The sequence below is a fragment of the Mobula hypostoma genome, chromosome 7 (assembly GCF_963921235.1).
Source record: "Mobula hypostoma chromosome 7, sMobHyp1.1, whole genome shotgun sequence".
In the NCBI taxonomy this organism is placed as follows: Eukaryota; Metazoa; Chordata; class Chondrichthyes; order Myliobatiformes; family Myliobatidae; genus Mobula; species Mobula hypostoma.
This window is the reverse complement of record NC_086103.1, coordinates 160,724,909-160,846,804: the sequence shown is the minus strand read 5'-3', so window position 1 is coordinate 160,846,804 and position 121,896 is coordinate 160,724,909. Positions and strand designations below refer to the sequence as shown.

The 121,896-nt window shown below is 43.2% G+C and overlaps 1 protein-coding gene across 1 annotated transcript; it reads right to left on the bottom strand.

Annotated features, from left to right (window-relative positions):
- Positions 1-307: 307 nt before the first annotated feature.
- relt (RELT TNF receptor) lies at positions 308-72,654 on the bottom strand. The gene is made up of 11 exons (XM_063052920.1): positions 72,520-72,654; positions 64,159-64,219; positions 51,210-51,323; positions 48,100-48,278; positions 39,704-39,789; positions 29,295-29,546; positions 16,563-16,646; positions 15,772-15,874; positions 11,833-12,051; positions 7,641-7,785; positions 308-2,637 (listed from the first exon to the last, which is right to left on the bottom strand). Exons 2-11 carry the CDS (start codon positions 64,201-64,203, stop codon positions 2,626-2,628), a joined length of 1,239 nt encoding a protein of 412 aa, XP_062908990.1. The 5' UTR covers positions 64,204-64,219; positions 72,520-72,654; the 3' UTR covers positions 308-2,625.
- Between the last annotated feature and the right edge of the window lie 49,242 nt (positions 72,655-121,896).

Below are 121,896 nucleotides of genomic sequence, written 5' to 3'. Positions count from 1 at the left end.
ATAAACACATGATACAGGAATGGTTTATATCAGTGCAGCTACATCAATAGGTCAATACATTAAATACAGTACTAATGTTACACAACCAGAAATAAAGTAAACATTACTATTAAGTTTAAAAAGCAGCAATATGCAAATTAATTTTCACCCAAAATTAAAATGCTGTAAACAAATCTTACAAAAGGGGATTAAATCAGTAATCATTTTCAGCACCATACTTCACAGATTCCCTCCAAATACTCAGCACAGCACACAGTGGTGTCAACTACCTGCATATGCGAATTTAATTCCCACCCTCCCCCCTTCCCCTGCAGTGAATGTGGAGTTTGAAATTTTAATGTTGTTTAAGCCACGAGCTGCAGTCTGCAAACTCAGAATTGCCATTTTGGGAGTCCCATTCTTAATGGCAAGATCAGCATGAGGGACTAGTTCTATAACTATGCTGGTCCTCTGCCACTGAAGCTACTTGTTTTGCAGAACAAACTGCAAAACACTTATTAGTTACGAGTTGCTTCAGAATCAAGCATGCTCCTATCCTTAGTAAGGATGACAGGCACTGCAGAAGCCACTGCCTACACTTGCAATGATGGTAGCTGCCTCACAACCTCTGCCCCATTTACTGTCAGTAAATGCAAATCCCAAGTTGCCATTGATAGTGGACTGGAATATATCACTTGCTTTCAAACAAAAAATGTCCTCTTCTAACTGAATTTAGTCAATTCAAGTTTGTTGTCCGTGAAAATGCTGCAATCTTTTTAAAAAAATAAACATCTTCAAACTATTGGCCCAATTAAAAAGTCTAAAGATAGTTTAATGCTTGCTTAACTCTCCTCTCTGAATACTGTGGATCAATGGATGGCTATCGTTATAATTCTGCATTAAAACTGCATTTCATTAGCATTTTACAGAAAGGACATGGATGAAATAAAAACATTATGCTTGCACTCATCCAAATCAGTGGAAACAGTCCTGTTTCAATGGTGTCTTACCCACCCAATGCTGTTTGCCTAACTATTCAGGAATATAATACTGTAGTGTTTCACAATGAATGGTCAGTTCGTTATAATTCCTGCTTTGAGATTGTGCTGTATTTATCACAATTACCTAAAGAATACAAATCATCAGATGACTGCTGACTGGAATCTTCTCACGTCAGAAATACAATCACAATAATGAAAGTTTACCAGGACTATTCCAGCTCTAGGCATTACTTTGCACATGGCTCTTCTGTACGTACACCAGGTGAATACATGTCTCAAACTAGTGAAATTACACTGTACAGCCAAAATGTCAAATTTCTTAAACCCCCCCCCCCCCCCATTGACCTGTCAATAATAAACAAATAGTTATCAAGGACCATTTCCCTCTTTACCATTTAGGATCTCTGCCTGTTTCCCCACCTGAAGCATTTAATGTTGCTATACAATAAATTCAAAGTCCAGTCATTCTCCATACATAAATAAACTGCTGTTCCATGATACGTGATTTGCCAGTTTCTGGGTGAGGCAACACAGCTGTTGCAACAGTGGGCATCTACCACACCCACATGACCAGTAGGTAGTGAACAAAAGGGGAGGTGTGTGCACTGTTGGTACACAATCACTAAATACCCTCCCTGTTCTAAATCAACTGGCAATCTACTTGTAGAGGTAATAATGAATGTTTACAATATTCCTTCTGAAAAAGGTATATTATTGCTCTGACTACAGTACCACACCTTACAAAGATAGGAATAGGAAAGCTGCTTGTTTTTCCATTGTGTTGAAATAGTTTTCTATTGTTCCTGTCTTTATTACTTTTTAAATGTTCAGTGGGTCAAATTTAACCCGATTCATTTACTGCAGCGTTCAGAGAAAGCTCTTTTTATTGGAAAAGGGACATTACTTGTTCCATGGGTAATGTCAAACCCTGAGTTGTTTAAACACTGGCCCTTTTAAAAATTATTTTAAAAATAACTAAAGCAATAAATGAATTGCGACTTTTCTATTAGTCACAAATTTTGATGCTGTTCAAAAGTGGTTTGTTAACGTCTTATTGCATTTTTTCCCCTTTAAAACAATGCTGAGTTACCTCTCCAAACTCGTTACTGTCTGCTAGTCCTATAGCTTGAATTTGTTTAGTTACAGAGTTTGGTCCAGTTGTACATGTAGAATTAATGAGATTGTTTTTTTTTCCCCCTAAGTTCCTCAGAAGTGCTCTAGTTGCCCTCAATATAGAATCTAAAAATATCTGAAAGTATGAAACTATGAAATAAATCAATATTACTGAAAAATCTAAAGGGGTGACAAATATAACAGCATTTTGGTGTGCAGTTAAGGTTACAACATTTCCAAATAGAAGTTACAATTATAAAAATAACCTGGGATAGTGAAGAGATAGGACTGTTTTAGGGAACACACATATTAGCCGTTGCTCCTCCGGTCTCAGCTTTCAAATTGTGCTCAAGTATCCGAGTTTGTTTCCCAGCAGCCCTTCAAGTAGACCACATTTTGCTACAGAGCATTTGGGAAAGGGATTTTTTTCTTTTGTCTTAAATGTTCTTAGGTCCAAGGTGTACATTTTCCACCTTTGTTTCAGCCCTCACTAGGGGTAACTTATTGACCTCTTCAGGATCTTCAATGAAAGTCAGTCACCAACCTGTTAAAAAAAAACAAACAAAATGATGTTTTAAGACACGAGCAATAATATCTGGGCAATACACTTGGAGTGTTCCTATGCAATGGACTGGTTTGAGGTCATTGCAATGTGCGTTTGAGAGTCTTAAGACTTCTCCACTGCTCCACCTGCATTTAGAAGAGTAAAGAAATTTAACACATCCCCTTTGACCTCAACACTTACACCTTAATGTAGAGTTAGGCCACTCGGCCCATCGAGTCTGCTCTGCTGTCCCATCAGGACTGATTTATTATTCCTCTCAACCGCATTCTCCTGCTTTCTCCCTGTAACTTTTGACCCCCTTACTCATCAAGAACCTATCAACCTCCACTTTAATGAGACCATAAGCTTTGGACTTTGATTTTTATAGATGCAACATAGACCTCACAATCTATCTTGTTACAGGCTTGCACCTCTTTGTCTGCATGCAGTTACTCTATGATTTTATTCTGCATTCTGTTATCATGCTGTTGTTGTGAAATTATCTTTATTGATAGCAGGTAAAAAAGTTTTTCACTGTACCCAGTATACATGACAGTAATAAATCAATAACTATTTTCAATTGGAAATATATTTGTAATTTAATTTTAAGCTATTCTTTGTATTGATAGATCTTTTCATCTTCTAATCTGCATTGCCTCCATTGGTCAGACCATATCTGGAAGTTTCAAGTCCAATATTATTTTATTTTTTTTAATTTAGAAATACAGTAACAGGATCTTCTGGCCCAATGAGCCCACACCACCAAATTACACCCATGTGTTCAACTAACCTTTACATCCTTGCAGTCATGGGGAGAATGTACAAACTCCCTACAGAGCGGCAGGAATTGAACTTGTGCCTGTTACGCTCAGCACTATGTTAGTGCGCCACCCTCATATTGGTCTACTGATTTTAAAAAATGCTAATGCACAGGTACAGAGAACTGACAACACTGAAACAGGCCCATTGGCCCACTATAGCAATCAAATACCCATCTGTACTAATCTCATTTACCTGAGCAGCCTTTGCAGTGTTGGTGATTCAAGTGTAGATGCTTAAAACCTGACAGTCTTTGCTGCTACTGCCACCAATTCAAGAAGCACATCCGGGATTCCGGAAGTTCTTCCTTGGGTCCCTTCTAAACCTCTTGCTCCTTACCCTGAACCATTTTGGGTACCTCTGCTTTGGGAAAATTTACTTTGAGAACAGCTCAGTCAGGTCAACTTTGTAACCACTGGAGTTTAAGCAAGAAAGGTCTAGATTAAAAACAAGATCACAGGGGTACTTGGCAAAGGGTCATTTTTTTTTAAAAAAAAGAGGAACAGCCAGTTAAGCTGAAGTGTTCTCTCTCAGAATTTCTTTAGAATTCTCTTTCTCCAAGGGTGGTGGAAGAGCTTGAGGTGGATAAATTCTTGGTAAACAAAGCAATGAGATGGCACTGTGAGTAGGTGGAAATCGAGACAATCAAAAAAGCAATAACCCAATTGAATAGTGAAGCAGCTTTGAAGGACAGAATAGTCTGTCCCTGCTAATAGTTTGGCACAGACTAGATGGGCTGAATGGCCTGTTTCTGTGCTGTAGTGCTCTGTGACTATGACATCACCACATCGTCAGCTCACATACAATCAGTCAGCACCAGCAGTTTAATGTCTTGCGTGTGTGAATCATTTTGTAATTGCCCTTCAACTTATGATTTAGTGATCCAAGTCCCGAGATGGGGTAAAATCTCCGCTTTTGTCTTTTACCTGACGTGGAAGGCAGCATTTCTGAACTCTGGGTCACTTCCTGCCACAAATGCAACATCACAGAACACAGTGCAGATGATGCTTGTCACAATCCAGCATGTTAGTCATCACACCTCATTTCCTCCAATACACAAGTTATTGTTAGGTTCCAAGACTAGTCGACATGTATAACATTCAAATCCTCTAACTACAACTGTGATTTCATTTTGGAGAACAAATATTGCTGCAAACTTCTAAAAGATTTGCTAATAAGCAATGCAGTAAGGATTAAATAATCTTCACTCAATTTTTCAATTGAGGGAAAGAATTGAAAGATATATATATATAAAAAAGCATCTTCAAAAGTTTTTATTCAATTAACCTACTGTAACAACAATATGAACTTATGGAAGAGGAAGAGGAAGGTTTCTTTGCTGACCTTGTGCCTCATTTGCTTTCCTGTCCAACCTCCTAATCCCTTAGTGAGTCAGTGTCAGCTCTGAACGTACAGTACCATGCAAAAGTCTTAGCTATTTGATTTTACTGTAGTCACCTTTACTAGTCACAAACAGATTTGTTAAAATTTGCAATTAAATAAATCTATAATCAAACAGCAACTGTTAACCATAAAAAATCCAAGCAGATTGCTATTAAAAATCTGGTCCCATTAATGCTCCTCAGTGAAGGAAATCTGCCCATCTTACCCGATCTGGTTAGCACTGATTTCGAGAGGACTTGAATAGAGTGCAAGGATGTAATGCTAAGGCTTTATAAGGTCACATTTGGAGCATTGAGAGCCATTTTGGGCCCAGAGGAATGTCCTGGTGTTGGAGGGGACCAGAGGTTTATGAGAATAATCCATGGGTTAAAAGATTTAATGTATGAGCAATGTTTGATGGCTCTGGGCCCGTACTTGCTGGAAGGATGGTGGGGGTGGGATTTCATTGAAACCTGTCAAATATTGAAAAGCCTAGATAGAGTGAACAAGGAGAAAATGTTTCTAGTAGTGGGAGAGTCTAGACCTGAGGGCACAGCCTCAGAATAAAAGGGCGACTCTTCATAAAAGAGCTGAGAAGGACTTTCTTTAGAGAGAGGGTGGTGAATCTCTGGAATTCATTGCCACAGATGGCTGTGGAGACCAAGTCATCAGTATACTTAAAGCGGTCGATAGGCCCTTGATTAGTGAGAGTGTCAAAGTTATGAGGAGAAGGCAGGAGAATGGGGTTGAAAGGGAAAATAAATCAGTCATGGAGTGGCAGAGTAGACTCAGTAGACTAAATGATCTAATTCTGATCTCGTGTCTTGTGGTCTGTGTGAACTTAGACCCACCAATGCAGCTGATTCTTAAATGACCTCAATTCAGGGGTAATGAGGATTGAACAATAAAGGCCAGCAACTCATAAATGAGTGTAAAATAAATTATTTGCATCAAATAGCCCTTTTTATTGGGAAAGATCTTTATGTGTCAGAGGATGTAGGGATTGTGGAAAAATGAGATTTGCCTTTTGTCAGCATTCCACCAGTTAAGCTGCTTCAAACAAAAATAAATCTGGTGACGCTACAGCTATAATAATTAAATTGTAAGGACAGGTTTCATAGACCAGCTCTGTATTCGCTGGAACATAGAGGGCAATCTATCCTGTGTTAAGAATGATCAAAGGATTGTTAGGGAGCTATTATTCGCATTGGAGTTATTAACCATACAACAAAATAGACTATCCCTCCCCACTGATCTCCCTCCTGGCACTTATCCGTGTAAGCGGAACAAGTGCTACACATGCCCTTACACTTCCTCCCTTACCACCATTCAGGGCCCCAAACAGTCCTTCCAGGTGAGGCAACACTTCACCTGTGAGTAGACTGGGGTGATATACTGTGTCCGGTGCTCCCGATGTGGCCTTTTATATATTGGCGAGACCCGACGCAGACTGGGAGACCGCCTTGCTGAACATCTACGCTCTGTCCGCCAGAGAAAGCAGGATCTCCCAGTGGCCACACATTTTAATTCCACATCCCATTCCCATTCTGACATGTCTATCCACGGCCTCCTCTACTGTAAAGATGAAGCCACACTCAGGTTGGAAGGACAACACCTTATATTCCATCTGGGTAGCCTCCAACCTGATGGCATGAACATCGACTTCTCTAACTTCTGCTAATGCCCCACCTCCCCCTCGTACCCCATCTGTTACTTATTTTTATACACACATTCTTTCTCTCACTCTCCTTTTTCCTCCCTCTGTCCCTCTGAATATACCCGTTGCCCATCCTCTGGGTCCCCCCCCCCCAATCTTTCTTCCCGGACCTCCTATCCCATGATCCTCTCGTATCCCTTTTGCCTATCACCTGTCCAGCTCTTGGCTCCATCCCTCCCCCTCCTGTCTTCTCCTATCATTTCGGATCTCCCCCTCCCCCTCCAACTTTCAAATCCCTTACTCACTCTTCCTTCAGTTAGTCCTGACGAAGGGTCTCGGCCTGAAACGTCGACTGCACCTCTTCCTAGAGATGCTGCCTGGCCTGCTGCGTTCACCAGCAACTTTTATGTGTGTAGCTTTATTTGTCATATGTACATTGAAACATACAGTGAGATGTGTTGTTTCTGTCAATGACCAACAGTCTGAGGATTTTGCCAGGCAGCCACAAGTGGCGCAATGCTCCTGGTGCCAATATAGCTTACCAACTTACCAACCCCAACCGGTACACATCCTTGGAATGTGGGAGGGTACCAGTGCACTTGTAGAAACCAGTGCAGACACGCGAAAAACAGAAACGCCTTACAGGCAGCAGCGGGACTTGAACCCCAATCATCAATGCTGTAAAGAGATTGCATTTACCGCCCACTACGGAGCCACCCCAGTCTGGTCATACAAAGACTGGCAGAAATTGAAAGGATACTCTAAATCAGGAATATTTCCACATTAACTGCCTAGCCATCCAAAACATCTGACAGTAAGTCAACAGAAATTTTAAAAAATGATGAACCACTTCTTAAAAAGTTTGGGCACGGATATTAAAGGTTATGGATTCAAAGCTAGTATAGCAAGTTAAGAAGCAGATATCCATGACCCCAGGGGTAGACACAATAGACCTACCTCCTGTTAACATAAATAATGAAGAAGGTGGAAATTTATGATTAAAATAATAAATCCTTGAAAGTGTTGGAAGTGTTCCTGTGGATAAAGAATTAGACCTAGCCAAATCAAGAAACTGAGGCTATACACTTAATATGAACATGCCCTTAAACGCAAGTGGAATAACCCGAGGGTTGACCACTCTTACCTCTTGCTGGCCGGCTGTGTATTTTGGGCATTTTACTGAGCCCAGTAATTTTTGATCCATTGCACCATCACAGGTGATGTCTACCAAGTCACTTTTCCCATCAGCTACATTCTGCTTCTGTTCAGGAATCTGAGTGACACGGAATCTGCCACAGTAAGGAGAAAATACTGAAAGGTCAAAAAATGCATGAGGAATAATAAATATCAACTTAAAAAATGTCAGTGAACTTTGGCTATGTTATTGTAGTTGTACTATTCAGAAATAGAGATGATATTGGATACAAATAGATACAGATAGTCCTTTGCACTATTTTTGTAACAGTAGATTTTACATCTTGCACTGTAAAGCTATCACAAAACAAATTTCACAAGGTATTTCAGTGATATACCAAATTCTGATTGCGATCTAGAGAAATATAATTTTATAATTTATAAATACTTTAGTGAAAGATGCTTGAAGCATACAAAGTCTGAAAGATGATCATATATCCTAAATGAATGATGTCACCATCTATTTTGAGGGAGAGGTGTTTTCAAGCAAAGTTCACATTTCCTGCCTTTCATTGTGCTGAGCAATGTGATCACCCTTGTTAATTAATTCATGTGTTCAGTTCCAGGAAAAACATGAAGGATAGAGGAGCTCCGAGGAGAAACTGGGATGATTATAGTTGCCATGGAGGAGAGGAGCAAGTTTTAAACTGTTTTTTTTAAATAATAGAATCCAAGGAGTATGCCACCTGGCCTTGGAGATTGCTCCAACATTCATCAAGATAATGGACGATCATCTATCATCTACTTTTTAAGATGGGATGAAGGCAGAAGGAAGGAAATTATAGGCCTGTTAGCCTGACTTTAGTGGTTGGAAAGAAGTTGGAGTCTTGGGATCAAAGGATGAAGTTCTGCGGTACTTGGAAGCACATGATGAAATAGGCCAAAGTCAGCAAGGAACTCTTGCACGATAAATCAGTTGAAGAGTTTTTGAGGAAATAGAGGCAGGATACACAAAGGAGAGTTAGTGGACATTGTTTATTTGGACTTTCAGAAGCCCTCTGACAAGGTGCTGCACATGAGGCTGCTAAACAAGATATTAACACAGATAGAAGATTGACTGACTGGCAGGAGGCAAAGAGTGGGAATAAGGGGGCCTCTACTGGTTGGCAGCCTCTGACGAATAGTATACTGGAGGGGTCAGTGTTAGGACCGCTTCTTTTCATTATATGTCAATGATTTGGATGAAGGAATTGATGGTTTTGTTGCCAAGTTTGCAGATGGTATGAAGACAGGTGGAGGAACAGGTAATGTTGAGGAAGCAGGGAGTCTGCAGAAGGACTTAAAACAGATTGGCAGAATGGGCAAAAGATATAGTGTAGGGCAGTGTGTGGTCATGTACTTTGGCAGAAGAATAAATGGGGAGAACATTCAAAAATCAGAGGTGCAATGGGACTTGGGAGTCCTCGTGCAGGATTTGCTAAAGGTTAACTTGCAGGTTAAGTCTGTGGTGAGGAAGACAAATGCAATACTAACATTCATTTCGAGAGCACTGGAATACAACTGAGGCTCTACAAGGCAATGGACAGACGCACTTGGAGTATTGTGAGCAGTTTTGGGCCCCTTATCTAAGAGATGATGTGCTGGCATTGGAGAGAGTCCAGAGGTTCACGAAAATGATCCCAGGAATGAAAGGGTTAACTATAAAGAGAATTTGATGTCTCGAGCCTGTGCTCACTGGAGTTTAGAAGAATGGGGGAGGGGTGGGGAGTACCTCATTGAAACTTATCAAGTATTGAAATAGATAAACCTAGATAGAATGGATGTGGAGAGGATGTTTCCTCCAGTGGGGGAGTCTGCGACCAGAGGGCACTGCCTCAGAATTGAGGGACGTACCTTTCGAACAGAGATGAGAAGGAACTTCTTTAGCCACAGGGCGGTGATTCTATGGAATTTGGGGCCAGAGAGCTGTGCAGGCCAAGTATATGTAAGGCAGAGTTTGATACGTTCTTCATTAATCAGGGCATGGAAGTTAACAGGGAGAAGTTTTGAAGAATGGGACTGAGAGCGATAACTCAGCAGAGCAGGCTGTTATGGCTCTCAGCACAATGGCCCTGCTCCATGCTCGTTCCTTAGTGTCCAGAACTCTCTTGATTGGTGCTTTCAATGAACTCCATGACTGAGCTCTCTTCTAAGAAAAAATCGTTCCGAGTTCTAAATGGTCTCCCCCTATACTTAGATTATGACCCCCCCCCATTCTAAACTCAAGCATCCAAGGACACCTTGAATATTATCATTTCCCAATCAGAATAGGTTAGAAGATTCACATTAGCAGAAAAGTCAATAACCTAATACTAAATTCTTGTCTTCAGTTAAAAGGAAATTCGGAAGTCCTGTACTTCTCCAGGGAAACACTGATGAGATTTTGAGGCAGCTTTTTAATGCTGTACAAATTCAGGGCATACTGCCAGTCACTGACAGACAGACACCAAAGAAGTGACATGTAGGGTTTGACCACTCACTCTTTGTTTGGGGGGGGGGGTGGGGAACGAATTGGAGATTGATTGACCAGTAAAATAATAGAACACAGTACAGTAGACCATTTGGCCAAGGATCTTGTACCAATATTTTAACCTATTTTAAGATCAATCTAATCCTTCCCTCCTGAATAGCCCTGCATTTTTGCATCAGTCATGCGCCAGTCCAGGAGTTTCTTAAATATCCCTACTGTATCCGCTTCTGCCACCATCAAAGGCAGGGTGTTCCATACACCCACCACTCTAAAAACTTGCCTCTGATATCCTTACAATCACCTTAAAATTATGGCCCCTTTATTAGCCATTTCTGCCCTGGGAGAAAGTCTGACTATCTAATCAATCTATGCCTCTCATCTCATCTCATCTCAGGTCACCTCATATCCTTCTTCGCTCCAAAGAGTAAAGACCTAGCTTGCTTGGTCTTACAATATTACACAACAATGCCTACACTGAGCTCGGACACAGTTCATTAGTTTGAAGTAGATTGGTGATAATTCACTCAGAGAATGATGAGGCAAAAAAGTCTTTTTCATTTGGATGTACATTCTAATACAAGTGTTTCATGCTGTGCCAAATCATTGGCGGGACTTACTTAATCAAAAAGATGTGCCACTTGGGAGTGAAAAGGGGACGGGGGTGGAAAGTGATGAAATATGAAGCAACAGCCCCAAATAACTCCACTGAATACCAGAGCCTGAACAATGGCACGGACCATTTGAGGTAAGTAGTCTGTCCTATGCCGTATATTCAGTGCAGAAGTTGCCCGTGGTGAGGGGAGAGAGCAAAGGAGCTGGAAGTCTGAAATAAACACAAAATAAAATGCTGGAAATAGTCACCAGGGCAGGTAACAGTGAAGAGAGAAAAAGTCAACATGATGGCCTTCTATCAGAACTTGTAAATTATTTTTTTAATTTTATTTAGATACAGCACAGTAACAGGCATTTTTGGCCCAACGAGCCTATGAAGCCCAATTACATTCTAGTTTCAAATAGACTTGCATTAATTATGCAATTAACCAGGTTCAGGAACAGTTATTATCCCTCAACCAGCAGGCTCTGATCCAAAGGGGATAACTTCACTCAACTTCACTTTATCGTCACCGAACTGTCCCCACAACCTATGGACTCACTTCCAAGGGCTCTTCATCTCATGCTCTCAATATTTATTGCACATTTATTTATTAGATTCTTCTTTTCGCATTTGCAGTTTGTCGTCTTCTGTACGCTGGTTGAATGCCCTTGCTGGCCAGTCTTTCATTGATTCTGTTATAATTATTATCCCATAGATTTGTTGAGTATGCCCACACAAAAAAATTCTTCAGGATTGTATATGGTGGCATACATGTACTTTGAATCTTTTAACCTGTACATCTTCAGAATGTGAGAGGAAATCAGACCAGCAGGAACACAGGGTCACGGGGAGAGAGTACAAACTTCTTACGGACAGTGGCAGGAACGGAACCCAGATCACTGGCGCTATAAAGATCTGCACTAACTACTGTGCTGCCCCAAAGGAATTAACTCTTTCACTGTCCTGATCTGACTTGGCCTGCTGAGTTACTGCAGCTGTTAGCAATACACAAATCCTGTTTTTAACATTACTACTTTGCATAGAAAAGATACACTCTGAAATCAGAAGGGATAGTCCTCAGTGCAGTGAGGCACTTACCTGCCAATGGATAGGATGGTGATTTCGCCAGGCCTATTGGCCCGGGTTCCCACTTTGACAGATTTTGCAGCGTTCCGGATGGGAGGATTCAGCAGCAGTTCAGGCCACTTCTTCTGACTGCACCGTGTACAGCTGGAGCCCAGTGGGGTTGCTGACGTCTGTACCGTGTGCACATGATGGTGTTTACATAGCTTGGGAATGGTCAACAATGGAACCAATCTGTAGAAAAAGGAAAAGAGGGTCAAAGTCTGATCTCAGATAGCTTTATCAAAGAAGTCAATCCCAATACAACAGACTTGAAATGCAAAAGGAAATAAGGTTCATACTGGGATAGAAAATGCCTGTCCAACAGAACCCAAAAGGTAATACAACAGTAATCTAAGTTTTATAATCTACAATTGTAAAACTGGCCAAAAATAATTTTGGCGATTGAAGACTTCGGTGAAGTGTGCTCTGAAAACTGGTTATCATTGTAGCTGCTGGAAATGAGACCAAAGATAAGATCAACAGATTACTGATGTAGTAACTAAACACCATTTTTAAAAAGTGAAGAATGTGATGGTAGTTTGTAGGATTCTGAGAGGGTACCAACCAAAAGGAGTTCATTAGCTAAAGAAAAGCACCTTGGACATTGAATCACACAGCATGGAAGTTGGCTCTTCAGCTCACCAAATCCATGCTATCAAGCAAACACTCCTCTTACATTATTCTCCCCACTTGCCTAAAACCTCCCCCCTTCCACTCCACTGAACTACATTAGGGGAATTTACACTGGTCAATTACACTGACTGAACTACTTTCCTTTGGGAACTGTGAGAAAACTAGTTCGGGGAAATCCACACTGTCACAAGGAGAACTTGGAAACATTACACAGACAACACCAGAGGTCAACAGAACCCAGACCGAAGGGGCTGTGAGGCAGCAGCTCTCCCGTCTGGCAACCAGGGAACCTTTAAAATGGAACTGCCACTGCAATATGAGGTTTTCTTTACTGCTTCTTGAGTGCAAAATAATGTTAATAATAAAGTAGAAGGGAAAAGTGGATATTAATGTAACAAACATTTGCAAAATAACTTCACTTGGCAAAGAGCCTTCCCCCCCACCCCCCCAATTGTGCAAGGAATGCAAAGGATAGCAGCAGAATAATATTTAAAGGTTTTCCTCAAATTAACCAAATTTCCATTTAGTTTTTGGATTCACGTTTCAGATATGGAACCATTCCATGTTTTCATCAGACTATCATTTGGATTACGGGAGAATGAGAAGCCTTGATTTATCCTGAAGGGGGAAAAAACCAGGATAATTTTTCTTAAATTAATGGGATGTATCACCAGTTTAGTACATAAACAATAACCAATAAAAATCTTTGTTGTATTACTTAGAAAGGGCCAGTATTGGAAAGAATGGAAATGGAATCCAATCATGTTACATCTTTCCACAACTCTAATTAATGCAAGTCTATTTGAAACCAGAAATGTGCACGGGTGAGTGCTTGCCAGCTACCTGATACCATTTACATTCTCTTTAGCTTTCCCGTATGGCTGAGCTGTGCACTAACATTAAAACCAGCCAGGTTCCTCTGTAAATGTTAGTCTGATAAAGCACTACTTTTGAAACTGGTGATTAAGTTGTTCTACATGCAGGCAATAACGCTTAAAATCCTGCAGTCAACATTAGCAATAATCTATCATCAACTTCAGAGGCACGTTTTATTCTTAAGAATATCAAAAGCTAAAAAGTGCATCCAAAAAGCTCATCGTGTGACTACTTCGAACGAAAGTATGGGGAGGAATGTTTGTGAATGACATAGTTCAATGGTCTTTTCATTAGGTTTCAAATTTACAATGAGACAAAATTTCAGTGTTATATAACAAGATACTTTGTCCATTTACAGAGTCTGGGCTTTCCTACTGAATGAGTAGCACATGAAATGAAAGAACTCAATTAGCTGACAGTGAGGGAGAGGGACACCAAGGTCAAGGTTACTGTTGATTTTCAGTCTGTTTAAATTTTTAGTGTGCATGGCCAGTGTGGACCTTGGCTTAAAAGCTGAGTGTGCAGTAAATGGTCAGAATTCAGTACAATCTTTGGAGTTAAACTACCAACAAAAATAGCAAGGTAGATAAAGAGCAGCTTTGCCTTTTAGTAATAATATTGCTGCTGTTGATGTACAAGGATAAACTTGGACTTAGCCCAAGGGTAATTAAATAGTGAGAAGTCAAAAATAAATAAATGAGATTTTCTGCCCCCAATATACTCTCTGGCAGAAAGGTCAGGTGCTCTACCATATTCTGGTGATTCTGTTTTTGCCCCCCTTGTCTCCTCCCGATCCCTCTACCTTTTAGTTTAACTCCAGGTTCGATCCTGACCACCAGTGCTGACTGGGAGGAGTTTACAAGTTTTCTTCAGTGGGTTTTATTCTTCAGGTGCTGTGACCTCCTAACATCCCAAAGACATGAGAAGAGCTTGGTCAATGGGCTGCTGTAAGTAGCCCCGAGAGTCGGTGAGGGGTAGAAATTACAAGGAGCTGACAAGAATTTCCAAATTCTTCACTGAGAACTTTTTCACTCAGAGAGTGGAATGAGCTGCCAGTGTAAGTGGAGGATGCAGGTTCAATTTCAGCACACAAGACAAATTTGGATCGGTACATGGATGGGAGGTGTATGAAAGGCTATGGTCTGGGTGCAGGTTGATGGGACTAGGCAGAATAATAGTTCAGCATGTACTAGATGGGCCAAAGGGCCTGCTTCTGCACTGTGACATTCAATGACTGACACTAGAACGTGGTAAGAATGAGATCAGTGTGAGAATGAGATCAGTGCTGGATGGCAAGTACAGGACCAATGGGCTGAATGGCCTATTTCCATGCTGCAAGCCTCTGAAGGAGAAAAGGTCCAATTTATTTAAGCCCCTTAATTTTATACACCTCAACCAAGTCTTCCTTCCGCTTCCTCTAACAATTTTTTTAAAAAACTAATCTTATCGTTCCTAATCGAGAAGCTGACTAAATTCTCGCAGGGCTTGTTCTGTTCTTGTGGTTTTTGCCCACTAATTCACTTCACATCAGCCAGAAGAGACTTGCTGCATCATTCCAGATTTGAAGCCAAGCCACAGAGGCAATAGAGCAGCATAATCATCCACGATTGTCCTGTGGGACACCTAACCACACAATCTCAAATGGAGCAGCACAGAAGGGCCATTCCAAAAGGGGTTTTGCAATTCCAGCAGTGTTCATTGTGAGCAAGAACGAACATCCTCTGTCCCTAAGATTTTATTACAGGACACAGAATCTAAATATCATGGAAGATAACTTAAGAACATTATGTAAATAGGAGTAGTAGGCCAACAAGATTCTTCGGCCTATTCCACCATTCAACATCATCAGGGTTAATCTATGCTGGCCTCAATTTCTCATCTATGCCAGTTCCCCATTAGTTAGTTTCTCAATCTTTCAAATATTTATCTCCACCCTAATATAAAACAAATGATCTTGCATCCACAGCCCTCAGAATCAGAGAACTCCAGAGACATTCACTACTCCTACAGAAGAAACTTCTATACTCCCCAGTTTTAAATAACCAGCTCCTTTTACACTCCAGAATTTTCCACCAGAAACAATGATGCAAACAAATTTCACATTAGTACTTAACCTGGAAGTGGTTAAATATAATTGGGCAGAAAGTCAAGTTTAGCTAATTTGATAGTTCTTGCCAGAATAGCTACAATGGTATAAATGGTCTCTTTTTGTATTTTTAAAACTCCTAACTCACCTGAAAGAAACGGAAAATTTGCCAACTGTTTTAAACAATTTCATCTCACCTCAACTTCAAGGGAGTGTGAATCAAAACGTGGCCTAAAAAGCACCCTATCTCAAACTCAGCTCAATTCCCTGGAAGTCTAAAGTAGTCAGATTTTCAAGTCCATTTATACACGACTTACCTTTCGGATGCATTTTTACCAGTGATGTCTGCTCTGTTGTCGGAGGCAGTCCCCTCCAAGAGCTCGTGCTCCTTCAGCAACTCTTGTAAGGCTGCAGCATTTTCTGTGGTCAACAAAAAACACCATATGATCAGTCATGGAATGGCGGTGCATGGCAGCACTGAGAATGTTGGATGATGTGCTGCTTTGCAGCCACAACAGCAACTGCTTAGGCTATTTCTCAAGAGACCTGATCAATATTCTACTCTTCATTTGAAAAGTTACGCTCTTGGATGTTTATATACAAACCCAAAGATGGTGAAACAGAACACAAATAAATCCAGAACTGGTTTGGACTTTAAGCTCCATTTAACAATGGGCATAGATGAACCCCATCTATATTTGAAACTGGTTGTAACAATATCACAAGACTGAGGAAAAATGGTTGCTTGCAGTGACATGTAAACAGCACCAGAAAAGTATCCTCGCTCTGAATCCCCATAACATCCCACTTAAGATTCTGGCAGCAATAGTGAATGGAGGCAATTCTCAGGGCATAGTTTGCAAATTTCTAATTGCTGGATAGATAGGCAAACCTTTGAGAGATGCCATCAGGTTCATGGTATCGGACCATTCAAACCAAGTGTTCAGTACGCATCTGCACTGCTGTTGGCTCCAGATATTCAACAAAGAACAGGAGTACTGGTCGAGGACTGTGTGATGTTGCTGCCATACCTTGTCTTACTTGAAAGCACTAATGCTGAGTAACCACGTACCTCTAACAGCAAATGAAGGACTAAACCAGCACTAACCTTTCTTCTCTGTGATCAGCCGTACCAGCACACCAATTGTGTCCTCATTGGTTTCATCTGATCTGAAGGGAATCGCATTGATAGCTGCAGTAAAAGAAAAGAAAATGAAGAGGGTCCTTTGGGAACTGAAATCATCATCTACACTAAGCTTCTACTTTGTTCTCTGTAGGGTTTATCCTACAATGAAGAAATTAGACTTTATAGGCGCGAGCACGAGGCAAGACATTTGCAGGATACATAAGCAAGCGATTCTGCAGATTCTGAAATTACACACACACTGCTAGAGGAACTCAGAAGGTCAAGCAGTGTCTATGAGAGGACTACACAGGATACACGTTTTAGGAAATTCACAGCTGAAAGCACTGAATGTTGAGAACTTCATTTTTATTTGATAAACTCTGGTGCTTAGAGACAGTACACACCACTTTGCAACGAGTGTCCTAACGTACCGGGAGTTCATTCCTCCATATTGTAGGAAGTTACAGAGTATTGACTGGAGTAACACTTCATACCAAATATCTCAAGATTAAACACTTTAAGGGTCACATTGAAAGGATGGAGCCGAGACCAGTACCTTGGCTGAACACTGCTGATTTAAATCCTAACAGATACACAAAAGCTTGTGAAGGCCACACTCATTTTCATCTTTTCCCCCGGGATTTGTGTAAAACCCAACAAGTTGGCATAACAAAAATAATAATAATAATAATAACCTGTATCTAGTTATTCTGAGAGCATTACGACAACCACATCATATGGGAATGGCAAAGTTCAAAGTACATATATATCACCATATACAACCCTGAAATTCATTTTCTTGTGGGCATTTGTAGGACTAGAGAGAAATAGAATAGTGAAAAACTGCACACAGAGATGAACAATGTGCAAAAGTCAAAGTGTGCAAGTCCGCAAAGAAAAATAATAAATAAATGAACAATAAGTATTGAGAACACTAGTTGTAGAGTCCTTAAAAATGAGTCCATAGGTTGCAGATCAGTTCAGTGCTGGGGTGAGTGAAGTTATCTGCTCTGGTTCAAGAGCCTGATGGTTGAGGGGTTATAACTTATTTAACCTGCTGGTGTGGAACTGGAGGCTCCTGTATTTCTTCCCCAAATGACAGCAGTGAGAAGAGAGCATGACTTGGACCGTGGGGTTCCTTGATGGATGCTGCTTTCCTGCAACAGTGAGCCCTGTAAATACGCTCCGTGGTGGGGAGGGTTTTACCTGTGACGGACTGGGCTGCATCAACTACTTCTTGTAGGATTTTCCACTCAAGGGCATTGGCGTTCTGTGATGCAACCAGTCAGTATACTCTCCACCACATATCTAGAGAGTTTTGTTAAAGTTTTAGATGACATGCTAAACCTGCACAAATTCCACGTACAGGCACTGCCATGCCTTCTTTGTAATGGCACTCACTTTCCGAGCCCAGGGCAGATCCTCTGGAATGATAACTCCGAGGAATTTAAAGCTGCTGACTCTCTCCACGTCTGATCCCAGATGAGGACAGACTCATCGACCTCCAGTTTCCTCCTCCTGTAGTCTATAGTCAGCTCTTTGGTTTTACTGACATTGAGTGAGAGGTTGCTGTGGCACCATTTAGCTCGATTTGCAAACTCCCTCATATACAGTGGTATGCAAAAGTTTAGGCACCCTGGTCAAAATTCCTGTTACCGTGAATAGCTAAGCGAGTAAAAGATGACCTGATTTCCAAAAGGCATAAAGTTAAAGATGACACATTTCTTTAATATGTTAAGGAAGATTACTTTTTTTTATTTCCATCATTTACAGTTTCAAAATAACAAAAAAGGAAAAGGGCCCGCAGCAAAGGTTTAGGCACCCTGTATGGCAGTACTTAGTAACACCCTCTTTGGCAAGTATCACAGCTTGTAAACGCTTTTTGTAGCCAGCTAAAACTCTTTCAATTCTTGTTTGGGGGGTTTTTGCCCATTCTTCCTCACAAAAGGCTTCTAGTTCTGAGAGATTCTTGGGCCGTCTTGCATGGACTGCTCTTTTGAAGTCTATCCACAGATTCTCGACGATGTTTAGGTCAGGGGACTGTGAGGGCCATGGCAAAACCTTCAGCTTGTGCCTCTTCAGGTAGTCCACTGGGGATTTTGAGGTGTGTTTAGGATCATTATCCTGTTGTAGAAGCCATTCTCTTTTCATCTTCAGCTTTTTTTTACAGATGGTGTGATCTTTGCTTCCAGAATTTGCTGGCATTTAATTGAATTCATTCTTCCTTCTACCAGTGAAATGTTCCCCATGCCACTGGCTGCAACACAAGCCCAAAGCATAATTAATCTACCCCCGTGCTTAACAGTTGGAGAGGTGTTCTTTTCATGAAATTCTGCACCCTTTTTTCTCCAAACATACCTTTGCTCATTGCAGCCAAAAAGTTCTATTTTAACTTCATCAGTCCACAGGACTTGTTTCCAAAATGCATCAGGCTTGTTTAGATGCTCCTTTGCAAACTTCTGACGCTGAATTTTGTGGTGAGGATGCAGGAAAGGTTTTCTTCTGATGACTCTTCCATGAAGGTCATATTTGTGCAGGTGTCGCTGCACAGTAGAACAGTGCACCACCACTCCAGAGTCTGCTAAATCTTCCTGAAGGTCTTTTGCAGTCAACCGGGGGTTTTGATTTGCCTTTACTAGCAATCCTACAAGCAGTTCTCTCAGAAAGTTTTCTTGGTCTTCCAGACCTCAACTTGACCTCCACCGTTCCAGTTAACTGCCATTTCTTAATTACATTACGAACTGAGGAAACGGCTACCTGAAAACACTTTGCTATCTTCTTATAGCCTTCTCCTGCTTTGTGGGCATCATTTATTTTAATTTTCAGAGTGCTAGGCAGCTGCTTAGAGGAGCCCATGGCTGCTGATTGTTGGGACAAGGTTTGCGGAGTCGGGGTATTTATAAAGCTTTGAAATTTGCATCACCTGGCCTTTCCTAACCATGACCGAGAACAAGCCATAGCCCTAACAAGCTAATTAAGGTCTGAGGCCTTGGTAAAAGTTATCTGAGAGCTCAAATCTCTTGGGGTGCCCAAACTTTAGTACAGTGCTCCTTTCCTTTTTTCCCCCACTCTAAAATTGTACAAAACAAAAATAATGCACTAATCTTGCTTAAAATGTTGAAAAGATTATTTCATATTTAACTTGATGACTTTTGGAGATCAGATCATCTTCTACTCACTTAACTATTCACAGTAACAGAAATTTTGACCGGGGTGCCCAAACTTTTGCATGCCACTGTATGCTGATGTCACCACCTTTAATTTGACCAACAACAGTGGTGTCATCAGCAAACTTAAATATGGCATTGGAGCTGTACTTGGCCTCACAGTCATACTGCAAGTATAAAGTAGAATAGGGGGCTGAGCACCTAGCATTGTGCTGATGGTGATTGTGGAGGAGATGTTGTTACCAATCTGAACAGACTGAGGTCTGCAAGTGAGGAAATCAAGGATCCAGTTGCACAAGGTGATATTGAGGACCAAAGCCATATGGGGGAGCAGTGTTGCAATTAGGGTTACTGCCTCACCATGCCAGAGTCCCAGCTTCAACCCCGGCTTCAGGGAAATCTCTCTGGAGCCTGAACATTTATCCTGTGATCTAATTTCTTCTCATAGTCCCAAGACATACAGTTTATTACATTAATTGGCTGGTACGTGTCTGGCCCAAGTTCCAAAAAAATGTTGCATGGAACAGGACTATTTCCTGGAAATTATAGTTCATGTCTCCAAGCCCAGGCAACAACCTGGTAAATCTTTTATGCACTTTTTCTAGTTTAATAATCTCCCTCCTGCAACAGGGTGACCAAAATTGTACATAACACCCTCAGTGTGGCCTCACCATTAGCTTGTATAACTGCAACACAATTTCCCAGTGATAGATAGATATACTTTATTGATTCCAAGGGAAATTGGGTTTCGTTACAGCCGCACCAACCAAGAATAGAGCATAAATATAGTAATACAAAAACCACAAACAATCGAACAACAAAATGCAAACTATGTTAGATGGAAAATAAGTCCAGGACCAGCCTATTAGCTCAGGGTGTCTGACCCTCCACGGGAGGAGCTGCAAAGTTCGATGGCCACAGGCAGGAACAACTTCCCGTGCCACCCAGTGTTGTATCTCGGTGGAATATGGCCAAAGTCCAGCAGCAAAAAGTTCAATATCCGGTCTACAAACACACTCCTCGATCGTAATATGACCCGGATTGCACCATCTGTTGTTAACCAGAACAGTAAGCACCCAACTCCTTTACGTTTACCGCTCTCAGTGCACTTCCGGTCAGCCCGAACAGTCCGGTGAAACACATAACACTGCACTCCCGAAATGTTCTCTGACGCCTGGCTAGCGCCGTGAACTCGTCCATTTTATTACCCACCGAACTCCTCTTCTCCATAAGTCTCTGTTGTGTCGACCCGGTCCTCTTTCCTCGACTTTGTGATCCCCTTCTGCATCCTCTGTGTGTTTTCCTCCAGATTTCAGCCGGGGTGTCCGCCGTTCTGCTCGCTAAACCGGCCGACATAAGCGCATTCAGCTGGTCCCTGGCATACACAATGCGACCATGCTTCTGTCCCGCTTATGAGACGTGTCGGAATGTAACTATCTCCAGCACTAAAAACCCAAATAAAACTCTCTCTACCAGCATATTAGAGAAGCTGCGACTTAGACGTGTTACCGTGAGAAAAAAAAACCACAAAAAATAACGTAAGTTAAAAAGTAAGAAGAAAAAGGTAAGGATACTGGTTCGAACGGCTGTAACAGGCTGCATGCACGACCGGCGCATGTGCACTATGTGCACAATGCAGTGCCCTGACTGATGACAGCCAGCGTGCCAAACACATTAGCAACAATTAAAAGCCAGCTAGATAAATACATGGATAGGAGGGGTTTAGGGGGCTATGGGCCAAATGCTAGCAGATAGGACTGGATTGTCTTTGGACAAGTTGGGCTAAAACGTCTGTTTCCATGCGGTGTGACTAATTTAGATTCAAATTCATTGCACAAATGTCACAACAATACATTTCATACAGGTAACATTTCTACCCCAAGACCTCTAGTGACACAAACAGACTCCCTAACTGTCATGCACGTCCATGCCCATCAACTAGCCATGTCATGCTTTGGGTTTCCAAAATGAACTTCATCTAGCCGGCCTGACCTGAGAAGGCATTGGAAAAATACACCAGCACCTCTAATTTTTGAAGAAATCAAGGAAAGAATCTTTTTAATATTTTACTCCTTAAAATATAGACATATTCTAAATTTTCTTTGACCATGTTTCTATAATGAACTCGATTTGGCCTGGTTAGTGGAACTCTAAGGTGCTTTCAGACTCACGCTGGCATTGGGCCAAGACTCCTGACAGTTTCCTTTTACACAAAGGCAGGAAATGGCATAACCACTAAGAATTACCCCGGCATTGAATATTCTGATTGGTTAGCTCTGACCCGACAGAAAACAATTAATATCTTTTACTGGGTTTTCCTCTATCCAAGAATACCCAGTGCATTAAATATCTGATGGGAATTAAAACCAATTTTCTTTGGGAAAATATTCAACTGTGTGGCTATACAGCTTTGTTGATACAAACAATACATTATTTAACTCATACAACTTTTTAAAAAAATTATTCCTTTCCCTTTGAAGAAACTGCATGATGGCTTCAGTCTGATCCTCACTTAAGACTGTTCTGTGCAGCAGTCAGTTGACAAATCATAGCAAGTGCCATGGCTTTTTAATGTCCCTGTTTCTACAGACAATGCACGTTGAGGTGATCTGTACTGTGTCGCTATTTTTTTGCCACCCGGGGTGGTTGCAATTTGGACTACGCTGCCTGGTTGGACATAGAAAAATCAACATTTAAGTATTTGAACAAGCACTTGAATCACTGAGGCACAGCAGACTACAGCCATCATCAATACCCAGAGATTGTCTGCCTGGCATCAGTGGTCACATAACCAGGAGTTGTGATATGTACCAGCTGCACATACGACCATCTACCACCCTGCTCCCACGGCTACACGTGACTCTGACTGGGGGCGCTAAGCAGGTTATACGCCTTTCCCGAGGGTCACCTGCAGGCTAGCGGAGGGAAGGAGCGCTTTACACATTCATTGGTAGAAGCATATCTCCACCCCGCCATCCAAATAGACTGTAAGCTTTCTATAACAACAGTAAAGGTGGAGCAGCCAAAACCACAACTTGCTGAATGATGAATTTGAATAAGGCTTCAGTGGGTTAGGTTAATAATGTAAATATAATACAGTCTGAACATCAGAACTATCAAATAGGAAGTAAATAAGGGCAAAGAAAATACTAGTAGAATGGTAGTTAACAGAAAAGGAATAAAAAGGTCTTCTCTGACATTGAACTAATATACTTGAAGTCAGGTAAATTAAGACAGCAAAAGATACTTCTTATGTAGGTTAAGTGCACTCTAGAAATATTTAATAGCTTTTTGAAAAAGAAATGTCCAAGAATGATGCTGTTGCTAGATTTATAGTAAGAGCTAATTGAGGAACTGGGTACGTCAAAAATTGATGGAGGAGATTCTGGAAAGCTTTAGGCAGAAGGTGGTGAATCTGTGGAATTTATTGCCACAGACAGCTGTGGAGGCCAAGTCATTGGGTAGATTTAAAGCGGAGCTTGATAGGCTCTTGATTAGTAAGGGCATCATAGGATACAGGAATAAGGTTGAGAGGGATGATAAATCGGCCATGATGGAATAGAGGAGCAGACTTGATGGGCCGAATGGCACTGACTCTGCTCCAATGTCTATGGTTTTACCAGGATATCTGACAGATAAATGGGATTACTACAGGTGGGTACCTGGTCATCATGAACACAGTGGTCCTAAGGACTGGTTTCTCTGCTATATGGATATAACATTCAGTGCTTTGCCACCATGTTATTTGGGTCTTTCTGAAACCTGCATCAAAACATCCACTGCATTTACAAAGTCAGCCACTGGAATCCAAAGCTCTGCTGACTTAGGTGAGTCTTAAGTCTTATTATGGAATGCTGTAAACAATGTCTTCTATTGTCTGCTGACTCCATTTTAAATTTCATTGGAAGCATTTGAATCCAATTTGAATAACAAAAAAGCTAGAATTTCTGCACAATTCCAATTCTAAAGACACCATTCATTCAGTTTGTGATGTCATTTTGGCCTCCTAAACCCACAACTTTCTCACACTCTTCCTTAAGAAGCCTTGTCCTGGTTAGTGCTTCCACAGGTTCAAACACAAAGGATTTCTGCCTGAAACGTTGATTGAACTTTTTTCCCCATAGATGCTGCCTGGCCTGCTGAATTCCTCCAGCATTTTGTGTTTTGCTTGGACATCCAGCATCTGCAGATTTTCTCTTCTTCACAAAAGGCAAGGTCAAGTTACACCACAGGAGAACCACTTATTTGGCCTCTATCTCAGACTCGATTTAACATCCAACAAGCTCAAGTCTTAGCTGTAGTTATAATAGCCCTCCAAAATGAAAAATCCCAATGACATGGAATCCACAGAGGAAATCTCTCCTCATCTTAGTGTAGAGGACTGACCCCCACCCCCATATTTGCAAGGATCTCCTGCTGCATAGAGGAAAAGTGGTGACCGCACTGTTAATCCCTCTCTGTATATTACATGTTTTAATGATTGAGGGTGGTGTGGTCGTGTAGCCATTAGCGCAATGCTATTACAGCGCCAGTGATCTGGGTTGCGTTCTGCCGCTCTCTGCAAGGACTTTGTATGTGTTTCTCTGTGACTGTGTGGGCCTCCTCCGGGTCCTCTGGTTTCTAAAGGTAATGTATATGGGTTAGGATGTTAATTGGCCATTTGGGTGTTATTGGGCAGCAGGAAGGGGCTGATACCATGCAGCAACTCAAGATAAAAAAATTTATTTTATTCTACTAACAATTTACTGAGCATGGGCCAATTTCACCTTGTAGGACACCTTCCCTATCCCAGGAAGGAATCAAGTGGACCGACGCCAAATATAGTGCTCTTTAGAGTTATAAAGTCAGATGCAGTAACAGACCCTTCGGCCCACTGAGTCTGTGCCAGCCATCACTTGCCCCAGAATCCACACACCGCAAGCAATTTACACGGCCACTTAACCTATCACGCCATGGGTCTTTGGAAAATGGGAGAAAACTGGAGGACAAATTCAAAAACCTGTGTTCATAGGAAGGCTTTGCCAATTTCTCAATAGCCGCACTTCCGGTCAGAATTGAATCTGGGTTATTGAGGCTGTAACTAGTATGCCAAATGAGGTCAACCTTCAGCAGTTCTGATTGCCTTGCCCATCAAGACCAAACTGGCTCTGTACAGAACAACCTGATTGGTCACGTTTCCTGTTCTTTCTCCCATAGCTTGTAAACTGCCTTCTCGCCAGTGCCCCATTTGATTCAATTTCCATCATCCTTCCAACAGCAAATTCCAGATTATAGCTGCCCACTCCATCTTTACTTCACCCACTCCTTTAAATCTTGAAGCAGAGGACAGAAGGTGCTGCCACAAGTAAATTACAAATCAGATCGACGAAAACCTTACCCCATATTTCATCACGTAGACTTCTCAAACGCAACGAAAGACTTCTGTGCTCATCACCCTATCCTCCAGTCTTTTGTAGACCTAGCAGCAAAAAGGGCCTAAGGAGGGGGTTTAACTGGCTACCTGATGTGAGATGCCTTTCCCAAATCTACACTTAAACAGATTTAAGTGGATTTTCAAACTCCCTCCAGCTTATCTGATGCCAACTGTGCTAAAATACAAGGAGCTAAAACTGAACAAATTTTCTTACAATTAAAGCTTTAATTTTGTCCGATAATTTTTGGATCTGGTTACAACTTTTAATTTAATACCAGGCAGAGCTTGGTCTTGATTGTAGCCTTGATCAAAAACAAAATGCTGCTCTGTAAACAATTCCATGTAATTACTGGGCTGGATGAAGATGCTCTCCAAATTTTGCACATAAGCAGTGAATCAGCCAATGCTTTCTCCATTCCAATTGCCAGTCCAGTTCAACAACCCTCACAGACCATTAGTATATAAACAAACACCAAACTAGAGTAACTATCCAATTACCCAACTATTCTCAGTAACTCTTATGCAATAAAGGGGCAGGATAACTCCCTCTGAGCATAGTTTCACAGTGGAACTACTCCAACGGGAATAAGGTAATTTCTCATTGCTCATGTTGCCAAGAAATAAACTACCAAAGGATTGATAAAAATTCAAAATTGTTGATTTTTAACCACTACCACCTAAATTTTTCTGGGTCTATCCTCTCAAGAGAATGTTAGGCCACTGAAAATTTTATATTGGTCCCCAAGGAAACAAATTCAGGGTGTGAAGGGGGTAGAAGAATAAAAGGATTCATCATTTCCATAAATATGCAGTCTTTGCTGCCTGCAGAAGATAGAAGATTTATATATAATGGTAGCAATACAGTAAGAGGCTTCCTGGGCTCTGCAAATGAGATGGGCAGGTGGGCATCTTTACAAATGGTGAATGAAAAAACAACATCTGTCTGAAGGATTTGTGATTTGATTGCTAGACGGGTGTCCAGAGAGCTAGACGTTGCACATATGCTGTTGTTGTGGCTAGGGAATTTAAATTTGGAATTTTTCAAAAACCTAGAGGTTGCCAGATTGTTTGGGGGAAAAAATGCTGATTTAACGTCCTTTGGAAAAAGAAGTCTGTTGCCTTAAATAAATCTGGCCCAAGTGTGATTTCTGAACACTCAAACAGCTATCTTTATAAATAAAACTGGAAAATGCTGCAACTCTGGCAATGTCAGTGGAAGGAGAAACAGAGTTAATGTTTCAGATCAATAACTTTTCATCGAACCTCGGAAAAGTTAGAAATCAAATGCTTTAAGCCAGGGATTCACAATTTTTTTTTAATATACCATGCAGCCTTACCGTTAACCTGGGCTCTATGGACCCCAGGGTGGGAAGCCCTGCTTTACGTTGAAGTAAAGGAGAGGTGCAGAGAGCAAAGGGTCACACATCTTAAGGGGCCAGACTTGACAGAAGTTAGAAAGAAAAGCCTGGTGATCTGAAATAGCTGAATTCAGTAACGTTTCAAGGGCAATAATGTGCTTTTAAAAAGATGAGATGCTATTCTTCGGAGTTTTTGTTAGAACAATGCAGAAAGACAAAGGTAAAATAGGGAAATGGCATTGGGATGGAGAACTAACAGGCAACTGGAGCTCAGTCAGACTCGCTGACTCTACAGGGACATAACTGAAGAGTAGTCACTCAGTCTAAAGGAGACCACTTGGGTGAATGGAGTACTCCAGAGTGGAGGTAGAAATGATTCACTACTCACCCCAAGAGAATGTTTGACTTCCAAGATGGTGGTGAAGGAAGGCATAAATAGGGCGTCATGCACATTGGTGATGGGAAGCTGCCACGAGAAGGGGAGTGGCTACTTGAGGTGGCACAGAAACAAGGGAATAATTATAAACGCAAACAACAGGAATTCTGCAGATGCTGGAAATTCAAGCAACATACATCAAAGTTGCTGGTGAACGCAGCAGGCCAAGCAGCATCTGTAGGAAGAGGTGCAGTCGACGTTTCAGGCCGAGACCCTTCGTCAGGACTAACTGAAGGAAGAGTGAGTAAGGGATTTGAAAGTTGGAGGGGGAGGGATAGAGCCGAGAGCTGGACAGGTGATAGGCAAAAGGGTATACAAGAGGATCATGGGACAGGAGGTCCGGGAAGAAAGACAAGGAGGGGGGGGTGACCCAGAGGATGGGCAAGAGGTATATTCAGAGGGACAGAGGGAAAAAAAGGAGAGTGAGAGAAAGAATGTGTGCATAAAAATGAGTAACAGATGGGGTACGAGGGGGAGGTGGGGCCTTAGCGGAAGTTAGAGAAGTCGATGTTCATGCCATCAGGTTGGAGGCTACCCAGACGGAATATAAGGTGTTGTTCCTCCAACCTGAGTGTGGCTTCATCTTTACAGTAGAGGAGGCCATGGATAGACATGTCAGAATGGGAATGGGATGTGGAATTAAAATGTGTGGCCATTGGGAGATCCTGCTTTCTCTGGCGGACAGAGCGTAGATGTTCAGCAAAACGGTCTCCCAGTCTGCGTCAGGTCTTGCCAATATATAAAAGGCCACATCGGGAGCACCGGATGCAGTATATCACCCCAGTCGACTCACAGGTGAAGTGTTGCCTCACCTGGAAGGACTGTTTGGGGCCCTGAATAGTGGTAAGGGAGGAAGTGTAAGGGCATGTGTAGCACTTGTTCCGCTTACACGGATAAGTGCCAGGAGGGAGATCAGTGGGGAGGGATGGGGGGGACGAATAGACAAGGGAGTTGTGTAGGGAGCGATCCCTGCGGAATGCAGAGGGGGGGAGGGAAAGATGTGCTTAGTGGTGGGATCCCGTTGGAGGTGGCACATCTTTCCCTCCCCCCCCTCTTATCCGTGTAAGCGGAACAAGTGCTACACATGCCTTTACACTTCCTCCCTTACCACCATTCAGGGCCCCAAACAGTCCTTCCAGGTGAGGCAACACTTCACCTGTGAGTCAACTGGCGTGATATACTGCGTCCGGTGCTCCCGATGTGGCCTTTTATATATTGGCGAGACCCGACGCAGACTGGGAGACCGCTTTGCTGAACACCTACGCTCTGTCCGCCAGAGAAAGCAGGATCTCCCAGTGGCCACACATTTTAATTCCACATCCCATTCCCATTCTGACATGTCTATCCACGGCCTCCTCTACTGTAAAGATGAAGCCACACTCAGGTTGGAGGAACAACACCTTATATTCCGTCTGGGTAGCCTCCAACTTGATGACATGAACATCAACTTCTCTAACTTCCGCTAAGGCCCCACCTCCCCCTCGTACCCCATCTGTTACTCTTTTATGCACACATTCTTTCTCTCACTCTCCTTTTTCTCCCTCTGTCCCTCTGAATATACCTCTTGCCCATCCTCTGGGTCACCCCCCCCCCCCGACTTTCTTCCCGGACCTCCTGTCCCATGATCCTCTCGTATCCCCTTTTGCCTATCACCTGTCCAGCTCTCGGCTCTATCCCTCCCCCTCCAACTTTCAAATCCCTTACTCACTCTTCCTTCAGTTAGTCCTGACGAAGGGTCTCGGCCTGAAACGTCGACTGCACCTCTTCCTACAGATGCTGCTTGGCCTGCTGCGTTCACCAGCAACTTTGATGTATGTAAGGGAATAATTATGTTCATTTTTTAAAATATTCCCCTGAAATGGCCTCTTAGTTTAAAATGATGGAAAGAAACTTCCAACCTTTCAAATGGCTCCAGATTCTGGAAATTACTATAGTAGAATGTGACTCCATATTAAACATAATGCTGACACTCATAACACTCATGAATAGCCAAAACAGAACACAGATCAGGGCCTCTATGTGACCATTTTAACATAAACAATGAGTATAACTTAAAGAAATTAAAGCATTTACAAATGGTGCATCATCCAGCTGTAGGCAGGAAAAAAAAACTGCTTGCCCAAATATTTCCTTTTACGAGCTGATGGCATTAACTGAAAAGGCAAAAACTAAAGCTGAGGCATTCTTGGGCACCTTTAGATCCATCAAAAATAACTTCAAATCAAACTACAAAAAAGAGTGGGCATTAAAGCAGAGATTTGTACAGATGCAGATTTGCATGGATGTATTAGTATTCAGGACAAAGAAAAATATAAACAGTATAATTTGGATTGTATTTACCCAGCTTCCCATTGGGACTTTCCTCATCCGATTTTTCTGAGATACAGCGGTATCCCTTCTTCTTCAGGGCATTGCAGATGAAAATTCCACACAATCCCACAATGCAGAAGACCGGCACCAATGCGAAGACAACAAACTCTGTGTGCTTCTCCTCATGTGTCACCTCCTTGCTCTGATTGGAAGACTTTGAGAAGCCTGCCTGATGCGCGTGCTGGGTATTCCGTGCCACACGCAGCAGCCGGGTATAGAGCCCTGGCAAAAACAATAGTGACTTTAATTACCAGGCACAGTAAAGACTTAACTTTATCCACTTAATTTAAATTTGCTGGTGCTTCATTACAAGATAAAAATAATTTGTCACCTAATCATCTAGCACTGATATGGCACAATTGTTCCTTTTAGTTCACTCATGGGATGAATACATCTCAGTCTACACCGCTATTAAATAATCTGCTGGAGGAACTCAACCACGTCGAACAGTATCTGTGGAAAGAGTTAAGAGTTTGGTTTGAAACCTGTATGACAGTTCTGATGCAGGATTTTAACCTGAAATATTGACACTTCCTTCCCCCTACCCCAGAAGCTGCTCAACCCACCGAGGTCTTCCAGCAGATGTTTCGTTACTTCAGTATCTGCATTCTCTTGATCTACAAGAGACGTCTTTCCTTGGTTGTCCCTGGATCTGACGGGGAAATGTCCTGTTGACAACCCAATGGTTTGCTAGGCCTTTGTGGAGTCGTGTGTCACCCACATCACTGCAAGTTTGCATCTACAAATAGAATTAATTGACTGAGTAAGGACAGACTTTGTCCCAAAAGAACATCATGGACAGAGGAAGGTATTAATAGCCTAACTGGTCACCATTTACTTATACAGCATGAAATAGGCTCTTCGAGCCATGCTGCCCAGCAATCCCGAGTCAATCCTGGCCTAATCATGGGGCAATTTATAATAACCAATTAACCTACCAATTGGTGGGTCTTGGGTGGTGGGAGGAAACCCACGTGGTCACGGGGAGAACGTACAAACTCCTTACAGGCAGAGGCGAGAATTGAACCCGGGTCACCTGTACTGTAAAGCATTGTGCTAACCACTATGCTGCTATGCCACTTTAGCTCAGAATATACTGTGCCCCAGTAATCTAGCTACTAATGACCCACTGTGCTGCTCCAACTCTTTACCAATAAGCTACCATTCTTTCGATCTTTGCCATCTTTGAACAAAAAGAAATGGCTTTGTGTTTCAATGGATGGATTTGACCAGGGACAAATCACAAACAACCTTTGCGGGTGTTAATATCAGAAACATTTACACTCGGACATTAAAATATGACTTTGTCCTTGCTTAGATTTGCATCACTGCCTCGTTTATTCAGATATAGAGGGAAATTTACCTGCATTTGCAGAAACAGTGTAGGCAAAAATATTAGAAAATAATTGTGAAAGCGCACTAAACAAAGGGAAGTAACATGCAGGTCAGTGGAAGACTTGAGCCATATTCTTATGCTTTTTGCAGTGACTGATGAGATGACATGAATTGCTGCCAGCCTTGAAGCCTTTCACATATGTGTTTGTGTCATTGTGAAAATTGCAACTGCATTAATGACGCAGATGGAGTAATTGAATTGAGTGGTAAGCTACTGCTGATATATTGCTGAAAATACTTTATAATAGGTAAAAATAGAATTGTTATCTAATGTTTCTAATATACAACAATATTCATAAAGATAATCATTCATTGTTTGGGGTCATTATGATAAAAATATTTGTTTTATTTTGTCACTTCGCTCCCAGCATCCGCAAAGACCATTTTTAATTTTGGATGGCAATAAACACATTTGCAGGACCTACTGATCTAACCAGTTGAAACTATAAGAGTTTGTTTTCAAGCCCATTTTTCTTCAGTGTTGCTCATCTGTCACCATGCGAGTGACATTTTGTCTGGCTTATAGCATGGAAACTGAAGGGTGAAGTTGGTACATTTGTGGCAACACAACTGGCTACCAGGAAAGCAGCTTTCTAGTCACCCGTGATGACCCCATGAGGATCTGGTGTATGTGGGGGGTGGGGGTGGGAATCTATATACATCCATCTGTTCACTGAGTGTTTGCAGACCACCACAGGGACAGTTCTAGTGCAAGTTCCACTGCTGGACCCACACACTGTGGGTGCAGAGATCAGCACCAGGAAGTCAGTGGACAGAGCTCCGGTGCAATAGTAGGGAGCCGCCATTTCATCTTCACTTCTCTGCACCACGGGCATGGTACTCCTAAGGCACCATGGAGGAAAATAAATTTTAAAAAGTGCAGTGACTTTTCATAGTTTCTGATATTGACCTCTAAAAAGAAAATTGAATTCCTGTTTTCTCCTACAATGGAATTTGAACGTGTTCTTTGGAATAATGTACTGTCTGGTGAATTACTGCACCATAATGCTGTCTGGCTTTTATGAAACCTGTTTTATAAAATAAAAGAACTTAATTAAAAGCACTTGGGAAGCACAAAAGGTTAATACCAATGTATGACATTGCCTGAATAACTGAATCAACCGCATCACCAGAGATGATCACAGCTCTTCCAAATCTCTAAAGTACATCTCTTCTGCATTTGCTCTCCTCAGCATCATTGGACATTCTGTCTACCAGTAGACAAAGAAAGCTTCGTCGTTATACACTGTGACACATCTCAGAAACAATTCAAAGATCTTCTCGCAATGAGTTGTATTGAGACGATGTGCTTTCAAAGGGAATCTGGAGAGCGGAGACCATATGGGCAACTTAATCTCAATCTGTTTGATATAAATGAATACACACTTCCAGAGAGGAGTACAAAAAAGTTTTGTCATAGAATCACAGAACACTACAGCACAGAAAAAAAATCCCTTCTGTTTATTAGTCGTAATCTGTCTAGTCCCATCGCCCTGCACCATAGCCCTCCATACTACTCCCATCTCTGTACCTATCCAAATGTCTCTTAAATGTTGAAATTGAACCCGCGTCCACCACTTCCACTCGCAGCTCATTCCACACTCTCACCACCCTCTAAGTGACAGGTTTCCCTTAAACCTGTCACCTTTCACAGTTAACCCATGACCTCTTGTCTTCAAGGAAAATAGACCAAAGCAGGAAGGGCAAGGCATGGGTTAATGGTTAGAATGCACAAGAAAGAGGAACTGAATTGCTTGTGTGTGTGTGTGAGATCACATCAGGAGACTGTGTCCTTCAACATTCAGATAATAGGATACCTATCAGTCTAATGAACAATAAGACTGAGCCATAAGTGACAGCTGCAGTGTGCGTGACACAGCAAGCCAAGTTATTTTAGGATTGTATCTGTACGCTCATGGTGTGTTCTGTCAGACACATTAGAAAACAATAAAAAGGTCTAAAGCAGCACGGTCTCTGGATAAATCTCAGGAAGTTTATCGATAAAACTCATTGATGAGAATGTTTCCACCGTCAAATAAGCAGATTTTATCTGGGACACGAGGAGATGAAGAGCTTCTGCCTCAACCCTAGGGAGCCAGGTTCAATTCTGGCCTCAAGTGGCATCTGTGCGGAGCTTCCCTGCCTCCCCTGTGATCAAGTGGGCTTCCTCTCACATCAAAGCTAGATTCAAGATTCAAAACAGTGAAATGCGTCATTTGTGTTCACAGTCAACACATCCGAAGGAAGCGCTTGGGGTATACTGCAAGCGTCACCACATATCCCAACGCCAACATAGCATGTCCGTAACAATACAGAACACAAGCAACAAAGCAGCAGCAAAACAAGCCTCATTACACCCTCCCACTCACGCACATACACAGTCCTACATCCAAGTCAAGCCGTCTCTGACCTCCAGTGGACTCTGATTTGGATTTGGGCACTGAGACATTGGGCCTTTGACTACCCTGGCAGACCTGCAGAGATACGCAGACCCAGGGTTCCAGCCAATTGGCCTTGACTTCCAGACCTCTGACTTGATGCTTGGGCCTTGATCCTCAGCCTCGACAACAGGACATGCTGATCACCAAACACTAGGCCTCAAACTTAGCTCTCCCAATTCACTACACAGGCTAATGATTTAATCGGCCACTATAATTGCCTTTACTATGTAGGTGAGTTGTAGAATTTGGTGCAATTAATAGGAATACAGGGGAATAAAATAGAATTGATGTAGAATTAATGCAAATGGATACTTAATGTTCAGCTTGAAATCGATGAGTTGAAAGGCCTCTTTATGTGCTGCTGGATACTATGAATCCAAACCCTTGTATAATTTAGAGCATATTTATAAAATTCCAAGCAAAGTGCCTGAAAAAATGGTTTTGTAACAAGGAATGAGTGTAAATTCACCTGCTGTCGCTTACGGTAAACATACAGTACCATAATTACAGCTGCCCATTGTACTTTGCTTCTGAAATTCAGTCCCGCTGATTTATGCAAGCAACAAGAGAACGTATTTCAATGAATGCCACAAGGACAAGCTGCCAAGCGGAGGATCCGGGTTCAGCTTCAACATTTGAGAGAACTTTGGATAGGTACATGGATGTGAGATGTATGGAGGGCTGCGTTTTGGGTACAGGTCAATTGGACTAGGCAGATTTATATTTTGGCACAAACTAGATGGGCCGAATGGCCTGCTTCTCTGTTATAGTGTTCAAAGACTGACCTCTACATACAACTGTCCTTGTAGCAAAAGGGCTCACACAAATATTAAAACTTTAACAACATGCTTGTGACAGTAAACCCTTTTGAGTGTTGGAGCCTCTAAGAGCTAAATTGAGAAGACTGACAGAGGCCAGCCTGCCATAAAAGAAACGCTAAACCTGGGAAACAAGATCTCAAATATTTAGTTTAGCCCTGATGAGTGGTCTTGGCCAAATCACTGGCTTTTTATTCCTCTCCATAGATGCCACCTGACCTGTTGGGTTCCTCTAGCACTATGTGTTTCTCTGTGGATTTCCAGCATCTGCCAAAGTGTCTTCTGTTTAAGATAACTCAAATAATGTCCTGGTGTAGACTGTGTTAATCACTTAGATTTACAGCACAGCTGCAGGCCCATCCAGCCAAACAAACATGCACTGCCCAAATACACTTATTAATCAGGTAAGTCTTTGGAATGTGGGAGGAAACCAGAGCACCTGGAGGAAACCCACACGGTTATGGGGAGAACATGCAAATTCCTTTCAGCAGCAGAACTGAACCGGGTCACTGGTGTTGTAATAGCGTCAGGCTAATTATTACCCTCAGCCACACAGAGAAGTGTATGAGGACGTTACCATCACCAAACACATCCAGGTGAAGGCAGACCAGAAGCCGTGACTCACTGCGGGGGTCCATGCCTGGCTGAGGGATCGTGATGCTGCTTTTAGATCAGGGGATGTGACAGCTCTCAGGGAAACAGGAGCCGTGCTTTCCCGCTCCATCGGGAAGGTGAAATGGGAGCATCCTCAGAGAATTTACAGCCACCTGCGATACCAGAGACACGAGGTACACGTGGCAGGGAATCCGGAGGATTATGGACCACAAGTCCACCCTGCACGTCAGCGACCAGGATGTTTCACCCCCCGAGAGGCTAACTATCTTCTATGCTGGATTCGAAGTGCAGAACAAAGTGCGGGTGAGGAAGGCACCCCTCCCCCCAGGGGAGCAGACACTCTGTCTGGCTGAAGCTGAGGTGAGGAAGACCCTGGCCAGAGTCAAGCCATGCAAAGCCGTGGGGCCCAAAAACATACCAGGTTGGGTTCTGAAAGACTGTGCAGCCCAGCTGAAGGAGATGCTGACGGATATACCTAACTTCTCTCTGGAACAGTCCATTGTCCCCTCAGTTTTCAAGGAGACAACCGTCATTCCAGTGCTAAAGGAGGCAACAGTAACTCGCCTAAATGACTATCGTCTGGTGGCATTAACATCAACCATCATGAAAACTTTGAGCGGCTGGTCACGGAGCATGTTAAAGCCCTTCTCCTGGCTACAATGGACCCTTTCCAGTTTGCTTATCACTCAAATCGATTCACCAACGATGCGATAGCCTCTGCTCCCCCAGCACCAACGCCTCCCCTCTTCCAGTTCAACACATAGATAAATAACAGGCTACCACTGTCTACATCCCCTCCTTGCCCTGCACCCACCATCCACGCACGAACTGCTATTGTCCCGATCTTCACCTCCCCCAGCTCCCACCTTCCACCAACTCCGCAGTCATCGTGGGCTCACCTTCACTGCTGAGCAGGTGAGGAGGTCTCTGGGGAAACTCAGTCACAGCAAAGCGTTCGGACCAGATGCTGTGAACCCCAAGGAGCTGACAGCTGTGTGGAGTTCTCCAGTGCATTTTCTATCTGAATCAGCATGGAAAGGGTCGCATCTGTGTGGAAAACATCGTGTGGTTCCAGTACCCAAAAAGGACCAACCGAGAGGCTGGTCCTGGCTCACCTCTGACCCCTGGTCAGATCAGCCCTTGATCCCGGGCAGTTTGGCCTACCAGGAGCACAGTGGAATCGACGATGCTGCCACCTCCCTGCTGAACAGAGGCTACTCCCATTTGGATAAGCAGGGCAGCACCGTGAGGATCATGGTTTTTGATTTCTCAAGTGCCTTCAATACCACACAGCCCTCAGTGCTGGGGGAAAAGCTGCATTCAGTGCAGGTTGGCACTTCCATTGTGTCCTGGATAATGGACAACCTGACCGGCAGAAACAGTTTGCGCGACTTTAGATACAACACTGAATCATGTCATCTGCAAAAATCCTCTGACAACTTGGCAATAGTTGGATGCATAAAGGGAGGACAGGAGGATGAATACGTGGAGGACTTTATCAAATGGTAAAGGCTGAATCATCTGCAGCCCAACATTAGTAAGACAAAGGAGAATGTCTTGGACTTTAGGAAGACCAAGCCTGCACTGCTCCCTATTACTATTGATGGTGAGAATATGGATGTGGCGAGGACCTACAAGTACCTGGGGATACACCTGGATGACAGACGAGTGAAGCACTAACACAGAGGCTGTGTACATGAAGGGCCAGAGTCGCCTCTATTTCCTGAGGAGACTGAGGTCCTTTGGAGTATGCAGGCCTCTCCTTCATATGTTCTACCAGTCTGTTGTTGCCAACATGCTCAATAAACTGATTAAAAAGGCTGGCTCTGTTGCAGGAGTCAAAATGGACACACTGGAGGCTGTGGTAGAACAAAGGACCCTACAGAAAATCCAGGCAGTTCTGGACAATGTTTCTCACCCTCTGCATGCCACTTTGGCTGAACAGGAGTACTTTTGGGAATAGACCAAGACAACTGTACTGCTCCAAGGAGCCCTATACGAGGTCATTCTTACCCTTGGCCTTTAGGCTCTATAATGAAACCATTAGACAGGAACAGAATTAGGCCATTTGGCCCATCAAGTCTGCTCCATCATTCCATCATGGCTGATCCTTTTTTTTCTCCTCCGTAACTCAATCTCTCGGTCTCTCCCCACAACCTTTGATGCTGTGGCCAATCAAGAACCTATCAATCACTGCCTTAAATACACCCAACGAGCTGGCCTCTACAGCTGCTTGTGGTAACAAATTCCACAAATTCACCACCCTGTGGCTAAAGAACTTTCTCCGCATCTGTTTTAAATGGATGTCCCTCTATCCTGAGGCTGTGCCCTCTTGTCCTAGACTCCCCCACCATGGGAAATATCCTTTCCACATCTACTCTGTCTTGGCCTTTCAACATTTGAAAGGTTTCAATGAGATCCCCCCTCATCCTTCTAAGGTCCAGAAGAGTAGAGACCCAGAGCCATCAAACGTACCTCATGTGACAACCCTTTCGTTCCCAGAGTCATGCTTCTGAACCACCTCTGGACCCTCTCCAATGCCAGCACATCTTTTCTTAGATTAGGAAACCAAAACTATTCACAATACTCAAGATGGCATTACCAGCGCCTTATAAAGCCTCAGCATCGTATCCTTGCTGTTGTATTTGAGACCTCTTGGAATGAGTGCTAGCATTGCATTTGCCATCCTCACCACTTACTCAACCTGCAAGCTAACCTTTTGGGTGTTCTGCACAAGAACTCCCAAGTCCCTTTGCATCTCAGATTTTTAGATTTTCTCCCCATTTAGAAACTAATCTGCACATTTATTTCTACTACCAAAGTGAATAAACATGCATTTTCCAACATATTTTATTTCAATTGCCACTTTCTTGCCCATTCTCCTAATCTGTCCAAGTCCTCCTGCAGCTCACCTGTTTCCTCAACACCACCTGCCCCTCCATCAATCTTTGTATCATCTGCAAACTTGGCAACAAAGCCATCTAGTCCATCATCTAAATCATTGATATACAACATAAAAAGAAGTGGTCCCAACACCATCCCCTGCGGAACACCACTGGTCACTGGCAGCCAACCAGACAAGGATCCTTTTATTCCCACCTGCTGCCTACCAATCAGCCAATGTTCTAATCATGCTAACTTTCCTGTAATACCATGGGCTCTTAGTCAGCAGCTTCGTATGTGGCACCTTGTCAAAGGCCTTCTGAAAGTCCAAATATACACATCCACTGCATTTTTTTCACCCTACCTGTAATCTCCTCAAAGAATTCCAACAGGCTAGTCAGGCAAGAATTTCCCTTAAGGAAACCGTGCTGACTTTGGCCTATCTTGTCCTGTGTTACCAAGTACTCCATAACCTCATCCTTAAGAATTGACTTCATCATCTGCCCAACCACTGAGGTCAGGCTAATGGGTCTATAATTTCCTTTCTGCTGTCTTCTCCTTCCTTAAAGAGTGGTGGCATTTGCAATTTTTCAATCCCCTGACATCATGCCAGAGTCCAATGATCTTTGATAAATCATTGCTAATGCCTCCACAATCTCTAATGCTACCTCTTTCAGAATCCTATGGTGCAGACCATTTGGTCTGGGTGACTTATGTACCCTTGGGTCTTTCAGGCTTTTGAACACCCTCTCCCTTGTAGTAATAACTGCAATCACTTCTCTTCCCTCATATACTACATCTGGCACACTGCTAGTGTCTTCCACAGTGATGTCTTCCACAATGTGTCAACCTATAGTGAGGGAAATGATGACCCCCCTCCTGTTAGACCATTTGAAGTAAATTCTTTCTCATTTCTCTTCTAATATTTGTACATCTGTGTACTTGTAATGCTACTGTGACAGTGTAATTTCCTTTGGGATCAACGAGTTTTCTGTCCTGGCCCACCTGGAAAATGCGGAGTTGTATGCCAGACTGCTGTTTATAGACTTCAGTTCAACATTTAGCATCATCACACCTCAGACACTGGTGGGGAAACTATCCTCGCTGGGTCTCAACACCTCCGTCTGCAACTGGATACTGAACTTCTTAACGGTAAGGCCACAGTCAGTCCATGTGGGCAGCAACATCCCAAGTCTCACTCAGCTGAGCACTGGCACTCCCCAGGGCTATGTGCTCAGCCTGATGCTGTTCTCACTGCTGACGCATGACTGTGTCACAGGATCCAGCTCAGACCAAGTCATCAAGCTTGCAGATGACACAACACTGGTTGGCCTTATCAAGGATGACGACGAGACAGACTATAGAGAGGAAGCAGAGCGGCTGGTGGATTGGTGTGAGAAGAACAACCCAAGCCTGAACATGGAGAACAACAAGGAAATCACTGTGGACCAGACAAAGCACCCTCCTCCGCAAATATATGGCTCCTCCATAGAGGAAGTTCAGTGCACCAAGTTCCTGGGAGTTCACATCACAGATAACCTCAACTTAACATCACCTCCCTGAACAAGGCGACACACAGCAGCACCTCCATTTCCTAAGACTGAGGCAAGCGTGGCTCCCCCCTTCCCTTCCTCCCATCTTAACTGCGTTTTACAGGAGCACCACTGACAGCATCCTGACAGGCTGCATCCCCGTCTGGTACGGGAGCAGCCGAGCATCGGACAAGTCCCTACAGAACACTGAGAGGATCATACTACTCACTATCAGGGGCACTGCATACACAGGACCCTTGGTATTATTAGGGATCCCACCCACCCGCCCAGCATCCTCTGACTTTCTACCATCGGGGTGGAGACTCCGATGCATAAAAATAAGAATGATCAGGATGGGAATCAATTTCATCCCCCAGGCCATTAGGCTTCTGAACACCCTGCCACATGGTATTTGAAGTGTCATGGGTTAATCTGTTCCGTACTCTACAATGTTTTAACATTAATGCATTTTAGTTTGTTGCTTATGTGTGATTCACCTGTAGATTTTACACTTACCTTCATGTTAGCATGGTATGTGTACTACTGTGCTTTACACCCTGGTTTGGAGAAACCTTGTCTCATTTCTATATACATTATATACATGTGTACAGTTAAATGACAATAAACTTGACTCAACACTACTGTGCCACCTGTAGTACTGTGGATTCACCAGCTTCTACCAACAAAGGACTTACCTGAACATTCTGCAGTTCCCAGTGGAGCAGATGAACATGGCAGGCATTCCTCTAGTCCAGAGGATTCTTCAACTGAGGCATAATGCCTACAAAAGAAAGCAAAAATGAGCTGTTAGTTAAACAATAACTGCTTTGATAATGTTAAAAAAAAGACATGGTTATATAACCTAACATTTCAGCTGCCTTGGCAGTTATACAAAGCTATTAAGATATATCAACTCCAGAAAAAAATACCCACAAAGACTACTCCAGAGCTAAGGGAGTACAATTCAAAATCCTATCTGGAGATTCTCTCCTGAGCTGCTCTGCCCTACCATCATTTATTAGCCAAAGACTCTATTTCCACAATCCAACAATGATCCACTGTCAATCCAGTTCGGTTATGGCAGCAAGCAGTGGCTACTCTAAACAAATCTCTGGCCCATCTATTTGCTCAAGGTGAATCCTAGACAAGCATTTCACATAAACCCAAGTCGCTTCAAAACTGGCCTCAGGTTTTTATCAGTTGGGTAGGTTAAACTGGAAAAAAAAAACAACAATGAGCAGCTAGATACAAGAGATAGGAATTTAGAACTGTGTTGCATTACTGCCTTGATCTTGATAGATCATTGGAATGGATGGCACAGAAACCCCAGTGACATGGCAAGGTATCAGAATACGGTTAGATGTGATAATAAAGTGAAAGAGAAGCTCTCATCCTTCTCCTCCTGCATAGTTGTACTTTTCTAATTAGCAAAAATAACACAACACTTCCCCAGCCTTCATTCTAAAACAGATTCTTTCGCTATGAATGAACTTCCACACAGATCTGAACCAGATAATTTTACAAGGGTATTTATCAACAATTTTAATGTACATTCAACTGGAAGCATTGCTCAAATTCCACAAAATGTAGATCTTTCATTTTCAGCTTCAAATTCTAATATCAAATGTTATTGTTGATCTCACTCTCAACCCCAACTCCATCCTTCATTCTTAATTGTCTGTTGAGGGGTTCACTCACAGCCACATCATTATCCATAGGCCATTTAGCTTAAAGACATACAATGGAAAAGAGCAAATTGGATAAAGAACTTGAACTTTCAACTTAGGATATTTATTGACAGTGAATCTGAGGCAATATTCAATATAATCTAAAGAAAAAACATTTATCCACTATTTTTCCTCCAGAATTCCAATTCAACCAGCAAATATTTCTAAGAATGATTTATTTTGCTGTATTTCACAATAATGCTGGTTATTTAGAGATACAGCATGGTAATTCTACAAGGGCCTGTTAAAAAGCAATCATTGTTTTTCTAAAGGGCAAAAAGTTGGCAGCTTGGCAACTTAAAAGTTTCTGCCTAGAACCTTAGCATGTGATATACAGTATTTTGAGAAATGTTATGTAACTGGCACAATCAAACAAGTTGTACTGTCCCACCTCCCATGGCTGCCAGATGTCTGAGAGTGCACTGCTGCAATTGGCTGGCCGTCACTCTGCTAATCAAAGACACTGCTTCCCCATTCTGTAAATGAAAGGAATCATGGAAAGAGTTTTCAGATATCTTGCTCCAAAATTGCACACAAATTGATGGGAATTTAAGAATTACATAAAGCTGTCTTATATTTTGTATTCACATGAGAACGACATAACAAAAATGTCCTATTAGGGAGTTTTAAAGCCAACCTTTGGCCTGGTGGCTGATGTAGTGGTATCAGCACTGGACTTCGAGGCGAGTAGTGCCGAGTTCCCAGCCTGGGCAGCAGTAGTATCTGTGCGGAAGAAAGGCCTGGCACAAAAACCCGAAGGACAACTTACACTATCCATAGGGTCGCCATGAGTCAACGGTGAAGGCCAGTTTATACCTCTACGTCAAATTGACGCCGTAGGTACAGCATAGCTGTGTACCCTACACCATAGTCTGACATGCACCTCCCCAAAAATGTAACTACGCATTGCGGCAATGTGATTGGTCCGCTTGGTAGCATCGCATTTCTTCCTACACTGCAATAGCTTCCCATTGGGTGACTGAAGGGTAGGGAAGGAACTCTGGCTGTAATAATTTCCATAAAGCTTTACAGACCTCCGAAATTATGGAGGACCCCATGTTTGATGCCAGTTTGTAGCTGGCTGCTACAGCCTGTTGACTTCCACCTGAAGCTAAAACTCGAATGGTGATTGCCAGTCTCTGAGTATACTGTCCATACACTGATGCAAAATAAATGGTTGGAGACGGTGAACAAAATCATCAAATCTACCTGCCAACACCCGAAAATATTTGAAATGCATTTCCTCGTCCATGTCTCTCAATGGCCGGACAAGCACAGAAAATTCACCCTCCTTCAGTTTCAGTCGCCATTGTTTGAAGTTTGAGTTTCTTCGTGTTGAGTATAAATGCTCACAACGGCGTAAGCCACTTGCGTAGGCTACGGTGTAGGCTACTACGCAGAAGTATAAATCAGCCTCGACTCGACGGCACTCAACAAAGCCAGCCGAGTGGTTACAGGAATTATTGCAACGTAGCTCCAGATGTATTGTTATTTAGTAGGAAGATTTTTTGTTTTAAATGACCTAATATGGTTTAGGTTTCCTTTTAAAGAAGTTTCCTTTTAAATATTGTCAGACATTATTATGGAAAGATCAGTTAATGTATTATAATTACTAGAAACAAGAAGTGTTAGATCAAGCTTTTCTGGCTAAGTCTGGATATTAGAAATAGTCAGGAAACAAGATGACTTTGGTAATTAATAAGCAAACAGTGCTTACTTACTGCTGATTCACCGGTTTAGAATGACTGATTCAATAGTGATAGCTTTCTGCTGTGTACAGTTTAAGCCTCCCACTCCCATTAGGGGTGAAATTCCAGTCACTTCTGAAATGGTCAATCAACTACCAGCAAAGCTCAGTGAGGAGACTGCAAATACATCTGAGCTCAAAGTCACAGGAGAGAATGCTGCACTTGATAAAGGAGAAATTTCATTTACAATAACGATGAAAATCCATCTAAAGTAGTTGGGTGATGAGTTACTGGCATTCCCTAGAGGCGAATGTAAACAACAGCCTCAGCATTAAGTTAAAAATTCATTCTGAATAAATTCCCTGAGCTGAAAGGACTGAACAGTGAGAAGGTGAGTCTGGTTGCAGTGCCTTTGATTCTAATTCACAAATCATCTGAGCTTATCAGTTAAAGAAAGGAGGCCTCTACAAATGTTTTAGATAAGAGTGGGGAAGAAAGCACATTTGGCCAAATTGTCAAAGCCAGTTCCCGTCTGAGTATTTAGATCTCCAGCACATGCCATTCGTTTACCCTTGTCCATCTCCTCATGGTGTCAGGCTGTTTAGCAAATCTTGTGCCACACAGGTTTTACTGACGCCTGCCAAGAACTATGCAAATGTCTTCATGCACTCACGATGATGAAACTTCCTTCAACTAATGATTAACATGAAAACACAGAACATAACAGCACAGTACGGGCCCTTCGGCCCATGATGCTGTGCTGAACTTTTAACCTACTCCAAGATTAATCTATCCTTTTCCCCCTACATTACCCTCCATTTTTCTATCTCCCATGTGCCACTAGAATGGACTTTAAAGAACATTACAGCATATTGAGCCATTTTCCCAGGGTGGAATTGCTAATATGGGGAGGGGGGCATAATTTTAAAGAGATTGGAGGAAGGTATAGGGTGGGCATTAGGCAAGATTTTTTAACCCCCAGTCCTCCAGTGTTGGGTGCATGGAACGCTCTGCTAGGGGTGGTGGTAAAGGCTGATACATTAGTGGCATTTAAGAAACTGTTAGATAGGCACAAGGATGTTAGAAAAAAGTAGAGCTTTGTAGGAGGTAGAGTTAGGTTAAAAGGTCAGCAGAACAGTGGGCTGAAGGGCCTGTACTGTACCGTGCTGAAAACTTTAGTGATATGAACACAGAAGAGTACAGCACAGGAGCAGGCCATTCAGCCCACAATGTTGTGCTGAACCAGCTAAAAAGCAAATCCCAAACACCAATCCTTCCTACGTACACAATGTCCATATCCCTCCATCGTCCTTACATCTATATGCCTATCCAAACATCTCTTTAAAGCCTCTAAAGTATTTGACTCTACCACCACATGAAGCAGCACATTCCAGGTATCTATGACTGAGTAACAAAATAAAAATTACCCCTCACATGCCCTTTGACCCTACCCCCTCTCACCTTCAATGCATGCCCTCTGGTATTAGACATTTCAACCCTTGGAAACACTCTGTCCACTATCTATGCCTCTCCTAATCTTGTAAACATCTATCAGGTTGTGATACAGGTTTACAAGATCTCTAGGTCTTAGCTGCATCTTCTGTTGCATTGGGGAGTGAGAATGACAGCATGTAGAGACAATACTTGGCCCCTGAACAGCAAAAACTTGCTACCTCCAGCAGGACTGGGGAGTGGGAGTGGGGGGGGGGGGGCAGCAAGCTCTAGCCAAGAGTTAACCATGAGCATAGGGCAAATTTAAAACCTGTTTAAGCCCAGCTTAAATTTCAATTAACCACTGCCTGGCTAGCTGGACAATTTCCCTTGCTAATAGCGTGACCAAGGGAACACAGTAGCCTATCTTGGAGCCTGAACAATGTTTCAATGCAGAAACAGCCAGAGCATTGTCAAGGAGGGAAAAAAAATACAAACTGGCTTGAACCAGAGGATAAGCGACAGTGCAAATATTTCAAATGACTGATTTACTTCATTTTTGTGGAAGGACATGAAATCCCACTCTTATTCAATGTTAGCGATCCATTCATTACGAAGGCAAATACTTGTTCTAAGTGTGCCAGCTCTTGGCCATTTCTAACAACTATGACTGAGCCATTCCAATTCCGTATGCTTATACTTTTGTCTTGCGTGACAGAAGATTTGTCACACGTTGTGCGTTTCTAGCCCAGGGTCGTATCTTTAGTCACAAATCACAACATTCTGTGCTTTCCATCAACTTCACTTTAAACCTGTAGGATACCATTCACTTCAAGAACACATGAATAACTTATAATAATTTATAAGCTCAGCCATACAAGCCTTGTTTCCCTATCTTGCCATTCAGTGTTGGCTTGTTGTTCCACTCCCATTCAACAGTGGCTAAACTTACTGAGTCGTGCCACTAAGCCGAGCCATGTGGTTTTCCATCCGGTGCACTCTGTTCAGAGGCCTTTTACAAAGAGGATTCTGTTAAAGTGGGCCTGAAGACATGCAAAAGGAAAGCACCAAACACGTACCACACTTGTCAACCACATCCTTCCACATATCTGAAGTAAATTTCCATACTTGTCACCAAATGTTTATTCTGCCAAGCAGCCCATTTACTTATCTATTGCTACAAACTGAATGTGCCAGAAATGGTTATACTTACAAAATAGGCACTCTGCCTATCAAAAATGAGCAAAATGAATTTTCACCACGTATGTCCAGTCCCTACACACTTCTATCGCCACCATCAAGAAGGCCTTAAAGTTATTCAGCTCTTTCTCAACAAAAGATTCAACCAGATCCCCTCCAACACCACACTCCTCCATCTGGCACAACTGGTCCTCAACCTCAACAATCTTTCCTTCAGCTTCTCCCACTTTCTCCAGACTCCAGGGGTAGCCATGGGCACCCGCATGGGCCCCATCTATGCCTGCCTTTTCATTGGCTACATAAAACAGTCACTGTTCCAGCCTTCTCCAATAAAGCTCCCCAACTCTTCCTATGCTACATCAACGACTGCATTGGTGCTGCTTCCTGCACCCATGCTGAGCTCGTCAATTTCATCAACTTTGCCTCCAATTTTCCACACCGCTCTTAAATTCACTCGGTCTATTTCTGACACTTTTCTCCCCTTTCTTGATATCTGTCTCTGTTGCTGGAGACAAACTGTCTACTGACATCTTTTATAATTCTACCGATTCCCACAGCCATCTTGATTATACCTCTTCCCACCTTGTCTCCTAAAGCTAAGACTTTCCTTTCCAGGGTACTAACGATGTCTTCCTTCAAAGAACCGTGTTTCCCTTGCTCCACCATTGATGCTGCCCTCACCCGCCTCTCCTCCATTTCCCGAAATCCGCGCTCACCCACCTTCCCACCGACTTTAACAGAGTTCCTTTAGTCCTTGCCTTCCACCCCATGAGCATCTGCATCCAACACATCATTCTCAGAAACTTATGCCATCTTCAATTGGATGCTACCACCAAACGCACCATTACCTCCCCGACTCTCTGCTTTCTGTGATTCCCTTGTCCATTCATCCCTCCCGTCCCATAGCCCGGAAGTGATAAAAATGCTACACCTGCCCATTCACCTCCTCTCATTCAGGGCCCCAAACAGTCTTTCCAGGCAATGCACCTCTTCGCCTGTGAACTTTTTGAGATCATCTAATATATCCTGCGTTCCCAATGTGGACTTCTCTACATTGGCGAGACCAGACGCAAGTTGGAGGATTGCTTTATCAAGCACCTCCACTCCATCCGTCAAAAGCAGAATTTCCTGGTGGCCCACCATTTTAATTCCTATTCCCATTTTGACATACCTGTCCATGGTCAGCTCTACAGCCACGAGGCCACTCTCTAGGAGGCGGAACAACACCCCATATTCCATCTAGGTAGCCTCTAACCTGAAGGTATGAACATCACTTTCTCCTTCTGGTAATTTTCCCCCCTCCCCCTTCCGTCTTCACTCCAGCCTCTTCTGACTTTCACCTTCCCCGGTGTCTCCCCTCCTTCCCTTTCTTCCATGGTCCACTCTCCTTTCCTATCAGATTCCTTCTTCTCTAGCTCCTTCCCTTTCTCATCTACCTGGCTTCACATATTACCATCTAGCTAGTCCTCCTTCCCCTTCCCCCTTTTTATTCTGCCATTTCCCCCCCTTCTTTCTGGTCCTGAAGAATCTTGGCCCAAAATGTCAACTGTTTATTAACTTCCATAGGCCCGCTGAGTTCCTCCAGCATTGTGTGTGTGTGTGTTGCTCTGGATTTCCAGAATCTTGTGTTTATGAATGACTACTTGATATAGGCAGAACCACACATTTCATGTTTACAGATATACACATACTCAATTAGATTACAAATTCATGGTGGATTGGGATACTAAAGGTTAAATCCAGTGATTTCTTAGATGCACTGAATGCCTAGATTACGTCAGGATGAGGATTTGACATCACTTCAATGTGACTAAATATATTTAAATAGATAATTTAATGCCACACAATTAATTGATCTCTTTGGTCGGCGTGTGAAGATGATTTTCCCCCCGTTTCACATTCAACGCCAGTTCAGAAATCATAATCTTGTGTTCTGTTTTTTAATGTTTTCCAGAGTGCTGTGATATAGAGCCAAAATTATTGCTTCAATCCTAGGAAATTAGATTTCAACATCTGCTGGTCTATTGACCAATGCAACAGCTTTATAGACTACATTGTGCAGAAGTTTATACCAATTATATTGTACTTACTAAATACAAGCATATCCAGTTGTTGACTTTTAACATGCATGCTTAAGCCATTTACTCTGGACTGTGCCTATGAAATATAAACTTAGTTGATTAGTCATTACAGCAACATTTAAAAATGATGATCAAATAAGAATTGTCTTCATGTGCTGGATTTCCAATATATCACTCACTAACGGACAGATAATGAGCACATCTCACTTGATTGATATGATATGTGGTCCTATGATGTTTCTGTCAAGTTATGAAATGAAAAGTTGATTTTTCCAACCTGAACTGGCAGAGCTCCAAGCAGAAATAAGCATTTTTTTTTCCTCCTCTGTTTCAATTTCATTCTGAACTCATTAAATTTGAGTTGATGCTCATGAGAAGGCTCACTAAAAATTCAATAGGAGCCATGGCAGCTTCGTTTGAAGTCCCAAGGTAGCAAAATCCTATCGAGAAAGCAGGCCAGAGTTTTGCAGACTTTATGTGTACAAGGTCATTTGTTCTTCACGGTCATTTCAGGAGGAGGCGCACTGTCTACAGAGCTGTGCAGTTGATGAATGGAGGACTCGGTACACATCTCCCAAAGTGCGCAGTCTCCACAAGATTTTGGTCACATGTAGCAAATTGAGAAAATTTCAATTATATAATGCAGCAAAACATGGCGCAATACAGGAGAACTGCCTGACATGATACTTTTTAGAGAATAATAATCTTAAAATTCCTAATAATTTTCCAATCCTATGACTAAATTATAATTTCAAATAATTAATGCCAATAATCAAATGGAGTATTATCATAATGTATAACGATGCACTGCAAATTAGTTATTTCAGTGCAGTCTTTAACCCGATTTGAAACAATTTAGATGTTACACATGCAAAAGGAGTTTAAGAGGAATCTGCATCAAGCTGAAGTTTTCCAATAGCTGGAACACTAAAATTTACAAGAGGGAGACTTAGAGGTTAATTACCCTGGCAAGCAGTGTCCACAGGCAGCATCTGTCATTGGTGTTCCGAGACGAATATATGTCTTCCTCAAGCTCGCACAGTCCATGTGGGTTTCACAGGACCCGAAACCATAGCTGTCTTTAAAAGTGCCCTGTGCACAGCTTCTGCAGCTCTTTTCAAAACCTTTTCCGTAACCACATCCCTAACAGAAACAGCTTCTATTTTAGTAGAGTAAAATTTTCTCAGATTGTCCCCAAGCAGACACATGCTTTTTATTACTACACGATTAAGATAAAGACAAGATAATGACGATCATAAAGTGCAGAATCAATTAGGATTTCACTGTATTCACTATAATTACCAAAACAATCTCTTAAAATGATAATTTGGTCACAAAGGGCCTGTGCACAACACAGATGATTAATCAATAGTGATAATACAATTGTGAGTAAAAGTAGTTCATAACAAATTATATTAGTCATTCAAGCATTTCAAAATTTCATGAATCCATTTGTTTTCTAACCAAGGACATCTGTCTACTCCAATTACATTTAATCTTATCTATTGTTCCTGTTGATTGATCAGTCAATCGTCAAATTATCAATTATTCGCCATTACAACAATTGGGAAACAATGCTAGGATTTGCTTTAATATGATGTGGTAGTGCACTGAAATAGACCAAGGGTGTAATGTTAGCTCTGGGCAATGTGGTTTAATGAGCATTATTGAACTGGGAACCATTTAGGATCAATCCCAAAATCCTAATTCTCATTTCCATAAGGTCACCTAGCAACCAAGCTGGAATCTACAGAGGGAGAGGAGAAAGAATATATACAGGAATTTCACCAAGCCAGTTCATCTTAATGGTTTATGGGGATGTGTCTACTGCAGGAGTCCTGGCTAAATTCATTGAGGAGGGACTCAAAACTTCCCCTTCCTCACCCATCCCAGGAGGACATTAACAGGAGCATTGCTGCAACTTCCCCTCTCAGGACAGTTAAAATTGCAAACACATCCCACTGATGCAGACAGGACCAGACATATTCGCAAATCCTCATCATTACTCAGCAGAAGCAAGTGGGATGCCAATAATTTAAGTCCAGTTCACCAACACTGACCTGCTTGGCTTGGGCTCACTAAGTAATTAAAAGCCTTCATCTTGTCGATAATCATTTCACAAAATAACTGGGCCCCTCTCAGGGTGCAGGCAGTGTCTTGTGGGAAAACCCAGAGCACTAGTTAAGTCTCAAAATTTGTCAGTGACTGAGATGAGGGAAAGGAACACCACCTTTCTACACTTGCTGACAAAGTGGAATTTGTGGGATTGAGAGTTGTAGAGGCTTCAAGATGAGTCCAGTGAAGGCAAGGATATGACAAGCGCAGCATAAAGTGGATAAGTGTGAAGTTATCCAATTTAGTGGGGGGAAAAGGAAACTAAATGGCAAAACGTTGGGTAATATTGACATACAAAGGGATCTAGGTGACTTTAATGTCACTCACTTAAAGCAAACACACTGGTACAGCAAACAGTTAAGGCTGCAATTGGTATGTAGGCCTTCAATGCAAGAGGTTTTGCGTACAGGAACAAAAATTCTTACAATTATATGGGATACTGATACGTTTTATTTGAAGGTTTGATTATCAGATGGTTCTTGGATGGAGGGCAAGGAGAAATTAAGCAATCTAAATCCGTGTATACCAGAGGTTAGAAGAATGAATAGATCTAAATGAGTGTAGTAACACTGACAAGCTGGTGCAGGGAATACAATTCCAGTGGCATACACTGACTTGTTGCATCACGGTCTGGAATGGAAATACCGATGCCCTTGAACGAAAAAGCCCAAATGTAGTGGATACAGTCCAGTCCATCACGGGTAAAGCCCTCCCCACCCTTGTGGGCATTTATATGGAGCACTGTCCAGGAAAGCAGCATCCATCATCAGGGACCCCCCGCATCCAGGCCATGCTCTCTTGTCACTGCTGCCATCACGAAGGAGGTATGGGAGCCTCAGGACCCACACCACCAGGTTCAGGAACAGTTCTTACCCCTCAACCATCAGGCTCTTGAATACAAGGGGATGACTTAACTCGTCCATCACTGAACTGCTCCCACAACCTATGGGCTCATCTCATGTTGTTGATGTTTATTGTTTATTCCTTTCAGTTTGTTGGCTTTTGCACATTGGCTGTTTGTTCTTCATATTGGGTGGGGTCTTTCACTGATTATATTGTGATTCTTGTAATTACTGCGAATGCCCACAAGAAGATGAATCACAGGTTTGTATGTGGTGACGTATATGTATGTTGATAATAAATTTACTTTGAACTTTGGCAGGGAGGAGCTCCTGAGAACTAGGATCTCCATCTCAGTTCACAGCAGAGGACATTTGGAAAGCATCATTTAGCTGATTTTCTGATGCTGTGGGCCTGTGAAGGTGCTGCAAGTAAAATTTTTCATGGCGTCTATGCCTATGACAATAAACACAAAAGCTGAGGTTCTTTCATTCAGGAGGTAGTGAACCCATAGAGTAATAAAGGCACTGGTTTTACTTGAGGAGATCGGTAGATTTCCAAGCAGGGAAGTATTCAAGAAGGCAAGTGGATCAGAGTGGGAGTTTGATACAAAGATACAGGATCATGTATGATTGAACTGAACGGCAGAGCCACTCAAAAGCTGTGTGTCCTTCACCTTCCCCTTAATGTTTCCGCACTTGGAAACTTAATTGCATGCACTTGGTTTAGGTGAAGCAAATCCTGGTGAGAGCACACTTGGAATATCGTGCTCATTTCTGGTTACCTCATTACTGGAAGGATGTAGAAGCTTCAAAAGTGGGTGCAGACTGGATTAGGGAGCATACCTTATGAGGATAGGTTGAGCAAACGAGGGTTTTTTCTGTATGGAGCGGACAGATGACTTGATAAAAGTATACAAGATAAGAGGCATAGATCTAGTGGATAGCTGGAGACCATTTCCCCCAGGGTGGAAATGGCTAACACCAGAGGGCAAAGGGTATGAAGGGCCTGTGCCGTGCTGCAGTGGTCTATGTTCTAAAATACTGGGAAAAAAATTAAAAAAACAAAAAGGCATACATAACTAAATTAAGTTTATATGAGAAAGAGCAGGATTATTACCTTGTCAGGCTCTTGTCCTGGAGGACAGGGAAAGCAGGGGACACAGTGACCTCGGCTGTCCTCAAATTCCAGCTCGCCACACTGCATCATCATAATACTTTGCCATGTCAGCAGCTGTGAGAAAACAGACACATTATGTTGGTGACACTTAATCATTCACCCCTCACTGGGGCCTAATGAACTGTTCAGTGACGCAGCTTATAATGCAACTGAATTATAGTGTCACCTTCTACATATAGCAGAGTAACCATTCTATTAATCTTTGTGCGCTGAAATCCCTGTTCTCTCTCTCTCTCTCTCTCTCTCTCTCTGGTGTTTCTCAAATATACAGGCTGGGGGACAGATTCAGGTTTCTTCACCGTCAGGAATCTGATTACTCTGGGCATCCTGTGGATGTCAAAATGATGGCAGTATCTTCTGTGCATTCAATGGAAATGTCCTCAGTGGCTCACCTACTTGTTAATGCAAATATACAAACAGCCAATCAGATGGCAGCAACTCACTGCACGTAAGCATACAGACATGGTCAAGAGGTTCAGTTGTTGTTCAGACCAAACTATCAGAGTGGGGAAAGAAATGTGACCCAAGTGACTGACTGTGGAATAATTGGTGGTGCCACACAGGGCGATTTGACTATCTCAAACCGCTGATCTCCTGGGATTTTCCCCACACAACAGCCTCCATAGAGTTTACAGAGAATGGTGAGCAAGACATCCAGTGAGTGAGAATTCTGTGGGCAAAATCACCTTGAAACAAGAGAGGTCAGAGGAGAATGGCCAGACCGGTTCTAGCTGAGAGGAAGGTGACAGAAGAGCATCTCTGAATGCACGGCACATCAAACTTTGAAGTGGATGGACTTCTGCAGCAGAAGACCACACCAGGTTCTGCTTCTGCACCTAATAAAGTGGCCACTAAGTGTAAGTACTGGAGGGGATCAATTAGCTTTCAATTCCATATTACTTGATAATAAACAAAGACAATTAGCCCATAGTGTAGAGCCAACAGCCACCGATGGTAACTGGAGTTCAACATTATTTGGATGCATCCACACTTGGCCTTGAACCCTGGGGCTCATTAGGCCAGGTCAGCACGCAGCTGAGCATCAACAACCTGCTCGGTCTGGAATCACCCATCAACCAGATCTGGGCAAAGAGTCTCAATGGAGGAACAGAGGGCCAGGCAGCATTTGTGAGGAAAAGAAAATGTGGGCATTTCGGGGTCAAAACCCTCCATCAGGGCTGAGTGAGGAGAGGCAAGGGAGAAGAGGAGTGCCAAGAAAGGACTCCGAAGTGATTGGCAGACTGAGGAGGGGTGTAAGATGACAGACACGTGGTGCCAGATAGGGGAGCTGGATGTCTGTGCCAGGTGAATGACAGATGGAGGCCTTAATAGAGGGGATATGGAGAGGATGTTTCCAATGGTGGGGGAGTCTCAGACCAGAGGGCACAGCCTCCGAATAGAGTGATGTCACCTTAGAATGGAGATGGGGGCAAATTATTTAGCCAGAGAGTGGAGAACCTGTGGAAATCATTGCCACAGACGGCTGTGAAGGCCATCATTGGATATATTGCAAGCCGATTCTTGATTACTTGGGTGAGAAGGCAGGAGAATGGGGTTGAGAAGGATAATACATCAGCCATGACTGAATGGCAGAGCAGACTTGATTGGCCAAATGGCCCAGTCGTGCTGCAATATCTTATGGTCTAGGGGGATGTGAAGATGGGAGATAGCCGCTGGAGGGAGAAAGGCAGGAACACAGTACCACCAGGCTGGACTCTAGATAAGCACAGGAGGTGAGAATGGGAACCATGAATGCCAGATGGAAGATGGGAGGGGCAGGGGAAAAATCTTTTGTACTGGATACATGGAGCCAAGAGGGGCAAGGGGACAAAAAATGGAGGGACTGGAGGATCAGAAGGAGTGTGAGGGAGGGGAAAAGGGCCAACCTAAACTTCCAGCATCCACAGGCTCCCATGTCTCCATGTGAATGATCCAGAAGGGTTTTTAGGTGACAGTCCAATAGTTCAGCAGATAGAATTACTGACTTTGGTTTTCATTTGTCCAGATAGGATTCCTAGTCCAGTAACATTATTGCTACTGTGCCCACTGAATTCTTTTCTTTCCATAGATTACCACACATTTTACAGTCTACTAAATAAATTTCTGTACATTAAACTGCACAACCATTGCACTGATGTGTAAGCTACTATACTGTGCAAATATATTGGGCACATATATATAGCTAGGGTGCCCAACACTTTTCACAGTACTGTGTATAATATCTTTTCAGTTACCAAATAACACTTAATACTACTGAGCTATTACAAGGCTGAGTACTCCTATTTCTGTTTCCCAACCACCTTGCTATTTTATCCAAAAGTCTTAGACCCAAGACTTTTGTACAGCACTGTACATGGTACAAATTAATTACAAGAGCACTAAGAATATGCTGACTTCTACAATAAACCAGAGAACATCACATGAATACATTAATGAGTTGATGCCAGATTTAAGCTAACAGAAATAGGAACTTTAATAGGCTGCATTAATATCTGCTATGGTTGCGGGGGTGGGGGGAGAAAAGAGGGGAGTGCTACAGCACGGGACCAAAAGAAGCTATAGAAAGTTGTAAAGTAAGTCTGCTCCATCTTGGATACTAGCCTCCATAGGCATCTTCAAGGATGGTGTCTCAGAAAGGCAGTGCCCATTATTAAGAAACCCCCATCACCCAGAGCGTTGCCCTCTTCTCATTGCTACCATCAGGAAGGAGGTACAGAAGCCTGAAGGCACACACACAGCAATTCAGCAACAGCTTCTTCCCCTCTGCCATCCAATTCGTGAAAGGACATTGAACCCATGAGCCCTACCTCACTTTTTAAAAAAATATTTCTGTTTTGCACTATTTTTAAATCTAACTATTTAATGAACATATATACTTAATGCAATTGATTTACTTTTTTTTTCTTTGTCTATTATCACACATTGCATTGAACTGCTGCTGCTAAGTTAACAAATTTCACGACACATGCCGGTGATAATAAACCCGATTCTGATCTTTGGCGCAGCTCATCCATGCCAACCAAGATCTCCTTCAGAGTTGGTCCCATTTTCCAGTGTTTGGCCCACATCCATCTAAAACACGGCTTCCCAACCTGGGATCTATAGACCTTTGGTTAATGGTAGAGGTTCATGGGATAAAAAAGTTTGGGATCCCCTGCTCAAAAACTTTCCTAAGTATAAAGCTGCCCAAATGTCTTTTAAATGTTGCAATTGTACATTCAATTCAATTTTAATATAAATTTGGTTTAGAAGAGTGCTGCTTAGTTTTTCCATGGCTGTTAACAGTTATTGTTACATATGGCTCTTCTAGGGAGGAGGGAGGAGGGAGGAGGGAGGAGGGAGGAGGGAGGAGGGAGGAGGGAGGAGGGAGGAGGGAGGAGGGAGGAGGGAGGAGGGAGGAGGGAGGAGGGGGAGATGGCAGCACGAGGGCAACACGCGCGGCCTCTCCAGTGAATAATGTCTGTTATCTGTCAAGTAGGGGACCGTGCACAGTTCTGATTTGATGGAGACGGACGTGAGAGTACGGAGGAACATCTGGAAAACGTCTGAAATGCCCGCTTCGCTGCTGCTGCTACTGTGTGGTAACCGGAATCTCCGGAGCAGAAGGCAACGAAATCCTTGGCTTTGCATGTTTCAGTGGCCGGGGCGAGGTCGAAGGCGCTCGGCAGAGGATGGCGCTCGGGAGGCTGTATCGGAGGGGCTGGTCAGAGGCTCAAAGTTTTCAGACGGATGGACTTCGTGTCGGCTGTTTCCAAGGCGTTGGCAAGTTGACGGTGCCTGGAGGTTTATGGCAGGGAGTTTCTCCATTTTGCCGCCGCTATCGGGGGCTCGAGAGTCGATCAACTCGGGGACTTTGAGACTATTTTTACCGTGCCCATGGTTTGTTCTTCACCAAATTATGGTATTGCTTTGCACTGCTGTAACTATATGTTATAATTATGTGGTTCTGTCAGTGTTAGTCTTTGGTTTGTCCTGTTTTCCGTGATGTCACTCCAGAGAAACATTGTATCATTTCTTAATGCATGTATGCATTTCTAAATGACAATAAAAGAGGACTGAGTGTTCTCATAATCTAATTACAACTGGTACTGTGAGGAGAAGAAAATTAACTATTTGAATGATTAAAGTTGCTTCAGTTGTTCTCCCCATAATTTAACACTACCTCAAATTATTTTCTTGGTGGCTTCAGAATTGATAAATTTTGAAAGTGTAGCTTTTTTCAACCCATACTATAATTCACAACATACTGCTGACTTCAGGATTATACATGAAGCCAGTGTCCTATCACTTTTTCCTTTCACAGTTTCTCCTCCACTTCAATAAAAGCCAAAGATGGCCCCAGTGGAGTCTCTCTCCCACATCAACTGTATTCGTCAAGCTTCCTAATTACCACAAAAAGTTAAGATCAGTACTTCAGGCCGTGTTTCTGCCTCAGCATCTTTTGACATCAACCCTTTGCTCATGCAAACTTATAATTGTTACTGAAAGACATCTCATTAAAATTCCTGTGATAGCATGGACTGACAAAGATACATTAAAAATTCAGAACCAGGCTTATTATTACCCACATATGCTGTGAAATCTTTTGTTTTGTGGCAGCAGTACAGTGCAATACAATTACAATATTTTATATTTCTTATTGTAACAATAATTAAAACATAAATTCGTACAAGAAGAAAGTAATGCTTATAAGCTCGTGGACAGACTGTTCAGAAATCTGACGGCAGAGGGGGAAGAAATTGTTCCTAAAACGTTGAGTATGTGTACCTTCTTCCTGATGATAGTAATGAGAAGAAGGCATGTCCTGGGTGGTGGGGGTCGTTTAGGTGCTGCCTTTTTGAGATAGTGCCTATTAAAGATGACCTTGATGATGCCAGCCCTCAAACACATATTGAAACCTCATCACATCAGGCGAGCTATATCAACGGTGCAGTTCACCTACTCCTTCAAAGTTCTGGCTGAGAGTCAGAGTTAACACTGCATTGTACTGAAGACAGACTTCCACTGCATTGGGATCAGACAGCGTAACATTGATGGTCCCAGACCAGCTGCATTCGATGAGGCCACCTAAGATACATTGATCATATTTGCCTTCCTTTCATTGGTGGCAATTTCATATCCTGGTGCCTCCTCATTGTTCCTGAGAAATACCTGATGCACATTCGTGGGCATCAGCTCTTCAAGGATTCCATATCCAGCAAGACTGTCCTGGGATGAGATGTGATGAAATTACAGGGACATAATACCCAAAATCTGGGCTTGATCCTTACAATTTTCAGAGAGGCAGGAGTGTTGGAGCACACCCGTAAAATCAATCTGATTATCATATTTCCCATGGGAGGGTCCAATTTGATGACGTGAATATAGATTTCTCCATCTTCTGGTAATCTCACACCCCCCCCCCCCGGCGCTACCCTTCTCGCTTCCCCCCACCCCCCCATCCTCACTCTGGTTATCCACTCACCCCTTGGCCCTCGACTCTGGATCCCCTTCTCTCTTCCATGGTCGACTGTCCCCCTCCCATTAAGCTCCCTATTCACCTGCCAGCTTGTACTCCCTCCCCTCCCCACCCACCTTATTTTGGCTCTTACCCCCTTCCTTCTGAACCCTAATGAAGTGTCTCGACCTGAAACATTACCTGTTTCTTCCCATCCGTAGATGCTGTCCGAGTTCGCCCAGTATTCTGTGTGCGAGCATCCTTTAACTCAAGAAAAGAACTATTGGGCAGGTCCCATTGAGACCTAGCCTTCACATCATCCAATTTTTAGTTAACTGCACCAGTCTGGAGACCAACCACTACACAGTTGTAGTGAAATTACACCTTTACAATTCCATTCCCATCAACTATCGTCATTTCAGCAACGTAGCAGCAGTCCTGAGCACTACTGAAAGTCTTAATGCACTTTTGCAGCTCTGCTCAGCAATCAAAGTGATCTTCTTTCTGCTTCCAAGTGCTGCCTTCAAGATCAACAACAAACCTACCAGAGCGGAGGCTACCCCATGCCCATGGCAGCTGTCCAGTTCATGGAAGATCTTTGTCAAAGATTTACAAACAGAAATACTTTGAGGATTCCTGATGATTTCAACAACTATTAGATTTACATCGCACGTTCAGCAGAGCAAAGTGCCCTAATGCTCTTGAAGTGCTAAATCAAAATTAGACTGTCACGGAAGGAGACTTTAAAGCCAGTGGGTCGGAACCTTGACCCAGGTGCATGAAGGGAAGGGAAACCTGATGTTTGGGCAGCTCCTGCTTTTCTTGACCCACATTTCATTCACTACCTTGCCAAAGTTGTCTTGTTTTACTTCATTTGCCAAGAATCTGGAAGGACAGGAAAAAAAACCAGCAGTTCTTTACAAAAGTGAGAGAGATTAGCTCTACTGGTCACATGTACATCGAGTCAATGAAATGAGAAAGTACATCGAGGACCCCAACACAGTCCAAGGATGTGCTGGGCATAGCCCACAAGTGCATGGCCATAATTTATTAATCCCAAACCATACATCTTTGGAATGTGGGATGAAGCCAGAGCACCTGGAATTCAGAGCAGTCATGGGGAGGACATACTATTTCTTTATGTACGGCAACAGGAAATTAACCTCCAATCAGTGATAGAATTGCACTAACTGCCACTCTACCACACTGTGGTTAGACAGGAAGCTTCCAGCCTGAGTTGGTACCCTAAAAAAAAAAAAGCCAACCTATCTTCTGGGAACAGACCAACAGCATACCCCGGCCCTGCCTCAGAGGAACTCGAAAGTTGGCAAATTGAAATTTGTTTACGATACTGTCAGTCTTCTCAGAATTAAGCTCATGCCAATAGCTAAATCCAATAAAAAAATAGTAGCCAGCATCAATAATGCCGATCATTAAATGAGATCATATGGACCTAGCTGGCTCATTAAAAAATCTATGGCTGAAGGAAACCCACCAACTTCAGTCTGTTTTTTCATTAAATGCAAGTTACATGGTGAGCAGTAGGGGATGAGTGCAGTAGAACAGAGGGATTTGGGAATACAGGTCCATAATTCCTTGAAAGCAGCATCACAGGTAGATAGGGTCGTATAAAGAGAGCTTTTGGCACATTGGCCTTCATAAACTAAAGTACTGACTGCAGGAGTTGGGATGTTATGTTGAAGCTGTACAAGATGTTTGTGAGGCCTAATTGGGTGTACTGTGTATAGGTCTGGTCACCTAGCTACAGGAAAGATATCAATACATTCAAACAGTGTGGAGAAAACTTACAAGGATGTTGCAAGGACTCGAGTTCTGGGGAAAGGTAGAGAAGGGCAGGGCTTCATTTCCTGAAGCTTAGGAGAAGGAATGCACATTTGACAGTGGTATACAAGATTATGAGTATAGAAAAGGAAAATGCAAGCAGGCTTTCTCCCCAGAGGTTGGTGAGACTAGAACTCGAGGTTAAGGGTGAAAAGTAAAGTACACAAGGGGAGCATGAGGGGCAATTCCTTCACTCAGGGTGGCGAGAGTGTGTAACGAGCTCCAGTGTCCCATGCTTGTATGGAGTGTGAGAGGTTGCAGCCCCTGTGAGTATCCGAAGGGGCTGCTGCTCAGGTTCTGGCTGCACTTCAGCCCTGCGTTCCTTCTGTACGGGGACCCCCAGAAGGGGGCAGGTCACGGGGAGGATCGACTGGTGGACCTGGCCATGCACGGGTCTAGGTGGTGGAAAGCAGAGGGCTCTGCCAGGGCCAACTATGCCCAGCTGTCCTCGAGGAGTGAGCACTCAGTCACTCAGGTACAGGGGGGGAATTCCTGGGAGCGGTGCCCCCCCACCCACGGAATTGACTGTTTTAGACAGTGGTAATCATATTTTAACTTGAATTTATTCACCGTCTTGTAAATACTGAATGTTTGTACTTTGCGTATGTGTTATGTAAATAAACTTTTATAGTTTTGTGGGAAAAAAAAGAGCTTCCAGCAGAAATAGTGGAGACAGGTTCGATTTAAGAGGAACTTGGACGGGTACAAGAATGGGAGGGATATGACCCGGGTGCAGATTGATGGACTAGGCAGTGTAACAGTTCCACACAGACTAGATGGGCCGAAGGGACGGTTTCTGTGGGCCGTAGTGTTTTATGACTAACCTCAGATCCACAATAAGGTCAACACCTTTCTGCCTCCAATAAGGCTGGAATGCCAACTTGTTACTACCACCACCTTCAGAGAAAACGGGGATAGGCAAGGAAAGCTAGCCTTGCCTTAAAAGAAAATGCATGCACTTGGAAATTAAAACTACCCCATGTTAAAACACCATAGAGTTGGTGGTAATAATTTTAAAAAAAGAATCAGAAGCAAATCCAGAGCAGCTAGTTAGCTATCAAAAACAACAGTACAAATAGGAATTACTAATTCATATGATACAACCGGTGTAAAGTTTGCTTATGCAAAAGACTTTCAGAAATAATCGCCCGCGAGCACTATAGACCACAAGAAAGCTAGTCAACAGTAAATTATCACTCACAACGCGCTGAAGGAACTCAGCAGGTCGGGCAGCATCCATGGAAAAGATCGGTCGACGTTTCGGGCCGGAACCCTTCACAGTCCTGACGAAGGGTTCTGGCCCGAAATGTCGACCGATCTTTTCCACGGATGCTGCCCGACCTGCTGACTTCCTCCAGCGCGTTGTGAGTGTTGCTTTGACCCCAGCATCTGCAGATTATTTTGTGTCACCAGTAAGTTATGTTGCAAAACAGGGAAAGTAAACAGTATAGGGTCTTTGGCCCACGGTGTTGTGCTGACTCTTGAAAAGAAAAGATTAGCTTTATTTGTTACATGTATATCAAAACGTACAGCAAAATGAATCATTTGCATCAGCAATCAACACGGTCAGAGTATGTACTGGGAACAGTCAATAAGTGTCACAATGCTTCCAGTGGCAACATAGCATGCCTGCAACTTACTACCCCTAACCCACACTTCAGAATGTGGGAGGAATCACTCTGAGGTGGCTTCCTTAACTCATATGTTTTGGTCCTGTCCTCTTTTGGAAAAAATTCTGAAAAGATATTTTTGATATTATTTGAACAGTTTTGCGTTTTGACTTACAACCCCATCCTGTTACGGCAATTTTTGGTTTGCCAATGACAGAGCATAGATTTTTATCCTCTTCAGCCTGTCGGATGATCGCATTTGTTACTTTAATGGCCAGCAGATCCATTTTATTGAACTGGAAGGAGACCAATCCTCCTACCACATTTCAATGGTTTTCCCAAACTATATCATATTTAAATTTAGAAAAAAATCAGAAGTGACATTTTTGATCCTTCGGTTAAGTTTGAAGAGACTTGGAAACATTTATTCAACATTTACATATGATGTAATCTCACCTTTCCGAATCCTTCTTATTAACTTAAAATATATGAATAGGGGAGCGGAGTTGACAACATTATTGAACGTATTTGATTTAAGTTATTGGTCCAGCCTTGTTCCGTTTGCTTTTTTTGAGGTTTAATATTTAGTTTTTTTTTTGGTTTTTTGGGGCAGGGGGTTTCTTTGTATTTTTTTCTCTTTTTATTTCTTTTTTCTCTATGATTAATTATATTAAGAGTTTGGAAGTCTATTACACCTGTATTGTTTGAAATCTTTTTTGTACATGTTTTTCAACAATAAGATTATTCCAATCTCTTTGTATCAACATTGTTATTCTGTTTATAATTTTGGAAAATTAAAAGATTTAAAAATAAAGAAAGAATGTGGGAGGAAATTGGAGCACCCGGAGGAAACCGGAGCACCCGGAGGAAACCCACAGGGTCACAGGGAAAACGTACAAACTCCTTACAGACGGTGCCGAGAATTGAATCTCGATCACTGGTCCTGTTAAGACATTATGCTGACTGCTACATTGCCATATCAACTCTTAAGCTGTTCCAAGATTAATCTAAACTTTGCCATGGATGGTCCCACACCTGGCTGTGAGAGGAGGGTTGGTCACAGGGCTACAAAAATGCCAGAGACTACAAAGACCTCATCCCTGCGAGAAGAAAATCCTTCGCCTGGAAGACGTATGAAGTCGTGTGGTGAAAACGGAAGCCACAGGGCTGATCAACCTTCAGGACCAAGGACTCTGGCAAGCTGCTGTCACTGGCCCAAGTCCCAGCAGTGGTGATGGGTTTGAGATGATCAATCGAACCCTCCTCTCCCACAAAGCCCACCACTTTTCTTTTCATCCATGTGCCCAAAAGTTTCTGAAATGCTTACTAAATTTTGATTCTTCAGGGCTGAACAACGAAGATAGATAATTGGGGAGTTTTGCTGAAAATGTTACCACAATGATATTAGCAAATGTTTGAATGACTTCAGTGGGTTTAAAAAATGCATCCACGACATCAGAAACACAAGAGATTCTGCAGATGCTGGAAATCCAGAGTAACAGAAGCAAAATGCTGGAGGAACTCAGATCAGGCAGCATCTATGGAAAGGATTAAACAGTCAATATTTCAGGCCAAGGCCCAATACGTTTATTCCCCTCCATAGATGCTGCCTGGCCTGCTGAGTTACTCCAGCATTTTGTGTGCTACTCCATGCCGTCAGAGTGGGAGTGGATGGAAACAAAGTAAACCTGGATACAATTTTGCTCCAGTGATTTAGTTGACAAGTCCTGCCCCACCCCCATAATCCCTCCTGCCATAATCTCTGAAAATCACCGTCTGTGAGAGAGTTTGCAGCAATGCCACAAGCTGTTGGAAACGTTAATCCCATTGCTTCAGAACAATTCCAGTAAGCTTACTGCTTCTCTAAGGCTCTTGGATGCAACCGGCTGTACAGTGTCTAGACTGATCCTGTTGATAATTCTTAAAAAGGGAAGATCTGTTGGGAAAACAGTGCACGTAATGGAGACTCACTCAGAGCAACAATGTCAGCTAATAACGAACAGCAGGTGCTTGCTTTGTACAAGTCTGGTATTTACAAGTGAAGTATAACTAAAGGACCAAGAGCATATTTGCATCTGATGAAGCAGAAACTATTGAGATTTTTTTTTTAAAAAAGGGAAAAAGGACAGAACTTCAATCACAACTTCTTTCCTTTATCCTGGTTTTGGACCTGTTGAGGGAAGACAATGTTGTTGAAGAGATCAGCTTTACTTGCCACGTGTACATCGAAACATAGCGAAGTGCATCATATGCATCATGCGCTGGGGGCAGTCCGCAAACGTTGCCACGCTTCTGGCACCAACGTAGCATGCCCACTAACCCTAACCCTATGTCTTCTTCTGGAACAAGCGGAGAAACCAACGCACCTGGAGGAAATCCAGGTGGAGAAAATAAACAGGGAGAACGTATAAATTTCCTACAGACAGTGGTAAGAATCAAACCCCAATCAGTTTAGATTAGATTATGAGGACACTCAGTCCTCGTTTATTGTCATTTAGAAATGCATGCATTAAAAAATGATACAATGTTCCTCCAGAATGATATCACAAAAAAAAAGAACAAACCAAGACTAAAACTGACAAAACCACATAATTATAACATATAGTTACAACAATGCAAAGCAATACAGTAATTTGATAAAGAGCAGACCATGGGCACGGTAAAAAGTCTCAAAGTCCCGATCGACTCATCCTGAATCTCCCTGCCATGAACCTCCAAGCGCCGACAACTTGCCGATGCATTGGAAGTACCCGACCGCAGCCAACTCCAAGTTCGTCCGAAAACTTCGAGCCTCTGACCAGCCCCTCCGAGCACCATCCTCTGCCGAGCGCTTCGACCCCATCTCAGCCACCGAGCAACAAGCAAAGCTGAGGACTCGGGGCCTTCTCCTCCGGAGGTTCCAGACCACGCAGTAGCAGCAGCAGCGAAGCAGGCATTTCAGAAGTTTCTCCAGATGTTCCTCCGTGCTCTCACGTCCGTCTCCATCAAATCAGGATTGTGCACGGCATCCTACTTGACAAACAACAGATATCGTTCACCGCAGTGGCCGCTGCGAGCTGTGTCACGCCACCATCTTCTCCTCCTCCTCAGTTATGACTGGCACTGTAAAGTGATTGCCCTACCTGCTATGTCACTGCGCCATCCTATTTCCAAATAACCCTCCCTCTTTGAATTTACCAGAAACAGAGACAGAGCTAGCAGTTGTTCTTTTCTTTAATACTTCAATACTTCTCTGCTTTTACCTTAACTCACAGCAAGTCCAATTTGCTCATCAGGCATGTGCTCACATAATTTAAAGTTCCTATTTAAAGAGTTTCTGTTCAAACTCTTACCGAGCAGGTCTCTCATCCTGTGACCTTCATCAACCATTCGAAAGTTCTACAATGCAACACAAATGGCACCTTGTGCAACTTCACTCATCTGATCCACGAAGTCCGTGGCTTTGGCCTTTCAGACTTAGCTCTAATCTTCACTCTCCTCCTTTAAAAAGCCCACATCTTAGTCTAATAAGACAGACCTGCTATGAGTCAATTTTTGTCCATTACATTCCAATAAATTACTTGGGCAGGTTTTCTACAATCAGGACACTCCTTACTTGCATGATGTTGATACAAAATCTTTGACTGGCTAAATTTGTCACAGAATAGTACATGTAAGGGCTCTCTCGCTGGGCTCCAGATGAGGGAAAGATTGGCTTCCAACAATTCCAAAGCATTAATATACCTGCAAGCATGCTTCACCCCTGTGAAGCACAAACATCTCCACGAACATTTGGCCAAACTGATGGAAAAATGAATTCTTCATGTTTTTCTGTGCATTCGGGTTTGTTCTTCCTTTCCCCTGCCCCATGCTCAAAACACAAGTGATCCATTTCTGTCTGCACTAAAGAAAGATTCCGCATAGCTTTCATACTATTTGGGATGAACTTGAAACAGACAAAACTCAGAATCCTTTATTATCCCAAGTGTCTGTAAAAAACTCGACTGAAGTTGATACTCACAGTGACGTAACAAAATAATGTGCAACTTGGAGGTTTACTCTTCATCTTCAGTGATTCAGACCTGAGAGAGAAAGACAAAAGACCATCAGCGTCAAACCTCATGCAGAAAAGATATGGAAAAGGGTTCCTAAGGACAGACGTGGATGAGCTTTACAATGGATAGTTACACTATTCACCAATGGAAGCTACTGAGTCTTTGTATCAGCTTAAAGCCTTTGCAGCACACGCCTCAGCCCTTTCCAGTAAGTTGGGCACAGATTCAGAGGGCACACAGCTAAGGAGAAGAGATTAAAAAAAAACTGCGGATTAACGATCAGCCTGTTTTGTCATTGCAGCTCTTCAAGTGTCCTTGCTGTCACATTACAGTAATTGTACCAATTTCATTGGTCCTTTCCCCTGCTTTCAGCTGAAGCCTCTCTTCACTTGTCCCTTCCCACTTGTGAACACTTAATGCAATGGATTTCTGTTAGACACTAGAAATCAACAGCTTCTCCACAAAAAACCGTGGGGATTAGTGCAACAAATCACCTGCGTGTAACCACCTATCTTGATATTCAGTGGTAGAGTACTCATCATCAACATCCTGGGGTTTTACCACTGACAGGAACTTAAATGGGTCAGCTACACAAATATTGTGGTTACAAGAACAGATCAAACACTCGATATCCTGCAGGAAGTGATACACGCCCTGACAACTTAACCAGCACAAGATACGAGGCAGCAGCAGCATGATGGATTACCCTTCACTTGCCTGGAAGAGTATGGTACTGACAACTCTCAAAACGCCCGACACTATCCAGGACGAAGTGGCCTGCTTCTCTGCCAACAACCACCACTCAACATCACCTGCAGTGGACATCGGATACAAAATGCACCGGCCAGGCCACGCTAACAGAGCTGCCAAACCCCTGGCCTCCAGCACCCCGAAGGAGCTCGACGCAGGCTCCTCAGGTGACACACTATCCTGAATTGGAAGAATGTCATGGGCCGGTCATCACTGCCAAGTCTAAATTCTGGAACTTCCTGTACCTTTGCCTGAAAGATAGTTCTGGGTAGCCACTGACCACCACGTTCTAAGGTCAGCAGGGATGGCCAATAAATTCTGGACTGACCAGTGAGGCTCAGGTCCTTAATTTTAAAAACATACAGTTATATATATAAAAAAAACATTGAGAGACAAGGCACACACAACAAAAAAATCTCAAACTCCAACAGGTCTATCACATTTACAACTCTGGTTTGATCCCAGCCTATCCAAAGGCATGAAAGCCTCTCATTGCTGGTTACAATTACACCATGTGAAACACACAGAGGAGGGTGGGGTGCTTCACCAGGTGCACCACCCTCATTAATTTACCATCTAGGTGGCTCTGTGAACACTGGGATCGCCTCGCCTAAAGGTTCGTCTCTTTTATCCCATCTACAACCAACAACAGACATCCGCGAAAAGCAGCAGATTGTACGATTTGTTGGTGGAACAGAAATGGAGACAGAGGAGACTACAGACTTAGGAATTCGGAGCAACAACAAAAGTCTGCTGGAGGAGCTTAGCGGGTTGGGCAGCAGCTGCAGGGATTCGCGGCGAAGGACTTGTTGATATTTCGGCTCAGAACCCCCCATCAGGAGGAGAAGCTGAAAACAGAAGTGCTGAAAACCTGAAAAAAAAGACAGAAAATGCTGGAAACACACAGCAGTATCTGTGTAAAAGAAACAGTTGGTGTTTCTGATTGAAGAGCTTCCATCAGAACTTGGTACGTGAGCAAACAGGTCAGGTTTAGTTGAGGGGATAGAAGAGATGCGTAGGGCAGATGGAATGTCGCTGCTCGAGTTAAGCCCAGGCTTCCCAGCTGATCCAGTTTATAGAGTCATTGAGTTAGTAATGAACATAGTTAGAGAAAGAAAAATATACCATTAAGGACATAAAGCTATCATTGAAACACAAAACCAAAAAGAGAAGTAATACTCAGCCAATCTGGCTGTGTGTGTGGAGGAGAAGAACTGTTAATATTAGATATGGACAACCTTCCACCAGATTTGACCGGTGCTAGTACAGGCAGGAAAAGACGAGCTTAAAACAAACTCAAGTTGCATCAGACAGAAATTGTTGATGTATTGTGTTCAGATCCTGCATCAGGACTGAAAAGATTATGACCCGAGTGCAAAGTGCTTGGCAGAAGAGGCGGCCTAGTTTCCTAGTCTTGTGGTGGCCTTTGTTGGAACAGTGCAGGTGGACACAGACGGACCAGAATGGAAGTGGGATGGAATGTTAAAGTGACAGGCAACTGGAAGCTCAGGGTCAACCCTCTGCAAACTGGTCACTCAACCCTCACTTGGTTTACCCAACAGGAGAGACCACCTTGTGACCACGAGTACACTGGATTAGCAAAGTACAAGTGATTTGCTGCTTCATCTCAAAAGACTGTTTGGATCGTTGAATGGCAGGAAGAGACGAGCCAAAAAAGAGTTCTGCATCTCTTGAGCTGTGTGGCAAATTGCTGCTTGAAGAGGAATGGTTGAGATGGAAGGGCAGGAATCATTGAGGGAATGATCCCTTTAGATACCAGCAAACTGCCCCCCACTCACACCATGGGAGTTGTGTTACTAAACAAAACAGGCTGTATGATGATATTCCATTGTATATATACACACACACAAATTCCGTGACAACATATTTGGGTAGGGATTCATTAATTCTGCAAGGACAGATTTCATAACCTCAAGCAATCATAAGGCAGGGGTCATCTGTACTGAATGGGACAAGGAGAGGAAGTTGTGTCTGGTGGTAGAATCACAGAGAAGCTGCCAGAAATTGAGAAAGATGATCCGTTGAATGCAGAAACTGGTGGGATGCAAGGCAAGACCACCGCACTCTGGGCTAGAAACTACACCCTGCATTACGAAATTTCTCCTCTTTTCAGTACCAAATGGCAGCCCATTAGCCCAAGACTATGCCCTCAGCTTTGAATTATCGACACTGTACTTGAGAGGCTGTACTTGATCTGGTATTGGGAAATGAACCTGGTCAGGTGTCAGGTCTCTCAGTGGGAGAGCATTTTGGAGATAGTGATCACAATTCTACCTCCTTTACTATAGCATTGGAGGGAGATAGGAATGGATAAGTTAGGAAAGCGCTTAATTGGAGTAAGGGGAAATATGAGGCTATCAGGCAGGAACTTGAAAGTGTAAATTATGAACAGATGTTCTCAGGGAAATGTGAAATACAGCAGAAATGTGGCAAATGTTCAGGGGATATTTGCGTGGAGTTCTGCATTGGTGAGTTCCAATGAGACAGGGACAGGAACCGTGGTGTATAAAGGCTGTTGAAAATCTAGTCAAGAAGAAAGGCTTACGAAAGGTTCAAAAAAACTAGGTAATGATAGAGATCTATAAGATTATAAGGCTAGCAGGAAGGAGCTTAAGAATGAAATTAGGAGAGCCAGAAGGGGCCATGAGAAGGCCTTGGTGGACAGGATTAAGGAAAAACCCCAAGGCATTCTACAAGTATGTGAGAGCAAGAGACCAAGACATGAGGGAACAGGACCAATCAAGTGTGACAGTGGAAAAGTGTGTATGGAACTGGAGAAGATAGCAGAGGTACTTAATGAATACTTTGCTTCAGTATTCACTACGGAAAGGATCTTGGCGATTATAGGGATGACTTACAGCGGACTGAAAAGCATCAGCATATAGACATTAAGAAAGAGGATGTGCTGGAGCTTTTGGAAAGCATCAAGTTGGATAGGTCACTGGGACCAGACAAGATATACCCCAGGCTACTGTGGGAGGCGAGGGAGGAGATTTTTGAGCCACTGGCAACGATCTTTGCATCATCAATGGAGATGGGAGAGGTTCCGGAGGATTGCGGATGTTGTTCCATTATTCAAGAAAGGGAATAGAGATAGCCCAGGAAATTATAGACCAGTGAGTCTTACTTCAGTGGTTGGTAAGTTGATGGAGAAGATCCTGAGAGGCAGGATTTATGAACATTTGGAGAGGCATAATATGATTAGGAATAGTCAGCATGACTTTATCAAAGGCAGGTCGTTCTTTACGAGGCTGATTGAATTTTTTTGAGGATGTGACTAAACACATTGATTAAGATAAAGCAGTTGATGTAGTGTATATGGATTTCAGCAAGGAATTTGATAAGGTACCCCATGTGCAAGGCTGACTGAGAAGGTATGGAGGCACTGGATCCAAGGGGACATTGCTTTGTGGATCCAGAATTGGCTTGTCCACAGAAGGCAAAGAGTGGTTGTAGACAGGTCATATTCTGCATGGAGGTTGGTGACCAGTGGTGTGCCTCAGGGACCTGGTCTGGGACCCTTACTCTTCGTGATTTTTATAAATGACCTAGATGAGGAAGTCGAGGGATGGGTTCATAAATTTGCTAATGACAAAGGTTGGGGGTGTTGTGGATAGTGTGGAGGGCTGTCAGTGGTTACAGCAGGTCATCGATAGGATGCAAAACTGGGCTGAGAAGTGGCAGAACACAGATAAGTGTGAGGTGGCTCATTTTGGTAGGTCAAATATGATGGCAGAATATAGTACTAATGGCAAGACTCTTAGCAGTGTGGAGGATCAGAGGGATCTTGGAGTCTGAGTCCATGGGACACTCAAAGCTGCTACACAGGTTGACTTTGTGGTTAAGAAGGCATATGGTACATTGGCCTTAATGAACCATGGGATTGAGGTTAGGAGCCAAGGGGTAATGTTGCAGCTATACAGGACTCTGTTCAGACCCCACTTGGAGTACCGTGCTCAGTTCTGCTTGCCTCACTACAGGAAGGATGTGGAAACCATAGAAAGGGTACAGAGGAGATTTACAAGGATGTTGCCTGGATTAGGGACCATGCCCTATGAGAATAGGTTGAGTGAACTCAGCCTTTTCTCCTTGGAGCAACAGAGGATGAGACGTGACCATATAGAGGTGTACAAGATGATGAGGGGCATCGATTGTGTGGATAGTCAGAGGCTTTTTCCCCCAGGGCTGTAATGGCTATCAAGAGAGGGCACAGTTTTAAGGTGCTTGGAAGCAGGTACAGAGGAGATGTCGGGCAAGTTTACTTTTATTAAACACAGAGAGTGGTGAGTGCGTGGAATGGGCTGCCGACAACGGTGGTGGAGGCGGATACGATGGGGTTTTTTAAGAGATTCCTGAATAGGTACATGGAGCTTAGAAAAATAGAGGGCTATGGGTAACCCTAGGTAATTTCCAAAGTAAGGAGATGTTCGGCACAGCATTGTGGCCGAAGAGCCTGTATTGTGCTGTAGGTTTTCTATGTTTCTATGACACAGCAAGACCACATTTGTCCATTCTGTTAATCTCCCATTTCAATATGATTAACTTCCAAAATCCTGTGAACACCTGTCAAGACTGTCCTCAATAATGTGCACAAAATGCTGGAGGAACTCAGCAGGTCAGACAGCATCTATTGAGAAAAATAAACACTCGACTGCTTAATCCTCTTCATGAATGTCATCTGATGTGCTGGATTCCTCCAACATTTTGTACGACTTGCTCTGAACTTCCAGCATCTGGAGAATCTCAATTCCTCTTCAACAGGAGAATTCCAATAGAAACTGGATGGAGACTGAGGTCCAGTCCAGTACAAGCCCTCAGTGGATCATGCTAATAGAGCCAAAAGCGTACTGCGTTACTCCATCCCAATATTGTGCAATCCTCCTTTTAACTTTTCACAATAACTTGCCCTGATGGCTGCACATCTGCTGAGGTCCCTCAACACAACTATGGAGTTTACTCCGAGGCACATTAGGAGGGGACAAGTAATTTTGGGACATTTGGGGTTAACGCTTCTTCCCAACTTGTAATGTCTTAAAAAAAAACTAGCACCACTCAGGGGAAATTAATGGAAAAAAAAAGTCTTGTAAAATAAAACTAAATGTTGTGAGTGGGCAGTTGACATGCAGGTCCATTCAAGCACAGCATTTTAACTGCTCTATTTGTATGAGCTTTAAAAAGATGTGAGCGTCAATAGACATTTCCCCAGGGAGTTAATGCACCATTTGATGCACCATAAACTATTCCGTCTGGGTGCATAATGGCTTGGTATAACAACTGCTCTGTACACGACTGCAATAATCTGCTAAGAGTTGTGGACACAGCTCAGCACATCACGGAAAGCAGCCTTCCCTCTTTGGATTGTCTATACTTCACTGCCTCAGTAAAGCAGCCAGCATAATCTAATACCTCAACCACACCAGACATTCTCTCTTCTCCCCTCTCCCGTTAGACAGAAGATACAAAAGCCTGAAAACAGGCTCAAGGACAGCTTTGATCCCACCAGGCTCCAGAGTGGACCTTGTGAACTCTGAGATGGACTCATCCTCACAGTCTGCACTTTACCATTCACCTGTTACTGCACTCGCCCAGTTGCCTTTACACTTCAATCTGCATTATGGTTTTACAGTATTCTAGCTCAATGCACTAGGTAATGATTTGATCTGTATAAACAGTATCTTAGCACAAGTGACAATAATAAATCAATACCAAGACATCTTGTCAAACAGTTTGACGATCAGAGACTCCACAAATGGCAAGCAACAATTGTAGGGGCTAGGTTATACATGTTTAAAGACCAGATGGGTAAATCAGCTCATGTTCTGGTGTATAATACTGTTTTTGAGTCATAGATATAGTCAAACACCATGGAAACAGAACAGATCAAATCATTACACAGTGGATTGAGCTGGAATAAAGTAAAACAGCAAAGTGTAAAAGCTACTGAAATAGTCCAGTGCAGGTCAGCGATAAAGTACAAGATCATAACAAAGTGGACTGTGAGGCCAAGGGTCCATCTTATGATAAGACTGGCACACCCACCCACATTAATTCCATCTTCCAACACCTGGCCTGTAGTGTTTGATGCTCAGGTGATTTTTGATCTTTAACTCATTTTAAATGTTGATGTCTAAACAGATCAATACAGCCATTCTCCAGAGGAGTATCCTTAAACTTGGTGGAATTGGAGCTGAGCGAGGGTGATCATGGGAAGTTGTTTGGGGAAGATGCGGTGGTGGAAGAGATTTGCTTGTTTAGTCGGTGGTCTGGTGGCCTCACTACAACTTGCCTTGATGTTTAGCATACAATAGTGCATTCTAAGTATATGGCCATCACAACACTGAGCAAGTCACCAGACCCTAGAGTGAAAAGAAGGACCTACTTGGATGGGCTAATTCAAACTAAACTCAGTTTTCCCTTTGGTCTGAACGCATCCTCACACAGATGCAGTCGTTAGCTTCGTGCCTCACATTTCTATTTTGGTTTCGCATAAATCCATTTAGCAGTCAGTGAGAAAGCTGTTCTATTTTAGTACGGATAACAAAAGGTATCAACGATGCGTATCCTATCACCGTCTTCACAAAACGCATGGGGACCCATATCAAGCGATGCCCTTGAAACCACGGTCCCAGAAAAATCACTTTGTTCGCCTCCCCGAAACCAAAGGCAACAACCCTCTTCACAGTCAAAGTGGCCATTTATCACCTTCTGAGTAACCTGGTGCGTACACAATCGGCATCACAAACTGTCGCAGCTCGCAACACGAGTAACCGCTTGTATCTTCCTTTGGGGCAATTCCCGGGTAAAATTACTGATGAACTCCTGAACCTCCCCCGTTAAGTAATTAGACCTTTCTCTTCCCCCCCCCCCACCCCACCTTCTGCACTGGAGATCACCGAGAAGTTTCCCAATCATAGGTGCTGCAACGCCGGATCGGACATTCCTCATGTCCTCAACCGAGTAAACACCTGTAACAAAGACTCGCGCAACTAAAGCGAGGAAAAGAAATCCCCTGTGCCTCGTTTCCTCTTGAGGAAGTCACACTTCACATTGTCTGGTTTCAATAAGCAACCCGGCAACTCCGCTTTCCTGTTAACATTTCTGTTAAATCCCATTTAGAAGTTCAAGATACCTTATTAAGAGGAAACAATCTAATCCTCTTCACCCAATCAGTCAGATAGCCAATTATCAAAATGATGGTACATGGACTCAAGGATTAGAAGTAGCAGGAGACTCCTTCAGACAGCCGATACCGTGTCAGAGATCGTTAAAAAAATAGTTCTGACCCAGATCTCCCTTCCCAGGGGCTGAACGGGATGAGAGGACATCCCAGGAATAAACTAAACTAGACTAGACGCCAAGGTGGGCAAGCAAAGGGAGCAGAGTTTGCGCAAGGGGAAGAGGGTGCTGCTCCCAAAGACCACTCGGGGAGGAAAGAGACGGGGTTCGCTGTGCCGGAGCTACTCCCAATTCGGCTCACTTCACCCGGCAACTTCATTCATTGCGATAACGAGGAAGGCACATAGGTTACGCGTTTCTGAGCTCTAAAGCGCACTCACCTCGGCTTTTGGTCACTGGGCGCAACGCTGGCGCTTCCCGCTAGCTGTCCTGCTGAGCTCCGGCGACGAGACGAGACGAGACGAGACACGCCACGCCGCTGCCAGCCAGCCCACTCTCCTCTTCTACCGGCAGCAGCTCGCCGGATCGCATTGAAAAGAACACGTGTCTGGAACGGCCGGTGACGTCACTCCGGGAGGGTCCCCGTTTTTCCCCATCAGTGTGCGTCATCACGCACTACGTCGCCTGAAGCTCGCGCCTCGCACTTTCGCTCCCTCAGTCAGTCACGTCTGGCGCTTCGCCCCGCCGGGGCTGTGTCACCGTTACGGTTCGGTGAATCACGGTGCGATCTGTTTGTTTTACTGCTGCATTTAATGAACGGTGATGGCTAAATCAGAATTGTGAAGAATTAGTAAGGACCCCAAAAAAGACAATAGCGATCAGGTGGTAAACTTGACTGAAAAAAGTATGAGCATTTTAGGAGAGCAAATGTGTTAAAAAATAATCCCGGTTCTTCTGTACATTTCATTTCATATCGTTAGGTTGTCTTAGTGAGCTAAAATTATTTTTGCTTTGATTGCAAGATGGGACAACTTGGATAAGAAATCGTATGGAGACTTGAATGCAGGGAGAGAGGTGAAACAGCAGTCAGTTTTGAAGGGCATGGGTTGAAAATGCAGATCCTAATGATGGATAAACCTCTCGGATCTCCTTAAATGACTCCCAGTTCTATCTTGTAATCGGTTATTTTTGTCCATATTTGCCGCCTCACTTCTTGGCCTAGTAAAGTCAGCCTTACCCCAGTTTAGAACATTTACTTCTATTTTATTTGTAATTAGATTGGCTTTTCAGACCAAACATTTGAGAGCCAAACTATTTTCCACAAAGCAGCTGATTCAAAAGCTGAGTTGCATAAATTCGTTGTCATGCAACAAGATTTGTCAACAGCCTCTGAACCAAGACAAGCAAAAATGAACCCTCAAACAACAGAAAGGAACTAGTTCATCAAAAAAATCTTCCCATCGAGCCAGCAGCACAAAAATAAGTGGGTTTAGAGATTAACAAAGGTGCAGTCATTCACTTAAAATGCTGTCAGTGCCAGAGCTCTAAATCCAAGTTTCCAGCATTAAAACTATTAATTTAAGAAGGATCAGCACAGGATAATGTACAATCAAACTTTAGATTAAATACTGTCAAACCATTAATAGACCCCACATACAATTTCTAAATCATCTCAGTGACATGGCTTCTTAGTTTTCACAATTCCACTGCCACAGTGCTAATCTACAGGATGAACTAGAAACTTCAGCCAAGTGGCTCTGCTCCACAACCAAGGCCACTTCAACCTCAAATCACTGAGCCGCTGTATGCATGTGATGCATGTGCGTGTACGCTTTTGGGGACCAAGCTCCAAGTCGCTAAACTCAGATGCTGGAAATTCTGAGTAACACACACACAATGCTGGAGGAACTCGGCAGCATCTATAGAGAGGAATAAAGAGGCAGCATTTCAGGCCGGGACCCTTCATCAGAACTCCAAGTCACTGATGACTCATTCACTGAAGAGTATGGGGGACTGAGCCTTACATTGAATATCCACAAAGTTATTGTCCTGCACTGACCTACCCTGTTAGGGAAGTTTTTGTGGGGGTCCCTAATGATGGATAGAAAGCAGCGTCCATCTTTAGAGACCTCAACACCCAGGCCATGCTCCCTTTTCGTTGCTGCCATTAGGAAGAAGGTACAGGAGCCTCAGGACTCACAACACCAAGTTCAAGAACAGTTATTACCCCCCAATCATTCGGCTCTTGGACCAAAAGGGATAACTTCACTTGGCCCATCACTTAAATGTTCCCACAACCCATGGACCCATTTACAAGGACTTTTATCATGTTATCAATATTTCTAAAAGAGAAAATCTGCAGATGCTGGAAATCCAAGCAAAAGACTTCAGCAGGACTGGGTTGGGTTTCGGCCTGAAATGTTGACTGTACTTTTTTCCATGGATGCTTTCTGGCCTGCTGAGTTCCTCCAGTATCAATATTTACTGCTTATTTATTACTATTATTATTTACTTTCTTTCAGCTCAAGCTGGTAAAACCTGAGGTATGGGCATAGCCAAGCACACTCATTTCTCAATTGCTGGGAACTTTTGGACTATGCTAGTGGTGTTTAGTATTGTGGCTTTCTGGAGATTTACATAAATATTGTTGTGTAGGACTAATTGTTTAATGCTGTTGTGTAGTGACTTTGGGATGACACCAATTGTAGATATTACCATTGGGGCAATGTATACCTTGTTTATATTCTATAGTCTTTCAATTTCCTCTTTTAATTCAGCATACTTCTGGCATTTTTCACTTACTGATTTCTGTGTGCTGTGTGTGTGTTTGGAATGACCGTATCTATTAAGTAAGTTGTTCTTGCTTGTTTATCCTGTGATATTATATCTGGGTGGTTATTATGGATTGTCCTACCTGTAATAATGGATTGGTAGTAATATAATCTGTAGGACTCTAAAACTGGATCAGGCTTGTATTTATAGTAAGGCATGGTGTCTTTTATGAGTTTGTACTTTAAAGCAAGATTTTGGTGACTGATGTTTGCCATTTGATTGTGCCTCTGTAAGTAATCAGATTCAGTTAAACTGCTGTAGGATCCTGTATTGTGTTGGGGTTTTTTGGCAATGTCTACATTTATCATCTTGAATTTGTTGGTCTTTTATTTTGTATTTTTGATATTTTTTGTGTTAACTACCTGGTCTGCATTGGCACAAGGATGAGGTCTCCAAATCTCAGCCAGGCATTCAGTGCTTCCTTTTCAACATCTAGTCAGCTCAGATCATGGGGACGTCTTCCATGGAGGATCGTGCTCTTCCATTGGTTAACTTTTTCTTCAATAGTGATAATGTCTTCATACTTCTGGGCTGTGCTCTTATTTAAGTTTCATGGTGTATACTTCTTATCAGAATTGCATATGCTCGCATGAAGTGACAAATCCTATTTTCATTGATGAAAATATATCCTTAGAAGTTTTATCTGTTGTGTAGATTTTTAATGTCTGTTATTCCTCTTCCCCTCCATCCTAAGAGGTGTTTAAGTGAATTTGAGTGTACATATTTTTTTCCGAAATTTGTCATTTTGGTCTTAATTTTCTTTGTAAATTTTCCAATTATGTTATTACTATTATTATTATTCTTTCTCTTTGTATTTGCAGTTTGTTGTCTTTTATACGCTGGTTGTATCCCCAGTTGGTGCGGTGTTTCATTGATTCTATTGTGCTTATTGGATTTATTGGGTCTGCACTCAAGAAAATGAATCTCAGGGTTGTATATGGTGACATACATGGACTTTGAAAATAAAGTTACTTCTAACAATAGGGAAGACTCTTGCAAAGAGTCTTTGCAAGGACTGGAAAATCTGGACCATTTGCCATTTCTTGGAAGACATCTCTTGGTGAGGGAGAATATTGATAATGAGATTGTCAGCATCTGACAAAAAGGCTGTTCGAAGATCATAAATTCATAACTGGCATACAGATTTTTACAAAATAAGTCTTCTATTTTACTTGCTGGTGTTTGCACTTTATTTGTCTACTAGTATTCACTTTTTCTGTAACAGAAACAATATTTTCTTCAACCAACACACATCAAAGTTGCTGGTGAACGCAGCAGGCCAGGCAGCATCTGTAGGAAGAGGTGCAGTCGACGTTTCAGGCCGAGACCCTTCGTCAGGACTCAGCCTGAAACGTCGACTGCACCTCTTCCTACAGATGCTGCCTGGCCTGCTGCGTTCACCAGCAACTTTGATGTGTGTTTCTTGAATTTCCAGCATCTGCAGAATTCCTGTTGTTTGCAATATTTTCTTCATTCTGTTTTCCTTTTTACTACCTCAATGTACTTATGTATGGAATGATTTGTCAGAATGGCACATAAACAAAAGCTTTTCACTGATTCTTGGTACATGTGACAATAATAAACCAACTCCAAGTATAGTTTCAATCTCTCTCCCTCTCCCTTCCTTATTTGATTTTCTTCCCTGTATGTTCTCTACCCTTCCTGCTGTCTTTACCTCTTGATATCTCACAAACACTTCCTATACTTGCCTTATCGTACCCAGTGATCTCTGCCATTTTGCACACTTTGAAAACAGAGACTACCTGCAGTGGGCATCTGAAAGCAGTGGGGCGTCATCGGTGGTGCCCACAACGTCCTCCAAAGCCCCACGGGCAGAGTAAGCAAACCGAAATCATCATTGCCACCATCCTCAGCATCAAAGCTTCAATTATACTTCGCCAGCTTTGACGGACAGCTCATGTCACTGGCATGTCCAAGATCTGACTACTAAGATAGGCCTTTCACTCTGAGCTCCATCACAGCAGAACGTTACCAGGAGGATAGAGAAAAAGAGTATCATTCCCACCTTTTGTTGGGGAATACTTGGCCCATGGCCCCTCAAAATAGTGAAGGGCATTAGGAAAACACTGTGGACTACGAATCACTTCATTGGAAGCTCAGCAAAAATGTCAGAAATGTACCTCCCGCCTTATTCACCTGTCTGTCACCATTGAGCACCCCTTGCCTGATCGGTGTGCAGAACCTGCAGGACCGTCATCATCTCCATCAGCTACCTCAAAAACCATACAACTGGAAGGGAAGAAAGCCACCCCTCCCCTGACTTATGCATTAAGTTTGAGATTTATAAGCTTTTTTTTTGAAGAAAGAAGTTAATATAAAGGCATCCATTAGTCTTGCGAGACCATGGATCTGCACCTGGAAAGTCTTCACTCTCCAGGGCGCAGGCCAGGGCAAGGTTGTATGGAAGACCAGCAGTTGCCCATGCTGCAAGTCTCCCCTCTCCATGACACCGATGTTGTCCAAGGGAAGGGCATTAGGACCCATACAGCTTGGCACCAGTGTCGTCGCAGAGCAATGTGTGATTAAGTGCCTTGCTCGAGGACACAACACGTTCCCTCAGCTGGGGCTCGAACTCACAACCTTCAGATCGCTAGTCCAATGCCTTAACCACTTGGCCATGTGCCCACAAGAAAGAAGTTATGTCAAAAGTATCTGCGCTGAATTTGTGTCACAAGCAGGCTGTGATAATATAGTTCATTGCTAACTCATTAGATGGTACTCTTATCAGCTTAGCCCACAGAAGAAAAACTATAGCTAAAATAAGTTTTAAAAAGGCAGATTTATTTATCACCTTTTCTGACCCAGCACAGTAGCACAATGCTTTCCAATGCCAGTGATCACTGATTGGGGTTTGATTCTTGCCGTTGTCTATAAGGAGTTTGTACACGCTTCTTGTGACCACGTGTTTTCTCTCGGTGTTCTGGTTTCCTCCCACATGATAAAGATCCGCAGTTAAGGCTAAGTTGTGACCAATGTTCCTCTAATTTGTAATGATCAGTGTGTGCAAAAAATCTTGTGCTGTGCAATTTTTTTGCCCAGTGACAACAACACGTGCACACTGAATTTTATACATAGAAGTATTCATTTTAACAGCTTCCAAAACGCTGTCAGTAAGAACTTTGATCTCCTCTGGGTTTGATCGATTTTCCTCTCGTTCATCTGAACTCTCATAAAACATATGTAGCAGCCCAGTATCAGATAATGAAGGATTTTCTCACTGGAGCTTTGCATACCATCCATATGTGATTTACTTCCTATATGACGTTTTAGAAAGTCAAGTTTCCAAATGTCACTCCACTTCTTCCCACCTGCAAATTCTCCAGCAACTGTTGCATCGCAACAATACACTCCGGTAGCACTAGTTTCTGTAATGTACATAAATATTTTTCATAGCTGCACATTTCTGGTCTCGTGAGCTTTCGGTGTAGTAGTTTCTACGGTTTCATTAAGCCGTTCCGCTTTAAATGAACTAGCAGTTCTTTTGCGTTTCACGCTCTTTGCTTCTTTGGAATTCAACATAGTGGATCAATCATTTTTTCAATAAAAACAGCATAAATAAGCCAGTTCTAAAATCTCCAAACAAATCATTGCAAACTCCAGTGGTCAACACTGTCCACACCAGAAACCGGAACAAGAAATGTGATTGCGTGTGATCGTGAAATATACTTAACGTGTCAACGTGGTAGAGGATGACAACCTTTTATGCGCAGTTTAAATTCCTCTGTGTGCTCGCACACGCGTGCAGTCCTTAGGGAACAGTGGTTGTGGATATGCTAAGTTGGCGCCAGAAGCATGGCGACACTTTTCGGCTGCCCAGAGCATAATCCTCGCTGACTCAAGCGACACATTTCACCAGACAGTATGTTTCAATGTACATGTGACAAATGAAACAAATCTTTTTTTTCTTCTTTTAATCTTCTCAGGACAATCTGAATGTGCTGCAGCCAGTTAATTATTCTTTAAGTGCAATTAATATTAACTTGTCGACAAGGCAGACAATTTCCACACAGCGATGTTCCAAAAGCAACAGTGATACAAATAATCAGATCATTTGTTAATTTTTAGGTGCTGAGTGATAAACATGGGCTAGGGCACTCACTTGCATTTCCTAAAGCAACATTTACCTAGAAAGCTAGACGTAACCTCAGATTTTCAGTGTTCATTTGAAGGCTCACAGCTGACATTGCAGCATTCGCTAGGTGTTTCACTGGAAAGTCTGTCGAGATTACATGCTCAGGTCACTTGAACAGGACCGAGAAGATGCAATCTTCTGACTCAGTGCTGCAACTGAACCCACATCAAGCAGAGAATACCAGTCATGTAAGTGTAGATTTGTCTTTGCCAGCACTGAAGATTACTAATTACATCAGTACCACCTGATATTATATGTAAATAGGAGTTGGTCCAAACTGATTTTCTTTACACTGATTTCAGGTTGCTCTGCAGAACCGCCGCCCATGATGTGTTGGATGGGAATTTACTCCCATGTGTTCTGTGTTTCATTGCAATATACACCCTAACTAGGAAACTTGGTAGCGCTTGTAAAGGTAAAGGACAAAGTCAGCATGGATTTGTGAAAGGAAAATCATGTCTGACGAATCTCATAGAATTTTTTGAGGATGTAACTAGTGGAGTGGATAGGGGAGAACCAGTGGATGTGGTATATTTGGATTTTCAAAAGGCTTTTGACAAGGTCCCACACAGGAGATTAGTGTGCAAACTTAAAGCACACGGTATTGGGGGTAAGGTATTGATGTAGATGGAGAATTGGTTAGCAGACAGGAAGCAAAGAGTGGGAATAAACGGGACCTTTTCAGAATGGCAAGGCTCAGTGCTGGGACCCCAGTTGTTTACAATATATATTAATGACTTGGATGAGGGAATTAAATGCAGCATCTCCAAGTTTGCGGATGACACGAAGCTGGGTGGCAGTGTAAGCTGTGAGGAAGATGCTAAGAGGATGCAGAGTGACTTGGATAGGTTGGGTGAGTGGGCAAATTCATGGCAGATGCAACTTAATGTGGATAAATGTGAAGTTATCCACTTTGGTGGCAAAAATAGGAAAACAGATTATTATCTGAATGGTGGCCGATTAGGAAAAAGGGAGGTGCAACGAGACCTGGGTGTCATTATACACCAGTCATTGAAAGTGGGCATGCAGGTACAGCAGGCGGTGAAAAAGGCGAATGGTATGCTGGCATTTATAGCGAGAGGATTCGAGTACAGGAGCAGGGAGGTACTACTGCAGTTGTACAAGGCTTTGGTGAGACCACACCTGGAGTATTGTGTGCAGTTTTGGTCCCCTAATCTGAGGAAAGACATCCTTGCCATAGAGGGAGTACAAAGAAGGTTCACCAGATTGATTCCTGGGATGGCAGGACTTTCATATGAAGAAAGATTGGATGAACTGGGCTTGTACTCGTTGGAATTTAGAAGATTGAGGGGGGATCTGATTGAAACGTATAAAATCCTAAAGGGATTGGACAGGCTAGATGCAGGAAGATTGTTCCCAATATTGGGGAAGTCCAGAACAAGGGGTCACAGTTTGAGGATAAAGGGGAAGCCTTTTAGGACCGAGATTAGGAAAAACTTCTTCACACAGAGAGTGGTGAATCTGTGGAATTCTCTGCCACAGGAAACAGTTGAGGCCAGTTCATTGGCTATATTTAAGAGGGAGTTAGATATGGCCCTTGTGGCTACGGGGATCAGGGGGTATGGAGGGAAGGCTGGGGCGGGGTTCTGAGTTGGATGATCAGCCATGATCATAATAAATGGCGGTGCAGGCTCGAAGGGCCGAATGGCCTACTCCTGCACCTATTTTCTATGTTTCTATGTTTAAATAAATGTTACAGTAAAGAAAGCACTGAGTAATCATGAATAATGCAGTAATGTAGTATTTAAGATGAATTGCAGTTTGCTTTGTTTTATCAATAGGTGAGAGGCCAACAAATATTATCCAATCTAATTGTCTCAGAAAGCAGTTAAGAGTCAATGGGCAGTGAGTCATATACACACCGGAATGAGTAAGAAACTAATTTCCTTCATCCCCATTGCTAAAGACAGATTTTTAAAGTCCAGATTAATTTGATTAGTTGAATTAAAATACCTCAACCGTCATTTTGAGATTTAATTTCATTTCAAAGACCCAATGATCAACACTCACAAAACACTGGAGGAACTCAGCAGGCAGCATCTATGAAAATGAATAAGCAGTCAGTGTTCTGGGCCGAGAACTTTCATGAACCCAGATGAATGCTACCTGACTTGCAGAGTTCCTCCACCATTCTGTGTGTGTTGGCTCTGGATCTCCAGCATCTGCAGAACCTCTTGTGTCAGACCATAAGACCATAAGACCATAAAGGAGCAGAAGTCAGATCTTTGGATACATTGACTTAACTATTAATGTAACATACTAGTCTTCTTTCAGGGGATGAAGAGATCTTAGAATAAGGTCTTTGCTGTATATTGTCCTGAACAGGGGCAGGCATGCTAACTGCAGACATTTTCTCATTCCTTGCTTATGTTGCACTTTGCACAGTAGTACTTGAGATGCTGTGTTCGGATGCAAGCTCAAACCTTAAGCAAGGAGCTGATAAATATTTTTTTACATAGGTTAAAGTCTAGAGCTTGCATGCAACACATATCTAATTCAAACAACAGTGAGGAATAGAAAAACACTGTGGAATTGAGATAAATGTTTGAAGCACTGTTTCCAGAGTGAGGTATGTTGACAACTAAGCCTTCCTAAAGCAACATGTTTGATTACTAGCTCATCAGTACAAGGGAGCACCTTCCATAAGAGCAGCACTGATTCAGGAAGGTGCTCCTAAATATATACAGTATATAGTAAAGGCATCGGTTAGTCTTGCGAGACCATGGATCTGCACCTGGAAAGTCTTCACTCTCCAGGGTGCAGGCCTGGGCAAGGTTGTATGGAGGACCAGCAGTTGCCCATGCTGCAAGTCTCCCCTCTCCCCGACACCAATGTTGTCCAAGGGAAGGGCATTAGGACCCATACAGCTTGGCACCAGTGTGGTCGCAGAGCAATGTGTGATTAAGTGCCTTGGTCAAGGACACAACACGTTGCCTCGGCTGAGGCTCGAACTCATGACCTTCAGGTCGCTAGTCCAATGCCTTAACCACTTGGCCACATGCCCACATACAGTATATCGTATTTACATAATTATAAATAATATTATAAATTATAAATAATTAGTGCAAGAATAATGAGGATTCATGGATTTGTAGTCTGTTCAGAAATCTGATGGTGGAGGGGAAGAAGCTGTTTGGGTTTTGGCCCAAAACGTCGACTGTACTTTTTTTCCATAGATGTTGCCTGGCCTGCTGAGTTCCTCCAGCATTTTGTTGTGTGTTGCCTAAAACGTTGAGTGTATGGCTTCATGTTCCTGTACCTCCTCACTGATGCTAGTAAAGAGACGAGAGCATGTCCTGGATAATGGGGATCCTTAATGATGGATGGTGCCTTTTTGAGGCATTGCCTTTTGAAGATTTCTCCAAGGCTGAGGAAGCTGGTGCCCATGATGGAGCTGGCTAAATCTACAGCCCTCTGCAGCTTTTTCCTATGCTGTGTAGAGGCCCCTAGTCAGCTAGATAGTTTAGCATTGAGATGTGGAATATAACAATGCTTTGATTCAGATAAAGTTATCCGCTGTGATTGCTGGCACTAATGCACTGGTCAAATCAGCCATTTGGAGTATCTCCTTAGAACATAGAACATAGAATAGTACAGCACATTACAGGCCCTTCGGCCCACAATGTTGTGCCGACCCTCAAACCCTGCCTCCCATATAACCCCCCACCTTAAGTTCCTCCATATACCTGTCTAGTAGTCTCTTAAACTTCACTAGTGTATCTGCCTCCACCACTGACTCAGACAGTGCATTCCACGCACCAACCACTCTCTGAGTGAAAAACCTTCCTCTAATATCCCCCTTGAACTTCCCACCCCTCACCTTAAAGCCGTGTCCTCTTGTATTGAGCAGTGGTGCCCTGGGGAAGAGGCGCTGGCTATCCACTCTATTTATTCCTCTTATTATCTTGTACACCTCTATCATGTCTCCTCTCATCCTCCTTCTCTCCAAAGAGTAAAGCCCTAGCTCCCTTAATCTCTGATTAGAGCTGGTAAAACTTACAATATTCATCGATGACATCCACTGTGGCTCACCTGATCCTCCAGCACAACTCTTCCACTTCTTCAACTTTCCTGGATCACATTTCATCTTCAGGGGTCAGTGGAAACCCCGGAGAAATGTAATAAGCTGCCATTGGATCATTCTGTCAGGAATGGGTAAACAGTATTGATAAAAACAAAGCAAACTTCAGTTCAAGTTACAATAGGAAATCAGAGAATCTTGTGGACTTTTTGTCCGGCCATTAAGCCTGTTAGATAGCCTTTCTAACAAAGATTAAAGCTTCTTACACACCACTATCATATCTGCTTCCTCCAATACTCTAGCAACCTGTTTTAGGTATCTACCAGTCCCTGTGTAAAATTAGTATCATTTGTCAATCCATTACCCAAACCCTTTAAACTTGAGCAACACGTACAATATGCTGGAGGAATTTGGCAGATCAGGCAGCAAAGGAATAAACAGCTGACATTTTGGGCTAGGTCCCTTCAACGGGACATTTTAACTTGATCCTCTTGACCATTTGTTTTCATTTTTATAAACTATTTCTGGCAGGATATGATAGAACCAAACAACCTTTGTGATAAAAAATTGCTTTGGTAATAATTGTCAAGTTTAGCTCCTGACTCCTTTAGCATCAATAATATAGAAGAAGAATCAGATTTAATATCACTGGCATGTGTCACGAAATTTGCTGTTTTGCAGCAGCAAGATATTGCAATACATAATAATAATAACTATAAATTACAATAAGAAATATATTTGAAAATTAAATTAAATAAGTCATGCAAAAAGAGAGCAAAAAAAAGAAAAAATTATTGAGTAGTATATGTGGGTTCATTGTTCATTCAGAAGTCCAAACACTGCAGGGAAGGAGTGTTCCTGAAATATTGAGTGTGTGTCTTCAGGCTCCCGTATCTCCTCCTTGATGGTAGCAATGAAAAGAGGGCCTGAGTGCTGGGGGTCCTTAATGATGGATGCCACCTTTTTGAGGCACCACCTTTTGAAGATGTCCTCGATGCTGGGGAGGCTAGTGCCCATGATGGAGCTGGCTGTTAACAACTTTCTGCAGCTTTTTCCAATCCTATGCAGTGCCCCCCCCACCACACCAGACGGTATGCAACCACTTAGAATGCTCTCCATGACATATCTGTAGAAATCCATGAGTCTTTGGTGTCCTTTGCTGTCATGCCTTTATTGTAATTGCAACAATATGTTGGGCTCAGGATAGATCTTCAGAGATGTTGACACCCAGGAACCTGAAACTGCTCACCCTCTCCACTGCTAATCTCTCAATGAGGACTGGTGTGTCTTCCTTTGACTCCCCCTTAAATTCTACATCAATTCCTTGGTCTTACTGACGTTGAGTACAAGGTTGTTGTGACACCACTCATTAAGCTGATCAATCTCACCCCTGTATTCCTTGACACCACCATCTGAAATTCCTCCCTCCAAACCCTCCATTTTGCATCAAGTGTCCTTGAATCAACAAAACCTTTTGGTGACACGTAGCAAAACACTTGAGTTCATGATGTTCTTCTGCATGTTACGATCACATGCAAGGTGCCCTGTTATGCCTCAAAGATGATTGTATCTGGAAGAGAAAGCCAGACAGGTTATTCACAAATGTATTCCCTGGTTGATGTAGCTCTGATGAAAGATCTGAGGTCAATGGAGAATTCCTCTCCATAGATGCTGCCTGACCTGCTGAGTTCTTCTAGCACTTTGCGTGTGTTCCCCCAGGTTTCCAGCATCTACTGAATCTCTTATGTTTATGACATAGCCCACCCATTGTCACAGGGCACTATAGATTAAAACTTTTAAAATTGGTTTTTACTGATTTAAAATTAGTTTTTGGGTAGTAGTCAGTGGAAATGAATTTCTGAAATCCCCTGATCCTCAACCTTGAAAAGAAAATGCCTATTTTTTATTATTAAAGTCCAATCTTTTGGTTGATTTGAACTGAATTATTAATATTATGTGTGGTGTGTTCATAACAAGACAGATTAATATGGCAGGCATATGTTATCAGCCTGTGAATTTTTTATTTTTCACGAGTGGCTGCAAATCTTTCCTAGGTTCTTCTACACAGACAATAGAACAGTACACAAGAGCATGGATCAATACATGGAACTAAGATGTTATGGCCGTTGCTGAACTAGTTTGAGAGAGGGCAGGAATGGGAGATTAATGTACCAGGTTTTTCAAAGTTTTAGAAAAAATAGAAGAGGAGGTTAAAGGGGTGAAGGGAAGTTGCACTTCTGATCAGGGACAATATCACAGCTGCACTCTGGGGAGACGCCGAGTCCATTTAGGTGCAAGTCAGGAATAGGAAGCACAATCACACTGATGGGATTGTACTACAGACCACACATAGTTACCGCAACATTGAGGAACAGATATGTAATCAGATTAGGGAAAAGTGTAAAAATAATAGAGGTTGATGTCATGGGGAGTTTCAACTTCCTGAATATAAACTGTGACCTTCTTAGTGGAAGGGGTTTAGATAGGGCAAAATTTGTACGTGTACTGTATCCAGGAAGGTTTCTTAAATCAATATATGGATGGTCCAGTGAGAAGAGGGGCCATACTGGACCTGGTGTTGAGTAATGAGCCTGGCCAGGTGACTGACCTTTCGGTGGGTGGGCAGTTAGGGAAAGTGATCACAACTCCTTAACTTTCAGGATAGCTATAGATTAATATTGGTATGGTCCTTGCAGGAGAGTATTAAATTGGAGAAGGGCGAATTATAAGCACATTAGGCAAGAACTAAGACGAGTTAATTGGGAACACCTTTTTTTTTGGCAAGCCCACATCAGACATGTGGAAGGTGTTTAAGGATCAATTTCACAGAGTACAGTGAAGGCTTGTTTCTATTAGAAGAAAGGATGAGTATGGAAAAATAAGAGAACCTTGGATGTCTGGACAGGTGATGAATTTAATCAAAAAGAAAAAGGAAAAACATGTAAAGCTTCGAAAGTTAGGATCAAACGGAGCACATGAGGAGTATTAAGAAGCCATAAAATAACTAAAGAAGGGAGTTAGGAAAGCCAGGATGGCCATGAAAAGGTCTTGGAAAAGAGGATTAATGTGAATTCTAAGGCATTCTATACAAACATCGAGCAAGAGGATAACTAGGGAGAGAGTGAATCCACTCAAGGATTGGCGGGGGGGATGACATTTGATTGGATGCAGAGAATGTGTGAGGTACTTAATGAGTACTTTGCTTCAGTATTCAACAAGGAGAAGGATGTGGAGGACCAGGAGGTCCGTGCTGAGTGTATAAATATGTAAGGGAGTTTAAAAGTCAAGGAGGAAGAAGAGTTGGGACTCCTAGAGTATTAAAGTGGATAAATCCTCATGCCTGATAGGATTTACCCCATGTTATTGAAGGAGGCAAGAGGTGAGATTGCTGGGGCTTTGACTAGTATCTTTGCGTCCTTTCTCTAGGCTTAGGTGAGGTCTCAGAGGGCTGGCGAGTGGCTAATGTTGTACTGTACCTCTATTTCAGAAAGGAACCAGGGGTAATCCTGGGACTGGTGAGTCTCACATCAGTTGTAGGGAAATTGCAGGAGAAAATTTTTAAGGATAGGATATATGAGCATTTGGAAATGCATGGCCTAATTAGGAAGAGCTAGTTTGTGCTGGGCTGGTGATGTCTTACTAACTTGATTGAGTTTTTTTGACAAGGTGACGAGAGAGATTGATACGGGTAAGGCAGTGGATGTTGTCTACATGGATTTTAGTAAGACATTTAACAAAATCCCTTATGGGATGCTAATCCAGATTAAGATGCATGGGGTCTACAGTGAATTGGCTGTTTGGATTCACAACTGGCTTGTGCATAGAAGACGGAGGGTAGTGGTTGAAGGGATTTATTCCAGTTGGAGGTCTGTAGTTAGTGATGTCCCACAGGGATCTGTGCTGGGACCTCTGCTGTTTGTGATGTATATAAATAACCTGGATGAAAATGTAGATGGGTGGGTTAGTAAGTCTGCAGATGATACCAAGATTTGTGGAGTTGTAGATAGTATAGAAGATTGGCAAAGAATACAGTGTGCTATTGATCAGTTGCAAATATGAGCAGAGAAATGGCAGATGGAGTTTAACTCAGATAAACGTGAGGTGTTGCACCTTGGCAGGGCAAATGCAAGGAGATAGTACACTGTTAAGGGCAAGATCCTTAACAGTGTTGCTGAACAGAGAGATCTTGGGATCCAAGTTCATAGCTCCTTGAAAGTGGCTACACAGGTCGATAAGGTGGTTAAGGAGGCTTATGGAATGCTTGCTTTTATTAATCAAGGCACTGAGTTCAAATGTCAAGAGGTTATGCTGCAACATTATAAAACTGTGGTTAGGCCACATCTGGAGTATTGCATACAGTACTCTTTGCCCCACTATAGGAAGGATGTTGTGGCTTTGAAGAGGGTGCAGAAGAGGTTTACCAGAACGCTGCTTGGTTTAGAGGGCATATGCTATCATGAGAGGCTGGATAAACTTGGGTTGTTCCTCTGGAGCTGTGGAGGCTTAGGGGAGATCTGATAGAGGTTTATAAGATTATGAGAGACATAGATTGAGAGGACAGAGAGTATCTGTTTCCCACGGTAGAAAAGTCTAATACCAGAGAGCATGCATTGAAAGTGAGAGGGGGTAGGTTCAAAGGAGATGTGAGGGTCAACTTTTTTGCGCAGACAGTCATGGATGCCTGGAGTGTGCTGCCTGGTATGGTGGGAGAGGTAAATACATTAGAGGCCTTTAAGAGACATTTAGATAGACACATGGATGTAGGGAAGATGAAGGGATATGGACATTATGTGAGTAGGAGGGATTAGTGTTTGGGCATGTTTGATTTGCTTTTTAGCTGGTTCAGCACAATATTGTGGGCCGAATGGCCTGTTTCTGTGCTGTACTGTTCTATGTTCTAAGAGGAACAGGCCTTTGGACTATACTGTCTCTACCAAATTAAACTATATCAACTCTGACTGCATATAATCCCTATCCCTCCATTCCCTGCATGTTGATGTATCATCTGAAATTCTAACTCACCATTAGGCATCTACCTGTCTCTGTGCAAAAAGTTCTCCCACACATCTCTCTTAAACTTTCTTCCTCTCACTTTAAATGCATGTCCTGTACTATTTGACAAATATACTCTTATCTGCCCTGTATAGAGCCATAGAGAAGTACAGCATAGAAACAGGCCCTTTGGCCCATCTAGTGCATGACAAAACCATTTAAACTGCCTACTCCCATTGACCTGCACCGGGACCATAGCCCGCCATACCTCTACCATCCACGTACCTATCCAAACTTCTCTTAAACATTGAAATCGAATTTGCATGCATCATTTGTGCTGGCAGTATCTATGTCTCTCGTTTTATAAATTTCTGTCAAGACTCCTCTTAGCTTTTGTTGCTCTGGAGAAAATAACTTAAATTTATCCAACCTCTCCTTATAGTTTAAACTCTCTAATCCAGGCAGTATTCTGTGGTAAACAAAATTGCAAAAATAATACAAAGTCTTCTTTAAAGCAGGCATCAACATTTAAACCAGGTTTAATGAGTGGGTGATCTTTGTAGAAACCACTAGGTTTCCATTTCACCTTTCATGTCTTGTCAGGTAGCTGAATATCTACTTCTTTGTGTTGTTAATCCTCCAGTGTGCCTTTTGTTCCAAAGAGGAATTATAAACTAACACAATAGATTCTGCGTATGCTAGAAATCCAGAGCAAAACACAAAATGCTGGAGGAACTCAGCTGAATCAGGCAGCATCTATAGATGGGAATAAACAGTCAACGTTTTGGGCTGAAACATTTCATCAGGATTGATCTCACGCCCTCTGAACGCATTGCTTCTGCTCTGTCCGCACTAATCCCAAACTCACCATCAAACCTGCAGGCAACACGGGGTATTCTGGTTAACCTCTACCTTGCCGAGGCCAGGCGGCAACTCTCAAACGCTTTCTCTTACTTAGCGTTAAAAAGGACCACACTAACCAGTTTCAGACCTTCACAATCTCATCAACTCTGGAGATCTCCCATCTACTGCCACCAACCTCATAGTTCCTTTAGCTCGACCTGCTCGTTTCTGTCTCCTGTACAAGATCCACAAACCTGACTGTCTGGGTAGGGTTATTATTTCTTTCTGTCTGCTTCTGCCCCACTGAACTCCTGTCCACATTACAGACTGGCGTTGGATACAAACTGTGAAATGTTTGACTGCAAAGAGTTCACGTCAAGGGGTCATCTTCATCTTGTGTTGTATGTGCCAAATGCACAATGTAGACATGCATATACATTGAACTCTCCTGAAATTTGCTTCTAACTGCGTCAATGGGGCCTCATTTCAAAAGCTGAGATCAATGTCTATCTGTGTTCAATGTGCCACGTCACATATTCAGCTCATTGTAGTAAAGATGCATTTCCTCTAAATTGTAAATAAATTTCATTCATCTGGCTTTTTGCAGTTGCCTCTGATCTTACCAAGCCGTCAAATTAACAGCATCAAAGACCTGTACTGTGAATTACCATCATTTTTTAATGAATGATCTAAGTCTTCTAAAAATTGAAGGCTCTAAGGTAAATGGTCACTTCTTCCTTCTAGTGAATGAAGCATTAATAGACCTACTTTTGACTTTGTGTGACAGTGTGTATCACCTTCTTTCCTTTCTCCCATCTTTTTTCCTATCAGTTCCTTCTTCCTTAGCTCTTTAGCTTTTCTACCTATCACCTCCCAGCTTCCTACTTTACCCCTCTCCCCCAACCACCCACCTTCCCCATCATCTAGCTTCACCTATTACCTTCTAGCTTATACTCCTTTGTGTTGGGCACGTGGCCAAGTGGTTAAGGCGTTTGTCTAGTGATCTCGAGGTCGTTAGTTCGAGCCTCAGCTGTGGCAGTGTGTTTGTGTCCTTGAGTAAGGCACTTAACCACACATTGCTCTAGTGTCTGTGCGAGGAATGGCACCCCACACAGACTTCCAGTCTGCGCCTTGTAAGGCATGAAAATGCCCAGACGCAGGCCTCCCATGATCTGAGTCGACGTTCCCTCCTTATACTCCTACCCGCCCCCACCTTCTTACTCTGCCCTCTTCCCCCTTTCCTTCCAGTCGTAGTGCAGGGTCTCAATCCGAAACATCAGCTGTCTATTCCTTTTCATAGATGGTGCCTGGCCCGTTGAGTTCCTCCAGCACTTTGTGTGTGTTACTCTGGACTGCAGCACCTGCGGAATCTCTTGTGTTTATGATTAGCCGCACATCATTCATTCTTTCTGATCTTCATTTCTGTTGTCTTCAAAGCTGAAGCCGAAGCAGGCATTGCAAATTAGATAAGCTATATCTGACAAGCAAGTAGGATTTTCTGGATGGAAATATTGTTGAAATTATAGTTACAATGTAGAAGAAATACAAATTAAAATTAAGGATATCACACATTAAATGCTGGAGGGACTCAGCAGGTCAGGCAGCACCTATGGAGAGAAATAAGCAGTCAACATTTTGGGCCAAAGTTTGGCCCCTCATCAGGACATTTTATTCCATTTCTACATTAATTGCACTTTTCTCCACCAATACTTCTAGTACCAGAATCAGAATTAGAATCAGGTTTATTATTACTGATATATATTGTGAAATTTGTTGTTTTGCATTGGTACAAGACATAAAAATTATTATTAGTTGCAAAAGGACGCATAGCGAGGCAGTGCTCATCTGTTCAGAAATTTGACAGCAGAGTGGAAGAACCAATTCCTAGAATGTCAAGTGTGAGTCTTCAGGTCTTGTACCACTTCCTTTGGAATGAGGAAGTAATGAGAAGGGGACGTGACCCGGCTAATGAGGGCTCTTTATGATGGATGTCACTGCCTCTTGCTTGTGCCGTCGGTGATGGAAAGGGTTATTGCAATGATGGAACTGGCTGAGTCTACAAACCTGTGCAGCCACTTTCCATCCTGACATTTGAGCCTCCTTGCCATGGTACATCTGTAGAAACTTGCAAGAGTCTTTGGTGACATGCCATCTCTCCACAAACTCCTGATGAAGTATCGGTGCTGGCGTGCCTTGTTTGTGAGTACATCAATATTTTCAGCCCTAGAGAGATCTTCTGAGAGGCTAATGCCCAGGAACTTGAAGATGCTCATCCCTTTCCACTGCGGCCCACTCCAGCTGTGTGTTCTCATGAATATCCCTTTCGGAACTCCACAATCAATTCCTTTGTCTTACTGACATTGAATGCAAGGTTGTTGCTGTGACACCAGTCAACCAATGGATCCATCTCACTCTCTTACACCTTCTCATCGCTGTCTGAGATTCTGCCAGCAACTGTGGGCCATCGACAAATTTATAGATGGTGTTTGAGCTGTGCCTAGCTGCACATTCATGAGTGTAGAGAGAGAGAGAGAGAAGCACAGTGGGCTAAGCTGAGGCATTTAAATGCACTGTGACTCACTTGACAAGGCTTTCTCTGCTCTGCCCCAGATGCCTTATGGTGTCGTAGGCTTGTCCTGTGGCTATGAATTTCTCACCATACAGTTCCTGATACAGTCTGATACTCTATGTGGAGTCAAAAAGTGGGAATTCAGAAAATGCTAGCCAAAGCTGACAGCCGGTGCAAGCAAGCTCATAAGAACTGAAAGCAAGTAATGCAGTCATGTGGAGAGAGCAATCGAACGAGCATCGAATATGAGTCTAGTCTGGTTCACAGTTGGTGTTTTTAAGTATGTGGTTCCAGTTTGTGATCCAGCAGATTGCTGTTTTAATGTTAATCCAAAATGATCAAATAGCCTTGCTTTGGTGATAAAGAGAAACAACCTGGAACTGCAAGAATAGACTGACCCTGCCTAACATTGCACACGTCCCCAACACCCCTGCTTGGGCAGAGAAAGTGATGAGAAAAACTGAAAATTACATACAATCAAGACTAGGTTTTTAAAAAAGATGTGTATCCGCTTTGAAGCACTTCAGCCCATTTCTGTACAATGTCCTGCCCAGCAGAAAAAAAAGAGAAAAAAAAAACTGCAGAAATCTAGAACTTTAAAATAAAGAAGCTAAAATAAGAAAATACTGGAAATACCCAGCCGGACAGTCTGCATCTGTGGGAAGAGAAGCAGAGTTAATGTTTCAGGCTGAAGACCCTTTGTCAGAGCTGCCCATCAAAAATATGGACTGGACATTTCTCACCACTTATCTTAACATGGGTGTTATTTCCCCAATCTATTTCATATAAATGATGGGTGTGATTAGCTGTCAGATATTGGACAGAAAGTTTGTAACTGATGACATCATTGCTCACTCAGTAAAGCAAAAAGTGCAATCTGCACTTAGGGGACAAAGCATGAGCTAAAGGTTCCCCTCCGAGACATCCCCTACTTTTCCCTTGTATACTCTCCCATCTTACTTTCCGTTTGCTGCCCTTTTGCAGACAGGTAGTAATGACAAACCTTGCAGAGGCTGTGCACTAAGTGTGGTGATCTGTAGTCCCAGTAATCTCTGTGATGGTGGCCCGAACTGGCTGTGCATTAGCACAGGGATCTCAACACCTGACATTGCACTGTTCAGCCTATTACATGACTCTAATTCTCTTTCTCCTCAATTCTACACCTTTGATTTCCCCCCTACCTGTCTGTTCTCTCCCTCCTCCTTTCTCAAATTTCCCACCTACTCCCTTATTTTCCCTCATCTCCATAGCAAGCTGGCCCACTGCGATGGAGATAGATCTTTAACTGTAAACACAAAGAAATCTGCATACGCTGATAAAAAACACGTGATACACACATAAAAAACGCTGGTGAATGCAGCAGGCCAGGCAGCATCTATAGGAAGAGGTGCAGTCGATGTTTCCCCCATCCTCTGGGCTTCCCCCTTCCCCCTTTCTTTCTCTCTAGGCCTCCCGTCCCATGATCCTCTCATATCCCTTTTGCTGATCAACTTTCCAGCTCTTAGCTCCATCCCTCCTCCTCCTCCTGTCTTCTCCTATCATTTCGGATCTCCCCCTCCCCCTCCCACTTTCAAATCTCTTACTATCTCTTCTTTCAGTTAGTGCTGACGAAGGGTCTCGAACCAAAACGTCGACTGTACCTCTTCCTATAGATGCTGCCTGGCCTGCTGCGTTCACCAGCATTTTTTAGATCTTTAACTGTACTGACACCTTTTGTTGTGAGCCCCAGCAGAGGCTACCATCTGTGAATGCACTAGTTGGCTTCTAAAGCTTTTAACCAGTAGAAAATTATGACTGATTTTTTAAAAAGTGTCATGACTCCAATTTAGTGATTGGTCTGGCAACACCCTATTTATTTGTACAAAATGTTGTCCCAGTTTAACACACCAACGACATTTTCTCTGTCGCTTGCAGACCTGAGTGGAATTTCTGGGCCCTGGATCTGGGTCAAATCATCCAAGGTTTTCACAGGTAAGCCAATTTCCCTTGGACATATTGAGGGCATTGAGACATACACCAAAGTATGTGCAAAGCGTCTCCGGCATCAGAGCTGCTTGCAAATACAGCAATTTTGCCAGCTGAGGCAGCTGTTGTTCTGCTGCCTTTAATTTGATTTGTAATATATCAAGTGCAATAAGACAGTTATGAGTAGAATTTTGAAGCATGACATCATCCCACTGTCGTCCTTCAAGTTGCCAAACTGAATAGAGCAGACCCAAGAAAAAGACGGAACTAGTTGATAGAGTGACACAGATGGAGGCCACAGCCCCAGGGACCTGTGCCAGCTCCTGGATGAAGCTATCCAATTAGTTCCACTGCTTTGAATTTCTCCCGTTTCCTTGGAAATTTCTTACTTTCTTTTGGAGATCTTTGTGGGAGTAAGACAGAGTGGAAACCAGGAGAGAATGTGGTTAAAAACTAGCAACATTACATTTCTGCCACTGAGATGACATGAAAGCACGAGGACGTATCATTGAAGTTATTTCCTTTTACTGCATTCCATTACCAAACATCTATGATAATTTGAATTTATTTGTGATTACTATCTTAATCAACATATAAAATCAACCTAAAAGATCTGGAGCGTCGATAGATGTCACGGTCCCGATCGTTAATTCACTATCTTTCTCCTAATTTCCTTTGATTGTGCCACGGTTCCGACTGTTAATTTCCCGTTTGCTTCTAATTCTCTTTGATGACGGCACATCTGGTTTCCATCAAGACCTGCAGCATAAGAAGCCTGGCGTTACAAACACTAGTTGCCAGATCGCTGGTTTTGCCTGTGTGGTAATTAATGTTTCCCGGCCGCTTAGGACTGTGTGTTCTAAGTTTTGCTCCAGTTTCAAGGTTTACCTATGAAACTCCGCCTCTCTGTGTCAAGGCTCTGTGTCGAGGCTCCGTGTCCAGATCCCTCCTGTTTGCTGTTCAACGTTCAGAACCGCATAAGCATCCTAACCCAATCTCCGTGCCTGTCCTGTACTTGGGTTCACTTCATTCGCTCATTGCAACAGAACGAACTGGCCACAATGGACCCAGCGGACACGAATACCCTGCAACAAGCCCTCGCCAGCGAGGGTTCCCTACTGGGTCTGCACAACCAACTTCTCCGGGATATCATAGAGAACCTCTGTTCCCTGTCTGCTAAGTAACTAAGATTGGTGACCAGGTGGACCGTGTATCCACTCATTTTACCCCATCCACTCCTGGAACTCTGTCTAACCAGTTCAGACAGCCTGTAGCGGCAACACCCCCGCCAAGAGAGCCGCACATACCTGAACCAGAACACTACGCTGGGGATTTGGGGAAGTGGCGGGCCTGCCTTCTGCAATGCTCCTTGGTTTCGAACAGCAGTCGTCCACGTACTCCACGGATAAGTCAAAGATAGCTTATATCATGGGGTTGTTGCAGAGAAGTACCTTAGCGTGGGCCACAGCTGTTTGGGATAATCAACCGGATATATGCTCTTCTTTTCCCACCTTTATTGCGGAAATGAGGAAGATCTGTTACCACCCCGTCCATGGTAAAGATGACATTAAGTGTCTACTCACTCTCTGCCAGGACTCACGCAGTGTTGCCGAATACTCAGGGGAGTTCCGGACGTTAGCGGCCAACGCGGGGTGGAACGATGAGGCACTCCAAGGGGTATTTCAGAATGGTCTCAGCGACATGGTGAAAGACAAGTTGGCGGCAAGAGATGACAACGACAGCCTGGATTCCTTGATCTCCCTAGCCACCAGGTTGGACAATCGTCTTTGAGAACACCATAGGGAAAGAACTAGTCGTCCACCACCATTGGCCACTCCACGGCACTCATTACCATCTCCCACCAGCACAAGCCTCCCTTCTCCTCCAGCTCCTAGAATAGCTCCCAGCCCAGCCATTTTTACCGCCCTGGGAGAGGAACCCATGCAGCTGGGTCGGAACCGTCTTTCCCCCACAGAACGACTCTGGAGATTGAGAGTCGGGGAGTGTCTCTATTGCGGCCTGTCCAGCCACTTCCGTGCTACCTGTCCCCTTCGGCCAAAAGGGAAGGCTCACCAATAGAAAGGGGACCCTGGTGAGCCAGACAACATTCCCTTCCGTCCCCCGAACCCAAATGCAGATCCAAGCTACTTTACGTTACAACCAACAGTCCCTGCCTCTGTCAGCTCTAGTGGACTCTGGCGCTGAGGGAAACCTTTTGGATGAAAACATAGCTTCCCGGGCCGGAATTCCTCGGGAGCTGTTGAACACCCCTCTGGAAGCCCAGACACTGGACGGTAGACTCCTAGCCCGAGTCACACACTGCACACCACCCCTGTCTTATTCTTTCCGAGAGCCATCGGGAACAGGTACGATTTAACCTAATTTCCTCTCCTCAAGCTACTATAGTTCTTGGGTACCCCTGGTTAAGCTGCCATAATCCCCACATTGACTGGTCCACTGGGAAGATAGTCAGCTGGAGTCCGTTCTGTCTCTCCACTTGTCTACAATCGGTCCTTTCCCCTGTGAAAGTCACCGTGACCTCATCTGCCACTGAAGCCCCTGAGTTATCCAAGGTTCCAGCAGAGTATCACTATCTGGGAGAAGTTTTTAGCAAACAATGGGCTCTTTCCCTGCCTCCACACCGCCCATATGATTGCACAATTAACCTCTCCCTTGAGCCCCTCTACCCACCAGTCGGCTATATAACCTGTCCCTGCCAGAAAGGGAAGCAATGGAGGCCTACCTTAATGACTCTCTCGCGGCAGGCATTATCCGACCCTCATCTTCCCCTGTAGGCACAGGGTTCTTCTTTGTGGGGAAGAAAAACGGCTCACTGAGCCCCTGCATTGACTACTGGGGCCGGAATAGCATAACCATAAAGAATAAGTATCCACTGTCCCTTATCAACTCTGCTTTCAAGCCCCTTCACGGAGCCACCATCTTCTCTAAGTTGGACCTACGAAGTGCCTACCACCTGGTCAGGATAAGGGAGGGAGATGAGCGGAAAACAGCTTTTAACACCCCTTTTGGTCACTTCAAATACCTGGTCATGCCATTCGGTCTCACCAGTGCCCCCGCCGTCTTCCAAGCCCTGTTAAACAATGTCCTTAGGGACTTTATTAACCGTTTCTTTTTTGTTTATTTGGACGACATCTTAATCTTCTCCTGCAGTCTTCAGGAACACACCCACCATGTCTGTCAGGTTCTGCAGAGTCTTTGGGAGAACAAACTATTCGTGAAGGCTGAGAAGTGCGAGTTTCATGTCCCTTCTGTCAGTTTCTTAGAGTACATCATTGAGAGAGGGTGAGTGAGGATGGATCCCAAAAAGATCCGACGGTGCGGAGTGTCCAAAACCCATGACACTCAAGCAATTCCAGCGATTTCTGGGGTTTGCAAACTTCTATCGTTGCTTCATCAGGGATTACAGCCAGGTGGCAGCGCCCCTTACTCAACTCACCTCTCCTGCGACCCCTTTTCACTGGAACCCCGAAGTGGACTCAGCCTTCTCGGAGCTGAAGAGGCGTTTCACCTCCGCTCCCATCCTGGTCCAACCTGACCCCTCTCGCCAATTCATTGTGGAAGTCGACGCCTCCAATTCTGGGGTGGGAGCGGTCCTCTCCCAACGCTCCAGCCCAGACCAAAAACTCCATCCCTGCGCCTTCTTTTCTCGCTGGCTGACCCCTGCCGAGCGAAAGTACGACGTAGGGAACCGGGAGTTACTGGCTGTCAAACTCGCTTTGGAGGAGTGGAGGCACTGGCTGGAGGGAGCGGAACATCCATTCGTCGTCTGAACAGATCACAAGAATCTCGCATATGTCCAAGCCGCCGAACATCTGAGTTCCCGCCAAGCATGTTGGGCATTATTTTTTGACCGTTTCAGATTCACACTCACCTATCTTCTGGGGTCCAAGAACAGGAAGCCTGATGCTCTCTCCCATCAATACTTCTCCGAGGAGGGACTTCCCAACCCCAAGACCATCCTTCCACCATCTTGTGTAGTGGCTGCCCTCACCTGGGGGATCGAATCCATAGTCAAAGAGGCCAAACGGACTCAACCTGACCCAGGCAATGGACCCCCCAATCACCTCTTGGTGCCTGACTTGGTTCGGCCTCAGGTTATCGTGGGGGCTTCTTGTTTCGCCTGCCATCCTGGGATCGATCAAACTCTGCTCCTTCTGAAACGACATTTCTGGAGGCCCTCCATGGACGCTGACACCCATTCCTTCATCTCTGCCTGTTCTGTTTGAGCTCGCAGAAAAGCCTCCCACCGACCACCTGCTGGGTTGCTTCATCCCCTACCTGTCCCTAGCCGCCCCTGGTCTCACATTGCGCTGGATTTCATTGCTGGACTACCCTCTTCACATGGGAACTCTGCCATACTCACCGTGGTGGACCGCTTCTCCAAAGCTGTGCACCTCGTAGCACTTCCCAAACTTCCTACAGCCCGTGAGACAGCCGACCTCCTTGTTCATCACGTCTTCTGCCTTCATGGTATTCCCTCTGACATTATTTCTGACCAGGGTCCCCAGTTCATCTCAAAAGTCTGGAGATCCTTTTGTCAAGCCCTGGAGCCTCAGTAAACCTGTCTTCCGGCTTCCATCCGCAGACTAATGGTCAAGCAGAATGAGCAAATCAGGATTTGGAAGCAGCACTGCGCTGCATAACCGCCAAAAACACATCATCCTGGAGCACCTATCTTGTTTGGGTCGAGTAGTCAGTGGTGGAGGCAGATACACTAGTGAAATTTAAGAGACTACTAGAGAGGTATATGGAGGAATTTAAGGTGGGCGGTTATATAGGAGGCAGGGTTTGAGGGTCGGCACAACAATGTGGGCCAAAGGGCCTGTACTGTGCTGTACTATTCTATGTTCTATGTTCTACATCCACAACTCCCTGGTCAGCACTACCACCAGAATGTTTCCCTTCGAATGCTCCCTCGGTTACCAACCCCCTCTGTTTCCCGCACATGAAGATGACATTGCTGTGCCTTCTGTTCAGGCCCATCTCAGCCGGTGCCGCAAGATCTGAAAGGATGCACGCGCGGCCCTGCTCCGCTCAGCCAACCGTAACCGGAGGATTGCTGATCGCCATCGAATTCCTGCACCAAATTATTGGCCTGGGCAGAAGGTTTGGCTCTCGTCAAAAGACATCCCCCTCAAGAATGAACCCAAGAAACTCGCCCCTCACTACCTGGGACCATTCGAGATTGAGAGTACCATCAACCCCTCGGTGGTCAGACTCAAACTGCCCGGATCCATGCACATTCATCCTACATTCCACGTCTCCCAATTGAAACCTGTATCTGTCAGCCCTTTGTGCCCTCCATCCACCCAGATCATTGACGACCACCCAGCATACACCGTCTGGCAAATATTGGATGTGTGCCACAGAGGCAGGGGTCTCCAGTACCTGGTCGATTGGGAGGGATACGGCCCAGAGGAACGCTCCTGGATTCCCCGCTCCTTCATCTTGGACCCTTCCCTCATTCATGATTTCCATCGAGATAATCCGAACAAGCCTGGTGGTTCGCCTGGAGGCTCCCGTTGGCGGGGGGGGGAGGGGTACTGTCACTGCCCCAATCGTTAATTCCCTATCTTTCTCCTAATTCCCTTTGATTGTGCCACGGTTCCAACCGTTAATTTCCCATTTGTTTCTAATTCTCTTTGATGACGACACACCTGGTTTCCATCAAGAATCTGCAGCATAAGAACCCCGGCGTTACAACCACTAGTCGCCAGATCGCTGGTTTTCCCTGGGTGGTAATTGATGTTTCCCGGCCGCTTGGGACCGTGTGTTCTAAGTTTTTGCTCTAGTTTCAAGGTTTACATATGAAACTCCGTCTCTCTGTGTCAAGGCTCCGTGTCCAGATCCCTCCTATTTGCTGTTCAACGTTCATGTCCACGAAAGCATCCTAACTCAATCTCCATGCCTGTGACCTGCACCTGGGTTCGCTTCATTCACTCATTGCAACAACAGAGGAAATTGTCAGCGTTTTGGGTTGAGACCCTTCAGTCAGATGAGTGGTTTTGACCCGAAATGGCAACTGTCTGTTTCCCTCCATAGATGCTGCCTGACACACTGAGTTACTCTAGTGCTTTGTGTGTTGCTGTAGATGTCAGCACCCACAGCTTTTATATCGCCATTCTCATATGTCTGTGGAAAAGGAGATGAGCTGCTGACTCATTGGAAAAAGTGGGCTAAGAATAAGCAGACATGAAACTTAAATCTCCTTTATCTAAACAAAACCTAAGGATGAAAGACAACTTTCATTTGTATAGCACTTCCAGAATCAGAATCAAGTTTATCATCACTGATACATGCCACGAAATGTGTTGTTTTGCGGCAGCAGAATAGGACAACACATTAAAAAACTGTTAAGTTGCAATAAGAAATACAAAAAGAGGAGTACAAATAGACAGCAAAATAGTGTAGTGCTGATGGACCACTCAGAAATCTGATGGCGGAGGGAAAGAAGTTGTTCCTGAAAAATTGGGTGTGTGTCTTCAGGCTCCTGTACCTCCTCCCTGAAGGTAGTAATAAGAAGAGAGCATGTCCTTGATGATGGATGCCACCTTTTTGAAGCATAACTTTTTGAAAATGTCCTAGATGGTGGGGAGGCTAGAGTCTTACAGGCGACCTGTCTATTTGTCTGCTTCATAAATGCAGACAGGGCTCTGAACAACATGGATGTGTGTGACATCACACACCAAACAACCCACTTCATGATTTACCCCCTTTTTAACAAAACTTAACTGGCCTAACCAGGATCTGAGCTACACTTTATTCCTTCCATCTATAGTAATGTGGCTCACCATTCAGAACGTCACACCCCCTACTGGCAGGGAGACTTAGACTACCTTTTCCGATAGCTAAGATATGCATTCACAGATTCATAAATCCTTCTCTTTCTTTATTTAAAGGGCAATCTGATTGAAGGGCTGATGTTGTGCTAGAATGGGGAGATCAAACAAAAGTAACATTGTTGAAAACCATGTGGGATTCTAGCCTTCATTAGTTGGGGGAAGGTTATGTTCCAACTTAATCCTCAGCTGGAGTAATAGTCACCACACCATAGGAAAGAGGTGATATCGCTGGAATGGGCGCAGAAGATATTCATCAAGATGTTGCATGGAATGGAGTGTTTCATTTGAGAGGAAGGTATTGTGAGGCTAGTCTGTCTTCCCAGGAGGTTAAGAAGTGACATGATTGAGTTACGTAAAATTATGAAGGGTGTAGATGAAATAGACTGCAGGATACTTTTCCCCATATCAGACAGAAAACTAGAGGACACATTGTAGACTTAGGGTCCAGGTAAGAGATTCAGGGGGAATCTGAAGGGAGGACATTTACATCCAGAGTGAACTGCATATTTGGATTTACTCTGCTTAAGAGTGTGGTGGATGCAGACTGACTGACAATATTTAAGAAATGTCTAGGTGAGCACTTGAAAACCTGCGGGCCAAGAGCTAGAAGGTACGTTCAGTGGCCACTTTATTAGGTACACCTGTACATATGCTTGTTAATGCATATATCTAATCAACCAATCATGTGTCAGCAACTCAATGCAGAAAAGCATGCAGACGTGGTCAAGAGGTTCAGTTGTTGTTCTCAGTAAACGTCAGAATGGGGAAGAAATATGATCTAAGTGACTTTGACCATGGAATAATTGCTGCTGCCAGACAGGGTGGTTGAGTGTTTCAGAAGCTTCACAACAGTTTCTAGAGTTTGCAGAGAATGGTTGTAAGAACATAAGAGATAGGAGCTGGAGAAGGCTACCTGGCCCATCGAGCCTGCTCTGCCATTCAATAAGATAATGGCTGATCTGGCCATGGACTCATCTCCACCTACCTGCCTTTTCCCCATAACCCTTAATTCCCTGACTATGCAAAAATCTATCCAGCCTTGTCTTAAATATATTTACTGATGTAGCCTCTACTGTTTCATTAGGCAGAGAATTCCACAGATTCACCACTCTTTGGGAAAAGCAGTTCCTCCTCATCTCCATCTTAAATCTACTCCCCCAAATCTTGCGGCTATGTTCCCTAGTGCTAGTCTCACCTGCTAGCAGAAACAACTTTTCTGCCTCTATCTTATCTATCCCTTTCATATTTTAATATGTTTCTATAAGATTTCCTCTCATTCTTCTGAATTCCACTGAGTACAGTCCTAGGCGACTCACAGTCAAACCCCCTCATCTCTGAAATCAACCTGGTGAACCTCCGCTGCACTGCCTTCAAAGCCAGTATCTCCTTCTTCAAGTAAGGAGACCAGAACTGCACGCAGTACACTAGGTACGGCCTCAACAGTACCCTGTACAGTTGCAGCATAACCTCCCTGCTCTTAACTTCAATCCCTCTAGCAATGAAGACCAATGTTCCATTTGCCTTCTTGATAGCCTGCTGCACCTGCAAACCAACCTTTGTGATTCATATACACGCACCCCCAAGTCCCTCTGCACAGCAGCAGGCTGCAATTTTTTTTACCATTTAAATGATAATCTGCTGTTTCATTTTTCCTTCCAAAGTGGATGACCTTGTATTTACCACCGTTGTACACCATCTGCCAGACCCTTGCCTACTCACTTAACCTATCTATATCTATCTGCAGACTCTCCATATCTTCTGCACAGTTTGTTTTTCCACTCAACTCAATATCATTAGCAAACTTAGATACACTATGCTCTGCCACTCTTCCAGCTCACTAATGTATATTGTGAACAGTTGTGGGCCCAGCTCCAACCTCATTGGCACACCACTCACCATTGATTGCCAACCAGAGTAACACCCATGTGCCTCAACTCTCTGCTTTCTATTAGTTAACCAATCCCCTATCCATGCTAATACATCACCCCCAACTCTATGCGTCCTTATCTTATGGATGTCTTTTATGTGACACCTTATCGAACGTCTTTTGGAAATCCAAGTAAATAACGTTCATCTGTTCCCCTCAATTCATTGTGCTCATTATATCCTCAAAGAACTCCAGTAAGTTTGTCAAACAGGACCTGCCTTTGCTGGATCCATGCTGTGTCTGTCTGATGGATCCATTTCTTTCCAGATGCCTTGCTATTTCTTCTTTAATGATACTTCAAGCATTTTCCCAACTACAGATGTTGAACTAACTGGGCTATAGTTACCTGCCTTTTGCCTACATCCTTTTTTAAACAGTGGCATAACATAACATAACATAACATGGCATAACATCTTCCAATCTGCCGGGACCTGCCCAGAGTCCAGAGAATTTTGGTAAATGACTAAAACTTTGGCCATTTCTTTCAGTACCCCGGGATGCATTCCATCAGGACCAGGGGACTTATCTATCTTCAGGCCCACAAGTTTGCTCAGCACTACCTCTTTATTGATAGTTATGTTTTGTAACACCAAAAAACACCTGAAACAAAACTATGGAGCTGGGAGATGCATGTCTACTTCGTTTTCACTTTAGTGAGGCATATAAATATGATGTCATGACGTAATAACATATGCCATTCGCGTACTACCTACATCTAACCTATAAATAGCTGTAAACAACAAAGAATTCTTAATCAAACAATATATTTACAATATTTCAAGGGCAAGTTCATCCTGGCACTGGTAAAAATGGGTAAACTGGAATTTCTGCCGTACATTCCAGCCACTTTCATAGTCATAGTCATACTTTATTGATCCCGGGGGAAATTGGTTATTCCACTTTGGGTTGCCATGTAGACCTGAGACAGTGTGGGGCCTTTTCTGGTTTCCTTTTGGATCATCCCTGTTGTAATAGGGAGACTTTCGATTTGCTTAGGGAGAATACGTCAAGAGGAGTGTCCTCCTTTGTAAATTTTTCAGGTATTTCCTTTTCCAAGGGTAAACAGGACAATCCATCAGTATTTCTATGATTAGTTGTCTTCTTGAATTCAATCTTTTGTGTCCTCCAAGAAAGAGAGCCAGTCTCTGTGTTTGCGCTGTTGCTGTTAGTGGAACTAACGACTGAAAATAGACACTAGATGTTAATGATCAGTAATGAGGGTAAATTCTTTTACCATATAAATACTGGTTGAAATGGTTTATACCCCAAACTAGACTCTCTGTTAATCTGTGTGCAGTTTTTCTCTGCAGCGGTAAGGGGACGTGATACAAAGATTATGGGGTGTTCACTTCCATCACTCAACATGTGACATGAATGCACCTATACCGTAAAGCGAGACATCACGGGCAAGCTTCATTGGATGATGTGGATCATAATGTATGCCTGTGATTTACATCGTGATGGTGTGCTTTTGGGTTGATTGAATGATCTGGCACTTCGCTGTCCCCAAGGGAGTTTGGAGAGGTTGGGGGCAGAGGGTGAGGCCTGGCGACAGGGCGTGAGCCCACGATCGACTCCTTTGCCTCTGTTCAGTTGAGGCATTGAGCAAGGCTGAAGTTAACAAAGAAATAAAAACGGAAGATGGAGGGCTGTTCGGCACCATCTGGCTGCATTTAACTTACTCTCTCTCTTGCTAGCTGCTGTCGGAGTAAAGTGCAGGAGTCTTGGGTTCCACGTTGCAAGAGTTGATTGCCAAGACATGTGGTTCCGGACTTGTTTAGGGGGACTTTGAGGTTCATCTTGCATATGTTACTGGGTTCTGGGTTTTTTTGGCTGTATTTGAGTGGTCTGATTGGGGCAATAGGTGAGGACTGGGGCGCTTTGGTGAAGACTAACTTTGCAGCCTGCAGTTGTCTAATGACGCTAAACTGAATTAAACAGAATATTCCTAGACTCCTGGTTTGATATCGATATTCTCTGTGTTGTTCACTCACTCTTTGTCATTTGTGCAATTTGTTTTTTTGTATATTGGATTTTTGATGTTTTTCTAGGAATCAGTTCCATGGTGTTTCTTTGTGCCATGGCTACCTGTGGGAGAATGAATCTCAGAGTTGTGTTCTGTATACGTACTTTGATAATAAGTGTATTTTGAACTTTAATCTTTGAACTCTACCATCACCATTTCCTCTGTCTTTTGGAAAACCACCTCACACTGCTTTGTCCATTGAAATTTCTTCCTGATCTGTAGTAATGAGTTCAAGAGGTGGAGCACAGTAGCCAGGTTTGGTAGGAACCTGTTATAGTAATTGACAAATCCTAAAAAGAACCTCAGCTTTGACACGTACTTGGGACATCCACCACAGCTTGAATTTTCTCAGCACACTTGTGTAAAATCTTGTGTGTCAATGAGGTGGCCACAGTAGGTGATGCTTGGTGTAAAGAATTCACAATTATTGCGTCATGCCCTCCGTATCCGCGGATTCAACCAACCACGGATCGAAAATACTGTACAAGTATCCCCCACTATCTGAAAGTAGAGCATTCCTATGAAACCTTTCATAAGCCGAACCCAAAAAATAACCTACCAAATCATACCAAATAACACATAAAACCTAAAATAACACTAACATATAGTAAAAGCAGGAATGATATGCTACTAGCAGAACCAATAGTAACATTGGCAGCTTTCAAGATTCTTTCTCTCTGCGTGTAAGTAGTACGAATGGTGGATGCAGGCAAGTTCAGCACATGCACAGTGTCTTTATTTCGTTCACCACGATCGAAACGCTTAATTACGTCCAGTTTTATGCTAAGTGTAACACCCTTACGAGCTCTCTTAGCTTTCTGATACCTTAGGACACATCTTGCTAACGGATGCACAAAATGAATTGAGATAAAGCACTCTCACTGCTCGGGGTGTGCACTGCCTCTATAACAGCTCACTGCAAAACAAACGCTGAACGCTATTTTCACTTTTCGTAACACCCTTACCCTCTGTTAGACTTTTATATAAGGGACTTGAGCATCTACGAATTTTGGTATCTGTGGGGGGTCCTGGAACCAATCCCCCGTGGATACGGAGGGCCGACTGTAATCTTCTAATTTTTTTACACCGTCTTGAGATTTTGGAGATGTTCCTTGCCATCTTCCTTGGTAACAATGATGCCATCCAGGTATCACGAGTGCCTGGTTAGCCTTGCAGCACTGGGTCTATAACTTACTGTCAGAGTGCAGATGCAGATGCTACTCCAAAGCTATTAGAGTGATAAAGCCTTTCATGAGTGTTTATGGTGAGAAACGCTTTGAACTCTTCTTCAATCTCCATCTGTAGTTAGGCCTCAGCTACCTGACGAAGGGTCTCAGCCCGAAACGTCGACTGTACCTCTTCCTAGAGATGCTGCCTGGCCTGCTGCGTTCCCCAGCAACTTTGATGTATGTTGCTTGAATTTCCAGCATCTGCAGATTTCCTTGTGTTTGCGGCCTCAGCTAAGTTCACTTTGCTGAAGTGTTTTCCTTCAGAAAGGTTTGCAAAGATATCCTCTATACTGGGCAGAGGGTATTTATCTGCTTTCAGTACTGGATTGATGGTGACCTTAAAACCACTACAGATCATGACAGACCTATCTTTTTGGCTACTGGGACCATTGGTGTTTTCCATGGGTTCACTCAACCTTGGAAAGAATTCCTTCAGCCTTCATGCGATCTAGCTCACTGGCTACTTTATCACTGATGGTATAAGGAATCAGATGGGCTTTGTAAAACTTAGGCATGGCATTTTAATTTAACACTATTTTACCCTTGATATGTTTGAGTTTTCCAGTGCCATCCTTGAACACTGCTGCGACGTCATCCTGTGTCTTTCTTAATTAGCTTTCAGTTGACTCAATTACTGGGGATGAGGCATGAAATGGTGAATGGATTTGCAATTAAGTTGTAGTTGTCTCAGTCAGTCAAGCTCCCACAATGTTGGCCCTCCTATTTTTACCACTTACAAACTGAGTGTGGCTTGTTGGTTGTTATATTTCATCGTAACAAATGTCATTCCCATAGGAATGAGCTTTTCTCCAGTATAAGTTCTTAGCTGGATATCTGCAGGCTTCAGTTCAGTATCTTTGAAATGCCATTTAAACTGATTTTGTGGAATGACTGACAACTGAACCAGTGTCCAATTCCATTTTAATTCGTTTGTAGTTCACTCTAGGTGTAAGCCATATTGCTTGTCTGTTAGTTTTCACATTGTAATTCTCAAGACTACTCACTGCAGTATCACTCTCATCATTATCAGATTTTTCATCAACAGCATGCTGATTTGTGCTCCTTTTGAAACTGCAACTTGACTTTTTATCCTTTTCTCATCCTTGTGCAGTCCACTTACTTTTTTTCTACTTTTTCTATGTGTCTAGTTTGTTACATTTTCTGCAAGTCAAGTTTTGTCTTTAAACCTGCATTGGTCTGGTGTGTGTGAGCCCCTGCCACAATGGTGACACAATTTGTTCAGCCAGGCAGGTTTCTGTTTAGATGTTGTAATTTTGTTCACACTCATTTTCACTCCTGACTGCAGCTCAATTGCATCTTTATCTGCTGTTTCCGTTGAAATAGCGATTTCAACTGCTCATTTAAATGTGAATTGTGTTTCAGTTAGGAGCCATTTTTGAATGCTTTCTTGTAAGGTTCTACAAACTAAATGATTTCACAGTGCATTATTGCGACAGAGCAACAGAGGATGAGAGGTAACCTGACAGAGGTGTATAAGGTGGTGAGAGGCAGTCATTGTGTGGATAGTCAGAGGCTTTTTCGCAGAGCTGAAATGGCTAGCATGAGAGGACACAATTTTAAGGTGCTTGGAAGTAGATACAGAGGAGATGTCAGGGGTAAGTTTTACGCAGAGAGTGGTGAGTGTGTGGAATGGGCTGCTGGCGACAGTGGTGGAGGCGGATATGATTGGGTCTTTTAAGAGGCTTCTGGATAGATACATTGAGCTTAGAAAAATAGAGGGCTATGGGTAACCCTAGGTAATTTCTAAGGTATGGACATGTTCGGCACAGCTTTGTGGGCCAAAGGGCCTGTATTGTGCTGTAGGTTTTCTATGATTATTAAGCCTATCATTGAACTGACAATGCTCAAACAATCTCTTCAATTCAGCTATGTATGCTGAAATGGACTTTTTTTTTGTGATTCCACTTATGAAGCCTAAGGTGTTCTGCAGTCCACATAAATGTTCCCACATTACTTTCATGATATCAGCAAAGCTCATTTCAGTTGGTTTGGCTGGAACAGTTAAACTTTCTAAGCACACTGCATGCTTTTTCACCTATCATACGCAGCAAAACAGGCACTTGCTTTAACCATATAACCATATAACAATTACAGCACGGAAACAGGCCATCTCCACCCTTCTAGTCCGTGCCGATATCTTACTCTCACCTAGTCCCACCGACCTGCACTCAGCCCATAACCCTCCATTCCCTTCCTGTCCATATACTTATCCAATTTAACTTTAAATGACAACATCAAACCTGCCTCAACCACTTCTGCTGGAAGCTCGTTCCACACAGCTACCACTCTCTGAGTAAAGAAGTTCCCCCTCATGTTTCCCCTAAACTTTTGCCCTTTAACTCTCAACTCATGTCCTCTTGTTTGAATCTCCCCCACTCTCAATGGAAATTGGCTATTTCATTTGTTTCAAAATACTGTTCAAATCGTAAGCATACATATTGCAGGTATCTCTTCTGCAATCAAACACACCTATCTTTCTGATGTAGCCAACCCTTTCTGCTATTTAAAAAAACGTTATTATTATTATCAGCCGGTACTCTCTGTGCATGAACCCGTAAATTTTGTCCATTTTCTGCCTTTTTTTTTAACTGAATCGTCTCTCTTGTTTTTTGAAGAAATCGTGTACTGCACTTTTTTAAATTTGCTGCAGTTCAACAGGTAAGTAGTCATCTTAGGTTCGTTTTAAAAATACATTGTCACAACTGTCATGTTTTGTAACCCCAGAAACCAACAGAAAGAAAAATATGGAGCCAGGAGATGCACATCAACTTGGTTTTCACTGTAGTAAGGCGCGCAAATAATGTGTGACATAATAACATATGCCATTCAAGTACTTCGTACTTATAACCCGTAATAATAAACAGAATGCTTAATCAAACAATATATTTAGAATATTTCTCAAATATTGCTGAAATATTAAATGCATAACAAGAATGGGGCGAAAACTAAAAACATCTAGTGAGCAGCAGTTCTGTGGGCAAAAATGCTTGTTAGTGAGAGAGGTCAGAGGGAAATGGCCAGACTGGTTCAAGCTGACAGTAACTCAGATAATCAAGTGTTACATCAGTAGTGTGCAGAAGAGCATCTCTGAATGCATAATGCATTGAACTTTGAAGTGATGGGCTATAGCTGCAGATGACCACGAACTTACACAGTAGCCACTTTATTGGGTACAGGGGGTACCTAACAATGTGACCACTGAGTAAAGGATTAATACAGATGTCTGTGATGGACTGAGTGGCCTTTCTTGCACGCTGTATGATTCCCAGGAAATAATCTTGAAATCAGTCTTGGACCATATATGAAGAAAGTCCACTTTGACACAAAGGGCAATGGGTTGGAACTATCTCACCCATAAGCTTGAAGATACCAGAACGAATGGAACTTACCAACAAAAGATAGAAGGGGTGTGGAGCAAATGAGGGCTAAGGGACTTAAAGAGCTGCCATTGAATGATGGGAGCGCAAGGGGATGAATGGCTTGCTACAAGTGCAAGAACATAAGATCAAGAGCAGAAGACCATTCAGGCCCTTGGTTTTCTCACCATTCAGTGCGATTTTAGCTGAACCTGCCCCATTCCTACCTGATCGATTATCCTCTGGATCCCTTAATGCCCAGAAATCTCTCCGTTCTAAACCTGTAAATACCCGGAAAATGGTGAGTACTTGAAGTGCACAGCCAAAGAGCCAGAATATGCTCCATGCAGTCACAGACCTTGAATGTGTGGGGGATGTACTTACATTGAATGGCAGACACCTCCACTCTTAACCACCCAACATAGTTTGTTGTCAAAAATAAGGCATATGCTATTGTTGTTATCTATAAAGGCCAAACAAATCTGAAATATATAAAGAAGCAGAAATGTACTCTTGGACCTTAGCCAAAAAATTTACAATTCTTTTAGGATAGTTATAGCCCAGAAATCCCATAATTCAACACCTGAAATACATATCTCAGACAAAAGTTAGCCAAAGAAACACTTGTGAAAATAAAACAGAATCCACAACTGCCTTTGGCAGTCTGAATCCTTATGAAAATTCGCCCTGTAATCTTTGTCTGCACTGTGGCTAAAGCTCTTAATTATAGTTTTCATTTAAAAGGATTCATTCCATTTTAGCTATAGGGAGTGTTAGTCTCGGGATACATTCTGTTTTCTGTTAAATAAGCAGTTAGAAGCTGCAGAGAATGCACAAAGATGAAGTTCAATTCTAGTTCATGAAATGCAGTCAGGAACAGCATCAGAACATTTCAGTAATGGGGTCAGTCATCAGTTATTTTCAGGAAAACAAATGACTGCATTTTTTCATATTTCTCTCATTTCAGAACTTCCCTTGTGGTAAATTAACTGCTCTGACATGGAGTCAGAGATGCATGGAGCACTATAGCACAAAAACAGGGCCTTTGGCTCATCTAGTCTCTGCAAGCCTGGTCTACTGCCTAGACCCATCTATCTGCAATGGACCTTAGCCTTCTATACCCCTTTCACCCATATACTTATCCAAAAGTGACGCTTTGACATATGGATCTATTTCTTTTAGAGAAATGGCTCCCCTTAGCACTACATATGAATTGTTGTCTACACGTGCATTAATCTGTTGTCTATGCATGCGCATTGTTCTCTCTCTCTCTCTCTCTCACTGCAATGTGAATATACCAGTTAAAACCATCTTCCATATGTGTGCTTTTATTTAATTGAAATGTAGTTGTGTACAAACACAACAGATGAGGTAGTGTGTGGGCGGCACGGTCGTGTAGTGGTTGGCATAATGCTAACTGTAGCGGTTAGCAATTGAGGTACAATTTCCGCCATTGACTGTAAGGAGTTTGTACATACTTCCCTGAGGCCACTTGGGTTTCCTCCAGGTGCTCCAGTTTTCTCCCACATTCTAAAAGGGTTAGAGTGAGTAAGTTGTGGGCATGCTCTGTTGGCATCGATAGCATGGCAACTCTTGTGGTCTGCCCCCAGCACATGCTCGGGCTGTATTAGTCTTTGACACAAACTTCACATTTCTCTGTATATTTTGATGTTTCAGTTTACATCTGATAAATCAAGCTAATAATAATAATTAATTTAATAGACATCCATTCTTCTTGTGAGACCATGGATTTGCGCCTTGGGAGGTTTCCAGGGCACAGGCCTGGGCAAGGTTGTATGGAAGACCAGCAGTTGCCCATGCTGCAAGTCTCCCCTCTGCACCCCACCGATGTTGTCCAAGGGAAGGGCATTAGGACCCATACGGCTTGGCACTGGTGTCGTCGCAGAGCAATGTGTGATTAAGTGCCTTGCTCAAGGACACAACACGCTGCCTCAGCTGAGGCTCAAACTAGCGACCTTCAGATCACTAGACGAACGCCTTAACCACTTGGTCACGCACCAACACGATAAATCAAGCTAATCTCTTTGTAAATGGTGCAACTGAACCTGCATCTACCACTTCCATGGACATCACTCCCCTTGTTCTATAATACTTTACTGAAAAGTCCAGTCCATGTGTATCCTTCCAAGCAGGGGTCCCCAATCTTTTTTCTGCCATGGACCAATTCCATTAAGCAAGGGGTCCATGGACCCCATGTTGGGAGCTCCTGCTTTGGAGGGTTGATGGGTGGGGTGAATTGCTATTTGAGTGCTCAACCAGTCTCAGTCACACTAAACCAAAAATAAAAGTCGTTTCAGGGACCAATTCTCATTGAAAGACAGGGACACTCAGTGATTTTAAAACTGATAAATATGATCAGCAGTGTTTTCAAACAAAAGGATAAAATAAAAACAGAAACAATGAATAGGGCAGCACAGTGGTGCAGTGGGGAAAGCTGGTGTTGTCTGTGTGCAGTTCACATGTTCTCCCTGTAAATGTCTAGGTTTCTCCTGGTTTCTCCCAGTTTTCTACAATACCCCAAAGGTACGTTGGTCGGTAGGTTAATTATCAACTGTAAATTTCCCTTGTTGTTGATGGTTGGTAACAGATTCAAAGAGTTGTGGCTGGGGGTTGTAGTTAATGTGCATAGCTTAGTTAAATAGGGATAGATGGGATTGTTCTGATAGCCAGCATAAACTCAATGGGCGTAATGGTCTCCTTCCTATGTCATAAGGAAAATATGACAAATAAGATATCTTAACAGCATCAGTTCACACAAGGGAGAACAGATGAGAGAATGAATCGGAGTGTATGCCGTCTCTCACTGTTATTGAGTATTAGGAAAATCCATGCTAAGTCCAATTCCCAATTCACATTGAGAATATAGGTGCACATTCCTTTATCTGAAATTCTGAAATCCAAAAAGCTCCGAAAACTGAAGTTTTTTTCACCAACAGCTGATGTCACTCAGGTGTGACATGACAGCACTAGCAGAGGCTGCCAGACGTTGGTTGTGGCTCAGCGCTCGTACTGGTTACACGTGCATTTGCTGTTCACTGTTGACTTTGTGCTTAATGTCGCTGTGAAAATGTCAAAAAGAGCTGCAGATATCCCTATGGGTAACAATGAGTAAAAGAGAAGGAATCTTCTCTATCAATAACGCAGAAAGTGGAGTTACTGCAGAAGCTTGATCGTGGTGTGTATGTGTGGCGAAAATAGTGTCTTAACTACCACTGTATATGATTTAAATAAACAGAAAGACAAGTTACTAAAGTTTTATAGTGACAGTGATGGTGACGTTCTACATTTATTCCAATAAGTCATTTACCATGTGTTTGATTCGGTTCATTTGAAGCTGTATATTTTTATGTTTTATTGAATGTTTTTGTTGGAAATAAAATTTCTTCTTGTCATTATTTCCTAAACAATACAGTATAACAATTATTTACATAGCATTTACATTGTATTAGGTATTATAAGTAATCTAGAGATGATTTAAAGTATACGGGAGGATGTGCATAGGTTTGGTGCGCCGCTGGGTCCTAAACTGCACCGTACTGAGACTGGTTAAATAAGGGACTTGAGCATACATGTTTTTTTGGTATGGGGGGGGGGGGTCTGAAATCCGAAAAATTATGAATTCCGAAATACAACTGGCCCCAAGGATTTCGGATAGGGGATTGTGGACCTGTATAAGATTAGGAGATGGGCACTGAAGCCAATGATATGCATTGTTTTACATAGTTAATGTAATTTCCTGTAAAGAGGACTGTTATAATCGGCAATAGAAAGTGCTTGATTTGATGTTTAACCTCTTAAATGTTGTTCCTGTTCCTGTGTCCATCACCTCCTTTGGCTGCTCATTCCAGATACCAAATACTCTTTGTGTGAAGAACTACCCACCAGAAAAAACTTTTTTCATCTCATCTTAAACCTATACCATCAAATTCTCATCACCCCTCCAATAGGGAACAGACTCTGGCCATCTGGCATTGCATAATTTTATATACCACTGTCGTTATTCCCAAAATGTAACCCCTACATTTCCTTGCATTAACTTTTGTTGTAGCGTGAATGAAGTCACCAGAGAGAAGTACTGGTAGACACAAGGTATGAGCCTCTATATTTGACAAAGTGAGATACAGCAAGCATCGGATGGAGACCCTTTTGGTTGAAAAAGGTCTGTTTGGCCCAGCACTACAGAACATTTTATGTGCAAAAGATCAAAGAAAAATTCAGAACAATTCAAACAAATCCATATTTACAATGCTTTCTTTGAAAAAAACACCCCTTTCACACCCACACTACAGACAACCAAATGCACACAAATAGTTCAGAGTTGCATTTTCGATTTAATCTTCAATGCATATTCAGATCTGAAGGCTGGTCACTGAAGTTAATATTCATTTTATGTCCTGTACTGTATAGCTACTGTATAATATGTGACTACTTTATGTTGTAGGGACATGTCGTTGCATGCACTATTAGGCACGTATTGAGCATGTGCTATTAGGCGTGTATTGATCTGTACGTGTGTGTTCAATTCAGTTTCAGTCAGTAAAGAACCCTGTTAACTTAGCTCCCGTCTCCAGCGTTTTTATTTATAGCTTTGTTGTGTAACCCGGCCACAAACTGGCGACGAGGTTAATGAACCTACATCGTATCAGAACGCTATGTTTTAATTGAAAACGACACTTGGAAGAAGAGCGCAAGGCATGAGCCAAGGCAGAGCGAGGCCGTGACCCCGAAAGGAAGCGGGAGCACAGCCACAGGTCGGGAACATCAGGAGACCAAGAGGCACAGTCGGAGCCACAGCATGTTCAGCCGGGACCACAGCTGGCGCTGACCCCAGGGGCTGAGAGCCTGCCTGCCCCAGAAGGGAGATAAAAAGGACCAACACACACACATCTAGACTGAGTGTGCTCATGGAGCTGGCAAAAAGGATACGTGAGTCAAAAAGGAAAATAAGGGGAGAATGGGGCTTAATCCTGTGCAATGAACAGGATTTGATAAGTGATCTTGAAGTAAAGGAGCCATTAGGAGGTAGTGACCATAATATGATAAGTTTTTATCTGCAAGTTGAGAGGGATAAGGGCAGATCAGAAGTGTCAGTATTGCAGTTGAACAAAGGAGACTATGGAGCCATGAGGGAGGAGCTGGCCAAAGTTGACTGGTCAGATATCCTAGCAGAAAAGACAGTGGAACAGCAATGGCAGGTATTCTTGGGAATAATGCACAAGGTGCAAAATCAGTTCATCCCCCGGAGAAGGAAGGATTCAAAGGGGGGGGGGTAGTGGCCACAGTGGTTGACAAAGGAAGTCAGAGATAGCATAGCATTAAAAAAGAAATATAACAGAGCTAAGGTGAGTGGGAAGATGGATGATTGGGAAATTTTTAAGGAGCAACAGAACTTAACTAAAAAGGCAATATGGGGAGAAAAAATGAGGTATGAACACAAGCTAGCTAGGAATATAAAGGAGGATAGCAAAAGTTTTTTTAGGTATGTGAAGAGAAGGAAGATAGTTAAGAACAATGTTGGGCCCTTGAAGAATGAATTGGGAGAAATTGTTATGGGAAACAGAGAAATGGCAGACGAAATTAATAAGTACTTTGGATCTGTCTTCACTAGGGAAGACACAAGCAATCTCCCAGATGTATGGATGGGCCAAGGACATAGGGTAACAGAGGAAGTGAAACAGATTGACATTAGGAAGGAAACGGTGATGAGTAGACTGATGGGACTGAAGGCTAACAAATCCCCAGGTCCAGGTGGTCTGCATCCTAGGGTACTAAAGGAGGTGGCTCTGGAAATTGCGGATGCATTGGTGATCATTTTCCAATGTTTCTTAGATTCAGGATCAGTTCCTGGGGATTGGCAAATGGCTAATGTTATTCCACTTTTTAAGAAAGGAGGGAGGGAGAAAACAGAGAACTATTGCCCTGTTAGCCTAACCTCAGTAGTGGGGAAGATGCTAGAGTCCATTATTAAAGATGAAATAGCTGCATATCTTGATAGCAGTGATAGGATTGGGCCGAGCCAGCATGGATTTACCAAGGGCAAATCATGCTTGACTAATCTATTGGAGTTTTTCGAGGATGTAACCAGGAAGATAGACGCAGGAGATCCAGTGGATGTGGTGTACCTTGACTTTCAGAAGGCACTTGATAAGGTATCACATAGGAGATTGGTGGGTAAAATCAGAGCTCATGGCATTGGGGGGAGGATATTGACATGGATAGAAAACTGGTTGGCAGATAGAAAGCAAAGGGTAGCAGTGAATGGGTGTTTCTCGGAATGGCAGGTGGTGACTAGTGGGGTGCCACAGGGCTCGGTATTGGGACCACAGCTGTTTACAATTTACGTCAATGATTTAGAGGAAGGCATTGTGAATAACATCAGCAAGTTTGCTGATGATACTAAACTGGGTGGCAGTGTGACATGTGATGAGGATGTTAGGAGAATTCAAGGTGACTTGATAGGCTGGGTGAGTGGGCAGAAACTTGGCAGATGGCGTTTAATTTGTGAATAAGTGTGAGGTTATTCACTTTGGGAGCAAGAACAGGAAGGCGATTATTATCTGAATGGTGTGGAGTTAGGTAAGGGAGAAATACAAAGAGATCTAGGAGTACTTGTTCATCAGTCTCTGAAGGTGAATGAGCAAGTGCAGCAGGCAGTGAAGAAGGCTAATGGAATGTTGACCTTTATTACAAAGGGAATTGAGTACAAGAGCAAAGAAATCCTTTTGCATTTGTACAGGGCTCTGGTGAGACCACACCTGGAGTATTGTGTGCAGTTTTGGTCTCCAGGGTTAAGGAAGGACATCCTGGCTGTGGAGGAGGTGCAGCGTAGGTTCACTAGGTTAATTCCTGGGATGTCCGGACTGTCTTACGCAGAGAGGTTAGAGAGACTGGGCTTGTACACGCTGGAATTAAGGAGATTGAGGGGGGATCGGATTGAGACATATAAGATTATTAAGGGATTGGACAAGATAGAGGCAGGAAATATGTTCCAGATGCTGGGAGAGTCCAGTACCAGAGGGCATGGTTTAAGAATAAGGGGTAGGTCATTTAGGACAGAGTTGAGGAGGAACTTCTTCTCCCAGAGAGTTGTGGAGGTGTGGAATGCGCTGCCTCAGAAGGCAGTGGAGGCCAATTCTCTGGATGCTTTCAAGAAGGAGCTAGATAGGTATCTTATGGATAGGGGAATCAAGGGTTATGGGGACAAGGCAGGAACTGGGTATTGATAGTAGATGATCAGCCATGATCTCAGAATGGTGGTGCAGGCTCGAAGGGCCGAATGGTCTACTTCTGCACCTATTGTCTATGGTCTATTGTTTATTAATTAACATAAAAAGATGGCGATGATTGGAACCATTACAGCATTTGATAGTGGCATTGAAGACTGGGCAACTTACAGTACATTGAAAGAGTGGAGTTATATTGTGAGGTTAACGGTGTTAATGATGAAAAGAAAGCCAGCGTCTTACTCAGTATTATGGGAGCAAAAACATACAGCCTGCTATGGAGCTTGTTAACCCCCGAAAAGTCAGCTGTCAAAACGTTCAAGCAAATAGTGGACACCTTCCAACAGCACTTAAACCCCAAACCAATTGCTGAAAGATTTAAATTCCATAAATGGAATCAGAGCAAAAATGAAAGCATTTCTGAATATTGTGCTGAATTGTGCAAATTACCAGAACATTGTCAATTTGGAGCTGGTCTATTGGACGCATTGAGGGATAGGTTAGCGTGTGGCATGCACTGTGAAACCACACAGAAGCAGCTCCTGGGTGAAGAAGACCTTACATTAGAGAAGACGCATTGCAATATCAACGGAAACAGCTGCACGAGGTGCTTCTGAGATGCTACAAAAATCTCTGGAATATTGCCACAAATAAAATGTCACTGAACAGAAATGAAGGAAAGAAATGTTACTGTTGTGGGAACATATCACATGACCCTGATGACTGTTGGTTTAAAGACAAAGAATGCAGAAACTGTGGCAAACAGGGCCACACTGGCAGAGTCTGCAAAGCTAGTAAACAGCAGAAAAAGGACAAAATACAGAGAAACAAGAAACCCCAGAAAGGAAAATACAACAAGGTACACAAAATGAAAGAAGGCAGTTCTGATGAAAACGACTCAGACGAAAGTAAATTGTCTTGTCTGCAACTTCACAACGTGAAAGAGACAGATAATCGAAGAGTAATATGGATCACTCCACAAGTGGCGGGCGTGAGACAGAAAGTGGAGTTGGACACAGGCTCAGCTTTAACACGACTACAAATAACTGTTTTCACACATACCTCTGAAATGAACGAAACTTCTACTAAAAACTTACACAGAACAGAAAGTGCATCCTGAAGGCAAAATTAAAGTGACAGTGACCTACGGAGACAAAACACAGCAACTGAACCTCTACGTACTGAAAAATGGAGGACCACCATTGCTGGGATGTGAATGGCTCAGAAAAATGCAGTTGTATTGGCACACCATCAAGGCGCTAGATTTGTCAACGAAGGAGGGGAGCTCGGCGGGGAAGATGTCCGCAGCTCTCCTCTCACCCATTGTCGACTATTACAGCGACGAGGAGGAGCTAGACAGTGTCGACAGGGAGACAGGTAAGCAGTATAATAAGCAGGATAATGAAGTCTTCCTGGAAGTAAAAGAGCAGATGTACCAGGAGAAATTGACATCGCTCAAATGACAGCTACCGCAGTTACAGGAAGGTTCTTTGCAGGAGTATCAAAAAAGGATGAAGAAACTAGGTCAGCAATACAAGGAAAGAATACAAAATGCAGAGCTTTTTCTGCAACTGGAGACAGAACAAGTGGAAAGGAATTATATTAGAGAGAAGAAAGCAGCGGTGAAGGAATTTGAAGATAAAACGATTGAGTTAGAAGAAAAGAAAAAGATGATTGAGAATGAGAGGCTAACAATGGAACTCACAGGAGATTCTATGGAGGTAAAGCCAATAATGATTAGGAAACTAAGGAGGAGACCTAATGACTCTGTTCCAATTACAGACAAAAGATGAAAACCTGCACCTGCACAATTAAATTACTTGTTAACAGATGAACAGATAATGGAATATCTGCGAACTCTCAATAAGCTTAAATCTCCGAAAACACCAGCATCTCCGTCTTCTCCTGAACAATTTCCCTGGGAAAGATCCATGAAAATTGGTCATCCCTTAAAAGCTCTTGGACAAAATCAATACCATTCAAACAGAATAGCTTTTGCACCAGGTACATCTTGAACCAATCATTTCCTCCATTGAGCATCATACACTTAATCCTTTGCAGGGGAGTTTCTTTTACACGTACATATTTTGAATCCTCAGCCAATGTGTCTTGTTTTGCACAAAGAAGTTTGGAAACAGCATCAAAACAGAGGTGAATTCTGGCAACAAACTGTAAGGTTTCTATTGTTGTATTTTCACACTTGTGCTGAATGTGCACCTGAAGGAATTCTCCCTCTTAAGCCAGACAGATAGCACTGCAGGTAATCCTTAATATCAACAAAACTGTACTTTAACAGGAGCTTAAGAACAATGGAACGAACAACAGGATTTCGATCAACTGCTGCTTCAAACGGTGAAAGATTACTGGTAAAGTACTGTTCTTTCTGTGAGTCATTGGATTGCCCCGACTTTTGAATATCTAGCAGGGACAGCAGATCACCAACCATTTCTTTTGTTGGTGGTAAGTCATCTTTGAAGTAGTCCATGGAAACCAAACCTACGAAAAATGCATCATACCTCTTGCGAAATATGACGAATTTTGCTACAGCTTCACTTACCACTCAGAAGGATAGGGAAAGGAAGAGGAGGGCAGTTGTGATAGGGGACTCGATAGTAAGGGGGTCAGATAGGCGATTCTGTGGACGCAGTCCAGAGACCCGGATGGTAGTTTGCCTCCCTGGTGCCAGGGTCCGGGATATTTCTGATCGTGTCCAAGATATCCTGAAGTGGGAGGGTGAGGAGCCAGTGGTCGTGCTACATATAGGTACCAATGACATAGGTAGGAGAAGGGAAGAGGTCCTGAAAGGAGAATATAGGGAGCTAGGAGGGGAGTTGAGAAAAAGGACTGCAAAGGTAGTAATCTCGGGATTACTGCCTGTGCCACGTGACAGTGAGAGTAGGAATACGATGAGGTGGAGGATAAATGCGTGGCTGACGGATTGGAGCAGGAGGCAGGGATTCAAGTTTTTGGATCATTGGGACCTCTTTTGGCGCAGGCATGACCTGTACAAAAAGGACGGGTTACACTTGAATCCTAGGGGAACCAATATCCTGGCAGGGAGATTAGCGAGGGCTACTGAGGTGACTTTAAACTAGAATGGTTGGGGGGTGGGAATCAAATTCAAGAGGCTAGGTGAGAGGAGGTTAGTTCACAACAGGGGGATGGGAACCAGTGCAGAGAGACAGAGGGGTGTAAAGTGAGGGTAGAAGCAAAAAGTAGTAAGGAGAAAAGTAAAAGTGGCAGGCCGACAAATCCAGGGCAAGCATCAAAAAGGGCCACTTTTCAACATAATTGTATAAGGGCTAAGAGAGTTGTAAAAGAGCGCCTGAAGGCTTTGTGTGTCAATGCAAGGAGCATTCGTAACAAGGTGGATGAATTGAACGTGCAGATTGTTATCAATGATTATGATATAGTTGGGATCACAGAGACATGGCTCCAGGGTGACCAAGGACGGGAGCTCAACGTTCAGGGATATTCAATATTCAGGAGGGATAGACATGAAGGAAGGGGAGGTGGGGTGGCGTTGCTGGTTAAGGATGAGATTAACACAATAGAAAAGAAGGACATAAGCCGGGAAGATGTGGAATCGATATGGGTAGAGCTGCATAACACTAAGGGGCAGAAAACGCTGGTGGGAGTTGTGTATAGGCCACCTAACAGTAGTAGTGAGGTCGGGGATGGTATTAAACAGGAAATTAGAAATGTGTGCAATAAAGGAACAGCAGTTATAATGGGTGACTTCAATCTACATGTGGATTGGGTGAACCAAATTGGTAAAGGTGCTGAGGAAGAGGATTTCTTGGAATGTATGCGGGATGGTTTTTTGAACCAACATGTCGAGGAACCGACTAGAGAGCAGGCTATTCTGGACTGGGTTTTGAGCAATGAGGAAGGGTTAATTAGCGATCTTGTCGTGAGAGGCCCCTTGGGTAAGAGTGACCATAATATGGTGGAATTCTTCATTAAGATGGAGAGTGACATAGTTAATTCAGAAACAAAGGTTCTGAATTTAAAGAGGGGTAACTTTGAAGGTATGAGACATGAATTAGCTAAGATAGACTGGCAAATGACACTTAAAGGATTGATGGTGGATGTACAATGGCAAGCATTTAAAGATTGCATGGATGAACTACAATAATTGTTCATCCCAGTTTGGCAAAAGAATAAACCAGGGAAGGTAGTGCACCCATGGTTGACAAGAGAAATTAGGGACAGTATCAATTCCAAAGAAGAAGCATACAAATTAGTCAGAAAAAGTGGCTCACCTGAGGACTGGGAGAAATTCAGAGTTCAGCAGAGGAGGACAAAGGGCTTAATTAGGAAGGGGAAAAAAGATTATGAGAGAAAACTGGCAGGGAACATAAAAACTGACTGTAAAAGCTTTTATAGATATGTAAAAAGGAAAAGACTGGTAAAGACAAATGTAGGTCCCCTACAGACAGAAACAGGTGAATTGATTATGGGGAGCAATGACATGGCAGACCAATTGAATAATTACTTTGGTTCTGTCTTCACTAAGGAGGACATAAATAATCTTCCAGAAATAGTAGGGGACAGAGGGTCCAGTGAGATGGAGGAACTGAGTGAAATACATGTTAGTAGGAGAGTGGTGTTAAGTAAATTGAAGGGATTAAAGGCAGATAAATCCCCAGGGCCAGATGGTCTGCATCCCAGAGTGCTTATGGAAGTAGCTCAAGAAATAGTGGATGCATTAGTGATAATTTTTCAAAACTCGTTAGATTCTGGACTGGTTCCCGAGGATTGGAGGGTGGCTAATATAACCCCACTTTTTAAAAAAGGAGGGAGAGAGAAACCGGGGAATTATAGACCAGTTAGCCTAATGTCAGTGGTGGGGAAACTGCTGGAGTCAGTTATCAAAGATGTGATAACAGCACATTTGGAAAGCGGTGAAATCATCGGACAAAGTCAGCATGAATTTGTGAAAGGAAAATTATGTCTGACTAATCTCATAGAATTTTTTGAGGATGTAACTAGTAGAGTGGATAGGGGAGAACCAGTGGATGTGGTATATTTGGATTTTCAAAAGGCTTTTGACAAGGTCCCACACAGGAGATTAGTGTGCAAACTTAAAGCACACGGTATTGGGGGTAAGGTATTGGTGTGGGTGGAGAATTGGTTAGCAGACAGGAAGCAAAGAGTGGGAATAAACGGGACCTTTTCAGAATGGCAGGCAGTGACTAGTGGGGTACCGCAAGGCTCAGTGCTGGGACCCCAGTTGTTTACAATATATATTAATGACTTGGATGAGGGAATTAAATGCAGCATCTCCAAGTTTGCGGATGACACGAAGCTGGGCGGCAGTGTTAGCTGTGAGGAGGATGCTAAGAGGATGCAGAGTGACTTGGATAGGTTGGGTGAGTGGGCAAATTCATGGCAGATGCAATTTAATGTGGATAAATGTGAAGTTATCCACTTTGGTGGCAAAAATAGGAAAACAGATTATTATCTGAATGGTGGCCGATTAGGAAAAGGAGAGGTGCAACGAGACCTGGGTGTCATTATACACTAATCATTGAAAGTGGCCATGCAGGTACAGCAGACGGTGAAAAAGGCGAATGGTATGCTGGCATTTATAGCAAGAGGATTCGAGTACAGGAGCAGGGAGGTACTACTGCAGTTGTATAAGGCCTTGGTGTGACCACACCTGGAGTATTGTTTGCAGTTTTGGTCCCCTAATCTGAGGAAAGACATCCTTGCCATAGAGGGAGTACAAAGAAGGTTCACCAGATTGATT

Bases quoted from the DNA above. Each gene is read 5' to 3' on its own strand.
- relt (XM_063052920.1), bottom strand. From the start codon at position 64,203: ATGAAGAGTAAACCTCCAAGTTGCACATTATTTTGTTACGTCACT. The intron at 48,279-51,209 runs GTAATAATCCTG...TGTTTCTGTTAG, and splicing joins CAGGACAAGAGCCTGACAAG to GGATGTGGTTACGGAAAAGG. The intron at 12,052-15,771 runs GTAAGTCGTGTA...CTTTTTCTACAG, and splicing joins GGTAAAAATGCATCCGAAAG to ATTGGTTCCATTGTTGACCA.